The sequence below is a fragment of the Microcaecilia unicolor genome, chromosome 11, assembly GCF_901765095.1.
Source record: "Microcaecilia unicolor chromosome 11, aMicUni1.1, whole genome shotgun sequence".
Taxonomy (NCBI): domain Eukaryota; kingdom Metazoa; phylum Chordata; class Amphibia; order Gymnophiona; family Siphonopidae; genus Microcaecilia; species Microcaecilia unicolor.
In genome coordinates, this window is record NC_044041.1 from 173,137,323 (window position 1) to 173,281,501 (window position 144,179).

The following is a 144,179-nucleotide window of genomic DNA, read 5'->3' on the forward strand; positions in this document are numbered from 1 at the left end:
TACTCGCAATCTTCACGGGCTCACCCATCAAAGAAAACAGGTCTCTGAATAATCCTTCCAGGTACCGAAGGACATTCATGCCCACTATGTCGTGTACTGACTGACTCTCTACTTGTCCATTGTTGAAGTTGTCTTTTACAACAAAAATACATCGCTCCGGCACCACTTGTCCCAAGCACTGGACATCGGCATTTATATACCCCAGCACAGGCAAATCGGTCTCATTCACCGCTACCAATGTCAGTTGACTGGCATCTTGCAAGCAGGCGGGATTAGGGAAGTTCTTATAGAAGAAGCTCGCCAAGATGGTTGAGACGCTGGAGCCGGTATCGACTGTGCAGAGCGTTTCCATGCCATTGATTAAAACTTTTAGTACCGGGCTGGTTCCAATCGCTCGCTCCCCAAAATAACTTTCCTCCGGGTTCTCTTCTTTATTCACGGACTTCTGCATCTGGACAGATGGCTTTCCATCGCTGCCCTTCACAGGAGCCAAGGTATCTCCCTGAGCATTATTTGTGTTGAAAGTACCACTAGTGCTGGGTTGTTCCGCGTTGTTCCTATTGTCCCTAACAACTGGATATTTGCCTTCTGACTCGCCTCTTGAACAATTGCCTCTGTCAGTCTGGCAATTCCTGGCTATGTGCCCCGGCTTCTGACAACGGTAGCAGATCAGCTCACCCGTGGCAGTTCTTGAGGGTCTCTCTCCATAGGAATTCCTAGGGTATTCTCTTCTAAAATTGGAGTATCTCAGTTGCTCTCTCTCCATCCTTTGGCGTCTCGAATCTTCATCTTGCCTTTCACATAACTTAGCAACCATGTTAGTCAACTGCTGCATCATGGAAACTGTTGCAGACTCCTCAGGACGATAGTAATCTCTGGCAACTTCTCTCGGTCTTTGAAGAATACGTTTAGGCACCGACTCCCAAGTTGCCAGACCTCTTTCCTCTCCGGCCCACCTGATGGCCGCTTGCATCAGCTCAGCGAAAGATAATCTCGGGTTGTCCTCGCTTCGCTTAGCCACTTCTCGCTTCAAGGACTCATCTCTCAAGCTCAAAATAAACTGCTCCTTCAATGTCTCGTCAGGGTCTCCAACACGTCTTTGGTCTCAGGCGATGATTGCCTCCAGCTTCTCCTGTAATTTATAGGCGTATACTCGGATAGAATCCCTATCCCCTTGGTGAAGATTGTAGAATTCTTGGATCCGTAAGCCCAACGCCACCTTCTCGCCATACACCTGCTTCAACAGTTCAAAGATCTCCTCAACTGTACAATCCCTGGGAAGAGAGTACTTTACTGTGTCCAAGGCTATCCCCTTCAGATGGTCACGCACCATGTCAACCTGGTCTTCTGCTGGAATCCTCATAAGTCTCATCCTTGTCTTCATTTTTTCAATCCATTCACTGATCTTTAAATCCTCTGGTCCTTTAGGAAATCCGCAAAAGTCAGGAACAGACCTGTCCTGTGGAATGATCACCGTATGCGCTACGACTTGAGGCATGGGAACAGCGTGAGCTCCAGACGCTTCCCCTTCCATGTTCTTCCTGCTCCAGAAACGGGTGTTACCACTGAAACAGAAACTCCAGGCAAACCCAAGAACACTTAACCAGAACACCTAACCTCACCCAAAATAAATAACAATTTTATTTAATTAATTTTCTTTATTGATACTGCCTCCCTTTAAAGATTTTCTTCAGGAGTAGAGAATTTTCTACCCACACTCCAAATTCAGCAGATTAAGCCCCCAAACTCAGGAAAATCCTGCCGACTACGCCAAATCTGTAACTAGTCCCCGTCCCCGTCCCCCGTCCCCCCCCCCCAGACAGGGTTATTTCCCAGAAATATGGTCTCAGGACAGCGATGTTATAGTCGTGGCTGCTGTCAGAAAACACACTCAGAATTAGGAGACTAGTGCAGGATACTATCCTCGTCTTCCGCCCTCAAAGGACAGAAGAGGAATTAAAACTAAAGTTCAGGATTTTTTCTGATAAAGGAGAACAAACTTAGTTTCCCATGTTGTTTTAAACTGTTTTAATTTAATAACTTAAGCATTTAAAACGAACATAAACCCAACTCTCTTGCACAGTTAATCAAACTTTGCTTAAAACTCTATAACCAAACATATAATATTTTTTTTTTATTATTAAAATAACTTTTTATCTTCCTACAGATAAATCAAACATCTATTTGTATTCAGCGCACTGTCAGATAAGTGTCTCTTTCTTTAACCTTTTCCTTGGGAGATGTAAATGTTATTGTGTATCATTCACGTGAGTATAGTTTGACAAGAATTTGATTCTTTGCTTTTGCTTTTCTCTCTTTGCAGGTTTTCAGCCAATTTTCTTTGCCATGGACTTTGGGTAAGTATCTTTTTTTTCTTTTCTTTCATGTATTTCTATGTATATTTCTTTCCTATTATGTTTCTTGTTCAGTGTATACAGTTACTTAGCTGTGGAAGTTTTCTTTCTTTCTCTTCCCGGCCTTGCTTGCGTTGGAGCTCGTGAGTTGTCCGGTTTTCTTCACTTTTTCTATGGTCTTCTTCCTTCACCTCTCTCTTAATTAAAATAATTGGAAGGAAACCTTACTCTTCCTACTTTCTTCTTTTAATAATCTTTAACAGGGAGTGCTGTCAACAGCGGAACTGTGGGCTCTATTTAAGTAAAATCTAAATAAATAAATGGCCCTTACTTTCCAGCGCCTATGCTATTGATTTCTCTTCCCTACTCTTAATCAGTGCGTTTGGTCTCTCTCAGTGGTGAAGCACAGTTTCAACATTCCACCAGCAGCACAGCTCTGAACATTCCACTCACTGTTCTCACCTTACATACAGTTTTTAAAAAAAAATTATTTTCCCCTTACAATGTATAATTTCCCCCAAAAATGTATTAAACCTACTCAGCCCCCCTACTTAACCTCTCTCTCACATTCATTACATTTTCACTAAGCTCTTACACATACCTTTTACACACTAACCCCACCAAACACATAAATTGCAGCAAAAACACTTCCCTCTTAAAACAGACACTTCTCCTAGTTCTCTCCCCACCTTCAATTATCCCAACTACCTTTAAAATTATTTTTCCTTTCTTTTTCCCACACAAATTACTCCTCTCTCACTCACACACAACCAATGCAGCGCTTCCTCTCCCTCTGAGACCCAACTCACTCACTCTCAACTGCCAGCTGCTGTTACCAAGCCAACAGAAGCTCAGGTCTCAGCAAATTCCAAGGACCTATGCTGCTGGCCACAACGGAACTCTGGGACTCAGGTAATTTTATTTATTTTATTAACCCCTCGGGTTACACTATGATTGAGGGAGCTTGGCAAAATGCTCAAGGCTGCCCAATGGTAGGGACCATGTGAAATTGCACCCCCTTCCCCTCTGCACCCACGTCTGGCATCATTCCAGCTTCTCCATCCCCCCAGTGTCCAGGCCCGGCATCACTCCAGTCCATCTCCTACTGGTCCTCTGCACACTGGAGCGGTTCACAACAGAGATAGCATTGAAGACTGCTTTTCTGACCTGTGAAGCCTTTCCTCTGCTACGTCCTGCCTCTTGGATGCAACTTCCTGTGGGCAGGAAGCAGCAGAGGAAAGGCTCTGCTGGCCAGGTGGACTTTCCCTGCTTCTCGGGCTGATGTTTGTGGATCAGATAAAATAGCCCGATGGCTCTGGAGGTGTCCGGAGCCTCGGGTTCACTGCACCACCAATATTGCTTTAGACATATTAAGTGGGGGCACTTGTTTTGACTCAGTAATGGTCTTAAGATACAGGGTCACAATTTTTTATCTAGGCACAATCGTGCATGCGCTTATCTGCTATGGGGCCACGGGGGCCAGGGCCCCCGTAGATTTGACCCTGGACCCCCTACCAACGACCCTCGCAACCCCCCCTCCCGCCGCCAACCTGCCGTCGACGTCCTTTGCTGGTGGGGGACCCCAACCCCCGCCAGCCGAAGTCGTTTTCCTTCGTTCGTTTGGGTTTCTTCTTTCTGAGTCTGTCTCTGCCATCCTGCACGTTGAGGCTTCGTTCTGTTTCTGTGAGTCTGACGTCCTGCACGTTGTGTATGTGCAGGACGGCAGAGTCAGACTCAGAAAGATGAAACCCAAACGAACGAAGGAAGACGACTTCGGCTGGTGGGGGTTGGGGTCCCCGGCCAGCAAAGGTAGGTGACAGCGGGCGGGGGGTCAAGAGGGTCGTCGGCGGTCGAGAGGGTCATCGGGCGGGCGGGCCACAGTTGTTAGAGGTGGTTCTGGTGGTGGCGGGGGGTGGCGGCAATGGTGGCGCCAGGCGGGGGGGGTCACCGGGGCGGGAGGCTAAAATGTGCCCCCTCATCTCGGCTCTGGACCCCCCTACCGGCGAAGTCTAGATACGCCCCTGATGCGCAGTGAGGTCTAAGGAGACCTGCACTGACACCTGCAACTCAAATTGAATACCTAGGTTTAAAAAAAAAACCCAGACAAACATGGTCATGCGGTAAGAGAACTCTTAGCGCATGGGCATGTGACAGGCCCTTATCACCACCCACCGAGGTGGCGATAATTGCTTCCGCACTAACCTGGCAGTAACCAAGCAGCACGCGGCTATGTCCAATTACTGCCAAATTATTGCCACACAAGCTATTTCTGGGGGGGGGGGGGTTTCACCCAGAAATAGTGCGCACTCGGGGTGGGACTACCGCCGGCAGCCGTGTTGGGCTGGCAGTTGATCTGGAAGAGAAAGAAGGGGGAAGCCCGTGTTGGGCTTACCGCCGCTCTGTAAAATGGCCCTTAAGATTTTCCTTGTAAGAGGGGGAATCCATATCCATGTATTAGGCATTCTACAATGTCTTCTGCCAAGGTAAACGTGATGAGCATAATCATGTGTCAATGGCTTCCATTCTGAAATTTAAAAAAAGGTGTGTGGGGGGGGGGGGGGGGGGGGTCCACACACCTTCCACAAAGAAAGAACAAAAAAACAAAAAAAAAACAGCAAGGTGGAAGTGGGACTGTACCAAGTAACCAAGGTGACCACGGGTAAAAAGTATCCACAAGTTTATTTGCCAATGGTAAAATTAACCCAATAAAATGACCCAACACAGGCCGTGTTTCGGCCGGAGAGCCTCCCTCAGGGGTCAAGTCTCTCAAATCAATAACTTCACATAATATAAACATGTAGTACAACATACTCTTGTAGTGATGGAATCACTTTGGAGAAAGCGCTTCTGCTAGCGTGACAAGTCATCGCTGAGGTATGGCTTCGTTCTTCATTCTGAAATACCATCTACACGTGTACATGCTGCTACTTATTTGTGGGGATGCTTCTAAAATAATCTGTTATAGACAAAGCACACCATGAAACAGACATTATTCCCCTCCCTTTCCTATTCCCTCTACTATGAAATATTAAACAAAATGCTCTTTCATTTCTAGTGACTAGTTAATTACCTCATAGCTACTACTACTACTACTTATCACTTCTATAGCGCTACAAGGCATACGCAGCGCTGTACATCATACACAAAAAGACAACTTCCATCCTCCCTTTACATGCAGCAATAACATAGTTATACTGGTAATTTTTTCTAAAAATGAAACAATTACCCTATACATTCATCCTCATTGACCCCCTAATTCTATAAAAGTTGCCAAAATGTGCATACACCTAATTTAATTCAATAACAATCCAATTAGTGCCAATAATTGGCTTTTTAATGAGCAATTATTGGCACTAATTAGATTTAATTTATATTTATGCACATAAATGTAGGTATGGGTTCCACACATATATTTTACATGCAGCCCAAAGATGGGGGCATAGAAATGGGGGGGGGGGGGGGTCATAGGCATTTTGGGGAGGATCAGGGCATGGTTTTGAGTTACGTGCATAATTACAAAAGCGCCAAACCCCTAAGAGAAAAACTATACCTGCTCCCACTAAAAGAAAGAATTGTGTTCAAAATTTGCACCCTGGTCCATAAAATCGTTCACAGTGAAGCCCTCATAGACCTGCCAACCCGGAACACAAAAAGGTCACCACGCACATTCTTGAATCTACACTACCCCAGTTGCAAAGGACTTAAATACAAATCAACGTATGCATCCAGCTTCTCCTACATTAGCACGCAACTATGGAACACACTACCAAATGTAATAAAAACAATGCATGACCTAACAATCTTCCGAAAACTACTGAAAACCAACCTGTTCAAGAAAGCATACCACAATGATCCATCCTAAATACTAGAAAACGAAACTTCACCAAAACTAGACAAAATGGAACTCTCTACACTTGACTGCTTCATTTATGCAGCCACTAATGAACATTACACACTACTCACTACCACTCTACTTCTTATGCAGGATATGAACTTTCTATATTTGATTGTCTAACTTACTCTATAATCTACTCTATAATTTATGAACTTTAATGCAAAGCTACTTTGTAATTTACCTTATCATTTATGAACTCTAATGCAATATCACTTTGTATTTCTCAACCCGGAAACGGCAATCGCCACTCCGGCACAATGTAAGCCACATTGAGCCTGCAAAGAGGTGGGAAAATGTGGGATACAAATGCAACAAATAAATAAATTAATTGGGGCATTGTGAACAAATGTAGGCACTGGCGTTTGCACCACATTTTCGTTGGTGCAAATGGCAGTACTTAAATTTAAGCGACTCTTGTGCCTAATACTGTATTTTATTTTATTTATTTATTTTTATTCATGACATTTCTACCCCACATTTTCCCAAGAAAGCTCAGGTTCAATGCGGTTTACATAACAAATTAAGAAGCATTACAAGACAATTAATATTAATATAACTATTAAAAAATATATTACACCCAAAACAAAAAAATAGAAAAAGAAAATGACCAAAACAAAAATTCCAGTATACGACATGGGAAACTAAGCAAAATGAAATGTTTTGAACTGCACACCCCTACAAATCAAACCTCCGCTGGCAGTCTGTGCAAGAGTGACCATCACTGCAAATGCAATTATGGATATAAACCAAAATGTCATACACTGGCAGAACTACATGGTTAAATTTGCTTGTTGCCTGACTCACCATTGGAATATATAATTTTTCACTTCCATAAATACTAAAAGCAGCAATATACTGCCAACATATATTTTATTTCAATTGGCAGATGGAATAGACAAAACATTCACATGCCCAAATTTCATTGCAGTCTCTATTTCACTCCCAAGACAAAATAAATGTGTTAAGATATTGAAAACTTGCCCTAATCAGTTATACCCTTCACCTACCTTTTCATTTGTCAGTACATTAAGAAGTTTCTCTACAGTATGTTCAGAAATCTATACTGTATTTGCACAATTTGGATAAATCGAAAGCATGAATCCAGCAGAACAATTAAAATATAAGAAAACATAACATTGGAAAGAGACTAGGGAATACTGAAAACAACTTCCATATTTCCTATACATCCAAGCACCTCTAGTTTATGTGGAGGGGCATTTTCGAACGGGGCCGGCCATCTCTAAGGGCACCCATCTCCGAGGACGGCGTCGCGAAGGGGCGGGGTCAACTGTATTTTCGAATGAGATGGTCGGCCATCTTTCGTTTCGATAATACGGTTGGGGTCGGTCAAACATCAGAGATGGCCAGCCTCGGTTTTTACTGATAATGGAAACCGAGGCCGGCCATCTCAAACCCGGCCAAATCCAAGGCATTTGGTCGTGGAAGGAGCCGGCATTTGTAGTGCACTGGTCCCCCTGACATACCAGGACACCAACCGGGCACCCTAGGGGGCACTTCTAAAAATTAAAAAAAAAAACATTAAAATAGCTCCCAGGTGCATAGCTCCCTTACCTTGGGTGCTGAGCCCCCCAAATCCCCCCCAAACCCAGTCCCCACAACTCTACACCATTACCATAGTCCTTATGGGTGAAGGGGGGCACCTACATGTGGGTACAGTGGGTTTTTTTGGGGGGGGGATTGGAGGGCTCCCATTTACCACCACAAGTGTAACAGGTATGGAGGGGATGGGCCTGGGTCCACCTGCCTGAAGTGTACTGCACCCACAAAAAACTGCTCCAGGGACCTGCATACTGCTGTCAGGGAGCTGGGTATGACATTTGAGGCTGGCAAAAAAAGTTTTTAAAGTTGTTTCTTTGAGGGTGGGAGGGGGTTAGTGACCACTGGGGGAGTCAGGGGAGGTCAAACCCCTGATTCCCTCCGCTGGTCATCTGGTGAGTTTGGGCACTTTTTTGGGACTTGGACCTGAAAAAAAAGGGAACAAGCAAAGTCGGCAAATGCTCGTCAGGGCGGCTTTCTTTCTTCCATTATCGGGCGAAGCCGGCCATCTCGTACCAGGCCCCTGTCCCACCCCCGTCCTGCCTTCTGTACCCTGCCGATCTGCCCCCTTGAAGTTTGGCCGGCTCCGCGACGGACTGCAGTTGAGGCTGGCCAACATCGGCTTTCGATTATGCGATTTTGCCGGCCTTCTCTTTCAAAAATAAGCTGGATATTGTACCTCTAGTCTGAACTGGGGTAAAAGACCAGAAAGATTTCACAAATGGAGTGGAAGAGTAGCCTAATGGTTAGCGCAGTGGGATGAGAACTGGAGGAAATCTGTAAACCACACCTAACTTCGGGGCCCTTTTACTAAAGGGTTGCCGCTGGGCCAACGCAGATGCTGGCTGTAGTTCCACCTTGAGCGCGAGCCATTTACGGTGTTATGAAAAATACTTCAATAATTTCTAGAGCAGCGCTAACCCAGCAGTAATCAGGCAGCACTGCAAGCTGCCCAGTTGCCACCGGGTTATCACACGAGCCCTTACCGTCACCTCAGTGGGTGGCAGTAAATGCTCCCCCGCTGCATGGCCATGCAGTAAGAATAATTTTACTGCATGGCAAAGTCTTTTTTTAGTGACCTTTTACCTGCTGCAGTAAAAGGAGCCCTGGCACATGGCAGAAACACCCTCCATTGCTACCTCAGGGCCCTTTTTACCACAGCAGGTAAAAAAGTCCCTAAAAAAGACTTTTGCCATGCATTCTGTCATTGGAATGCATATAAAAGGTATCATCTTATTCTCTTCCTTTAATTTTGTGTTATTTCTATTTATTACCTTAAAAAGCGGACAACACATGGCTACCACACCACTTTATCTATAGGTGCTCTGATGAATTTTCTTCTATGAGTTGGAACAGTTGCAGGACAGGCATCAGCAGTGGCTTACGAAGGGGGGGGGGGTGGTGGGGGCGGTCCGCCCCGGGTGCACGCCGCCGGGGGGGGGGGGGGGGTGCCGCGCGCCGGTCAGCGTCATTTGTTTCCATGCTCCCTCTGCCCCGGAACAGGAAGTAACCTGTTCCGGGGCAGAGGGAGCATGGAAACGAACGACGCTGACCGGCGCGCGGCACCCCCCCCCCCCAGCGGCGTGCACCCGAGGGGGTGGGGGTTCTTTCGCCGGGGTGGGGATTGTCCTTTCGCCGGGGGGGGGGCGCTTCGGCGATCTGCCCCGGGTGTCAGCGCCCCTAGGAACGCCACTGGGCATCAGTACAGAGGACAAGCATCTAGATGATCCAGGGAAGAAAGAGAGACATCCTCCCCTTATAATTTCTGCAGAAGCCCCCTCCCCTGAGTTGCTTATAGGCATCCACATTTTAAATCCAGCTATTAGCCACAGAGGACTAACAGGTGTACCATAGACAGATATCATTGAAGAGGTCTGCAAGTGTTTGCTAATTGAACACAGTCACCTCTCTAAATGCATGCAGCAACTGTGAAACATTTAACTCAGTGGCATAGCCACAGGTGGGCCTGGGTGGGCAGGGGCCCACCCACTTAGGGCTCAGGCCCACCTAACAGTAGCACATGTTTAGCGGTAGCTGGTGGGTATCCCAAGCTCTGCCAGCTGAAGACTTCCTCCTGAAGGCAATGAAAGCGCTACTGTCCATGATACCAGCACCTGCACATGCTCAGTTTTCAGCGCATGCCTGCTGCAGACTGCCAAAGTGGAAAGAAGCGTTTTTCTGCCAGCTGAGATCATTTTTTGGGTGGTGGGGGGGGGAGAGAACACTTGGTGCCCACCCACTTCTTGCCTAGGCCCACCCAAAATCTGTTGTCCGGCTACGCCCCTGATTTAACTGTTTCCTTATTTTTATTTTGTTTTGCAAAGTTAACCCAGTTCAATTCATCCTAGTGTTGGATAAAGGCAGGACCCTCATTTCTGTCATGTACGTCTCAGGATGTGCTTCAAAAACACACATGATAGTTGGTTGCCCCTCGGATAGGACAGTCTGGGTTTCTTAATGAGAACTGTGAGATGGAAATGAAAGAAAAATGTCTCCAAATATACAATATCAGACTATGATAGAACATTTCATGTTATATGTGGTAAGTTCAAACAAAAGCCTTATAGTCCATGATAAATGCAAAGTTTATTGTAAAAAATAATGAAACATAGACCAACAGGTCCTCATAAAACAAATCCTCAAAGACAGTGAGAGTTCAGAGGAAGGATTTGACATGACGCCATGTTTTGGCGCAACCGCCTGCCTCAGAAGTCACAACACACTTAGAGGTCTTTTTACGAAGCTGCGGGGAAAAAGGCCCTAAGCTAGCGATGGGGGCCATTTTTTCCCATGCACCAGAATCCTTTTTACCGCAGCGGGTAAAAAGCCCCCAGACAAACAGGACCACATGGTAAGAGAACTCTTACCACATGTCCATGCGGTGGGGAGCCCTTACCGCCACCCATTGAGTGCACACTCGAGGCAGAACTACCGATTTAGCATTCGGTAAGCCTGTGTTGGGCTTACCGATGCTTTGTAAAAGACCCCCTTTAACTGATATTTTTTTAAGGATTATTTAACCCCAAAACTACAGATTGTTGTGTTTATTTATTTTATTTATTTTTAAAACTAAGCAGCTTACAATAAAAAACTGTTTAGAAGTTTTCAGATTGTTGTGACTCCTGAGGCAGAATGTTGCACCAAAACACAGAACTGTGTCAAGTCCTTCCTCTGAATTCTCATTGTCTTTTGAGATTTTTTTTTAACACAGACATGTTGGTTTACATTTTATTATTTTTTTACAATAAACTTCGCATTTGTCATTCATTTACTATAAGGTTTAATTTTCTCTCTTTTTTGTTAGTCTTCCCCTACTGATGTTTTCCTTTCTATTTTTTCCATAGGGGACTTTTTCTCCTTTTTGGCACTTGTACATTTGTGGTACATTCAGGATCTAGATCTTGGAGATTTATAGTCCTCTTCAGCGAGGGACTAGACAGAGTTCATAAGATCTGGGGAAGTTTCCTAAGGCACCAAATAAGGGGCTGAGGTCGATGTCCTTTGGTTCTTTGGTAGACTTGAGAGTGAAGTTCTGTAAGATGGTGGTGAAGAGCAGGAAGAGCTCTGTACGGGCCAGAGCCTCTCCCAAGCAGGTCCGTTTCCCTGGAAGGAGCAGAAAGGTCAATATTCAGTGGCAAAGCCTCTATTTGAATATATAAGAAGAATTCATTTAAAGCTACATACATTTCATGTAAGTGCCACCACTGAAAATTATGTATAACTTATCTGTTTATGGTCACCATTTCTACAGATAAGTTATACATTTAGTGGCTGAATTTCAAAACTGATTTTATGAGCTTTACTTTGCCCTTCTCCTAGCACAAACCATGCCCCTTTTCTAAATGTAAAATTTTAGCTATTTCATAATTCAAATGACCAAAGTTATATGTTTATCCACTAAGAATTTTGTTTAAAGAATGCACTTACTACTACTACTACTACTACTTGACATTTCTAAAGCGCTACTAGGGTTACGCAGCGCTGTACAATTTAACATAGAAGGACAGTCCCTGCTCAAAGGAGCTTACAATCTAAAGGACAAATGTACAGTCAGTCAAATAGGGGCAGTCTAGATTTCCTGAAAGGTATAAAGGTTAGGTGCCGAAAGCAACATTGAAGAGGTGGGCTTTGAGCAAGGATTTGAAGATGGGTAGGGAGGGGGCTTGGTGTAAGGGCTCAGGAAGTTTATTCCAAGCATAGGGTGAGGCGAGGCAGAATGAGCGGAGCCTGGAGTTGGCGGTGGTGGAGAAGGGTACTGAGAGGAGGGATTTGTCCTGTGAGCGGAGGTTACGGGCGGGAACGTAAGGGGAAATGAGGGTAGAGAGGTAATGAGGGACTGCAGACTGAGTTCATTTGTAGGTAAGAAGGAGAAGCTTGAACTGTATGCGGTATCTGATTGGAAGCCAGTGAAATGACCTGAGAAGAGGGGTGATATGAGCATATCGGTTCAGGCGGAATATAAGATGTGCAGCAGAGTTCTGAACAGATTGAAGGGGGGATAGATGGCTAAGTGGGAGGCCAGTAAGGAGTAGGTTGCAGTAGTCAAGGCGAGAGGTAATGAGAGCGTGGACGAGAGTATGGGTGGTGTGCTCAGAGAGGAAAGGGCGAATTTTGCTGATGTTAAAGAGAAAGAAGCGACAGGTCTTGGCTATCTGCTGGATATGCGCAGAGAAGGAGAGGGAGGAGTCGAAGATGACTCCGAGGTTGCGGGCAGATGAAACGGGGAGGATGAGGGTGCCATCAACTGAGATAGAGAGTGGAGGAAGAGGAGAAGTGGGTTTTGGTGGAAAGACGATAAGCTCAGTCTTGGTCATGCTAATGCCCACCTTATACAGCAAAAATGGCATAACGCAGGATGCGCTAAAGGGTTCTGTATTAGTTTTGCCATCTGCATACATTAAGCGCATGCTATTTTTCATTGGGTTTTTTTGGAGGGGGCATGTCAGGGGTACAGAATGAGCGTGGATGAACTAATCATTTAAGAACAGATTCAGTAAATGACGCCCAAATTTGGGTGCCTGAAAAAAATCGTCACAGAGTGCTATTCCATAAAGGACGCTCCGAGTTGAGCGCTCTGTATAGAATAGTAGTTAGAGTCCATTCCCATGGCCAAATCTGGGCATCAATGTTTATGCCAGCTGAAACTTGGTGTAAATGCCGGTGTCCAACTCTTAAAGAAATATTTTAAACTTATATATAGTATTTCTTCATAACGACATCAAGGAGTGTAATCAATATATTCTTTAGTTTATGTAGTTTTTATATATTGTATACATTTTTCAATGGAGATCTTCAGATGCTACTGCAGCTCAAACCATACGACTGTTAAGGGATAAGTTTAGTTTGTAGTGATCAGTCCAGGGTGTTTCTGTCCATTTAATATCTATTATTATTAAGTTCTGGTCTGTTGAAAGTTTGTATGAGATGAGATCAAGTGTGTACCCTTTGACGTGGGCTGCTTGCATTTATAGCCATTTATAGAAAAATCACAAAGTGTCAGGAGTGTAATAATATAAAGAAAATCAATAAAATATGTATACCACTCCAATTATACTCTCTGAAGTGAATGCAAAATTATGATATTTACTAAATTTTATAAAGTAGCCTCAATGGCCCAGGGAACCATGTTTAGTTTAGGACTCCACTGAATTGGCCGACATCATGGGCTCCTCCTCTTTTCAGAAAAAACCACCGATACTAAAAAACTCCCTCTCTCAGGGGAGAAAAAGATCAAGTGGATAAAAAACGGAAAAGAGGGGTATTTTATCAAAATATCAATAAGAGTGCACAACACCACAGCGAGTGTTAATGGAAGTAAAGGAAATATATTTACTTCATAAACCTTGATATTAAGAGAACAAAGAGCACTATATCAAACTGAAACCAATGTATCTCGGAGCTACAAATGTTTTTCACTTTGAGATGAACTTGCTTGTATAAATATGTTAAACAAATTACTTATCTTTGAGGCAAAATAAATAGGCCTTTTTGAAAGTTCAACCCATCTGGTTCATCTTTTTGTAATGCTCTCGATCATCAATCCATAGTATCCTGTTTGTATAGTCGTCAGTCTCTGGTTGTTTTGGTATTGAAGTTAAGTTGTATAAGCGTGGGTAATACTTAGAGAAGTATTAAATCTCGCTATGTCTAACAGGGTTTCTCGACAGCCAGGGACCCCACTGTTTCGCAGTCTTCATCAGGAGAAGTTTCAAAATTAATAGAAATTACATTCCTTTCTATCCATCGCGAACAATGATTCAAAACATGGCGCCTGTTAATATAAGACGCCGGTGTTTAAACTCCACCCTCTTCGAGAGGCGTCACTGTTTGTTTGATCCAATCAGCAGTCCAAGTTTAGATCTTCAAATTTGCATATCACTAATTTCAGTCATTTTAAAGCCTTGATGTCAACTATATATCAGAAAAAGATATTATATTTTGAATAAAAGAGACTAGACTTTAACTGAAACTATATATTACATGAGAAAGAAGTTGTCTTGATTTTAAATGAAATTCATACTTTTAAATATGTGCTTTTAAATCTATCACACACCTTGTGTTTTCACTCGCCAATTACTAGTTGAAAAATGCTGTACAGCCAATGAAAAGGTTATATTTGACCACAAGAAAACCTAACATTTTTCAATAAAATGCTTCCCATTCAATTGGTCCATTGAGACCATTCGGGTGTACAGTTCTTAGGTGATAAATCCATTTCTGTTCTTTCTGCCGCAGAACTCGCGAAATATCACCCCTTCTATTATTGTTTGCAAGTTGTTCAATTATTAAGCATCTTAGTTGGTTAAATTCATGATCATTATCAGTACAGTGTTTAGACAAAGGCATGTGCATTTTTCTGGATTGAATGGCGTGCTTGTGTTCCGAAAGTCTAGTTTTAAACATTCGTTTCGTCTGACCTATATATCGCAATCCACAAGGACATGTGATTAAATATATCACTGCTTGGGATTTACACGTTGTCTTTCCTTTTAAATAGATCCAATCATGTTTTGAATCATTGTTCGCGATGGATAGAAAGGAATGTAATTTCTATTAATTTTGAAACTTCTCCTGATGAAGACTGCGAAACAGTGGGGTCCCTGGCTGTCGAGAAACCCTGTTAGACATAGCGAGATTTAATACTTCTCTAAGTATTACCCACGCTTATACAACTTAACTTCAATACCAAAACAACCAGAGACTGACGACTATACAAACAGGATACTATGGATTGATGATCGAGAGCATTACAAAAAGATGAACCAGATGGGTTGAACTTTCAAAAAGGCCTATTTATTTTGCCTCAAAGATAAGTAATTTGTTTAACATATTTATACAAGCAAGTTCATCTCAAAGTGAAAAACATTTGTAGCTCCGAGATACATTGGTTTCAGTTTGATATAGTGCTCTTTGTTCTCTTAATATCAAGGTTTATGAAGTAAATATATTTCCTTTACTTCCATTAACACTCGCTGTGGTGTTGTGCACTCTTATTGATATTTTGATAAAATACCCCTCTTTTCCGTTTTTTATCCACTTGATCTTTTTCTCCCCTGAGAGAGGGAGTTTTTTAGTATCGGTGGTTTTTTCTGAAAAGAGGAGGAGCCCATGATGTCGGCCAATTCAGTGGAGTCCTAAACTAAACATGGTTCCCTGGGCCATTGAGGCTACTTTATAAAATTTAGTAAATATCATAATTTTGCATTCACTTCAGAGAGTATAATTGGAGTGGTATACATATTTTATTGATTTTATTTATAGCCATTTGAAATCCCATAATTGGAGGAATTCCTTACATCCTCGTGCATTGATTGAGTTTGGGTCTTCTAAGTGAAAGTTGATGTCTCCTATTACTAGTACATTTGAGTTGGTTACACATGTATTTGAAATGAAATCCATGAAGTTAGTCTGGCTTTCGTTCCAATTACCTGGAGGGCTGTAAAACAGGACACAATTCAAATGATTGCGAAGGGTTTTGTTGTGGATTCTGATTGAGGCCATTTCAAATTGAGGTGTCATGGATTCGGCAATGGTGTCGGTGGTAAAGTGGGATCGATAGATTAGTGCTATGCCTCCGCCTCTCTTTTCCTTTCTGGTCCAATGTGTGATTTTGTATCCTGGAGGGCATAGGTCTAGGATTATGGGGTCCTTTTGGTCATGGATCCAGGTTTCATTGATGAAGAGTAGGTCTAGGTATTCTGCCATGATCGGGGGACTGGGGGAGCGGGAGGTCTGGAATAGGTAGGTCTTTCTTTATTGTTGAGTTTTTATTTAATCTCATTTATATTTTGAAACATGGTGGCTTGTGCATAGGGATGTACACACACAGAGGAAGTATAATAACCGAATAACTTTTCATAGCTTAGTAACTTGTTATAAATCATAATTAGTGTGTCATTTGGAGGGGCTGGTTATAGGGACACCCTAGCATGTGTTCTATTCATGCAGATATTTTTTTTTCTCCTGGTAAAGGGCCACTAAAATAAACACCATGTTATGAGAATCAGGTGCTCAACATTCAGAGTTTCTATCTATCTATCTATTTATTTACTTACTTACTTACTTACTTATTTATTTATTTATGGCATTTAATCCCACATTAAACATGAATTAGATTGGAACCTGGGAGCATTTAAAATTTTATTTTATTTTTTTCTAATGCCTACAGAAAGAAAAAAAGATGGTATGTAGGAACTTGATCCTTTTGCTTTGTGGAATGCAGTGGTATATTATAAAAATGCATTTGCTGTTTTTTTTATTACTACTGTTAAACAGAGAAGGTATTGATTAATGAGGGAAGAGTATAAATGCGCCAACATTGTCCAGTTCAGCATACCATAAGCAGCCAAGTTCATACAAAGTTAATTATCAACATGGCATTTGATTGGGCTATAAAGATTTGTTGTTTAATGGGAGCTCTGACATGAGGGGGGAAGAAGAGGGGGAGAGAGAGAGTAATGCATTGCCCCCCCCCCAGTCCACCTCTGTGCCCCCCTCCCAAATTGCAGGGCATGGAGAAAGCCTGTTGTTAAAAATTTACCAGCACATCACTGGGGACAGGGCTCAAAGGAACTATAGCAAAGCCCCAAGTGATTGTTTGGTTAAAGTATCAAGCCTGTGGAGAGAACAGACTTGGAAAATCCTTACTTTCGACTTGAATAAAGTTATTGTTTTACTTGCAACCTGTGTGTTTGGCTGTATTTCTGAGCATTCCAACCCATGGCCACAAGTCCACAGTATCACACCCTCATTCTATAATGTACACTCCATTTGCACACTGGGATTATAGAATACCAACACTTACACACATGAATGTTACAGATTTGCACCAACTTCAATGCTCTATTATTTGACAACGTATCTGCTGCCCTAAAAAAGTTCTTTAATAAATACTGCAGACTGGACGTCTGTCCAAACCACCTTTTGAAAATTGCTCCAAAATGTCTTGTTGAAGATCTGACCTCCTATCTAAACTATATGCTAGAAACTGGGACTTTCCCGCCAGAGCATGGTAATATTCTACTCACTCCCATACCAAAGAACCTTAAGGTTAAATCCGATGTTATTTCCAGTTATCGCCCAGTGGCTTCCATACCATTGGTTATCAAATTAATGGAGAGTATGGTGAACGTCCAGTTGAATGAATTCCTGACTAACTTTAACATCCTTCACCATTTGCAGTCAGGTTTCCGTACCCATTATAGCACTGAGACAGTACTTGTCACCAGCTTATCAAACTTCAAACAAGAGCTATCCATTGGTCGGAAAGTACTTTTACTTCAATTTGACATGTCAAGCGCCTTTGATATGGTGGACCACAACATACTACTTCATCTTCTTGACTCTTTCAGCATAGGTGGGTCGGTTCTACGCTGGTTCAAGGGCTTCTTAACCTCCAGATCCTATCGGGTTACCGTGAATTCAACCATCTCTGCTCCATGGACTGCCTCTTGCGGGGTGCCCCAGTGTTCGCCCCTCTCTCCAACATTATTTAACATCATGCTGGTACTGTTAGCCACAGCTCTAGCGGACCTTGGCCTCAATCCGTTCATCTACGCCGACGACATAACCAACTACATCCCCTTTCATACCACCGTATCCGAAATAGCTGATCTCATTGACGCTAGCTTCTCCATAATCAAACACTGGGCTCAGGTGTTTCGGTTCAAACTTAACAAGGACAAGTATCATACTCTTGTCCCCGCATTGCCCACTCACTGATACTACTCTTCCTGTTCAAGGCTATGTCCTACCAATTTCCAACAGTTTGCATCTCTTAGGTCTGAATCTGGATGTGTACCTACAGTTAGACAATCATGTGCAAACAAATGTTTAATGCTATGTGGAGGCTCCGGCGCATTAGATATTTCCTTCCAAGAGAGCTGTTTCACACCCTTGTGCTCTGGCTAGTACTGTCCCACCTTGATAAGTGCAGAGGTATGTGAAGGTAGATGCGTGTAGTGATTTGTATTTGAGTCCTCTACAATTGGGGTAGTGGAGGTTTAAGAAGGTACGTGATGTTTCGTGCAGGTAAGTCAATTAGGTCTGACATGTATGATGGAGCTTCTCCATGGATGATTTTATGGGTTAAGGTGCAAACCTTGAATGCAATTCGATCTTTTAGTGGAAGCCAATGTAATTTTTCTCTGAGGGGTTTGGCGCTCTCATACTTCGCCTTTCTGAATATGAGTCTAGCTGAGGTATTTTGGGCAGTCTGGAGTTTCTTAATGTTTTTTTCTTTGCATCCTGCATCTTTGCATCCAGGTGGCTCAGTACTAACGATTGCACTAGTTTGCGGAATACTTCCCTTGGGAAAAAAGGTTCCACTCTTTTCAGCTTCCACAGCGTTCGCAGAGACAGGGCATGGGCGTCTCCCACAATTACATGCACATGTTATAGAAAAGTGTCATTTACATGCCAAAATGCAGCATGTAGGCATATGCATTTTACACCTGCAATAGACATGGCTTAAGTGAGTTGACCTAAATGTTGGCAACTCTGCGAGAATTCTATAATGGAATATGGGTAACCAGATCCCATTATAGACTTCATGCTCAGCAACTGGCATTTTGGCACCTAACTTCTACTGCATTTTATAGAATTTCTCCCTAAAAGAAACAACCCACAATTGCCTCAGTTTGTCCATAGTGCCATGGAATGTGTGACCCTGCACTCCTGGGGTTTGCAGACGATATTGGGCACTAATGTTTTAGGGAAAAGGAAAAGGAAAGATGGGTGAAAGTCTATTAGTTATACAAATATGAAAAGAAGCTCTTTTTCTGTCATGGTAAATACCTGCGGAAAAAGGCACGAATGCATCGTTTTTCTTAAAGTTGCCGTTCTGATCCAGGAAGTGTCCTGGGTTGAAGGACTCTGGGTCTTTAAAATGTTTTGGATCCTTTAATACTGACGTCAACATGACGTATACATCTGTATTCTGAAAGAAAGAGATTAGGGTGGAAGGGGATGGTAAAATTAAGAACTGGATAGATTCATTGGGTGGTATTTTAAGATTTTATCTGTCTTTCACACTCTGTGAATACTAAAGTTGAGTTGAATCTCTAGAAAGAACACCAGACTCCAGTCTGCCTTTGCATTTCGCTTTCTCCTATGCCTGAATTTGAAGATACGTGGAGGGGCATAATCGAAACGGGCCGCCCATCTCTAAAGATGCCCATCTCTGGGAATGTCTACGAGAAGGGGTGGTCCGAAGTGTATTTTCGAAAAAGATGGGCGTCCATCTTTTCTTTCGTAAATACGGGTGGAACCGGCCAAATGCCAAGGATTTGGGCGGATTTGAGATGGGCGCCCTCAGTTTTCAGCGATAATGGAAACTGAAGGCGTCCAGCTCAAAAACGAATAAACCCAAGGCATTTGGTCATGGGAGGGGCCAGGATTCATAGTGCACTGGTCCCCCTCACATGCCAGGACACCAATCGGGCACCCTAGGGGGCACTTGTAACAATTAAAAAAAAATGAAAATACCTCCCAAGTCCATAGCTCCCTTCCCTTGGGTGCTGAGCCCCCCAAATCCCCCCCCCAAAACCCACTGCCCACAACTCTACACCATTACCATAGCACTTATGGCTGAAGGGGGGCACCTAGATGTGGGTACAGTGGGTTTTGGGGGCAGTTTGGAGCGCTCCCATTTACCACCACAAGTGTAATAGGTAGCGGGGGGATGGGCCTGGGTCCACCTGCCTGAAGCAGGGGCGTAGCCAGACAACAGATTTTGGGTGGGCCTAGGTAAGAAGTGGGTGGGCACCAAATGTTCTTCCCCCCCCCCCCCACCCACCCACCACCACCACCACCACCATCACAACAATATCTCAGCTGGCAGGAAAATGCTTCTTTCCACCTTGGCAGTCTGCAGCAGGTATGCGCTGAAAACTGAGCATGCGCAGGTGCCAGTATTGTGGAGAGTAGAATTTTGTTACTATCAGGGGAAAGTCTTCAGCTGACAGTGCTTGGGATCTCCACCAGCTACCGCTAAATGTGCTACTGTTGGGTGGACCTGAGCCCTAAGTGGGTGGGCAATGGCCCACCCAGGCCCACCTGTGGCTACGCCACTGGCCTGAAGTCCACTGCACCCAGCAAAAACTGCTCCAGGGACCTACATACTGCTGTGATGGCTCTGGGTATGACATTTGAGGCTGGCATTCAGGCTGGAAAAAAGTTTTTAAAGGTCTTTTTTTGTGGTGGGAGTGGGTTAGTGACCACTGGGGGAGTCAGGGGTGGTCATCCCCGATTCCCTCCGGTGGTCATCTGGTCTCTTAGGGCACTTTTTTGGGACTTATTCGTGGAAAAAAAGGGTCCAAAAAAGTGACCTAAATTCCCGCTAAAAACGCCCATTTTTTTTTTCGATTATCGGCCAAAGGCGCCCATCTCTCCTCGGCCGATAACCATGCCCCAGTCCCGCCTTCACCACGCCTCCGACACACCCCCATCAACTTTGGCCGTTTCCGCGACAGAGTGCAGTTGAAGGCGCCCAAAATCGGCTTTCAATTATACCGATTTGGGCGCCTTTGCGAGATGGGCGTCCATCTCCCATTTTGGGTCAAAATATGGGCGCCCATCACTTTCAATTATAAGGCGGATAATCACCCTCATTCTATATACTTGCTTACCCAACTTGACGTTTACCCCCGAATTTTATATAGCACAACCAAAATTGCACACACAAATCTGGTCATATTCTGAATTTGCACATTTGGCATGTGAATCTCAAAAATGCAGACATATAGCAACCCACTGAACCAGAAATCACTGTAGTCAGCAACAATGGCTTTTATTGTTAGATAATCCTAGTCAGTACGTCCTGATGTGCAAAGAAATCAGTCCCTTTCTAAAAATACCAGGAACGATACCTTGGGAATGGTGTATCCTCTGAACTCAGTATCTCGTGCCACTGCGTGTGGAACTCCTATTGGCAGAAGATCGCTGAAACGCTGGATCTCATGGATCACAGCGTCAGTGTACGGCATCTTGTTCCGGTCCTCCATGCATGGGCTACGGTTTTGGCCAATCACAAGATCAATCTCCTTCTGTATTTTTTCTATTAAGAAATCAAGAGAATTGTATAATCATGACAAGAGGTAGCTGAGGAGCGATACCGTCTGCCTCAGTCATGATATTCGCCAATGCATTTCCATGTGTCTCTCTGCTTTAGACTAGAATGTCAAAATATTCTACTTATGGTAATCTGAAAGGAAGGCAAACATGATCTAATTGTTGTATATTATCACCTGTAATTTTGGGGTACTTTAAAAATATCAGGAAACCGTATCTCAGGGTCGTGCTGGTAGTCTCTGTTCCAGCAAAGAACAGGTTGAGTGTGGTAAATACCAAGTTTAACATGTAAAACGCCGAAGCAGGATTTTGTTTGTCCTTGAGAGAAAAATGAACAAAGAATAGGTTAAAAAATAAAAAATATCTTCTTTTTTTTTACTTTATTTTTATTAATTGAAGATTATCTTACAAGTATCCACTTGATTCAGAAATACAATCCACCAAACGTAAAAAGAATTAAGTTAAACAATATAGAAACTACATAAAAATGACATTACCACCGATAGATTCATTAGACCACAATCAATTTAAGGGAGAGTCGTTTAGGATGTCCCAACGGAAAAGCCAATGGGGCCATTAACCCCTACAGCCAATTGGTCCTCAGATGTGCATGCCGAGAATCTATCTAGAGCTGAAGCAGTTCAGTCGACTGGAGAGGAAACTCTTGGTGCTATATGGGGGTTTCTTACCAAACTGGAGTCTACAATTGTAAGTTGTTCATCAGATATTGCTACTCTTAGACAATCCTGTGGGACTTTGGCGCAATAGTTTGAGACTTTATAAGCAGGTCATCACGCAAGACTTAAAAATATGGAAAAGTCTCTGAAAGATAATACAGAGGTGGTGCAAGCATTAGTTAAAGTTAAATCTTGAATCATCGTAAACTGGAACAATCTGAAAATCAATCTAGATATTTGAATCTTAGATTCCTTAATTTTCCAAAGGTTTTGGGGTTACAGCCATTGGATATTATTTGTAGAAATATCTTATGGGTCCTTTTACCAAGCTGCGGTAAAAGGGGGCCTGCGGTAAAAGGGGGCACAAAGTTTTGACGCACGCTGAGGCCCCCTTTTACTGCAGTCGGTAAAAGGCTGTTTTTTTTCTTTTGAAAAGAAATGGCCATGCAGTAAGTCTACCATTTGCCATGCGGACATTTCAGGGGGGAGCCCTTACTGACACCTATTTAGGTGACGGTAAGGGCTCCTGTGCTAACCTGACTGCAACCGGGCAGCACATGATGCTGTCTGCCTACCGCCAGGTAAGCCCCAGCACTGGAAATGGTGCGCACTGGGGGTGGGAACTACCGCCGAGCTCCTGCGGTAGCCTGGCAGTAGTTCCGATTTGGCACACCTCAAGCTCTTTGTAAAAGGGCCCCTAAACAAGGTCTTTTCAACTCCCTCGGTAAATAAGGTATTTTATTTGCCTAATAAATTTTCAGGGGCATATCTCTGGATATGTCAGTCGTTTTGGACTCTTCGCAAGAGCAAGTCTCAGACCGAGCCACTTTACTTGTACATTTGTTGTTGAGCAAGATTTAAATATGGTTATGCAGTTATATTTCCGCAACTTAAAACAATTTTTCTATGGGCAAAGAATATGGATTTTTCCTGATGTAGCACAGGTGACACAAGGAGGTGTTCTTCTTCGTGAGTCAGGAAACTTTAACCTTAGGTGCCACCTTTGTGCTGTGGTAGCCTTGTTAAATATTAGGGTATTAGGTACATGTTCTTTGTTCCAGAACATCTTCACTCCTTTTTGGATTTCAAGAAACTCACACTAGGTCAAAAAGCCCAGCCTTCCTCAACTATATTGTAACCTGCCAATTTATCATGCCAACGCCTGATTTCCTTGTTAATTAATTATTATCTTCATAATTTGTCCATTTTTTTTTTGTCTTTTTCTCTCTCCCCTAAATTGATTGTGGTCTAATAAATCCATCCGTTGTAATGACATTTTTCTTTAGTTTCTGCATTGTTTACGCATAATTATTCATTTTACTTTTAGTGGATTGTATTTCTGAATCAAGTGTTTGCTTGTAAGATAATCATCAATTAATAAAAATAAAGTTAGAAAAACACAAAACCAAAAGCAGGTTACCAAAAAAAAAAAGAAATTAGTGGCAGATACAGATTTCAAGATACTTCCTCATGCACCTGTTTTCCATTCCTACTGCAGTACCACTAGGCCTCTCCACTAGGCCCCTACCCTTGATTCCTCATCTCTGAGGATCCTCTCTGCTAACCCAGGCTTTCTTGAATTCTGGTAATCTTTTTGCCTCCAACTCAGGATGGCCAGTTCCTGATTCATATAGGATAATTTTCTAAAAGAACTGCCCTGCGCCCTGCTTAAGCATAAACAGGCTGTACATGTGTCTTCTTTTTCAATCTTGCCACCCATGGGAAAAATATATGGCATACAAAAGTAGATTTAGGATTTTATAAAGAGGGGCTCCAGAGGGGATGTTACATAGGGTTACCATATTTACAGAGACAAAAAATAATAATGGCTGCTACCTTTGCTAAAGAAATATTTTAATTGAAGTAATGTGTAAATGGCTTTTAGTTAATGAGCACACATCAAACAGTGACTGACTTACACAGTGCCGTAGCGAGGGCTAATGGCACCCGGGGCGGGTCGCTGCTGCGCACCCCTCCCCCCCGGGTGCAGCATGGCACGACCCCCCCCCCCCCTCTGCGGCGCACCCCCCCCCCCGGAGCGCAACCCTCCCCCGGACCGCATTCTTACCTGCGGGAGGGCCGATCCGCCCCGAGTGCACGTCACTCGGAGCTGCGTCGGCCCCGCTGGTTCCCTGCTCTCTCTGCCCTGGAACAGGAAGTAACCTGTTCCAGGGCAGAGAGAGCAGGGAACCAGCGGGGCCGGCACCCCCCGAGTGCGTGCACCCGGGGCGGACCGCCCCTCCCGCCCCCCCTTACTACGCCACTGGACTTACAGTACAGAAGAAGACAATTATTTTGCAAAAACTTCTGGATTTGCATTTCATTGAGTCTGTGCCCTAGCGTACTTATCAGAAGAGTGGATATCCCTCAACAATTTAGGCTAGGTTCTGAGGTACGGATGAAAGTCTTTGCATGACATATGCTTAAAATTGTGCTGCATGAACAAAATTCTTATGACAGATTCAACCAGCATGGAAACAGAGGATATCTGTTTAGCATTCCCATATGTCTAGACTAATTAATAGGCCAGAGATGAAAATTGTGCTTATTAAGCCCCACACAGAAAATGCCTTTTACTGGAAAGTTTTAAACACAGTAGCAACTGAGGGTAATAAATACCTGCTGTAATTTGATAAGGAAACAGTCAATGAAGTCACGAGGATTGTTCAGATCCAGCGTCTCTTGGTTCTGCTTCACTTTTTCTGCAACAAAGTCTACCAGTCCCTGAATGCACTGAAATATCTTGTTGTGTGGTCCAGGCAAGTGATCCATAATGCTTGTGTATGAATTGTACATCTGCCAAGAGTAAAAGCACAACTGTGCTTCAGACCTTCTAAAATGTAAGAGTATTTCATTTATGTGTCTGCTCAGCCAATCATGAGATAGATTTTGCATGCAGTGGAGGCATTGTATGCAAATTTATCTCATGAATATTCATTGTGGATATACTGAAAACCTGACTGGCTGGGGTGCTTCCAGGACCAGGTTTGCGAGCCACTGGTCTAGACAGTCGCATAGACCACCTTAGAGCGGAGGTTACATTTAATTGTAAGTAATGGCTTTGGAATGGCTAAGCTAATTTGGGGGATATACATATACTCTTGGTTTCTATACATGGCGTCAAGAATTGACATACAAATTAACTGAGAAATGAGCCAATTAATATCAATAATTAGATAATAGCAACCAAGCCTTCTCCAGAGTAGCCCCTACACTCTGGAATGCACTGCCTGAAAGGCTCCGCTTAACACAAGAGCATCTCTACTTCAGGAAGCAGGTGCAAGCTTGGCTCTTCAACCAGGCCTTTAATGGAAGAAGTATCTAACTTATTAGTCTCACTCACACACACAAGCAGTAACTAGGGCTGCACATTCTGCAGCAGGACCCACTCCTACCCTAGCTGTGATAATATTTAACCATCTCCCTGACCTCACGTGCAACTTTCTTTAAGTCACCTCACTTTCTAACTCTTCTCACTCTCTTACCTATCTATATGTTCCATGTTTGCTTTACCCTTCACTATCAATTAAAACATGTTCTATTAGGTATTGTGTTGACATTATAAGTAGTATACCACACCATACTTTGTATTGTTATTTTAATATTTTACTGCTGTAATTGCCTATTGCTCATGTTTGATCTATTCTTACTGTACACCGCCTTGAGTGAATTTCTTCAAAAAGGCGGTAAATAAATCCTAATAAATAAATAAATAAATAAAATGATTGCTGTTAATTGAAATTCATTAGAATTTACGTACTCATCTGGCTGCACACTATTCTATAATTCTTGGTGCCTAACTCTACTAGTACGTGACTCAAAAAGGGGCGTGGCCATGGGTGTTCCAAAAAGTCGCATGAGGAATTATACAATATGGCCTCAGCGCACCTAACTTGGGCACCACCATTTACACCAGGTTTCAGCAGGTGTGAATACTGGCATCTAAAGTTAGACATAGAAATCAGTGCTAAGCATGATTCTATAAAGGGCATACCATTTACTGAACCCAATCTACAGTGTTTCTGAATATTTATATAGAAACATAGAAACATGACAGCAGATAAAGGCCATCCAGCTCATTTTCGAAAGGGATCGCCGGCGATCTTCCGACACAAATCGGGAGATCGCCGGCAATCTCCTGATCCCGGCCAAATCGGTATTATTGAAAGCCAATTTTGGCCGGCCCCAACTGCTTTTTCGTCGCGGCGCTGGCCAACCTTCAAAGGGGCATGTTGGTAGGGTAGCGAAGGCGGGGCGGGGGTGGGACTGGGGCATGGTTGCGGGATGGCCAACTTCACCTTATAATGAAAAAAAAACGGCCGGCTCAAACGAGCATTTCGCCGGCTGGACTTGGTCCATTTATTTTTAGGACCAAGTCTGAAAAAAGTGCCCCAACTGACCAGATGACCACCGGAGGGAAGCGGGGATCACCTCCCCTTACTCCTCCAGTGGTCACCAACCCCCTCCCTCCCACCCCCCCAAAAAAAAACTAAAACTTTTTTTGCCAGCCTGCATGCCAGCCTGAAATGTCATACCCAGCTCCTTGACAGAAGTATGCAGGTCCCTGGAGCAGTTTTTAGTGGGTGCAGGGCACTTCAGGCAGGTAGACCCAGGCCCATCCCCCCTACCTGTTACACTTGTGGTGATCAATGTTGAGTCCTCCAAAAAAAACCCCAAACTCACTGTACCCACATGTAGGTGCCCCCCTTCACCCCTTAGGGCTATGGTAATGGTGTACAGTTGTGGGGAGTGGGTTTTGGGGGGATTTGGGGGGCTCAGCACCCAAGGCAAGGGTGCTATGCACCTGGAAGCTATTTTTGTTGTTTGTTTTTTTTTACAATTTTTTTTAATTGCCCCCTAGGGTGCCTGGTTGGTGTCCTGGCATGTCAGGGGGACCAGTGCACTAGAAATGCTGGCTCCTCCCATGACCAAATACCTTGCATTTCGCCTGGTTTGAGATGGCTGTGCCCAGTTTCCATTATGCCTGGAAAACGAAGCTGGCCATCTCATGTAAACCCGACGATCCTGCTCTAAACCTGGCGAGCGATTTGGCAAGCGCCAAACGTATTTCGAAAATATGCTTGGCTCCGCCCCTTCACGGAGCCGGCCCCGAAGATGGCCAGCCATCGATTTGGCCTGTGCCATTCAATTATGCCCCTCCATATGACCCATCCAGTCTGCCCATCCTCTGTAACCCCTAATTCTTCCTGTTCCTAAGCGATCCCACATGCTTATCCCATGCCTTTTTAAATTCTGGAACAGTCCTCGACTCCACCACCTCCACCGGGAGGCCATTTCATGCCTCCACCACCCTTTCTGTGAAATAATACTTCCTTAGGTTACTCCTAAGCCTATTCCCTCTTAACACTGTCATATGCCCTCTATTTCCAGAGCTCTACTTCATTTGGAAAAGGCTCTCTTCCTGTACATAAATGCCCTTGAGATATTTAAACGTTTCTATCATGTCTCCTCTCTCCCAGCGTATACATGTTTATTTATTTATTGATTATTACATTTGTACCCCGCGCTTTCCCACTCAAGGCAGGTTCAATGTGGCTTACATAATAATATGGATTACAGAGAACTGATAAAGAGAAAATAGGTTAACTAAGGCAGAATAATAAAAGAGATATGTAGGTAGAGATGGGCAAGGGTGAAGGGAGTAGGAGAGGTATGAGCAAGGGGTAGGTGAGCATTGGAGGAGGGGTAGAGGAGGCGGGAGGGGGGATGGGATACGGGAAAAGTAGAGGGAAATTTGGTAGGAGATGTAGTCTGGGTCATTGTCTTAGTCTCCTAGATATGTGTTAGGTAGATGGGCTCATAGGATTAGTTTGGGTCATTTGGGTTAAGGTTCATAAGCCTGTCCTTATAATTTTTGCATTCTTTAAATATAAAGGACTAAAATATATCTTTTTTCAGCCAGAACAGTTGAGAGTATTCATAGAATCTAGGAAACATTAATTTCAAATGGTTAATAACCAATGGATAAATGTAAAATATAAATGGTAGGGTAGAAAATGCGTGTGAAGTCTATTCTTATTTTTTTTCTCTTCTTTCCCCTGATATCTTTCCCCAATATTCTTTGTACATGCCCCCCTCCTATTTGTGTTTTAAAGAAGACACTTAAAATATTGTTTTCATTATGATGACTCTCAGAGAGACATGTTAAACGTCCCAATTTCAGAGGATGAAGTGCATTGGGCGATAGGAGTAAGCCTGCTACATAAAACTCCCGGGGAGAGGGGGCATGGTTTCACATCTGGATTCTATAAGATTTTGATCTCTGAAATAGTCCCTTGTTTAATGACTGAGTTTTATTCTTTTACTCTCTGAAAAGCTGAAATTGTGGTTCTTTTGAAACTGGGTAAGCACACTCATCGAGCGGACTCTTCAGACCTATTTTGCTTATTAATTTTGAAGCTAAGTTATTTGCTACGGTCTTGGAAACTTACATGGCTCAGATTCATTCCCATCTTTTAGCTGACCCCCAAGTGAGGTTTGTGCAATCCCGCTTGATGGTGAATAATATGAAGAAAAGTTATGTTTGAGGTATTGCATTTTTATGAGTTCATGGGTCTTTTTTAACAGCAGTTCAAGATCTCCATCATGCCCCTGGATTAACGGGTTGTCTTCTATTGTGCTCCCCATAGCTTGGAGTACTTGGTAGAGCTGCCCTTTGTTCCCACTTCTGTTTGTACTCATTTTGGATTCCTTCATTAGGGATATTTTGTAGTGTGTGGATATCCAAGGTGTGATGATGTGCTGGGAGCATTTTACAGTCTCTGCTTTTGTCTATGATGAATCCCAGGATCTTGTTGCCTGCTTTGTTGGATACTTTAACAGAATTTGGGGATTTTTCTGGCTTAAATCTCATTAAATCAGAGATCATAGCCATTAATATGGGATTGCAAACTGGGAAGAGCTGTACTGCCTATTAAGGCGGACACAGGATTCATTTACATATTTGGGGATTCAGCTTTGTTCAGATATGTCTCACCTGTATGAAGCTATTGTTGATGCCTTGTTTTCTTCTATCAAGCAGGCCTTACAACACTGGTTGGATCTTCCCATGTCCTTACTGGGATGGATTAACCTTTGTAATATGGTTCTTTTCCTCCAAATGGTTATATTTCTTTTGCAAACCTTGCCTTTGAACTTAAAGTGGAAGGATCGCAAACATCTTTCTAGTGTAGTTTATCAGTTCTGTTGGGGGGGAGGTCCAAAAATATGATTTTCTAATCTTACCGGTAATTGGAAATGCAGGGGTCTGGGGCTCCTGGATTTCAAATTATATAACACAGCTTGTTTGCTTTGACATTTAGGGGACTGTATATATCGTGGAGAGGTGTATAGTGTATACCCCTGTCCAGACGGAGGGAGCTTTTTGCCATCCACTTCATCTTCTTTACTAGTTGCAAGATTTTACTCCTGGTTTGGAAAATCCCAGGGTGCAGGAGTGGATGAGGAACATGATAAAGCATTTAACTCTCACTGATGGATCGTTAAGAGATTTGGGTGGGTTAACTGTAGGGAAGCCCGACTTAGCTGATCGTTTTGCTTTTTCACCAAATTTCCCATTATATTTCTTCTTTAGACTTGTCTCAGCTCGCTGTAGATTTGAACTCTAAACTCCAAGATTTATTTGATATGCTTTCAGAGGACCCCATTTTTTTCTGTGTTGCACAAGCAGCTGTTGGCAGCCTGTTCCGAACGAGACCTTCTTGTTATAGTGGGTTGTTGGAATGCGGATTTGCAATTACATCTGAGTTATCAAGATCTCCTGGGGTGTATTCATGGTTCCCTTTTTGGGTGAGTAGTGTGGAGTTACAGGAGTGCCAGTTCTGTGTCCTGTTGTGAGCTTACGTATCCCAATTGAGGCTGCATCTGATGGGTAGGTTGGAACCCCCTATGTTTAAAGTATGGGACCTTTCCTGGTATCGTTGGGTTGTATAACCATTTGAGTTTTCTGGAAATTGTTAATCAGATTCTGGAACAGATATTGCATCAATCTATTGTTTTCATTCACGGGTTTTACTTTTGGGTCAGACTTTGGCATTGGAGGTGTGTGGGAGGAGTCCCAGGATATGGGTGATAAAAGCTTGTATCTTAAGAAAGACATGTACATTGCAGCATGGACTAAATAGGAAGCTCCTTCATATTGGCAATGGTGGAATAAACTGCACAATTTGCTGACCTTTCAATCTCAACATTTCTTTTACTCTGCTTGGGGGTAGTATGCTCATTCGCTGACACCAAGGGCTCATAGTTATATCTTGAATCAATCGGGCACCCTCTCCTCTACAAATAGTTGATTTTCTACTTTGGGTAATGATTGTATACTACTGGCTCATTAAGGGGGACGATCGGACAGTAGGCTTTCTGGTGAGGGGTTAAAAGAACCCATGGTCTTGCAATTATTCTTCTAAGGTATGGGGCTTGGGGTGGGAGGCAGAGGGGGGAGTAGAGTGGTGGTAGGGTTAGGGGTGGGTGTATATGTGGTGTTGTTGTATTTACATAAAAAGCTGAATGATGACTTTTGTACCACGGTTGACTTGTTCATTGTTCTGTGCTATATTCATCAATAAAATGTTTCAGCCTAAAAAAATTACAACAAAACATCAGTGTTTTCTAGGGTATTACAAACTGTCCCTCATCAGCCTGTCTTCAAGTCTTTCATCCCAACCCTAGTCCCACCATTCTCTCAACCTTTCTCTACCAGTTTCTCATGCCTATCCTCTTACCCCCTGTGTAATGCTGGCAGGTGGGAGCAGCAATACAATGGAACTGTATTAAACACATGTTCTTGTGTGCGTGCCCAAATTGAAAGAGAAGAGCCAACACATATCAGTGCCTGTTCTTCTGCTCCTAAATTTGCTTTTACTTTTGATTTTGTTCAGATACTTGCACATATCTGTTAACTCCTGTCTGCCTTTGAACCTTGCAGGTGTTTTCTTCAGGTTGCAAAAGGAGATAGCAGTTATATCTCAATAAATCCTCTCTACAAACTCTTGTATGCAACCCTGGACCTGGAGAACAATTCTCATGGCAACTGTGGGTCAAAAGCCTCTGTTTACTTTTCTGCATCACTGTAAGATATTCAGTAGCCCCATTAACATTCATTTTAATGCAGTGTGCAGCCATGTATTTTGCACAGGTTAACACTCGGGCTCAATTGCTTTCTAAATTGCTTGGCACATATAACCTACATTCAACCCTCAGTAATCAAATGGTTAGGCCTGTGGTAGCTTTCTGCGTTGGCCCCTGAAGGTAAGTCTTCCTTCAATTAACAGCTGTTTCTATTTTTTGTTGGCATTTATACCAAAATTAGACATCCCAAATATAATACTGACGGTCATCTGACTCTAGTGCCACCCTAAGGCTTTCATCTCATGGCTGATCATACCTAGCATACAGCGATACCTCTGCCAGAAAATCTTTTCCCTTACCTGTCCCCAGAAAGAGCTGCTGAGTTGAAAGCTCTCATTCATCATTTGGAGTAAGGTGAGAAATTCCTTATCGTCATAGTCAAACCTTTTGCCGAAGACAATGGAGCAGATGGCGTTTGAGGCCGCTTTGCTGAAGAAGAAGGTGGGATCAAAGGGCATTTCTAGGTCAAGGAAAGAGAAAGACAGGCAATGAAATTCAGACACTAGGACTGTTGGTACAAAATATATTTTAGGTCTTTTGAGGGAAAAGTGGTAGACAGTAAATGTGCTACTAGGGGAACTATATCAATGGATTGACATCATTCCCCAACCACAATCTGCTTTGAGCTTCTCCGTTCTATATTATCCCTAGTGTATTTTAGTGCTACAACATTTTAAAAGAGATTTATAAATTCCTTTGATATATGAATAGAATAAGCAACCATCACATGGTGAGAAGACTCCTGATGCAGGCCTGAACGGCTGAAACACAGCTGTGTCGAGTCCTTTTCTCCCTACTTTTTTATGGTTAATAAAGTATTTAGTTTTTAATTTTCATATTGAAAACGTGTCGTCTTTTTTATATATTTATATTTTTAAATATATATATTTTATTATTTTTATGTTTTTATGTTTTTTATTTGTTATTTTGGTTTCGCTAGTCATCTTCGCTGTCTTGCCATTTGATATCATTCCCAACATAATGACTGACTCCAAGTACTGCTAAAATTGACTGCAGTACACATCTTGATATGCTATAAATATATTTTAGCAAATTGAGGGAGGGGATTATCAAGGTGTGGTAAAAAGCAGACTTATTTTGCACCTTGATTTACAATGAGAGTCAATAATCTGTGGTATCTCAGTGCTGCAGGTTGCTGACTTTCATGGTAAATGAATATTGTTTGAGAACTACCTCTCAACAGCATTATTCCAGTAGCTCAGGAACATCGGACTTCAAACCTGTGTTCCTAGAGGTAATCTTGTGCTACATTTGCTAGTACCTATATTTCTATACAAGGAAGTATTACCTCTAATGGTAGTATTGTGAAACTACCATTAAGGACACTATTTTGGAGGCAGCACCAGCAGAGCATGAGCGATTGGGGATTGCTCCTGCCCTTGGACCACTGGACCACCAAGTACAGGGCCCTTAGGCTCTCAATGATGAAGGGATAGTTTTAGAGGAGTGGGGGTCCTGCATTGGGGGGGGGAGGAGTTTGATCAGAGGAGATCCTGGATGGAAGTGTGATCCGGGTTGGAAGGGTCTGGTTTGGCACTGCGGCCCCTTTAAACTCCAGGTTGAGAGCATTGGGTTATGGCTTTGAGGCCTGGTGTTTCCGGCATGGTAAAATAACCCCCAGTTTTTATCTGGGGTTATTTTATCATGATTTTATAACATGACTTGTGGTATGCACCTGGTATTCACTGCAAATCATGTTATGGCTTTTACATAATAATGAACTGCTTTCTATGTATTTAGTGTTTTACATCTAATTGCTACGTAATCTGCAGAGACCTAAATATCACTGCATTAGGGCAACTCAGACTGTGCTAGAGCCCCTTTAAGTCACGTGAAGAGGAATTAACTTGACTTAAGTCTCTAATACAGCTAGATAACTTCCTCCTTTAGTGATTATGGTGACCTAATAATTTATTCATCATCAGACCCCTGAATCTTTTAAGAAAATGCAAATGATTTTGTGTCCTGCCTTTTGTTTCCCGGAACTTTTCCACCAGGTACTTGGCCTCCTCTTGGATCTCGTTTTCCATGCTCCTTTTTCCAAATCCGAAATCCTTCAGGGTCGATATGGAGAATCTCCGGAGCTGCTTCCAAGTCTCCCCACTGCTGAAAAGAACCCCTGGTAATAATAAAGAGAAAAAAATGTTATTTTGACTGTTTTTAGATTACAGTTGATTACAGTATGCCAGCATGTTAGTATGAGTTAGCTAGATAAAACTAGGGTTGTGTGCACCAAGAACTCTGTTTTGTTTGTTTTTCATTTTGTTTCTTTGAAATGAAATATAAAAATAAAGAAACCAAAGGAAGAAACAAAGCTAAAAGAAAATGGTGTGCCAGTACATAGTTTATATCTAAATTATTATTTTCCCACTTCTCACCCTCTATCTTCATATATAACCATATAGCCAATATCCAATAAGACAGGAGTGATCCTCAGTTGATTCTGTTATACTGGATCCATACTTTACAATGGAAGGAGAAAGAGGAGGAGGGTCTCCTGAAGTCTATTCCCTATGTCCAAAATACTGGTGCATAAAAAATGTTGGCTTTTAAAACTCGTTCACAGAAAAAAACAATTTGCTTGCACCAGGCTGCTCCTCAGAGGAAACATTGCCTATGGCCGAGCTGAGAAGAGAGCACATTAAATATCAGGGAAAGGTGGAGCAGGTCCAGTGGGACCCATTCGTAATTCATTTATACCTCACATCTAGGCTGAAAGGAGAGGATTGAGGGGTTCATGAGACGCTAGGGATGGGCAGCTGGGAAATTTTCATTTCATGACACTTCCTTTGTCATTCCTGGGATTCTTCATTTTCTTCATTTGGTGTGAGGGGGGGGGGGACGACGACATTTTTGTTGAGAGTGCGCATTCTTTGCAAAGAGTTAGTACTCTTCCTAACATTTGTACACTATTTGTAATGAGGACACAATGAGGGGCATAATCGAACGCGAACGCCTATCTCCATGGGCGTCTATGTCCGAAAACGGGTACGTGAAGAGGCGGGACAGACCGTATTTTCGAAAAAATGGACGTTTTTCAGCTGGGCGTTTTTTTTTTTTTTTTAGCGATAATGGAAACTAAAAACGCCCAGCTCAAAAACGTCCTAATCCGAGCCATTTGGTCATGGGAGGGGCCAGGATTCGTAGTACACTGGCTCCCCTGATATGCCAGGACACCAACTGGGCACCCTAGAGGTCAGTGCGGTGGACTTCAGAAACAGCTCCCACATGCATAGCTCCCTTACCACGGGTGCTGAGCACCCAACCCCAACCCCCTCCCCCAAAACCCACTACCCACAAATGTACAACACTACCATAGCTTTTAGGGGTGAAGGGGGAACCTACATGTGGGTCAGTGGGTTTTGGAGACCTCCCATTTACCAGCACAAGGGTTACAGGTAGGGAGGGATGGGCCTGGGTCCGCCTGCCTTAAGAGCACTGCGGTACCCACTAAAAGTGCTCCAGGGACCTGCATACAGGCAGGCCTCTAGGACTTGTTGCTGCTATATAACATTGGCACACCAGTTGACACCTGAAGACTAATCTCTCCGAAAACGTCCTTTATTGGAATAAGCACGCTTACTCACAGTTAACTGCAGATCAGAGGTTGTGCCCCACTGGCAACGAGTCTCCCTGGTACTGAGATTAGCAGTAGGTCAGAGCTGGCAGAATGCTGTACAATGTCCTCTTTCAGCCACATTCAAGGTAAGAACTAAGTTCTGTAACGTGGATGACACATGAAAGGGATCTAAAACTGGCTTACAAAAATGGCCACTACCTCATGGACTACTGGAGCTATGCACGTGGGAGCTGTTTCTGAAGTCCACCGCACTGACCTCTAGGGGGCTCAGTTGGTGTCTTGGCATATTAGGGGGGCCAGTGTACTATGAATCCTGGCCCCTCCCTCTAACCCAGTTAGCAGGGGGAAAAGCACCATGGGAGTACAGCCTACCAACTACCAACATCGTGAGCATTTGCCACAAGCTAGTGGAATTACGGAGCCCAATACCCTACACCCACCACAATGCATTGCAGATGTGACTCTGCAGTGCGCATAACAGAAAAGGTGTCACACTCACCCGAGAGCCACATCAGAACCAGGGAAAGGCTGTCAGAGGATAGAACATATTCTGCTGTCATGGAGGTGGGTAGGCATTTGAGGCTGGCATACAGGCTGGGAAAAAAGTTTTTAAAGTGGGTTTTTTTTTAAATGGGAGGGGGTTAGTGACCATTGGGTGAGTCCGGGAAGGTCAACCCCAATTCCCTCCAGTGGTCATCTGGGCAGTTGGGGCACTTTTTTGGCACTTGTTCGTGAAAAAAAAGGGTCCATAAAAAGTGACCCAAAATCGCGGTAAGAACGCCTTTTTTTTTTATTATCAGCTAAGGACGCCCATCTCACCTCGGCTGATAACCACACCCCAGTTCCACCTTCACCACGCCTCCGACACGCCTCTGACACACACCCGTCAACTTTACCCGTTTTTGCGACGGATTGCAGTTGGAAACGCCCAAAATCGGCTTTCGATTATACCGATTTGGGCGCCCACGGGAGAAAGACGCCCATCTCCCAATTTGGGTCGCAATATAGGCGTTTTTCTCTTTCGATTATAAGCAGAAATATGGCATAATGGTTCATCCATGAATGTAATATCCAGAAAAGAGTATATTGTCTTTCCAAATAGTGTGCACACTTTGCATGGAGTGTACACTATTATCAGTAAATGAAAAAAACACATGTATTGTAATGACAGTCCATCCCTACAAGAACCAGGGACTGGAAGTATCCCTAGGTTGAAGAGACTTGGCCAGCAAGCTCTTTAACTCTAGATTCACTGCCATCACATAAAGTTTCGAAGACATTTTATATTTCTCATGTGTTGCCACAGTTGAGCACAAGTATAGTTCCCAGCTACTACTGCTACTACTACTTATCATTTCTTTAGCGCTACTAGACATACGCAGTGCTGTACACTTGAACATGAAGAGACAGTCCCTGCTCGACAGAGCTTACAATCTAATCAGGACAAACAGGACAAATAAGGGATAAGCTGTGGCAATACATGAGAAATCTCACATGAAGTTTAGCTCATTTGCATCTCATATTTAAATTTTACAGACATTTTCGTGAATTAGTACATGAGAGAATGAACTGCTTATCTCTTATTAAGTCATTCTAATGGTTCCAAAGGGAAGGCATAGAAATAGGAAAGGCAGAAGAGGAAAGGTAGTTTATCCTTCAAAGAGACCCATGGCTAGCAGCAGCGGAAGTGGTGATGATCTGAGATTTGAGTCTCAGAATCTCTGTAGTTCACCAGCAAAAAAAAAATAGAGATTTTAAAATGAGAATAGTAGTTGGAGAGGTCGGTTTCACTGAAAAGCAGGTTTTATCAGATACTGATCCAGATGAATCAACTTGTGAGGGATTTCTAGACTCAGAGGAGGATGATATTGTAGTGGAAAAGCTGGTTGCTAGAGAGATAGGCAGTACGCAGCTATAGGAAATAGGAAGTGATGCGCCCAGAGTCAAGAGCACACCCCAGGAAGAGCAGATAGTGGAGAGAGTAAGGGACAGGGCTTTTTTGAGGGGGTACTGAGTACCGGCACCTTTTCCATTGTCTACTAAAATTGACCCATGGTCCCCAAGCTCAGGCTCTACACAACAGTTCTGCCTTGTCATAGATTCTGTGACAGGCTGCAGGGGGCCTGGCTATTGTGGGGTGTGTCCCTCAGTGATCACCCCACCTTTGAAGGGTGGCCTGGCATTTGAGTACCGGCACCTTTTTCGTTAGAAAAAATGTAATAGTAAGGGATGTTCTGACGATTCAAATTCTGCTCTGCCCTTAGCCCCAGCTTCAGCAGAAGACCCCCAAGAATTCAGAGAGGGGAACTATTAAAAAAAATCTGAGTTGTGGAGATATTTTATAGCTCTTGACCTTCAGCTTTTTGCAGAATGCTTTCACTGTCAAAAGGCCATTAGAAAAGGAAAATTACTTAGGCATCCAGTTCAAGTGTCAGCATCAGAAAAGCTACAGCAAAGAGGAAGTCTTTCTCCCAAGTTGAGCTCTCAGTCTCTTCCTCCATTGAGGTGGCAAGTGAACAGCCCCAGTGCCTGTCTAAGCAAAGCACCAAGGAGGAGAACCTGGGTGAGGTCATCCTGATAGTAAATACTGTAGAACAGAAATAAAAGAGTTTTCAGCAGCAACAGACATTGACCTCAGAGGTATTGGTCCTGCTTGTCTGACATTGCTGCTTGGATGTCTCAATGCCATCTGAAGCTAAACATGACTAAAACTGAACTTCTCATTTTGTTGTCCCCCTTCTCCTCTACTGCTAACTCCAGACTTCGTTCCTTTTCCCTCGCTGCACCTTATGCCTGGAATAGACTTCCTGAGCCTGTACGTCTAGCTCCATCTCTACCTGTTTTCAAATCTATGCTAAAAACCCACCTTTTCACCACTGCTTTTGGCTCCTAGCCACTACTCAATTTGCCCTCCCCTTGTTCCTTCTCACCCAGTACGTCCCTTGTCCTTAATTGTCTTGTCTGTCTGTCTTATTTTTAGATTGGAAGCTCTTTTGAGCAGGGACTGTCTCTCTCTACATTGGATGTTCAGCGCTGCTTGCGTCTGATAGCGCTATACAAATGTTAATAATAATAATAATATTGGTGCTAATGGACTCCTTGCAGCTGCAAGTGCAAATAAGAGGCTTACAATGTAGCCACCCTGTGTGACTCATATACATCTTTCAGGATTTTCCTAATGAATATGCATGATATCTATTTGCATGTACTGCCTCCATTGTATGGAAAAATATCTCATGCATATTCATTGTGGAAATCTTGAAAACCCAACCTGGTGACACCCCTGCTCTAGACCAACAGATTGACTTACTGGAGGGCCAAGTTGTTGAGGTGCAAGAAGTGTGCCTCAGAGACAGGGGGCCAGTGGGATGCAGTTGAGGGAAAAGTAAGCATCTTGGCAGGTAGTACTGGCAGCAGCATGCTGTGAGCTACCACTTCCTCTCTACCCTTTAACTATATCATAGGAACCGCGGAATGGGCTTTTTTGACACAGACCAACAGCTGCAACAGTGTCCATAAAGATAAAACTGTCTTCTTTGAGTCTTTGTTTGTTTTGTGGTTTTTATTCATTAAACACCAGGGAAAGGTGGAGCAGGTCCAGGGGGGACCTTGCGTTTTATTCCAAAAGGTAATATATGATATTGTGATAAATAGATGAAAGTAACTGGAGTTTCAGGTTGTTGTTGCTGCTATTGAGGGCTGAGGTTTCCTTTGAAAATGTTTCTTACCATATTTGTGAAACACTTTGTCAAATGTGGGCAAATCTCCTCTTTCACTGAAATCCGCTGCTCGAGTTATTAGAGCTTCTTTCACAGCTTCATATCCACAAATCACCACCACTCGACGAAGACCCAAGTAAATTGTGAACACAGGGCCATACTTTTCATACATCTGTTAAAAATGGCAAAAAATGTCAAGAGAACCTGTGGTTTTCCCAAAAACATTGTAGGCTTGGCTTTTTTACATTTGCATTTATAATATTACACCAAAGTAAATAAACCTTTGAATAGGAATAAGTTGTTAACAATCCAAACAGACAAGACAAATTTAGTAATATTAAGAAAAAAAAGAAATAAACCAGTGGTTCCCAAACCTGGTCCTCAACCAGTCAGGTTTTCAGGATATCCACAATGAATATTCATGAGAGAAATTTGCATGCAGTGGAGGCAGTGCATGTAAATATCTCTCATGAATATTCATTGTGGATATCCTGAAAACCTGACTGGCTGGGATGCCTCCAGGACCAGGTTTGAGAACCACTACAATAAAAAAATATTATGAGAGCACCTAGTAGTCCACACTAGAAAGTGGAGAGCCAAGACCACCCAACCAGAGGAAGTTAGAAATAAAAAGTACATAAAAAAAAAGTAATAATCAGTTGTTCATTGTCATCAATTAACAGCCCTCATCATTACCCAAGGTACATCTAGATATTCACAAGTCTGCTTTTGTAATCCCTCTGTCTTCTAAGAAAAATTGTAATTGGGAAGTGTCATAGGTGTTATTATCAAAAGATATGATATATTAACCATGGTATTTCAATTGGAATCTAGCTCCCATATCCAAAATTTGCTGATGATAAAAAGGAGTTTTTTCCTCTTGACTTGTGTCTTTCTAGACATCTCCAGAATAATGAAAACTTTCCTGCCATGAAAAATATGTTTAGTCAGGTTAAAGAATAGTCTAAAGAGAGTTTCTTTGTCCTGGAGGAAAATGAATGCCACCAACAAAGTATTTCTGGATATTAACTAATCTATTGAACGTTCAGGAATCTCTGTTCAAAATGTCTGATGAGACTTCTGACAGAGCTTTCCACAGAAGTTGTTGGTTGTTTCTTAGTAAATGGCACATAATAAATATTATACAAAAAGGCAAGGCTGAGTGTGAATCTTTAAAGATACCTTTCGAGAATCTATACAAAAGATCCTTGGAGAAAATTCAAGTTTCTCGGGTCTAAACATCTCATGGAGTTATCAAAAATGTCCATTTTACAATGAAGAATCAGTTTGCTTTAGTTTAGTTTATATAAACTTGCTATACTGTAAGGTACTGCTAGTGTAACAGAACATACAATATTATCCTCAGAAGAAAGCATCACTTAGCAGCTAAATTAGGCTAGACCACGGAGCTTGCTAACCAATCCTTCACTGGTTAACCCTGAACCATAAGAGGAATATCCCTTTCTCTTACCCTTGCAGTCTGCAGCTTTGGTGTCCAGATGGGATGATGAATTGGCTCCTCTTCAGGGCTCTAGCTATTTCCAGTGAACCTCTCCTGGTCAGGGTTTAGTCTGATAGGTCCTTGCTCTGCACAACAGCTGGTTACTCAGTCTGTAAGAAGCCGTGAATCAACTCCTGAACTTGGCCTTGTGCTGCATGTAGCACAAAGATACAGTTCACGGGTGTTCTGACAATACAATCCCTCCTCAGAGAGATGTGTACACCATCAGCTCTTCTTCTGTTCTCTCTTGCTAGCCCAAAATCTCCCTCTCCTTCCTAGGTTGGCACTACCCTTTAGGTCCCCAGGTGACAATCAGGGACCAATCAGGAACCATGTACCCTGTCCAGCAGGTTACCTATGGTCAGGTTATCTATGGCCAGCAAGTGAAGAATCCACAAGAGTGGAGGAACACGGCAGAACACAAGGGAAGAAAGTTGTGGGAAACAGGTAAAGGCTCTTCAAAAACAAACCATGGAACATTCAAACGTTGTGAAAACGCTCTTTATTGATAGTAGTTAAAGACTCAACATGGCACCTTGCTTTGGCTAAAGGTGCCTGCCTCAGGAGTCTTATGGTGGAAGTATGCTACAAGTCTTGAGTGTTGAAAATACAATATATCAATGTAATCAATGATGTACTGATCTTGACAGCATACTCTATTTGGATCACTTTAGAAGGAAGCATCCAAAGGTCTTTGTAAGACCAGTACACCATTGAATTCACTGATATATTGTGCTTTCAGTACTCGAGCCTTGTAGCATACCTCCACCTAGGAGAAGGTGACTAATGCAGAAAACCACCAGCGGGGCTGGTGGTTGGGAGGTGGGGATAGTGCTGGGCAGACTTATACGGTCTGTGCCAGAGCCGGTGGTGGGAGGAGGGGCTGGTGGTTGGGAGGCGGGGATAGTGCTGGACAGACTTATACGGTCTGTGCCAGAGCTGGTGGTTGGGAGGCAGGGCTGGTGGTTGGGAGGCGGGGATAGTGCTGGGCAGACTTATACGGTCTGTGCCCTGAAGAGCACAGGTACAAATCAAAGTAGGGTATACACAAAAAGTAGCACATATGAGTTATCTTGTTGGGCAGACTGGATGGACCATGCAGGTCTTTTTCTGCCGTCATCTACTATGTTACTATGCTATTCAAAATGTTGAGAATGGCTGATTTTTCATGTTATGGGTCCATAGGCAGTATAAGAAAGTTATATATTTGAATTTCTGTAACTTTTTTATTTTTTTCACACAAAAGAATGGAGTTTGGATGCTGTATTACAAATTGTTTGCTCTAACAGAATCATTAAAATCTCATTTTTTGTTTTTGCTGACTTTGATCACCTTTTCCCAGAGATTATCACAAAATTAAAAATTGAACTAAAGTTATCAGATTTAGCTAAATGAGAAGCTGTGTCTTAGTTGACATTCTTAGACTTGAGCATTTGAACTACTTTAGTTGGCCATAGGCAAAAGGAGGGAAAAAAAAAGTCCAGCAAAACTAATCAGTCCACACCAGTGGCATAACCAGATCTCAGATTTTGAGTGGGCCTGCTGTCAAAATGGGAGGGCACAATGTTCTTGCTGTAGCCCTCCCCCCATTCTGTGCCTCTGGGAGTTTTTGGCTGGTAGGGCTTGGGGATCCCTGACAGCCACTTCATAGATGTGCTGCTACTGGGTGGGCCTTAGCCCAAAATGGGTGGGCCTGGGCCCACCCGGATCCACCCTTGGCTACGCCACTGCGCTAAAGTATTCTGCTGCTCTGCATACGTTTTGCCATCTGCTTAGCTTAAGTGCATGCTATTTCTTTGTTTTTGTTTTTTGAAGGGGGCATATGGGGCAGACAATCAGTGTGGATGAACTAATCATCTAGGAACAGATTCAGTAAATAATGCCCAAATTTGGGTGCCTAAAAAAAAATCGGCACAAAGTGCTATTCCATAAAGGACGCTCTGAGTTGAGCGCCCTGTATAGAATAGTGGTTAGAGCCCATTTCCATCTCCAAATCTGGGCATCAATATTTAAGCCAGCTAAAACCTGGTGTAAGTGCCAGTGCCTAACTCTTGGAGTTTGGGCATGGGAATGGTGCTATTCTATAACTTAATTTTTTGGAATGCCCTGCCCTGCCCCTAGCCATGCCCCCTTTTGAGTGGCATGCTAGGGGTTTTAGGCGCATAGAGGGGCATAATCGAAAGGTTGGCTAAATTTGAATTTGGGCGCCCTCACAAAGCCAGCCAAAATCAGGTAGGTATAATTGGAAAATAACATGACCGGCCATAGACATTCCATTATCGCAGTTGAACACGGCCAAATCAGGGGCGCCCAAAGTAAAGGAAAATGTCCAGCCTTGGATATTCCATTATCACAGTTGAACACGGCCAAATTAGGGGCGGCCAAAGTATAGGAAAAATACGGCAGTTATGTGAGAAACACGTTACTATATACTTCTCAATGTTCCATACATGCATGCACTGTATTTGCGGAACATGCAGCTATGGGAAATATAAGGAATATACATATGAAGTTCACACACTTGATAATGATCCATATAAGGAAAACTTCTATATAAGGAAAACTCCGTAGATAGGCCCCACACGCATGATAACAGTCAATGCACGTCTATGCGTCACGGCCATCCATGTTTGGAGCCATTACAGATGCCAAGACGTGCATGTAGTGACCTGTCCATATATGGGGATGGCCGTCCATATATGGAGATGTGCATGTAAGGACGTCCATCACGCATGGGCGTCCATATAAGGCGCTGCACGCTTTCCAACGGTTATTCACTGAGAAACATGGCTCTGAGAAGAGAGCCCAACTTCTCCGTCGGAGAGAATCTCCTGCTGGTACACCTGTGCTTAAAGCACAGGCGTATTCTGTTCCCCCACCACCATAACCTGCCCCCCAGGACTCTCTGCATCCAAGCCTGGGGTGAGATAAGGGACAGGTTGGAGAGGTAAGTGTTTGCCCCCCCCTCCTGGGCTATCAGGGACCCCTGCTGTAGCTACACATATAAGAGCTCCCTCAGCAGTGTAAGCACAAACTGTAATCTGCATTCAAGGGTAATCAGTGATATGTGCACATGCACATTCATTAATAGAATCTATGTACTAGAAATCAAAAACATTCCCATATCCCTACAATACTGCACACAAATGGTACTCTCTGTCCTCATGTCCACCTCAATGACATCATCCGTACCAATGTAATGCCCCCCCCCCCCCCCCCCACAATCAGTGTTGTGAGTCTCTCCTATTTGATTTACAAATGAATTTGTGTGCTGAAGGCAAGAAGGGCCATCCACTGACTCCTGGTGTACAAACTTATATCTTGCAGAAGATTTGGCATTCGGAGGGACCTAGAGTCCCTCCAGCGGAGGTTCAGAAGAATGAGGAGGCACAACCCTGAAATGATCAGGGCAGTGAGACGGTGCCTCAGGGCTCAGCGTAAGTATTATAAACAGGGCACCTGTACTCATTTGTAAATGTATTTAATAATGCAAATGTCCTGTACAATATCAGTTTCCATGTGGCTAATAGGCAACTAGTAAGTCATAACACCTCTGTCCCAGATCAAGGCATGAGGTTGCAGCTATCCTCCCGTGAGTGTGGCTGCAACTTCCAACTAACCTCCTCTGAGATGAATGAGATGACATGCCTCACTTCTGTATCCCCCTTTCTGGGGTGGATACTGTTTCATGGTATTCCTGCCTGAGGTCCTACTCTTAGTGGATGTAATTGTGTCACATAAAGTTATGTGCTTCCCCCCCAAAAAAACAAAAACCCAAAATGGTCAGCCAACCATAGTCACAAATCATAATGCAAACATGCTGCTGAGCAATGAGTGTGGTCTGCCTGTGTACTCTGTATCAGACCAGCATCCAGAGTTCCTTGTCATGTCATCTCATGCATCTCACACCCCATGGGTATAGCCCAGGGCTCACCACACCTTTCCCCATTCCCCGCCTCAGGCCAGCCAGCTCCTGCACTATGCAAGCCATGTTGGATATGTTGATCTCAAATACAATCCTGTTACATACACAGGGCGGCAGCGGCGGCAAGAGGAGGCCCAGGAGGAGGAGGAGGAAGCCAAGGAGGCAGAGGAGGAGGCCCAGGAGGAGGAGGGGGCCCAGGAGGAGGAGGCGGAGGGCCAGGAATGGCAAGACATGCCTCCTCTGGAGAGGGAGGAGCATCCACCACCAGCTCCAGCCACACCACCAGCTCCACCCACTCCACCAGCTCCAGCCACACCACCATCTGCAGCCAACAGTGCCGCAGTACTGCAACTCCTGCAGCAACTGGTGACTGAAGTGAACCAGTTGCTGCAGGAGGTGGCAGCACTGCGACACTCTGTGGGGGAGCAGCCGGAGACCCACAGCAGGCTCGTGCTGCTGGTCATTGAACTGCTGCAGCACAATTTGGAGAGGGAGGGATAGGGGAGGGGAATGTTTTTTTTTTTGGGGGGGGGGGAAATGTTTGGGGGGGAATTGTAAATAGGTTTTTTATTTGTTACAATACAAATGTTACACTTTTGGCACTGACCAGGGTCTGTGTGTAGTTTGTGCACTACATATGTGTTATTATCAAATGGTGGGGTTGATGTGAGAGGAGGCAGCAATCTGCGTTGCATGACAGGTGACCTATGACAGAGAAACTTTGGTATATATGTGTGATAAGTGTGGCCATACAGAAGGCCACCTGTTCCTTCCAAACTGCATGTTGTTGTTTTTTTGTAATTCTCCAGAACCCATAATTACAAAAAAACAACAACAAAATTTCAATTAACCGCTTGCTGTACAAAGCCTAAACATCCAAAACACACAATTTAAAAATAAACTAAATAAAATCCTGGACCACAAGACCCCTTATCATGTTCCTGAGAATCTTCTCACCTGAAGACCACCAACAAATCTGGTCCCATGACGACTCCCAAAAAACCGGAGCTAAAAAAAACCCACCCCAAAAATCGCCGAATTCTCTGGAGTTCTGGTTCTGGAGAATTTAATGATAATTACTGGGGGGGGGGGGGGGGGGTTTAAAATTTAGTTTTATGGCTTAAAGTGGGAGTTTTGAAGGAGGGGCGTAATTAAGGGTCCAGTTTGGGGTTTAAAATTCTAAGTTTGATGGAGCAGGTGCAGGAGTGGTTAATTTGATTTCTGGAAAAGGTTTAAATTTAGTTTGGAAATTTTTAATAGAGTTAGGTGAAGAAATTGTGAGACGTTTCTTAAAAATTGTTTAAAAAAAAATAACCCATGATTAGGTGGAGATTGTAATATAAAATGTTTCTTGGTGTTTTGGGTACTGTTTAGGTTAAAATTGACTTTAAAATTCTATCCAGCTTATAATCGAACGAGAATAACGCCCAAGTTCCGACCTAAATCGGGAGATGGGCGTTCTTCTCACAAAAACAAATAAAGCGGCATAATCGAAAGCCGAACTTTGGACGCTTTCAACTGCACTCCGTCGCGGGTGCGGACAAAGTTGACGGGGGCGTGTCGGAGGCGTGGTGAAGGCGGAACTGGGGCGTGGTTATCGGGCGAACAGAGATGGGCGCCCTTCGCCGATAATGGAACAGTTTTGAGCTAGAATTTAGGACACTTTTCCTGGACCCTGTTTTTTCACGAATAAGGCCCCCAAAAGTGCCCTAAATGACCAGATGACCCCCAGAGGGAGTCGGGGATGACCTCCCCTGACTCCCCCAGTGGTCACTAACCCCCTCCCACCACAACAAATGATGTTTCACAACTTTTTACTTTCACCCTCAAATGTCATACCCTCCTCCCAAGCAGCAGTATGCAGGTCCCTGGAGCAGTTGTTAGGGGGTGCAGTGGACGTCAGGCAGGTGGACCCAGGCCCATCCCCCCCCTACCTGTTACAATTGTGCTGCTTAATGCTACTAGTCGTCCAACCCCCCCAAACCCACTGTACCCACATGTAGGTGCCCCCCTTCACCTCTTAGGGCTATAGTAATGGTGTAGACTTGTGGGCAGTGGGTTTTGAGGGGGATTTGGGGGGCTCAACACCCAAGGGAAGGGTGCTATGCACCTGGGAGCTCTTTTACCTGTTTTTTTGGTTTTGTAAAAGTGCCCCCTAGGGTGCCCGGTTGGTGTCCTGGCATGTGAGGGGGACCAGTGCACTATGAATCCTGGCCCCTCCCACGAATAAATGTCTTGGATTTATTCGTTTTTGAGCTGGGCGATTTCATTTTCCATTATCGCTGAAAAGCAAAAACGCCCAGCTCACACCTTGACGAATAAAACATGGGCGTCTTTTTCTTTTAAAAAATACGATCCGCCCCGCCCCTTCACGGACCCGTTCTCGGAGATAAACGCCCATGGAGATAGGCGTTTCTGTTCGATTATGCCCCTCTATATATAGTAAGTTTTACATTAATTTCTATGGAGAAAGGGAAATCCAAAATGGAGATTCAGTTAGGACAGTTAAGATTCTAGAAAAAAAAAGGGGAAAAAAACCCCAGTCTTTTTCCTACAGTCTGATTGGTTAAGGGACGTCAGATGTTCCTCTTGGGGATGAGTTGCCTGGAAAACTTCTCAGCTGGGAGAGAGGAGAAGGCTGAAGCACTGAGAGTGAGAGAAAGCGTATGCTGGGTGTCTGTGACATAAAGGAGAAAAAGTATAGATTTTATCAGTTTAAAGTGAAATAAGTGACAGGAAGAGCAATTAAGACACAGGCTTATGTGTGTCAGTTTGAAAGAGGGTACTGTGATATTGAAAGTGAGCTGAGGTGAGTGTGAATGGTGTTCCAGTGATATAACTGGATTTCAATAGATAAAAAGTGAATAAAAGAGCCTTGGTACTGATAATGAGGTGATTTGGGCTGAAAAGTGAGTAATTAAATAAACAGACAGCCCCTTGACATAGCTGTATTGCTGAATCCAATTGGGGAAAACTGATGTGGTTTGGGTGAGTGAGAGCTGTCCTAAGAGAAAGCAGTGAGAAATTTTAAACCGAATTTAATTTGGTTTTGAGTGGAAAAGAGGTATGTCCCTACATACAGTGAATGGAATGGTTAAGTTATAGGGAATTTAAGGTCATTGAAGGTTGAATGAGAGTCTGTATGCTAAGGTACTAAGTGGACACACAGCTGCCTACTCTTTTTAGAATAGGGAAAAACAGTGAAGCACAGGTTTGAGAGAAAAGGATATTTTGTTAAGTTTATTTTGATTAGTAATTAAGCCACAGTATTACTATTCCTTAAATGTCCCAGAGGAAGGAGCAGAATTATTAGGTAGTCAGGGTTTTGCCTCCTATTTGATTTCATTAATGTGAGGTTTAGGAAGAAGACATCTATGAGTTATCCTCTGAAGGGTTTCCGGCTGAGCTCCAACGCAAGAAAGAAGTCACCCAAATCAATTCAACTACAGCTAAGTGACATTTGCAAAGGGTGTTGAAAGAAATATGTTTTTTTACAACATTTTAAAGGGGAAAGAGGGAAAAGAACAACATCAAATATCAAAAATCCATACTTACCTGACCTGGTCTAAGTGTTCTGGTTCCAGTGAGATCCCTGCAAAAACATCAATAATACACACAAAGACGCAAATTCTTAAATCAATAAGAAGGAAAGGAGAATAACAACAAACATCTGAATTTGATAAAAGACAATTTAAATACTCATCTGAAAGGGTTCCTTTCTGCCTTTTGAGGTGATTCTGTTGAAAGAAACATAAAAAGTAAAGGGTATAAATGTAGTTCCACATTTGAATGTTGAATATGTTATTGCAGTTCTATTAAGCCACAAACTAACTTTGAATTTGAGATTATTTGAATGAAAATGTGCTTGCATCTGTATTCAATAACGAAAAAGATAATTTGCAAATCTGAAAGTCTGGTTCTTCCATATCAGGAACAAATCGTAAATTTTAGCTTCTTTTCCTCCTTTATTCTTAGAGAGTAAAGGACGAGGTTAGTCTATTTGTCCTACCCTCTTCTGTTGTAACGGTGTGTTTCCTGGATATTCGCCACGACTACAACAGCAGGTTTCTGGGAGCACACCACTAAAGTCCAGCCGACAGGGGTAGTTACAATAACCATAGGTAGCGCATAGACAATGTTTGCTGTCTGATTGCCAGACACCCTTACCCACTAACAAACCACATTGGTGAGGGCCAGCAAGGAGCTACAAACAGCTGGGTCATCTTTTCACATTGAAGGTATCAGCAATGGTATATACTGCTCAGGAGAAAATGCCCATCTAGCCTCTCCCCCCCCCCCCCACCTTACCATAGAGCCCCACAGCACAGAGTTGTGTAAATAATAGGTATGTTGTCTAGCACTAGTGATCTGCAAAGTAGAAACTTGCAGATAACCATAGGTAGCGCATAGACGATGTTTGCTCTCTGATCGCCAGACACCCTTACCCACAACCAAACTACATTGGTGAGGACCAGCAAGGATGGGTCATCTTTTCACATCTTTTCACCAATGGTATATAGTGCTGAGGAGAGAAGGAGAAACAAGGGTAAAAGCATTAGATGGATGTTTACTTCATCACAATTGCAATATAATACATCAGGTACAGAAAGGCACAGACTAGGGGAATTATATAAGGCACCAGGCTGTATCCACCTGCAGGTAAGTTAGAATAGGAACTGTAACCAGAACCCCTCTCCTTCACTATGACTTAAGGGCTCAAGGCCGTGGTAGGCACGCACCTGTGGCCACCTTGAAAATAGTTTGCAGGATAGAATTTACAAATGTTGTTCCATAACTATGGGGGATTGTAGGACTGTGTTAAATAATGTGGAAAAGACATTCAGTGCATATATGCTTCCCCTCTTCCACACCCCTAGCAACCTTTAGAATGGGTGGGCACTTCATAAAAGGGGACTGAGGTTCAACATATAAAGAAGGATGGAACCTACCGGGAAGTGGTACAGCAGCTCCAACGGCTGGACCACAGTATCGAGGGCCTACGCCATATCCTGAGAGCACCTAATCCAGCCCTGCAGCAGCAACAAGTGGTGTCTCCTTCCACCACTGCACAGCAACCACCGGCAAACCTGGTGAAAATAGAGGTAACATTTGAATGCAGTGAACATAGAGAGAATGGGGAGCCCTTGACCATGAGGGGTGCATACATCCATTCTCAGGGCCTCTCCTCCTCCCCCACCCCACAGGCAGCCACAACTGAGTGTGTCCAATAGAGAACAAGACATCTGTACAATGAATTGGGTAGAAAAAAATCATGGCTCTCAGAGTCCAGTGTATTACTTGACCAGCTGTCCTGCAAGATGAAAGAAGTGTTTGTTTAGCACCTACGTAGCAGAAAGGAAAAAGGTGGTTGAGAGGTATGAGCTTACCTTGAGCTTGTGCTACAAGATTCTTTGCATCAATTGATACAATGGCACCAAAGCAAACACCCACTGGCAAGAGTAATTTCAGCGACCCTGAAATTGAACTGCTGGTTCAAGAAATGCAGAGGAGGCACAGGCATCTCTTTGCTCCCAAGGGCCAGAGGCTGGCTGCTACAACTAAACAGAGAGAAAGGGAGGCAGTAAGGGACCGGCTCAAGCGCTCTTCCACTGTGGCAGTGATGTGGAAGACTGCAAACGAAAGTGGGCCGGCTGAGGCGTGATGTTAGGGTAAAAAAAAAAAACCTCTAAAATGCAAGCACAGAGAAAGCCATTTTAAAGTGGCGCCAATAAAGGAGATGCAAGCTTCCAAATGGGCAGAGCAGCTGCGGAAGTTTATCATTATGACCCTTAATCAAAATGACGTCAGAAGAAGGCGGAACACAGTGAAGGGAAGGCTAGCGACGTCGGGAGTGCCGCCTCCTTCACTGACGTTGCGCTGCCGGAACCGCTACGGAGGTACATTTAAAAAGGAAAAAAAAAGAAAACGGATGTTGGGGGGAGGGCGAGCGAGGTGAGCATGGTGCGGCGGCGCCCCCCAGAGGGAAGCGCCCCCCTGCCATGCTTACCTCGCTTACCATGTTGGCACGGCCCTGGGGGCGGGGAAACTGATGGGACATGCTGGGGGGGTGAGGGTTGGAGGGAGGGAAATATGCACAGAGCGGGTGATGGTGGTGGGAGGGGAGGTAGTGTTGGTGTTGGTGTGTAAATACTGTGTGTGATATAAATAAATGTGCACTTACTCTCACAGAAAACTTGTCTCGATCAGTTTTTGCCTGGCTCTGACCCCCAGCTGGTGTGCACTCTGCTCTGCTCTGTGGGCGGGAGGTCGAGGGGGTTCCTCATCCTCTTCATCTGGGGCCTGCTGCTCTGGTGGCTGTGGCTCTTCTGGGAGGGCCTGTCTTCGGCGCACTGCCAAATTATGTAGCATGCAGCAGGTCAGGAATATCTTTGCCACCATTTGGGGCTGTACAGGAGCTCCCCTCCAGAACGGTCCAGACATCGGAACCTGCTCTTAAGTAGTCCAAAGGTGCGCTCGATGATGCCACAGGTGGTCCGATGTCTACTGTTGTAGATCTCCTCTGACCTTCTTTGTGGGTGCACTATGGGGGTCATGAGCCAAGTCCGCTGTGGGCAGCCTCTGTCACCTTTGGAGAGAAGCAGGATGAGAAAGATGAGTGTGTATTGTTTGGAGCGGGTACCTTGTGGAGGTGTGTGTTGGGGGGGGAGGAATAGTGGGTCGTGAAGTGAGCTGGAGGGAGACAGTGCTGAGGGCTGCCTGTTGGAGGAGGTATAGTTTGGGCAGATCCATGCTGCACTTATCTAGGAGCCATCCGCCAGTGATCTCCCCTCGCTCAAACCTGCGGAACATTCCTGAGTGCTGCAATATATATGCGTCATGGGTGGAACCTGGGTATCGGGCACACACGTCTAGAATTTCCCCCTGGGCATCACACACAGCTTGCATATTGAGTGAGTAGAATGCTTTCCTGTTCCTATAAGTGGCCTCTCGTGCCCGGGGGGGGGGGGGGGGGGGGATCTGAGTGCAACATGTGTGCAGTCAATAGCGCATATGACCGAGGGGAAGCGAGCTACGGCGTAGAAGTCAGCCATGTTGTTCTGCAGGGCATGGGGGGTGGTGGGGAAGGTGATGTACTGAGAGGTGTGGGTAAGGAAGGCATCAAGGAACTGGGTGAGGCAGTTAGAAATGGAAGGCTGGGTGAGACCCGTGTTCACAGCTAGGACAGACTGGAAACTCCCAGTGGCCAGAAGAGAGAGAAGCAGTGATCTTTAGGTGCACAGGAATGGGGTTGTTCCTATGGGTCCTGGCCTGCAGGAGGGGTTGGAGCTGGTCACAAAGGTGCTGAATGGCAGCCCTATCAAAACGGTACCTAGTGAGACACTGCAGGTCAGTGAGGTCTAGGAAAGTGCTACGGGGCCTGAAAACTCTGGGGCGTGCATACCTCCTGAAGTGCCTCCCTCTTCCTCCAACATGTAAGCCACCTGTGCATTTAGTGCCTCCATTTCCCCACGCCACCAGTCAGGGCCGTGCTGACCCGGTAAGCGAGGTAAGCATGGCAGGGGGGCGCTTCCCTCTGGGGGGCGCCGCCGCACCATGCTCACCTCGCTCGCCCTCTCGCAACATTCCTTTTCTTTTTTTTTCTTTTTAAATTTACCTCCGTGGTGGCGGTTCCAGCAGCGCAGCGTCAGGGAAGGAGGCGGCGCTCCCGACGTCTCTAGCCTTCCCTTCACTGTGTTCCGCCTTCTTCTGACGTCAAGGCCGCCGCCGCTGCCGCCACCACCAACTGATAGTCTGCAGGGGGGGGGGGGGGGGCGCCAACTGATAGGCTGCAGGGGGGCGCCAGAGACCCTAGGCACGGCCCTGCCACCAGTGCTCACCCCTCCCTACCAACTTGGTGAAACACAGCAGCAACAAACAGAAGCTACCACTCACTCTCCCACCACCGACAAACAAAGCAGTTGCATACAGCAGAGCCACACTGCAAGCACTCCTGCCACACCCTCTAGCCAATCACTCTCCAAGCAGTCTTCACAAACACGGTGCAGCAGTACACAGGACAAAGAGACAAACAGAGACTACAAACAGGTAAGGGAATGAAATATGAACTTGGGAACAGTGAATGAGAGGGATGGGGGAGATAGAGGAAGGAGTAGTGGTCTTTGGGTTTGGGGACTAGAAGGGGTAGGTAGGGAAAGGTCAAAATGTAAAACGCAAATGAGGCAGGTGAGGCTGACAATGTTCCAACCACAGCACACAGACAAAGGTAACAGGTACTCAACAAACTCTCAGCTTTCTGTGCAAACAACGATTAAACTTTCTCTCCCAACAACGCTTTCGCCTCGCTCCAACTCCACAAAATCGCTAATGGGTCTAAAGACAACTTCCTCCTTACTCTGTTCGCTTTTATTTTAGGTCTAACTAATGCCGGCCATGTTCCCGCCCATGCAAAACTTTTTTGCTAGCTGTTATACATTGGAGGCAGCCATCTAGTAACAGCACCCCTAACACGTCCCCAACCCGCCCCCTGAGGGGACGGCCATAGATGGCCAGCTTCGCGTTGACGCCGGCCTTACGTCCTAGCTTCGATTATTGGATTTAGCCGACCTTCTTTCACGGGGCCGGTCATGTGCCTTTTGTGTCGCTTTTGCCCGGCTTTCTCGTTCGAAAATAAGCTGGACAGAGTTATAGAATAGTACCCAGGAAGATGCATGTGTAAATATTTAATAATGCTAATTAACAGCAATAACTTATTGTTAACTTCAATTTATTTTGCAATTAATTGGCTCGTAAGCCAATTAATTTGGACATTCATCTTCAATCGCTGCCCAAATTTGAGCACCATATATAGAATCCAGGGGCTACCATGCTGACATTACTGTCGCACTAACTGGTTAGCTCATCCATTACACAGGAACCCCTAGTGCTTCCTAAATAAGAGGTGGTAACTGCTCCTATGGTAACTGTTTTTTAATAGCTGAGTGCTAATGCTAACAATAGTGCACAAAGGAGACAGCAATGGTGACTCAGTAAAATGATGATGCTGTATGGGATCTGGAAGATTTATTGGTCAACAAAATAGATTCAACATGGCCATGTTTCGGTTACGAGGTTTGAGCATTCCTTTAGTGATTTAATGAGGAATATATACAAGCATTATCGATGCATTCATCTATACAACACAGGAAGACTCCTGAGACAGGCTGATGGGCAGAAACACGGTCATGTCAAGTCGGAAGAAGAAGGAGAGGTGCTGGAATTGTGTGTGTGTGTGTGGGGGGGGGGGGGGGGGGGATGGTGCTGGACCATCACCTCACCTCCTAGATCTAACCTTTCAGAGCAGGTTTTTCAGCTAGGGAAAATTTGGAAAAAGGGTTCAACAACAGATTCATCAGTACCACCGAAAGAACAAAGAGGAAGGTTACCTTATTATACGGGAAGGGGACGAGGGAGAGGTGGAAGGAGAGGTCGAGGCAATTCAGTGAACAGACAATTTGCAAACAGACAAACTATGAATCAACAAATGAGACAAATAGAAGATTATTGGAAATAAAAAATGTTAGGCACACAGCTTCATTACATGACAATATTATCAATTTATCTAAAAGGAAATTAAATCAACATGAGCGTTCAATTCTCAATAAAGGGCTGTCTTTTGTTCCAACAGCACAATATAATGCATTCAACACACGCATCGATTTATTTAAATTAACTAGGAAATTAAGAATTATGGATTTTTTTTCAGATAAACATGTATACGAAAAGAATGAATCTGTAATTATGAAAAATAGTGTTTGGATGCCCCCCGTCCAAATCAATCCCATGATACAAGCTTTTGAACAAATGGTTATTAGGGACATTGAGATTTTGGAAAATAAGAATAAACATCCATTCTTTAACATCTCTAAAAACGAGAAGAAAGCAATTGAGACATTGAAGAAAGATAACAGTATTGTGATTAAACAGGCAGATAATGGGGGTGCAGTTGTGCTATTAGATAAAGATCAATACATTGAAGAAATTAAGAGACAATTAAAAGACAAAAATTTTTATTTACCTTTATCTAAAGATCCAACCAGTAATTTAAAACATAAGATTGATTCTCTCATTGATATTGGGCTTGAAGCTGGTTTTCTGACAACCAAAGAAGGTATTTTTCTTAGAGTAGAACACCCACGCATCCCAACCATGTATATACTCCCAAAAATTCACAAATCCTTGATTAACCCTCCAGGGAGACCTATTGTGTCAGGCATAGGTTCTCTTTTGGAACCACTTTCCAAATTTACTGATGTATTTTTAAGACCTCTTGTTCCATCCATCCCCTCATATATTAGAGACTCAGCACACATCATTAACATATTAGAACATCTACAAATTAAAAATAAAGATATCATTCTTGTTACATTTGATGTGGAGTCTCTCTACACTAATATCCCCCAGGATGAAGCTCTAGATGTGATTAGGAAAGCATTATCAAATAGGTGTGTGTTTAGAAGGATACCCATTGAGTTTATCATGGAACTTATCACTATAGCATTGAAAGAAAACTATTTCTTTTTTGAAGGTACTTTTTACAAACAAATAAAAGGTACCGCCATGGGTGCAATGGTAGCACCTTCATTAGCTAATCTGTTTATGGCATGTTTTGAAGAGAAATTCTTGCAGAATAATAATTTCATAGAGAATATTATGCTTTGGCGAAGATACATTGATGATATTTTTGTGGTCTGGGCTGGTAGTGAATCACAGTTGATGGATTTTTTCAAATGGCTTAATACAAGAGATAGCAATTTGAAATTTCAGATTAATTTCAGTAGAAAGGAAATTTCATTTTTAGATATTAAAATTCAGTTGGAATCCGGTAGATTTATTACCTCACTATATAGAAAACCTACTGATAAGAACAAATTCCTACATTTTGATAGCTGTCATAGTCATGCCTTAAAGTGTAATCTTCCTTACAGCCAATTTTTAAGAGTAAAAAAATTATGTTCAGAGGATCGTGATTGTAAAGGGCAAATAGGAGAAATGGCTTATAGATTTACGCAAAGAGGCTATCCTGTAAAATATATTGAAAAGGGTATAGCAAGAGCAAAACAGGTCCATAGAAAAGACCTTTTGCAGAATAAGGAAAAGAAACATAATGACCAAAAGGTTATTTGCACTTTATATTATGATTATCTATCCTCTGATATCATTAAAATATTAAGATCTCATTGGCCATTGATCCAGAACATTCCATCTTTTGCAAATAAAGAATTGATGATTGCATACAAAAGAAATAAGAATTTGAAGGATTTTTTGTCACCATCAGCATTACCAGTCCCACTTCATAAGGATAGAGTAAGGGGTCATTACCCATGCTTAAATTGTTCCGTTTGTCCAGTCAATTTGAAAACAAAATGTTTTGAACACCCTGTTACAGGAGAAATATATCAGTTAAAACATTACTCAAATTGTAAGACTTCACAAGTAGTATATGCAGCAATTTGCCCATGCGGGCTTATTTACATTGGTAAAACTATAAGAGCATTTAATAAGCGCATCTTAGAACATAAAAGCGCAATAAAGAGAGAGGTATTAGATAAACCTTTAGTGGCACACATGTGTGAATTTAAACATGATTTTAACCAGTTAAGATTTTTAGTTCTCTTAAGAATATATTCAAATTGGAGAGGTGGAGATGTGAACAAATTGCTATTGCAAGCTGAACAACGTTTGATTTATAGATTTAAGACTGTTAAACCTTTTGGGTTGAATCAAGAAACTGATCTCTCAGTGTTTTTATAGTACTACCAGCAGATTGCCATTATGTACTGCTCAATCCTATGTTTGACCAAATCAGCCACCTGGTGGTCAGTATATGTTACTACATGTCTCCAATGCTTGTTCCATATCCTTTGCCTGGAAATGTCACATGACAGATTTTTTAAAAATAATTATCTCTGTTTCTTAAAGTTTTAAAGTTTTTTTGTTTTTTCTATTTGTACTTTCACTTATCTGTTTTTGAGATATCCATAGTATTTTATACACTTTTATTTGGATTAGTGGGTTCTTGTTCTAGAATTTTCTTTGACCTTTGAACTCTCAAAGGGGATATTTAAAGGACTAATCAGAGTGTTTGTTATAATGCTGCCAGTCAACATAGCATTGTGAAGTTTTTTTTTAATTTATTTATTTATTGTTTTAGTGATAATACAAAGAAAACATCTTTGAAAAGATACACCAGATATAAACACAAATACACTAAAGAATATAATATATATAGAAAACATCTCTACAATCTGGTTACAACAGTCCACCAAAAAGAGAAGGAATGGGATTCAAGATTGATTAAACCAAAGGAAGTTTGGTGCTATTAACTTAAAGTTTAAGGAAAAACAAGCAGTGGTACTCCTTAATTTACAGAACCATAAACCAGAGATGGAATTAGCATTGGTTTTTCTTCATATCAAGGAATGACCTTAATTGTTCAGGTTCAAAGAATATATATTTTTTATCCTTGAATATCAAAATACACTTGCAAGGAAATCGTAATTGGAAAACTGCTCCAACATTTAAAGACTCTTGCCTCATATCTAGGAACTTTTTCCGCCTTTGCTGAGTCCAACGAGCAATGTCTGGGAACACAGAGACTTTGCTTCCTTTATACTCAGGATAAATTTTTTTAAAATAAAGTCTCAATAAAGATTCTTTATCTTGTAAGAAGACAAAAGATACAATCAATGTCGCTCTGGTTTCTGTATTATCCACAGACTGCTCCAAAAAGTTTGTCAAATCCAGCGTTTCAGGAGGAATGTCCTGTTTAGAAGTAACTTGAGGTAAAGGAGGTTTCTTTTCCAAATAGTAAATCTTTTGAAGAGGAGGGAGTGTTTGATCTGAATAATTGTATATTTCTTTAAGAAACTTAGCAAACATATCCTTCGGGGCCACAAATTGAGATTTTGGAAAGTTTAGGAATCGTAGGTTTAGATTTCTTGATAAATTTTCCATATTCTCTATTTTTCTTTGTATAGAGGCACAATCTCCTACAATATGAACTTGTTGTTGAGATATTTTCCCAATTTGCGTCTCTAGGTCAGTTTGCTTTATTATTACTCCCTCCATTTGTCTTTTAAGAGATTTTATCTGAGAAGAATTGTTCAAGGATAACGTTATGAAAGAGGTACAGACCTTGTGAAGCGATTCCAATGCTGTCCAAATCGATTCCAGCGACACCTCTTGGGGCTTGACTAAGGGTTGTATCGCCAATACGCAAGCAGAAACTTCTTCTGGCGTAGTTGTTTCAGGCAATACCCCAGTAGCCTCCCCTGTTGGCATTTCTGGCGTTCGCTGGACTCCCTCAGCTAGCGCCAAGATCTCTCTGGCCTCCGCTATCGCTTCTGGGGAAGGCCACTCCTTCGAAGCCCCACTAGTCTCGGGATTCGGCACAGTTCCACCAGGTGCGTGCGAAAGCGTCGGGGTCACAGGTCCTAACGGACTAAGCGAAAATTCGCTCTCCTGAGCGGGGCTCTTCCCTGCTCCGCTAGCGGATACGTCCGAGGTCGGAGTCGATACCAAAAATGTAGTCAATGACTGCTGCCCAGGCAAGGTAGGGATTTGCTTCGGGAGGGGTGGTCCCCTTAGCTTCCCTTTCCTTTTCGGCATGTTTAACTAGGAAAATCGTCGAAGAAAAATTTTTTTGGGGGGGAGCGTCTTTGCTACACGTCCTGCTTGGGCGCCATCTTGAATCCTATCAGCATTGTGAAGTTTGCTGAGTAAGCTTGGGAAGCACTTATGTAAGGTAAGATATAAGATACTCCATATGGAATTTAGATGGTGGTGTGTATTGTTTAAACAGTTTGGCTTGCTTTAAATATGTTTTGTCAATGCAAATTCTAAGTCAGTTATTTTTTCTAAGCCAGTTGCTTGTTGCTCCATGTCTGTTTTATTGAAGTTTGTGTAATCTGATCAGCTTAGTGCTGTTAGCTTCAATACTTAGAGGGGGTTTAGGATGTTGCCACAGTTATGATTGAAACAGATGATTGTATATCTACCTATTCAAGAATCAGTAAAGAGCACTGCATTACATGCCAGTTTTGCTGAGTGGGATTGCTAAATTCTTTCTAATGATAAAATCATTAGGGTTTATGTATGGATATCCACCCATTTAAATAGCAACATAAAGCACTGGATTGCCTGTGAGTTTGGCTGAGCGCCTCTGAATCAGTATTGCTACATCCATTACAAAGTTTTTTCTAATGGCAACAGCACAATTTCAATTGATGTTTGTACATTCAAACAACAGCAATGAGTGCTGGATTGCCTGTGAGTTGTAATCAGTTTTTTTTTTTTTTTCATGGCCACTGTGGAGTTCTTTTGAATGATATCATCATCAGGATACATGTGATTGTCATAGAACAGTATGATGTTTTTAGGTACTTTGTATCAATTTCTATTGATTTCAGTTGCTATCTATTAGAACATGGAAACCCACTGATTCTCACTTTTTAACAAAGTGAATATTAATTTCAATATTTTTAGATCATTGAATGTGCATAAAAGACGGCAATTGAGGCCAAGCATTGTGAGATTTTATTTATTTATTTCATTTTGTATTTTTTAGGTGGTTGTAGGACTACTTTTAGGAGTTCACTTTGCTTTTTACCCCTATTAGGTAGGTGATATTTAGTATGTACGGTCATTTAGTTATTTTAGTGTTGTATATCTCCACCTATCTGTCCGATGCAGTTCTATTGATATATATTTAGTGTTGATATTATTATATTTTGTGTTGATATCATGTCTTGTATTAAAATTATTATTTTATTGCATGCATATTTAATCTGAATGTTTTTAACTGATATTGAATTGATATTATATTTTATTGTATTATGTTTTTAGATTTGATCTGTTTTTATTTTATATGATGTGATAGTGTTTTTAGATATGTTTTATTATCAAATATACAATGGTGAAGTTTGTTTTACTCATTATGTATTTTTATTTTGTAGTTTTTTTACCCCTGACGCAGCCTGAGGGCGAAACGTGGCCACGTCGGGTAACTTGTAATAAACCACTTCTTCTGTTACCCTCCTGTTCTATTTTTTTGTTTTTTTTGATCTGTTTTTTTTTCTTTTGATTTGCCATTTCTGTGGCAGATCTTTGCCTTTTTTTTCTTTCTGTCTGGACCCATTGGGGAGTCAGACAGGACAGATGCCAGAGTATGGGAACCAGGGAGAGAAATGGTAGGCCATGGGAGGACTATGAGGGGGCTTGGGAGAGGGGGAGATAGAAGACAATGGGGGGGAGGAAAGAGTACGTAAGAGAGAAGGAGAGATGCTAGACCAACAGAAGATGCAGCTACACAAACCCCAATGTAATGCTCCTTACCAGATGTGTAGGTGGTAAACCACACTTAGCAGACTTTTAGTGTGTAGTTTGCTGCCTACACAACTTGGGAAGGCGTACAGTATTGGGATTTCTGTAGCCATGTCTCCTGGCACCTGGCTAGGTTTCCTGAGTCAACTTTCCTCTCCAAGCTGCTGTCCTGTTGAACATTGAAGATACTTATTTTTTTTGGTGTGGGAGGAGAGGGAACAGGGAGATGCTGGACAATTAGGGGGAAATGGAGAGAGAGAGGAACAGAGAATTCCTGGACCATAAGGGGGAAGGAGGGAAAGGATACAGGGAGTTGTTGGACCATTAGGGGAGAAGAGGGAGAGAGAGTTGCTGGACTATAGTGGTGGAGGGGAAGGGAGAGGGAACATGGAGTTGCTGGACCATAGAGGGGAAGGGGAGACAGGGATATGTAAGGCTACAAGTGTAAGACGTGAGAGGAAGAGGAAATGCTTAGTATGGTGGGAGGGGCCATGGGGGTTCTCAAGAAGATGAGTAAGGAGGAGAATGTTAAGTAGAGTTGTAGTAATGGAGAGTGGGTGACTGAAAAGGGAATAGAAAGTCAGGGAAGGAGTGAGATAGAAGAGGTTGCGGTGAGAGAAAGAGATGGAAAGTTGAGAAGAAATCTGAGTGGGCAGACAGAAAAGTGAGAAAGAGGAAATATGTCAGAAACTGATTTAGTGAGTGACTAGAAGATAGGGAGGAAAGCGGAAAAAGGACAAATGGACCAATTCCACTGGAAAGAGAACTATAAATTTCTGCATTAACTCCCTTGTGAGAGACTGAGTGGTACTAAAGCAGGTTCCCTTAAGAACACTCCCTCGCTGATGCTGAGAGTGAGCCACCTTAGGGTATTAGATTGTAAGCTCTTTGAGCAGGGACTGTCTTTCTTCTATGTTTGTGCAATGCTGCGTATGCCTTGTAGCGCTATAGAAATGCTAAATAGTAGTAGTAGTAGTAGGGTAAGTGGAGCTAACCTGCGGAGTCTGGGAGGCAGAGCTCAGGCAGAGAGGAGGTTAAATGCCCTGGAACAGAACAGACAGGGAAGCTCCAAGTGAAGGAATCTTCCCAGGGTGTTCACCTTGGCTGCAGTACTTGGAGAGAGCCTGGGGCAGAGGAGTGGCATTCAGCAGACAGTGATACCCTGTGTTTGCCAAAATCAGAGGCTTCACTGAGGTAGGACAAGTTAAGGGAGTGAGTGTTGAATAAACCTGTGAAGCTGTGTCAGAGACAGACTATAGGAATCTTGGAGTTAAGGAGAAGCGACTTTGTATAGAACCTATGGAAACCATGTCTGGGACAAGCTGCAGGGAACCTGAAGTAAGAGGGAAAAGTAGCATATACTGAATTGTGGACTGTGAGGAAGTCTATAGGAATTTACTATTCCCCTTAACAGCACTCCCTCAGAGGCACAGAGCAATGAAGAGAGCAGGAGCAGAGCTGAGAGGTTGTGGTTAAGGCAGGATAAAAACTCTCAGTATAGATCAGTCAGGGAAGCCCAGTGGAGACAAAGGAAGTCCTGCTGAAGCTCTACTCAAGTAGCTTGGAACCCTGCTAAAATTTATTTATTTATTTATTTATTGCATTTGTATCCCACATTTTCCCACCTCTTTGCAGGCTTAATGTGGCTTACATTGTGATCTCCGCTTCCGGGTTCAGAAATACAAAGTGATATTGCATTATAGTTCATAAATGATAAGGTAAATTACAGAATAAATTTGCCTTGAAAATCATAGTAACATAGTAGATGACGGCAGAAAAAGACCTGTATGGTCCATCCAGTCTGCCCAAGACAAACTCATATGTGTATACCTTACCTTGAATTTGTACCTGTCCTTTTCAGGGCACAGACCATATAAGTCTGCCCAGCAGTATTTCCCGCCTCCCAACCACCAGTCCCGCCTCCCATCACCAGCTCTGGTACAGACCGTATAAGTCTGCCCTCCCCTATCCTCGCCTCCCAACCACCACCCTCTCTTCCCCCCAACTGCTCCGCCACCCAATTTCAGCTAAACTTCTGAGGATCCATTCCTTCTGCACAGGATTCCTCTATGCATATCCCACGCATGCTTGAACTCCGTTACCGTTTTCATCTCCACCACTTCCCGCGGGAGGGCATTCCAAGCGTCCACCACCCTCTCCGTGAAAAAATACTTCCTGATATCTTTCCTGAGTCTGCCCCCCTTCAATCTCATTTCATGTCCTCTCGTTCTACCGCCTTCCCATCTCCGGAAAAGATTCGTTTGCGGATTAATACCTTTCAAATATTTGAACGTCTGTATCATATCACCCCTGTTCCTCCTTTCCTCCAGGGTGTACATGTTCAGGTCAGCAAGCCTCTCTTCATACGTCTTGAAACGTAAATCCCATACCATCCTCGTAGCTTTTCTTTGCATCGCTTCCATTTTTTTAACATCCTTCGCAAGATACGGCCTCCAAAACTGAACACAATACTCCAGGTGGGGCCTCACCAACGTCTTATACAGGGGCATTAAAACCTCCTTTCTTCTGCTGGTCACTCCTCTCTCTATACAGCCTAGCAATCTTCTAGCTACGGCCACCGCCTTGTCGCACTGTTTCGTCGCCTTCAGGTCCTCAGATACTATCACCCCAAGATCCCTCTCCCCGTCCGTGCCTATCAGACTCTCCCCGCCTAACACATACGTCTCTCTTGGATTTCTACTCCCTAAGTGCATCACTTTGCATTTCTTCACATTGAATTTTAATTGCCAAACGTTAGACCATTCTTCTAGCTTTTTCAGATCTTTTTTCATGTTTTCCACACCCTCCGGGGTGTCCACTCTGTTGGAAATCTTGGTGTCATCCGCAAAAAGGCAAACTTTACCTTGTAACCCTTCGGCAATGTCACTCACAAATATATTGAACAGAATGGGCCCCAGCACCGATCCCTGAGGCACTCCACTACTCACCTTTCCCTCCTCCGAGCGAACTCCATTCACCACCACCCTCTGGCGTCTGTCTGTCAACCAGTTCCTAATCCAGTTCACCACTTCGGGTCCTATCTTCAGGCCGTCTAGTTTATTTAAGAGCCTCCTGTGGGGAACCGTGTCGAAAGCCTTGCTGAAATCTAAGTAGATGACGTCCATAGCACGTCCTTGATTTAATTCTCCCGTCACCCAGTCAAAGAATTAAATGAGATTCGTTTGGCACGATTTCCCTTTGGTGAAACCATGTTGTCTCGGATCTTGCAACTTATTGGCTTCCAGGAAATTCACTATCCTTTCCTTCAGCATGGCTTCCATTACTTTTCCAATAACCGAAGTGAGGCTTACCGGCCTGTAGTTTCCAGCTTCTTCCCTATCCCCACTTTTGTGAAAAGGGACCACCTCCGCCGTTCTCCAATCCCTCGGAACCTCTCCCGTCTCCAAGGATTTATTAAACAAATCTTTAAGAGGACCCGCCAGGACCTCTCTGAGCTCCCTCAATATTCTGGGGTGGATCCCATCCGGTCCCATGGCTTTGTCCACCTTTAGCTTTCCAAGTTGTTGATACACACTCTCTTCAATGAACGGTGCTATATCCATTCCATTCTCAGGTGTACTTTTGCCAGTCCCTCGCGGTCCTTCTCCAAGATTTTCTTCAGTGAAAACCGAACAAAAGTAGCTATTTAGTAAATTGGCTTTTTCTTCATCATTATCTACATAGCGGTTCGCTGTATCTTTTAGTCTCACAATTCCCTTTTTAGTCCTTCTTCTTTCACTAATATACCTTAAGAAATTTTTGTCGCCACTCCTTACATTTCTAGCCATTTGTTCTTCCGCTTGCGCCTTCGCCAGACGTACCTCTCTCTTGGCTTCTTTCAGTTTCATCCGGTATTCCTCCCTGTGTTCCTCTTCTTGAGATTTTCTATATTTCTGGAACGCCAACTCTTTAGCCTTTATTTTCTCAGCCACTTGCTTGGAGAACCATATCGGTTTCCTTTTCCTCTTGCTTTTATTTACTCTCCTTACATAAAGGTCTGTGGCCCTATTTATTGCTTCTTTCAGCCTGGACCACTGCCCTTCCACTTCCTGTTCGTCCTCCCAGCCCATTACTACTACTACTACTATTTAGCATTTCTATAGTGCTACAAGGCATACGCAGCGCTGCACAAACATAGAAGAAAGACAGTCCCTGCTCAAAGAGCTTACAATCTAATAGACAAAAAATAAATAAAGTAAGCACATCAAATCAATTAATGTGATCGGGAAGGAAGAGAGGAGGGTAGGTGGAGGCGAGTGGTTACGAGTCAAAAGCAATGTTAAAGAGGTGGGCTTTCAGTCTAGATTTAAAGGTGGCCAAGGATGGGGCAAGACGTAGGGGCTGAGGAAGTTTATTCCAGGCGTAGGGTGCAGCGAGACAGAAGGCGCGAAGTCTGGAGTTGGCAGTAGTGGAGAAGGGAACAGATAAGAAGGATTTATCCATGGAGTGGAGTGCACGGGAAGGGGTGTAGGGAAGGACGAGTGTGGAGAGATACTGGGGAGCAGCAGAGTGAATACATTTATAGGTTAGTAGAAGAAGTTTGAACAGGATGCGAAAACGGATAGGGAGCCAGTGAAGGGTCTTGAGGAGAGGGGTAGTATGAGTAAAGCGACCCTGGCGGAAGATGAGACGGGCAGCAGAGTTTTGAACCGACTGGAGAGGGGAGAGGTGACTAAGTGGGAGGCCAGCAAGAAGCAGATTGCAGTAGTCTAAACGAGAGGTGACAAGGGTGTGGATGAGGGTTTTGGTAGAGTGCTCGGAAAGAAAGGGGCGGATTTTACGGATGTTGTAAAGAAAGAAACGACAGGTCTTGGCGGTCTGCTGGATATGAGCAGAGAAGGAGAGAGAAGAGTCAAAGATGACCCCAAGGTTTCGAGCTGAGGAGACAGGGAGAATGAGAGAGCCATCAACAGAGATAGAAAACGGGGGGAGCGGGGAGGTGGGTTTGGGGGGGAAAATGAGAAGCTCGGTTTTGGTCATATTTAATTTCAAGTGGCGTTGAGACATCCAGGCAGCAATGTCAGACAAGCACGCTGAAACTTTGGTTTGGATGCAAGGTGAGATATCAGGGGTAGAAAGGTAGATTTGGGAGTCATCAGCATAGAGGTGGTAGGAAAAGCCATGGGATGAGATTAATGAACCAAGGGAAGAAGTGTAGATAGAAAAGAGGAGGGGACCAAGAACAGAACCCTGAGGTACGCCGACAGGCAGAGGGATAGAGGTAGAAGAGGATCCACCAGAGTGAACACTAAAGGTGCGGAGGGAGAGGTAGGAAGAGAACCAGGAAAGGACAGAGTCCTGGAATCCAAGTGAGGACAGGGTTTCGAGAAGTATGCTGTGATCGACAGTGTCAAAAGCAGCGGAAAGATCAAGAAGAATGAGGATGGAATATTGACCTCTGGATTTAGCCAGTAATAGGTCATTGGAGACTTTACTAAGCGCAGTTTCGGTTGAGTGGAGAGGGCGAAAACCAGATTGTAGTGGGTCAAGAATAGCATGTGAGGAGAGAAAATCAAGGCAGCGGCGGTGAACAGCACGCTCAAGTAATTTGGAGAGAAAAGGAAGGAGGGAGATGGGTCGGTAATTAGAGGGACAAGTAGGGTCAAGTGAAGGCTTCTTAAGGAGAGGTGTGACCACAGCATGTTTAAAGGCAGCAGGGACAGTCGCAGTGGAAAGTGAGAGGTTGAGAATGTGACAGATAAAAGGAATAAGAGTAGGAGAGATGGCATTAAGAAGGTGGGTGGGAATGGGATCAGAGGAACAGGTGGTACATTTTGAGGAAGAAAGGAGAAGTGTAGTTTCCTCAATCATCTCCTTCCTCAGGTATTCCCCCATTTTACTAAAGTCAGCACGCTTGAAATCCAGGACTTTGAGTTTAGAGTGGCCGCCCTCCACTTCAGCCGTTATATCAAACCAAACCGTTTGATGGTCACTGTTTCCCAGATGTGCACACACTCGCACATTTGACACACTATCCCCATTTGTGAGCACCAGATCCAGCATCGCTCCCTCCCTCGTGGGTTCCGTCACCATCTGTCTGAGCAGAGCACTTTGGAAAGCATCCACGATCTCTCTACTTCTTTCCGATTTGGCAGACGGAACCTTCCAATCTACATCCGGCAGATTGAAATCTCCCATCAACAGAACCTCTTTTTTCTTTCCTAATTTTTGAATATCTGCAATCAGATCTTTATCTAGTTCCTCTAATTGTGTGGGGGGTCTGTAGACAACACCCACGTGGACAGAAGTTCTATCCTCTCTTTTTAAGGTGATCCATATCGCTTCTTCTTTTCCCCAGGTCCCTATCATTTCAGTCGCCATGATATCATTCCTCACATACAGAGCTACTCCTCCACCTTTACGACCCTCTCTATCCTTCCTAAATAGATTATAGCCTGGTATGCTTGCATCCCATTCATGGGAACTGTTGAGCCACGTCTCTGTGATTGCAACAACATCTAAGTCTGCTTCCACCATCAGGGCTTGAAGGTCATGAACTTTATTGCTTAGACTACGAGCATTTGTGGCCATTGCTTTCCACCTATATTTCTTGGTATGTGTTTTAACATTAGTGATTTGGGGGTGTCTTTTCACTTTGGGTACCTTCATGTCTTTTTGTTCCAACTTTATTGCTTCAGTTCTATTTTCAGGAGCATTACAGTGCTGTAATGGAGCAAAAGAATTCTTTAGTGGCAACACTTGTGCGGGTGGATGCTTCTGTGCCACATGACGAAGTCTGCCTGAGCCTACTGTGAACCATCTGTTCTTATGTGGTTTTATTCTTTGAGGGAGTGGTGAGAAGCTATTTCTCTGTGCAGTCCTAGAAGCTGGTTTAATTGTATCCAATTCTTGCATTACTTTACTGAGCTCTTGTTTAAAACTAGATAGTTGAAGACAGATAGGGCAAGCTTTAAGTCTCCAGATGATTGGCCTTGAAACTAAAGTACCACAATTATTGCAGAGAATAAAAGTCATCCTGATTTCTTGAATTGGGTATGAACAGGTGTACTTAGTTGGGGTTAACAGTCTGTAAGACTGCCTGTGTATGATTAAGTCTGTAAGACTGCCTGTGTATGATTAAGTTAATGAGGTTTGGTTTGTCTATAAATGAAGTAATAAAGTAGATTATAGTGTAAGGTAGATGATCAAATATAGGAAGTTCATATCCTACATGAGAAGTAGAGTGGTAGTGAGTAATGCGTAGCGTTCATTAGTGGCTGCGTAAATGAAGCAGTTGAGTGTAAGAGAGTTCCATTTTGTCTAGTTTTGGTGAAGTTTCGTTTTCTAGTATTTAGGATGGGTCATTGTGGTATGCTTTTTTGAACAGGTTGGTTTTCAGTAGTTTTCGGAAGATAGGTCATGCATTGTTTTTATTACATTTGGTAGTGCGTTCCATAGCTGCGTGATTATGTAGGATAAGCTGGATGCATATGTTGATTTGTATTTCAGTCCTTTGCAACTGGGGTAGTGTAGATTCAATAATTTGCGTGCTGACCTTTTTGTGTTCTGGGTTGGCAGGTTTATTAGGTCTGACATTTATATCGGGGCTTCACCATGAACGATTTTGTGAACCAGGGTGCAGATTTTGAACGCAATTTGTTTTTTGATTGAGAACCAATGTAGATTTTCATGTAAGGTTTTGGCGCTTTCATATCTCGTTTTTCCAAATACGAGTCTGGCTGCGGTGTTTTAGGCAGTTTGGAGTTTCTTAATAATTTGTTCTTTGCATCCGGCATATATTGCATTGCAGTAGTCTAGGTGACTTAGCACCATTGATTGTACCAGACTTCGGAATATTTCCCTTGGGAAGAAAGGTTTTACACGTTTGAGTTTCCACATTGAGTGGAACATTTTCTTTGTTGTAATTTTTGCTTGGCTTTCTAGCGTGAGGTTTCGGTCGATAGTGACTCCAACAGGAAGAGTGTATTCTGGGGTGTTTATAGTGGTGAGTTTGTTCGTTTGTATTCTGATGAGAGGATGAGACAATGGGCCTGATTTTAGAAAGAGATCGCCGGCCATCTTCCGACACAAATCGGGAGATGGCCGGTGATCTCCTGAAGTCGGCCAAATTGGTATAATCGAAAGCTGATTTTGGCCAGCTTCAACTGTGTTCTGTCGTGGGGCCGGTGAAAGTTCAAGGGGGCGTGTCGGCATGGTAGCGAAGGCGGGATGGGGCGTGCATTGAAATGGCCGACTTTGCCCGATAATGGAAAAAAGAAAGCTGGCCTTCACGTGAATTTGGTCTGCTTTATTTGGACCCTTTTTTTTCAGGTCCAAGTCCCAAAAAAGTGCCCAAACTGACCAGATGACCACCGGAGCGAATCGGGGATGCCCTCCCCTGACTCCCCCAGTGGTCACTAACCCCCTCGCACCCTCAAAAAATCAACTTTCAAAACTATTTTTGCCAGCCTCTATGCCAGCCTTAAATGTCATACTCAGGTCCATCGCAGCAGTATACAGGTCCCTGGAGCAATTTTAGTGGATGCAGTAGACTTCAGGCAGGCGGACCCAGGCTCATCCCCCCCCCCCCCACCTTTTACACTTGTGGTGGTAAATGTGAGCCCTCCAACCCCCCCCCCCCCAAAACACACTGTACCCACATGTAGGTGCCCCCCTTCACCCCTTAGGGCTATGGTAGTGGTGTATAGTTGTGGGGAGTGGGTTTTGGGGGGTTCAGCACCCAAGGTAAGGGAGCTATGCACCTGGGAGCTATTTTTATTTATTGTTTTACTTTTTAGAAGTGCCCCCTAGGGTGCCCGGTTGGTGTCCTGGCATGTGAGGGGGACCAGTGCACTACGAATCCTGGCCCCTCCCATGACCAAATGCCTTGGATTTGGTCGGGTTTGAGATCACCGGCTTCAGTTTCCATTATGGGCAAAAACCGAGGCCGACCATCTCAAACTCAGCCATCTCTGACATTTGGGCGGCCCCAACCGTATTATCAAAAAAAAGATGGCCGGCCATCTTTTTCGAAAATACGGTTGGCTCTGCCCCTTCGCGGCACCATACTCGGAGATGGCTGGCCATGGAGATGGCCGGCGCCGTTCGATTATCCCCCTCAATGTGTTTTTTCTGCATTGAGTTTTAGTTGAAATGCATCGGCCCAAGAGTTCATGATTTGCAGGATGAGTTCGATTTTGTTTGTGATTTCTGATAGATCGTGTTTGAACGGGATGTATATCGTGACACCGTCTGCATAGATGTAGGGATTAAGGCCTTGGTTGGATAGGGATTTGGCTAGTGGGGTCATCACTAGGTTGAAGAGGGTCGGTGATAGCGGTTAACCTTGGGGTACACCGCATTCTGGTTTCCATGGTGGTGATATATTCGATTTTGATATCACTTGGTTTATTCTTCTGGTCACGAAACCCATGGTTTATTTTGTCGAACGCACTAGACATGTCGAATTGTAGGAGGAGTACATTTTTGCCTGTTGCAATTTCTTGTTTGAATTTGGTTAGGAGAATGATTATTACTGTTTCGGTGCTGTGGTTGGGACGAAATCCTGATTGTGACTCGTGTAATATTGAGAATTTGTTTAAGTAGTCGGTAAGTTGTTTGGTTACCGGTGGTCATCTGGTCAGTTGGAGCACTTTTTTGGGACTTGGACCTGAAAAAAAGGGTCCAAATAAAGTGGACCAAATTCTCGTCAAAAACGCCCTTTTTGTTTCGACTATCAGCTAAAGATGTCCATCTCTCCTCGGCCGATAACCACGCCCCAGTCTCGCCTTCGCCACGCCTCCATGATCTTTGTTCGTCTCCGTGACAGACTGCAATTGAGGACGCCAAAAATCGGGTTTCGATTATACCGATTTGAGCGCCCATGGGAAACGGATGCCCATCTCCCGATTTGGGTCGAAATATGGGCATCGTTCTCTTTCGAAAATAAGCTGGAAAGAGTTCTCCATTTGAGACAGTGCATCCCAGAGGAAGTCAAGCATAATAATAGAGGGTTTTCAGGCAAACATAAACTTGCTAGAAACCAGTGGTAAAACTTATAAAATCCTGTGTTGGGTCAGAGATGAAATCAAGTCCATTCCAGGTAAAACCACATCGGCAGACTGTGCTGCACCCAAAAGTGCAACATCATTTGGCATTCCAAGCTGCACCTGGCCCACTCCAGGATCCTCAATCCCCGTAGAGGAAAACAGGCACCTTTACAACTGTGGGTGCTGCTACAAGGACGGGCCTGATGGATCATTTTACTACCCATGACTCAAGATTAAGTGTCAAGCAGAAGGCCTTGCTGTAAGACTTGGTGACAGGAGGTGAATTGCCCTCCATGCTAGAGGCGGAAGTCACCCTCAGCCTGGATGCAAGGAGTGTACCAATGATGCCGGCTCTCAGAAGCCTGCACTCGAAGGATGCCACTCTACAAGAGACTTTTTAAATCCTTCTTTTCTTGTGAGGCTGCTAAAGCTTGGAATGTACTATCGGAGAATTTAAGAACAGAGTATAATTTTATGTTATATAGGAAAATGATAAAAACTACTGTTTTATGTGAAATTCACTTCAAACCTGATGTAATCTAAATTTTATTTCCAGAGGTTTTTTTTAATTTTTGTATGGTCCTAGGTGTTTTACCAAGTTTTTTTTAAATTGTGATCCACTTAGAACTCATACATAGTAACATAGTAGATGACGGCAGAAAAAGACCTGCATGGTCCATCCAGTCTGCCCAACAAGATAAACTCATATGTGTATACCTTACCTTGATTTGTACCGGCCTTTTTCAGGGCACAGACCGTACAAGTCTGCCCAGCAGTATTTCCCGCCTCCCAAACACCAGTCCCGCCCCCCATCACCGGCTCTGGCACAGACCGTATAAGTCTGCCCTCCACTATCCTCGCCTCCCAACCACCAACCTCTCTTCCCCCACCTGCTCCGCCACCCAATTTCGCCTAAGCTTCTGAGGATCCATTCCTACTGCACAGGATTCCTTTATGCCTATCCCACGCATCATTGGGTATTAGCGGAATACAAGAACAGATTGTAGTTAAAAGTGGATAAAGGTGAGCCAGTTAACATAAGAACAGCCATACTGGGTCAGACCAATAGTCCATCCAGCCCAGTATCCTGATTCCAGCATTGGCCAATCCTGGTCACAAGTACCTGGCAGAAACCCAATTAGTAGCACCATACCATGCCACCAATCCCAGGACAAGCAATGACTTCCCCCATGTCCATCTCAATAACAGACTATTGACTTTTCCTCCAGAAACTTGTCCAAACCTTTTTTTAAACCCAGATATGCTGAACACCATTACCACATCCTCCGAAAATGAGTATATTTCCTCCTATTTATTTTAAAAGTATTTCCATGCAATTTCGAGTGTCCCCTGGTCTTTATACTTTTTGAATGAGTGAAAAATTGATTCACCTCCACCTGCTCCACACCACTCAGGATTTTGTATACCTCAATCATATCCTCTCTCAGCCATTTCTTTTCCAAGATGAGGAGCGCTAACCTCTTTAGTCTTTCCTCATATGGGAGCAGTTCCATCCCCTCTATCATTTTGGTTGTTCTTCTTTGAACCTTTTCTAATTGCGCTATATCTTTTTTGAGATATGACAACCAGAATTTTTTTGCATCCCTTTCCTAATAAATCCTACCATCCTGTTTGCTTGTTTTGGCCATCGCCACACACTGGGCAGAAGATTTCAGCGTATTGCTTACAATGACACCTAGGTCTTTTTCTTGAGTGCTGACTCCTAAAGTGGACCCTAGCATCAGATAACTATGGTTCAAATTATTCTTCCCAATGTGCATCACTTTGCATTTGTCCACAATAAATTTTATCTGCCATTTGGATGCCCAGTCTTCCAGTTTCCTAAGGTCTTCCTGCAATTTTTCACAAATCACATGCATTTTGATAACCTTGAATAGTTTTGTGACATCTGCAAATTTAATCACCTCACTTGTCATTCCGATTTCCAGATCATTTATAAATATGTTAAATAGCATCGGTCCCAGTACAGATCCTTGTGGCACTCCACTATTCACCCTTCTCCACTGAGAAAAATGGCCGTTTAACCCTACTCTCTGTTTTCTATTTATTTATTTATTGCATTTGTATCCCACATTTTCCCACCTTTTTGCGGGTTCAGTGTGGCTTACAATATATTATGAATCATGGAAATACAATTTGTTACAACTCGGTTATGGATTACATTGTGATGAGTTATGCGATGAGTTATGGATTAAGAATCCAATAACCAATTCTTAATCCACAGAAGGACATTGCCTGCTCTTCCACGGCTCCTTAATTTTTTTCAGGAGTATCACAAGAGGTAGTGTATCTAGATTTTCAGAAAGCTTTTGACAAAGTTCCTCATCAGACACTTGAGGTATCTGGTCAAGTTGCTACAATAAGACAGAGGTAAATTGGTGAAGTTACCAGTTCATGTCTGAGACAGCAGTGATTTCCTTAAAGAAATACAAAGGGACCCTTTTACAAAGCTGTGCTATGAAGTGTCCTGCACTATTTTTAGCACATAGGTTTCCTGTGTGCTGAGACCATTTTTAGCATGGTTGTGTCATCTTCTTAATCATCTCACTTGTCGTGGCAAATTGGGACTACTGCCAGGTTATCACAGGAACCCAGCAGTAGTTCCCATCCCCAGCATGCACCATTTCCAGTATAACAAAAACATTTGTAATTTTTGTAGCGCCGCATGCTGCCCGGTTACCACTGGGTTAGAGCAGAAGCCCTTACCGTCACCTAAATAGGTGGCGGTAAGGGTTCCCCCGGAATTGACCACGTGCCAATCCCTGTGATTAGCACATGGCCATTTCCTTTAAAAAATGCCTTTTACCCATTGCAATAAAAGGGGGTCATGGCGCACAGCAAACCTACGTGCTAATGCCACTGCAGGCCCCCTTTTACCGCAGCTTGGTAAAAGGGGCCCTAAAATTTAGCTGGATATAAACTAATTTTCGTGTTAATGTCGTTTCCTCTTTTTTGTTTCTTGATTCTGTTTATATTATTTCCATTTAATTCAGAGCTTCTCCCCCTTCATTTGTGGTCTAAGAAGAGAGGATTTTCTTTGCTTTTCTGTGTGAATTTTCCTAAATGTTTTTACATATACTAATATAAGTACATAAGTAATGCCACACTGGGAAAAGACCAAGGGTCCATCGAGCCCAGCATCCTGTCCACGGCAGCAGCCAATCCAGGTCAAGGGCACCTGGCAAGCTTCCCAAACGTACAAACATTCTATACATGTTATTCCTGGAATTGTGGATTTTTCCCAAGTCCATTTAGTAATGGTTTATGGACTTGTCCTTTAGGAAACCATCTAACCCCTTTTTAAACTCTGCTAAGCTAACTGCCTTCACCACGTTCTCCGGCAACGAATTCCAGAGTTTAATTATGCGTTGGGTGAAGAAACGTTTTCTCCGGTTTGTTTTAAATTTACTACACTAGTTTCATCACATGCCCCCTAGTCCTAGTATTTTTGGAAAGCGTGAACAGATGCAGATAAGTGACGGCAGATAAAGGCCTGAATGGTCCATTCAGTCTGCCCAACAGTCATATCCATTGTCAATTCAAGATTAAATCAACAATAGTGATTACTTTACTTACAGTCTGTCAGAAATATCTAACATCTGGGTCTACCTGTCAGTGAATAACAAATGAGTTCTTTGATTTGGCTTTGCCCCATTAACTATGTAGCAAAAAAAAGTTTTGATCTCCCTAAAAAAAGCAGCACTGTGCCTCCCTGCATACGCTACTGTATTTGCTTGTGTTAATAATTGCAAACTATAAATATTAAAATAAAAAATAACTCAAGCAACTTACAGCAATACAGTCTGTTTTTCATGAGAGTCATTTTAGAATTTTAGTGCAAAGCTTAATTAATTATTTATTTATTTATGAACATTTATACCCCACTTTTTTCCACGTAAAGCAGACTCAAAGTGGCTTACAATGTACAGATTAATCAATTACAATTACATTGGATAGGGGGGAAGGAACAGAGTAAGAAGGAAAAGGGAAAGGGAAGAGAGACTAAGATGGATGGAGGAAATCCAGATGCGGAGATGGCCCAGAGTGGTTCGAACACGGGCTTACCACTTGCTAAACAGGAAGTACCGCTGGGCTACTGCAGCAGCCCGGCAGTACTTCCTACCCCTAGCAAGCCACCATATCCGGCGCTACAAATATATATATTACTAGTAAGAAATGCCCGTTTCTGGCAAAAATGAAACGGGCGCTAGCAGGGTAATCCCCCCCCCCCCGTCCTCCCTCCCGAGTTGCAGACACCCCCTCCGTGCCTCCGATTCCGAGTTGCATACCTCTCCTCTTCGTCCCTTCGTCCCTCAGTGACGTGGTTGCGAGGGCCGCCCCGCCCTCAACGTCATCGCGTTTTGACGCGAGGGCCGTCCCGCCCTCAACATCATCGCGTTTTGACGCGAGGGCGGAGCTACAGTGACTGGAGCCTGCAGGCCAAACCGGATATCTCGGGCGCCTCAAGTTTCCGGCTTGAGGCTTCAAAGTGCCTTTTATATATATAGATTTTTGTTGTACCGGAGTGTACCACGGTGGTAATCGGGCAGTGCCACATGCTGCCCAGTTACCATTGGGTTAGTGCAGGAGCCCTTGCTTCCACTCAACGAGTGGTGGTAAGGGCTCCCCCATTCCCGAAATGGCCACGCAGCAAGTGTTTTACTTGCCACATGGCCATTTCCTGCAGGAAAAAGAGACTTCCCTTTTACCCGCTGCGGTAAAAGGGGACATCAGCGCACATGAAAAACATGTGCCGACACCAGCGCAGGCCCCCTTTTGCCACAGCTTGATAAAAGGGGCCCCCAGTTATTACAAAACAGGACAGCACGTATAATCTTTACATCTAGTAAATTTGATAATGGAACACCTTTACTGATATAATTGCACTGGCTCCTATTAAAGGCTAGAATAATTTTCAAATCATTTAATAAATTCTGTATGGACTAACTTCTGCTATTATAATTAGTTTGACCAATAACTCTTTTAGACCAAAGTCCCTCCGTTCTTTACAGTGACTTGTGATAAAATAAGCTGTCCTAATGGTAGCACATTTTGATAAATTCCTCCTTCAGTGAGAGATAGATTTCAAATTATAAGTTTGTTTGGTTAACTCTCAAATGGGTCCTTTTACTATGCCACTGTAAAGAAAAAAAGTGGCCTGCAGTAGTGTGGTGTGTGTTTTGGGCGTGCACTGGGCCATTTTTTACTGTGGCTGGGAAATAGGGCTTTTTTAATGGGTTGATACTCACCAGAAACTATTACAAAACTAGAGTGTGCCTATTTACGGCCTGAGCCCTTACCACCACCCATTGACTAAGGGCTCATGCGCTACCATGTGGTAAACATGCAGCGTGCAGCAACTGCTGATTACTGCCAGGAATACCCATCATGGTAGAAAATAGAAAATAATTTTCTACCATGGGATATGGAGCACATCAAACTCAGAAATGCCCCTGGATGCACACACTAACCCGGCGGTTGTGCCAATTTGGTTATTCACTACCTGCACATTAGCCCTCCCGCGCCTTAGTAAAAGGGTCCCAAAGTTAACTGGGGAAACCCTTTGAATATTGACAAAGGATATGCATGAAAATAGGGGGGGGGGGTTGGATCATTTATGGTTCATTTTCCATTCCCCACCCCTCTCTCCAATTTTGGGGTGTGTTTTTCCCAGTTCATTTGATACATACATTTTAATAATTTTATATGTATTTGATTTCATGTGTGTTAATTTATAGGCTTGTATGTACAATTTTGCACAAGCTCTAAACATTTAAAGATGATAACAAATGTATATCCCTAACAATGACTCCTATGTGTTCTTAGTATTAAACCCCAGAGACTTAAGTCTGAGAGCACTCGTACAGAAACACATGTGAAGCTCAATGTCGGAGAAAATCAACAGTGGCTAAGAGTATTTGACTGGGACAACGTTCATGAATTAATAGCACACTACTGGTCTTTCCTGGCCAGGACTGAGTACAGAATAAGTTACTAGACTCACCTTCATATGTCCTTTGGTTGATCCATTGATGTCTATCTGCAGTAAGTTACCTATGAAAGGAAGAGGAGTTGGACCTGGGGGAAGTTTGCCTCCTTGGTACATTGACTTCCTTATGAAGAAGATCAGCAGGCTGGACAGACAGACAGCCAGGAAGAGGGTTTGTGCCATAACAGCATCCATACTGAGATGGAACAAGGTTTCTTCTTCTTAGCGTGGATTGGATTCTCCCAGGTGTTTGATCCTGTCACTCTTTTTATAATCTACTAGTAAGAAATGCCCGTTTCTGGAAAAAATGAAACGGGCGCTAGCAGGGTAATCCACCCCCCCCCCCCCCGTCCTCCCTCCCGAGTTGTAGACACCCCTTCCGTGCCTCTGTTCCGAGCTGCACACCTCTCCTCTTCCTCCATTCGTCCCTCAACGTCATCGCGTTTTGACGCGAGGGCCGCCCCGCCCTCAACATCATCGCGTTTTGACGCGAGGGCGGAGCTACAGTGACTGGAGCCTGCAGGCCAAACCGGATATCTCGGGCGCCTCAAGTTTCCGGCTTGAGGCTTCAAAGTGCCTTTTATATATATAGATTAATCAAATTTATCTTAACTCACAACTATTTCCGCTTTAACAATGATTAGCTACAAATAATGGGCACTGCGATGGACAGCACCCCAATATGCCAACCTCTTTATGGCTGAGCTGGAAGAGACATTTCTGAATATATACCAGACCAAACCCCTAAAATACTACCGGTACATCAATGACATTTTTATGATTTGGACTGAGGGGGAAGAAACTCTGAAACAATTTTACAATTCCTCAATACATACTGTAAACCCCCTGGTGGCAGAGCAAGGTATTACAATGATGGTACCAAATCTGTCACAGTGTTTCCCCAAAATGACTCAACACCAACCAGGGAGTTTAACAATAAAAAGAAAATATTTTTTTATTATTTGAATTATATTTAAATGTTAACGAAATTTTACCAACTTGCAAATTTAACATATGTATTTCAATTACAGGTTTGCAACACAAATCAGTTTAGAAACATTGGGAGCATACATACCAGACCAAACCCCTAAAATACTACCGGTACATCAATGACATTTTTATGATTTGGACTGAGGGGGAAGAAACTCTGAAACAATTTTACAATTCCTTCAATACATACCATCCTACAATCAGATTCAAAATTGACTACTCCCCAGAAAAAGTCAATTTTTTGGACACCACAGTCTCAATCAGCGATGGCTATATACAAACATCCGTATACAAGAAACCCATAGACAAATACAGCTACCTCCACAACTCCACCTTCCACCCTTCACATAGAAAAAGATCCATTATTTACAGCCAAGCCACAAGGTACCACCGTATCTGCTCTGACCCAGGGGACAGAGACAGACACTTTCAAATCCTGACTGCATCCTTCGAACAGAAAGGCTACAACCCCAAAATAATCTCCAAAAATATTGCCTCCTCCCTCAAAACACCCAGGGAAAGTCTGCTACAGTACAAAGAAAAAAAAGCCACAGATAGAATCCCTCTTATAGTGACATACAACCCAGAGCTGGAAAAATTAAGAAAAATCATAAAAGATCTATAGCCTCTACGCCAGGAGGATGAATTACTGAAAGAGATATTCCCATCCCCACCAGTGCTGGTCTTCCGACAGCCACCCAACTTAATACACAAGCTAATTAGAAGTAAGCTCCCAACACAGACTCAAAAAGAAAAGAATGGCACACATCCTTGCAATATATCCAGCTGCAAATTATGCCAAAACATTTCACAGGACCCCACAGTCATTCACAAAGGAAAAATATTAAACATTAAGGAACCTTTCACATGCTCATCTTCCAATGTGGTATATATCATTCAGAGCCAGATGCATCAACCAAACGTTAAAAAATCTAAATCGTTAAAGTCCCTAACAATTTTTAAAAAACGAAGAATGCACCAAAAAAACAAGTCGCACATGCTCGGTGTGGTATTGAAAAGTACAATGTATCAAAGAATCGTAATCCCCGTCTGTAATCGGCCCCTAAAGCATGCGCAGAGCAGCCAAGCGTTTTGCTGGCTGCTCTGCGCATGCCACAAACGTCAAAACTCCACCAAAAAAAACCAGAAACACATGGCTCCCTGCTTCCCCCTGCATATAGAAAACAAAAATCAAAAAAAGGATCGGGAGGGGCAAAGGCACTCATCAGGAGCGCCCTGTATGGACGGTCTTGCACCCCTCTTGCCCCCCCCCCCCCGAGGTCGCTGCTGCTCCCCGCTTCTGCTCGTATAAAATAAAAAATTAAAACAAAACTAAAAAGTTTAGCAGCCCCGGTCCCCCTCCCTTCCCGTGTCTCTCTGTACTCCTTCTCCCATAGCTCCGCCTCCCAGCATCCTCCACCCCATGCCCCGCCCCCTGAAATCGTCGCTGCCGCTACCCCCCTCCCCCGGACCCACCCCCCCGCATTACCGGGCCCGTGCAGCGCCTCTGTATGAAGGTGCTGCACGGGCAAGAAGACCGTCTGATCAGTGTGAGTCTTCAGGACGTCTCTCTCCTTCGTCTTCCCTGAGCTGGGCCCGCCCCCGACTGATGTAAGTAACCTACGTCATATGGGGGCAGGCCCAGCTCAGGGAAGACGAAGGAGAGCGACGTCCTGAAGACTCACACTGATCAGACGGTCTTCTTGCCCATGCAGCACCTTCATACAGAGGTGAGAGGCGCTGCACGGGCCCGGTAATGCGGAGGGGGGGTCCGGTGGAGGGGGGGAGTGGCAGCGATGACCTCAGGGGGGCGGGGCATGGGGCTGAGGATGGCGGGAGGCGGAGCTATGGCAAAAGGAGATAGAGAGAAACACAGGAAGGGAGGGGGTGCTGGGGCTGCAAAATTCTTCATCTTTGTTTTTATTTTTTATTTTATACAGGGGGAAGCGGGGAGCAGCGGCAACCTCGGGGGGGGGGGGGGCGGAGGATGGCGGGAGGCAGAGCTATGGCAAAAGAAGCAAGAGAGAGACACAGGAAGGGAGGGGGGCCTGGGCTGCTAAACTTTTCATTTTCATTTTTGTTTTTATTTTTATTTTATACAGGGGGAAGCGGGGAGCAGCGGCGACCTCGGGCAGGGTGGGGGCAATGCCGTCCATACAGGATGCTCCTGACGAGTGCCTTTGCCCTCTCCCGATCCTTTTTTTGATTTTTGTTTTCTATATGCAGGGGGAAACGGGGAGCCACGTGTTTCTGTTTTTTTTTGCTGGGTAAGGCTCAAACATGCTCTGGATTGGCTAGATTTTTTTTTTTTTACATGACAGTCTTTGTGAGTCCACACAGCCACAACGAGAGGTACAGACCTCTCATAGATTTTCCGACGTTTTTCCTGCGTTAAGTTAATCAGAAAAGGTTAGTGCATCTCGTTACAATACAATTTCTGCAGGAATCCCTCATCTGCATTCCGTTTTCGTTAGCTGCTACCCTCGTCGGAAAATATCTTTTAATGCATGCTACGGTTCAAAAATTGGTAGTTAAAGGGTCTTTAATGGGTCGTTAAAGTTTAGTGCATCTGCTTCTCAGTGTAAAAAAATGCAACAAAGGCTGCTATATTGGAGAAACAAGTCAGATGCTAAAGAAGAAATTTAAATTACATAGAGGGGCATAATCGAACGCGAACACCCATCTCCATGGGCGTCTATGTCCGAGAACGGGTACGTGAAGGGGTGGGACAGACCGTATTTTCGAAAAAAAATGGGCGTCCATCTTTCGTTTCGAAAATACGGTTTGTACGGACCAAAATGCCATGGATTTAGTCGTTTGTGAGCTGGGCTTGGTTTTTTTAGCGATAATGGAAAATAAAAACGCCCAGCTCAGAAACGTCCTAATTCAAGTCATTTGGTCATGGGAGGGGCCATGATTCGTAGGACACTCGCCCCCCTGACATGCCAGAACACCAACTGGACACCCTAGAGGTCAGTGCGGTGGACTTCAGAAAACGCTCCCACATGCATAGCTCCCTTACCACGGGTGCTGAGCCCCCAACCCCCTCCCCCAAAACCCACTACCCGCAAATGTACAACACTACCATAGCTCTTAGGGGTGAATGGGGCACCTACATGTGGGTACAGTGGGTTTTGGAGGCCTCCCATTTACCAGCACAAGTGTTACAGGTGGGGGGGGGATGGGTCTGCCTTAAGTGTATGCGGTACCCACTAAAAGTGCTCCAGGGACCTGCATACACACAGGCGTCTAGGACTTGTTGCTGCTGTATAACCTTGGCACACCAGTTGATACCTGAAGACTAATCTCTTTGAAAAAGTCCTTTATTTGAATAACTACTACTACTACTACTTTTTTTTTTTTTTTAGTTCCAATATTGTTATTGTGTTTTATAAATGATAACAAATGGCTAAAATAAAGCAATTAGCCAGCTTAACAAGTTAACAGTAACAAGCATCAGCATACATGTTCAAGTTAGGGCAAGTCCGGGATTATTTCGATAACAGATCATAATCATAAGTCACAGGAGTAATACATAATTTCAATTCTGACAAAGGTTATTACGTAGTGAGTTTAGTAAAGGAGACCATATTTTGTTGTACTTAACAAGTGAGTTATGTTTTTCAGCCGCAGCATATTCATATTTAGCTAAAATACACACAGAATTCCACCATGATAAATAAGTTACTTTGTCAAGATCTTTCCAACAAAAGAAAAGTGTTCTAAGGGCTTGATGTAACATTAAATCCAGTAATTGTGCTTGATATTTGTCTATTGATGATTGTAACATTAGTGATCCACATATAACTATATTATATGATAAAACATCTTGAATATTCAAGGTGGAAGATATTGTGTCCCATACAGAATTCCAATATTCTTGAATATATGGGCAAGAATAAATGATATGTTTAAGATTTCCAACATCTTTTTCACAGGTCCAGCATTTATTCGCACTGTTTTTTGGTTTTATTGTGTTCAATTTGGCGAGTTTAGCAGGAGTCCATAGGGCTCTGTGTGCTAAGTAGAACATAGATTGTGAAATGGACGCTGATTTGGTGATATGAGTAATTTTAAACCAAAATTTTTCCCAAGTTTTTTCATCTAGTTGGGCATTTAGATTGCATTCCCATGATTGCATGGTATTAGTAGGTTCTTTGAATTTAGCTAACTGTAGTATTTTGTACCATTTAGATGTGACTTTTTTGGAAGTCATAAAAGACTTGCAAAGTTGCCAACAAGAAGGGTAATCAGTAGTTAATTTTTTTATATCTACGGAGTTAGTTACACAGTGTTTGAGTTGAACCCATTTGTAGTATTGAGAACTTTTAAGACCATATTTTATACTTAGTTGGGCAAAAGGTAGCCAAGAATTATCTTTTATAACATCATTGAGAGTCCATATACCAGCTTTTTTCCAAGTATTCCAATTTATGTAACAATTGTTAATTTTGAATTTTGGATTGATCCAAATTGGGATGTACATAGTATGTGTTATGGGATGTGTGACAACTGAATCAAGTTCATTAAAAACAGTTCTAAGAGTTTTAAACAAAACATTAGAAGAAACATTAGTCTTTTGAGACCAAGGGAAGAAATGTGTGGGTGTGTCTGGTTGCTTTAGCATTTCAATCTGGAACCATGATGAGGTGTTGAGTTGTTCTTTATCATACACAAATGCTGAGTTTTGCTTTAGGAGAAAAGATATGTGATAATCATAGAAACTAGGAAAATTGACACCACCTTTTAGTGGACATGCCTTCAATTTTTTAACTGAAATTCTAGGTGTTTTATTATTCCATAAAAATTGTACTAATTTAGCTTCAACCTTCTTATATGTTGTTGGATTTAGTAACATAGGTAGCATGCTAAGAATGTAGTTAATTTTTGGCACTATCATCATTTTTATGGTTTCTAGTCTACCCCACCAATTAAGCCTTAATGGTGACCATTTTTGAGTTAGTAATTCAGTAATTTTAATTATATTTTCAGAGTTATATTTAATAGTGTCCTCAATAGTGGGGCCAAATAAAACTCCCAAATACTTAATTTGATTATCATTCCATTGAAAATTATATTGTTGAATAATATGTTTCAGACAATTTATGGGCAAAAGTTCCGTTTTTGTGGTATTTAATTTATAACCGGATATTTTGGCATATTTAGATATTAAACACAGTATGTGAGGGATTGATGTAGGAGAGGTGAATAGTAGAACATCATCTGCATACGCGGCTAATTTAATGTTTTGTTGACCGATTTTAACGCCACTGATAAGGGGGTGTTGACGAATCGATGTTAATAATGGTTCAAGGGCTATATTAAATAATAATGGAGATAAGGGACAACCCTGTCTAGTGCCCCTTGTTGGTGTAAAAGGCTTAGAAATTACATCATTAATTTGAATAAATGTAGTTGGGGAGGTATACAGGACTTTAATTATATTGATTGATTGTGCAGATAAACCATACCATTGTAGTACTTTGAACAAATATGGCCATTCTATACGATCAAATGCTTTTTCAGCATCTAATCCTATTGCAACCAAAGGAACTGATGTTTCTTGTCCATGCATTAGTATGTTAGAGAAGGTTCTTGTGTTATCTGAGGAGGATCTCCCATTCATAAAACCCGTTTGATCCGGATGTATGATTTTAGGTAGGAAAAGTTGTAATCTCTCGGCAACAATTTTGGCAAATATCTTGGCATCCAAGTTTATTAAAGATAATGGTCTATAGTTTTGCACAGAACTGGGATCTTATTAGGTTTCAATAGCACAATAATATTGGCTTCAGTAAAAGTGCCTTTTATATTACCAGTTTCTATCATGTAATTGTAATAATCACATAAAATTGGGGATAATATAGACTTAAAGGCTGAATAGAATTCAATTGGTAAACCATCCGGTCCGGGAGCCTTTTTTGTCGCCATGTTTAGGATAGCTATATTAATCTCGTCTATTGTGATTTTTTTTAGAAAACATCTTATTGTCTTCTTCTGTGATAGTTTGATGTTCTAGTTTTCTCAAAAAATCATAGTTTAATGACTCAGTTTCAATGTCTGAAGTATATAAGTCTTTATAAAAAGATTGGAATCTATTTGCTATGTTTATGTTATTTGTTAGAAGAACATTATTCTCATCTTTGATTGAAGAGATGTAGTTTTTTTCTTTGCGGGCTTTCAGATAATTAGCTAGGAAGTGTCCTGCTTTATTACCTTCATAGTAGTATGTTGCATTGTTATTAAAAATATCTTTGCTAGCTTTAGTACCTAATATTGTATTATATTTGAGTTTGGATGCCTTAAGCTCTTCTAATATGGGTATATTGTTAGTATCACTTATATGTATTAGTTCTAAAGATTTTATTTTATTTTCTAATTCCAATATTTCATTATTTAATTCTTTATTTCTAGAGGCTGTAAATGTTATTATTTCCCCTCTTATAAACGCCTTAAAAGCATCCCAAAAATTATTCCAAGAAGTGTGATTTGGCGAGTTGAAGTGAAAATATTCTTGCATTGCTTTTGATATATATTCTATGAAATTAGGATTAGTTAGGAGTGTGGAATTAAATCTCCAACGATGTCTATTTATTTGTGTTTGGTTGATGCTGAGCTGCAGCGTAATGTGTGCGTGATCTGATAATAAAATATTGCCAATGTCCGTGTTAAGTACGTCAGCTATCAAAGATGATGATATTAAAAAATAATCAATCCTGGAGTATGAGTTATGGGGATTTGAATAAAAGGTATAATCATGTTCTGTCATATGTGTAATTCTCCATATATCACAAAGTTTAAATTGAGATATTAGATCGAGAAGATTTTGAGTTGCTTTAGGAGGTTTATAGGCATATTTACATTTTCTATCAATTATGGGGTTTAATATAAGGTTAAAATCACCACCTATAATGCAGGGTGTGTCACCTTCAGCTGCTAACATATCTGCCAGTGATAGAAAAAATTCAGGTGAGTCTGAATTAGGTGCATAAATGTTTAATAACGATATTGTTTTGTTACATATTTTTATGTTAATATTAACCCATCTGCCCGAGTTATCATTTTTATGAGATAGTATGTCTAAATCCTTATTTTTTTTAATAAGAGTCATGACTCCGTTCTTATTTCCTATAGCAGATGAGAAGATAGGGGGGAGAAATCTTATTAGCTTCAGCAACTGATAGGTGGGTTTCTTGTAGCATAATTATATCAGGATTTAACTTTGTGATATAATTCAAGATTTTCTTTTTCTTAATAGGATTTTTCAGGCCCTTTACATTGAAAGAAATTATTTTAATAACCATAGAGAATGTTTATGAAAATTCTCAAAGAACCTAGCCTGATGTATATTCCGTGACTTATAGATATGAAAACTTGCATAGTTTAATAATTGTGTGAGAAAACGACTTAAACATGTAATGATGCTAACCTTGTGCTTAGAAGAAAAAAAAAACCATCAGCACAATTGTAATGGCATAGGATGTAAAGCACATAATAAAGTGAGGGAGAGAATGTTATACCTAAGAGAATCCCACCACTTATGAAAAGATTGTATTGTGACATTTTCCTATAGGTATATGTCTTTTTTTTTTTTTTTTTAATTTAAATTTTTTTTTAATTTAAATTTCCCTATAATCAGTTCATATTTAGATAGGAAATAAACACTTTAACATTGTAAGAATAGTAAAACCACGTGTTGCAGACAGATAACATTATGTGCACAATAGACAAATAATATTATAAGAACAATTAGTAGACTGCATTAGCAATAGCATATCGTGTTAGATAGCTCACGTATTACAACCTTCTAACATGATCCCAATGTGGACAATTTAGAATCAATAGAGATTGATATCAATATGATCACTACACTGAATCACAAAAGGAGTTTCAAGTAGAGAAAAGTGGTAAACTGTTCATTAAGATACTGGAATTATGATACTTCTTCAATGCAACCAATAGCACTAATACTTATATCTCCATCACACTCATTGATAAGTATGCGAAAGATAGTTGCAGTGTCATTTAATCAGCACGGAGAAATAATGTACTCCTAGTGTCATGCTGATAAATACGTTTAGTACAGTAAACACATCGATAACAATATAGTTTTCATAACACAAATAGTGATGCGATTAGGGTGAAATGTCAGGCTGCAAACTGAAAGCTTGTGTGTTTGCTGTTAATGAATCATAAATGAATAATAGTTAATCACAACCGAAATACCTTTTACTTTTGATTCGTATATCAGCCATATTAATAGGGTTAATGTTTGTATTGCCAAATTACTATACCAAACATGATACAGTTTCATTGGACTAATTAACATCCTGTTAACTATGACATCACTGTGCTGTGAGACAAAAGCACGGGTAAAAGGAATCCTCCAATTTGCTGATGTTATAATAACTATAGCACTGTGATTAAAAATAAATAAACCGTGACATACATCTTTATAGTTATGAAATTAATCACTGGGTTAATTCTTAAGACTCGATGCAATTCAAATATTGGTGAGCACTATTGATATAGATGACAATAGAATAGCTTCAAATTCCTGATTGTCAGTGCAGTTAAAGATAGAAAGAAGCTATCAGATCCATCATATTGTGGAGTGTGTAGTTTTGTTATCTCTGCCAATAGGGGCAATTAAGCAGCGAGTCATCCTCCAGTTTAGCATTCCAGTTTATATTCCACTTACAGATTGTCACTGTTGTTGAGTGTCAGCTTGCTGAGGAAAGCCATAAGATTAGCATTTAACAAGGACTCTGAACAGTCTATTGTTCAGCTAATTACAAGACAGCCTGAATCCATGAATGAGACACTGTCCCACAAATCTATACTCACACTATTATTGTGATCTATTAAATTGATAACAGTATAGTTTAGTTACTGACACGATGAAAGAAATGCATAGTAAATAGTAGCTAAACAATAAAACATTATAGCACTGGAAAAATAACTGCCAATCAGCAGATTCATATGCACAGCACTGTTACAGGAATACAAAAACAGCAAAGTAATATATTATAGTAAATGCTCCTTAGCACAGATTAATAGCCTAATCAATAATCGCCACGTTGCAGGGACTGGCAGCCATCATCAAAAGAATGCATCTTTAATCGCACTGATCCTTTCATAAATTCAAATTAAGCTATGCTGTTATGTTTACAAATCATCATGTTATTTTAATCTTGTGAGCGTAGCTAGTATAATGGTGTTTAAATGGCTTCCCTTTCCCAAGCACAGGGCGGGAGAATTAGATAGAAACTAGTAGATCTGCCATACTGAAAAGTGTGTAGTTTTGTTTTCACTGCTAACAGAGACAATTAAGCAGCGAGTCATCTCTGTTGCTTAAGAAATGTTAAATAGTGGTAGTAGCAGTAGTTAAGTGTCAGCTTGCTAACAAAAGCTATGAGATTAGCATTAACAAGGACTCTAAACAGCCTACTGTTCAATTAATTACAAGACAACCTCAGTCGGGACCCATTTCACATACAGTTGCAGTTCTATTTCCTTATACAATTGAACAAAGCGGAGAGTGAAACGCTGTCCCATAAGCCTGTACTCCAGGGGCGTATCTGAACTTCAACGGTAGGGGGGGCCAGAGCCGAGGAGAGGGGGCACATTTTAGCCCCCCCCCCCCGGCGGCACTGACCCCCCCCCCCCCCCGCTGAAGACGAAGACGCCACCACTCCCCCCCCCGCCCGACTACTTTAAACCCCCCCTCCTCCCGCCGTCGCGCCTCACCTCCCTTTGCTGGCGGGGGCTGGCCCGCCAGCTGAAGTCTCCGTCCTTCCTTCCGTCACTCTGCCGTCATGCCTCACTTCCCTTTGCTGGCGGGGGACCCCAACCCCCGCCAGCTGAAGTCTCCGTCCTTCCTTCGTTTGGGTTTGGTGGTTTCTGACGTCCTGCACGCTGCACGTTGTACGTGCGTGCGTGCAGGATGTCAGAAACCACCAATCTCAAACAAAGGAAGGAAGGAAGGATGGAGACTTCGGCTGGCGAGGGTTGGGGTCCCCCCGCCAGCAAAGGGAGGTGAGGTGCAACAGTGGAGTGACGGCAGGAGGAGGGGGGTTGAGAGTGTCATTGGTAAGGGGGTCCAGGGGCAAATCTGCGGGGGCCAGGCCCCTGTGGCCCCATAGCAGATACGCCCCTGCTGTACTCACTATTATTGTGATCTATTAAATTAGTCACAGTATAGATCAGTTACTAACACAATAAGTGTAATGCATTAGAGAAAATGGTAGCTAAACAATAATACACTGACAGTATTATAGCGCGGGAAAAATAACTGCCAATCAGCTGATTCATATGCACAGCGTTGTAGGAAAACAAAGCAGCAAAGCAATATATTATATTATTGCATTAATTCGATTTTACCAAAACAGAGATTAATAAAAGAAAAGAACTGTGTATTCATTATAATCAACTAAATGATCCTTAGCACAGATTGATAGCTTAATCGCCTCGTTGCAGGATCTGGCAGCCATCATTGTTTTAAAGCATCAGCTCGAGAGGATAGCAAACTACTTTTGGCTGACTAATTAATATTAAGATCACTGCAATCATAATAAATAACAAAGAGTAGGAAGGCATCTTTAACCGTGTATATCCTGTCATAAATTCAAAGTAAGCTATGCTGCCATGTTTACAAATTATCATTTTATTTTAATCTTGCGAGTGTAACCAGTATAATGGTGTTTAAGTGGCTTCACCCTCTCAAGCAACAGGGCGGGAAAATTAGAGAGAAAACTAGTAGATCCTCCATATTGTAAAGTGTGTATTTTTGTTATCACTGCCAATAGGACAATTAAGCAGCGAGTCATCCTTGTTGTTACCTGTCAGCTTGCTAACAAAAGCCATGAAATTAGCATTAACAAGGACTCTAAACAGCCTACTGTTCAATTAGTTACAAGACAACAACTTCAGTCCGGACCCATTTAGCATGCAGTTGCAGTTCTATTTCCTTACACAATTAAACAAAGCGGAGAGTGAAACGTCATCCCACAAGCCTGTACCCATACCGTACCCATACTATTATTGTAATCTATTAAATTAGTCACAGTATAGATCAATTACTGCCACAATAATTGTAATGCATCAGAAAAATGGTAGTTAAACAGTAAAATGCTGACAGCATTATAGCGCGGGGAAAAAAATAACTGCCAATCAGCTGATTCATATGCACAGCGCTGTTGTAGGAAAACAATACAGCAAAGCAATAAATTATAGTATTGCATTATTTCGATTTTATCAAAACAGAGATTAATAAAAGAAACAAATTGTGCATTCATTATGATCAACTAAATGATCCTTAGCACATATTAATAGCCGAATCACCACGATGCAGGATCTGGCAGCCATCATTGTTTTAAAGCAACAGCTTGAGAGGATAGTAAGCTACCTTTTGGCTGACTATTAGAGAAATTTATATTACCATCAGAAAGAGAGAATATGTAAACTTGACTCCAAATTTAGGGAAACCATGTGAACACATTAACAAGAACTCAGTTTATCAGCACAGTTTAGTTAAGTAAGAAAGGAGAAAATAACTCCATTCAAGTGAAGGCTGAAACAATCGACAGCTTTAATTTACAACTTGTCAGGATGCATCTATTTTGCTTGGAGATATTTCTTCCAGGAAATTAGCTAGATCTTCAGCCTCTGTAAAGTCCTTAGTTTTGTTATTTATCGTAACTCTTAGCCGTGCTGGGTAGAAGATTCTAAATCTGGCATTCAGCTCCTTAAGCTTAGGTCGAAAAGCCAGCAGAGATTTCCTTTTTTTGATGGTGTTTTTGCTGAGATCCGGTAAGAAAAGTATAGTTGATCCTTCATATTTAATTGGAGCTTTAATTTTTGCTTGTTGCATTATTTCAAATACTTGATTATATCTGAGGACTTTGAGCACAATTTGCCTCGGATATCTGTCATTTGAACTCCGGTAGGTAGGCACTCTGTGTGCTCTTTCAATTTCAAAGTCTTTATTGAATTTTAGATTTAGTATTTCAGGAATGAATTTTTCCAGAAAAGAAATCATATTAGCTCCTTCAATTGTTTCAGCCAGTCCAAGTATGCGTATATTGTTGCGTCTCGCTCGGTTATTACCATCTTCCAGCTCTCTCTCCAGTACAGTGATTTTCTTGCATTGACGCTGAAGCAACTTGATGTTCTCTTCAGAAGCCTTAGCTTTATTTTCAAGTATTTCTACTCTGTTGTTAAATCTTAATAAATCCAATTTAATGGAGGAAACATCTTCTTTGATTTCTGTGATATCTCCTTTAGTTTCACACATGAGTTCTTTGAGACATCTGATTTCTTCTAGTACGGCTGCTGCATTTTCATCAGCTTCAATAGAAGAGTTCTTTTGTGGAGATGCAGGTTCAGTTCTATTTCGTTTACCTGCTTTATTTGAAGCCATATTAATAATTTCACCTTCAGTGATGATTTTTATTAATCAGAAAAGTTCTCCTTCCTTTATTTTCAATTTATTTTCTTAAGTTATCTTGACTTAGGTGGGAGCTCAGCTAACACACGTCCTGCTCACATGGTGCTCAACAGCGCCCCCCCCCCCACTACTACTACTACTTAACATTTCTAGAGCGCTACTAGGGTTACGCAGCGCTGTACAGTTTAACAAAGAAGGACAGTCCCTGCTCAAAGGCGCTTACAAACTAAAGGACTGGGTTCAACTAGAACTATTAGTTCCCAGGCCCCCTCACAGCATCCAAAACCCCAGTGCATAGGAACACAACCTGTTCTGCAGTCTAATTTAAATGCTCATGATTCAGCTCCACACTCCTCAATCTAAAGGACGAAATGTCAAGTTGGGGCAGTCTAGATTTCCTGAATAGAGGTATGGTGGTTAGGTGCTGAAGGCGACATTGAAGCATTGAAGCACATTTACTCACAGTTAACTGCAGATCAGAGGTTGTGCCCCACTGGCAAAGAGTCTTCCTGGTACTGAGATTAGCAGTAGGTCAGAGCTGGCAGAATGCTGTACAATGCCCTCTTTCAGCAACATTCAAGGGAAGAACTAAGTTCCGTAACGTGGCTAACACATGAAAGGGATCTAAAACTGTGTTACAAAAATGGCCACTACCTCATGGACTACCGGAAACACAACAGGGCACACTCTGACCCAGTAAGCAGGAGGAAAAGGACCATGGGAGTAGAGCCTACCAACTACCAACATCGTGAGCATTTAACACAAGCTACTGGAAACACGGAGCCCAATACCCTACACCCACCACAATGCATTGCTGATGTGACTCTGCAGTGCGCATAACAGAAAAGGTGTCACACTCACCCGAGAGCCACATCAGAACCAGGGAAAGACTGTCACAGGATAGAACACATTCTTCATGGAGGTGGGTATGGCATTTGAGGCTGGCATAGAGGCTGGCAAAAAAAGTTTTTAAAGTGTTTTTTTTTGGTGGGAGGGGGTTAGTGACCACTGGGGGGGTCAGGGGAGGTGATCCCCGATTCCCTCCTGTGGTCATCTGGTCAGTTGGGGCACTTTTTTGGGACTTGGACCTGAAAAAAAAGGGTCCAAATAAAGCGGACCAAATTCTCGTCCAAAACACCCTTCTTGTTTCGATTATCAGCTAAAGACGCCCATCTCTCCTCGGCCGATAACCACGCCCCAGTCCCGCCTTCGCCACGCCTCCGACACGTCCCCGTCAACTTTGTTTGTTCTTTGACCGAGTGCAGTTGAAGACGACCAAAATCGGCTTTCGATTATACCGATTTGGTCGCACACGGGAGAAAGACGCCCATCTCCCGATTTGGGTCGAAATATGGGCGTCTTTCTCTTTTGAAAATAAGCTGGAAAGACACCATATGAAAAATGTTAGTACCAATCAGGATGTCACCTCTGTGGGGCAGCACTTTACAAAACCAGACCACTGTAACAGTGATTTCATGTTAAGAATTCAGAAAGGGAACTTTAAAACAGTACAGGAACGTAAGACCTTTGAAGTCAGAATGATTAAATATTTTGACACCCACCAGACAGATCTGGGTTTTCTAGCACATTATAAACCATAAAATTGTACTGCTTTGTCACCCTCCTGTCTCCATGCATATCCCCCTGTCCCTCTTCCTGTCTCTCACCTATCTACCCCCACCCTGTTAGACTGTCACTGAAATACTTTGATGTTTCACTTATATATACTGTCATCTACCAACATTTGCCTATTTCCGATCTGACGAAGAAGGGCAACCTTCGAAAGCTAATCAAGAAATGTATTAAGTTACTTACTTATTCATAAAGACGTACAAAAAAGATTCCCCATAACGATCTGACTCCCAAATTATTCCAATTACAACTATTATGGAACCCTCCTATTTATTCATCTTAATTACATCCTCATGACTGAATATTATATCTTGTCCTGATATCATTATGTTATATTTATCTATCAATCCACTTGCAATCCTACATGATTTACTTATGCACTCTTATTTGTAACAATTGTAAAATTATTCCATTAATATGATTGCTATGATATTCTTATGCACCTACCTGTATCTATATTCTGAAATTCTTATTCTATAATGTGTATATGTCGTTGTAACATTTTGTAAGCCACATTGAGCCTGCAAATAGGTGGGAAAATGAGGGATACAAGTGCAGCAAATAAATAAAGAAATGTCCAGATGGTTTATTTTATTTCTATTGATTACCTTTAAAAGTGAACTAACATGGCTACCACACCTCTCTGCTCTTAATGGGCCAAGAAACGGGCGTGCATTGAAATTAAAACTAGAGTGTGCCTATTTACGGCCTGAGCCCTTACCACCACCCACTGACTAAGGGCTCATGCGCTACCATGTGGTAAACATGCAGCGCGCGGCAACTGCTGATTACTGCCAGGAATATCCATCATGGTAGAAAATAGAAAATAATTTTCTACCATGGGATATGGAGCACATCAAACTCAGAAATGCCCCTGGATGCACACACTAACCCGGCGGTTGTGCCAATTTGGTTATTCACTACCTGCACATTAGCCCTCCCGCGCCTTAGTAAAAGGGTCCCAAAGTTAACTGGGGAAACCCTTTGAATATTGACAAAGGATATGCATGAAATAGGGGGGGGGGGGGGGGGGGTTGGATCATTTATGGTTCATTTTCCATTCCCCACCCCTCTCTCCAATTTTGGGGTGTGTTTTTCCCAGTTCATTTGATACATACATTTTAATAATTTTATATGTATTTGATTTCATGTGTGTTAATTTATAGGCTTGTATGTTGTATGTACAATTTTGCACAAGCTCTAAACATTTAAAGATAACAAATGTATATCCCTAACAATGACTCCTATGTGTTCTTAGTATTAAACCCCAGAGACTTAAGTCTGAGAACACTCGTACAGAAACACATGTGAAGCTCAATGTCGGAGAGAATCAACAGTGGCTAAGAGTATTTGACTGGTTAGTATTAAACCCCAGAGACTTAAGTCTGAGAACACTCGTACAGAAACACATGTGAAGCTCAATGTCGGAGAGAATCAACAGTGGCTAAGAGTATTTGACTGGGACAACGTTCATGAATTAATAGCACACTACTGGTCTTTCCTGGCCAGGACTGAGTACAGAATAAGTTACTAGACTCACCTTCATATGTCCTTTGGTTGATCCATTGATGTCTATCTGCAGTAAGTTACCTATGAAAGGAAGAGGAGTTGGACCTGGGGGAAGTTTGCCTCCTTGGTACATTGACTTCCTTATGAAGAAGATCAGCAGGCTGGACAGACAGACAGCCAGGAAGAGGGTTTGTGCCATAACAGCATCCATACTGAGATGGAACAAGGTTTCTTCTTCTTAGCGTGGATTGGATTCTCCCAGGTGTTTGATCCTGTCACTCTTTTTATAATCTACTAGTAAGAAATGCCCGTTTCTGGAAAAAATGAAACGGGCGCTAGCAGGGTAATCCACCCCCCCCCCCCGTCCTCCCTCCCGAGTTGCAGACACCCCCTCCGTGCCTCCGTTCCGAGCTGCACACCTCTCCTCTTCCTCCGTTCGTCCCTCAGTGACGTGGTTGCGAGGGCCGCCCCGCCCTCAACGTCATCGCATTTTGACGCGGGGGCCGCCCCGCCCTCAACATCATCGCGTTTTGACGCGAGGGCGGAGCTACAGTGACTGGAGCCTGCAGGCCAAACCGGATATCTCGGGCGCCTCAAGTTTCCGGCTTGAGGCTTCAAAGTGCCTTTTATATATATAGACTAATCAAATTTATCTTAACTCACAACTATTTCCGCTTTAACAATGATTAGCTACAAATAATGGGCACTGCGATGGGCACAAGGACAGCACCCCAATATGCCAACCTCTTTATGGCTGAGCTGGAAGAGACATTTCTGAATATATACCAGACCAAACCCCTAAAATACTACTGGTACATCAATGACATTTTTATGATTTGGACTGAGGGGGAAGAAACTCTGAAACAATTTTACAATTTCTCAATACATACTGTAAACCCCCTGGTGGCAGAGCAAGGTATTACAATGATGGTACCAAATCTGTCACAGTGTTTCCCCAAAATGACTCAACACCAACCAGGGAGTTTAACAATAAAAAGAAAATATTTTTTTATTATTTGAATTATATTTAAATGTTAACGAAATTTTACAAACTTGCAAATTTAACATATGTATTTCAATTACAGGTTTGCAACACAAATCAGTTTAGAAACATTGGGAGCATACATACCAGACCAAACCCCTAAAATACTACTGGTACATCAATGACATTTTTATGATTTGGACTGAGGGGGAAGAAACTCTGAAACAATTTTACAATTTCTCAATACATACTGTAAACCCCCTGGTGGCAGAGCAAGGTATTACAATGATGGTACCAAATCTGTCACAGTGTTTCCCCAAAATGACTCAACACCAACCAGGGAGTTTAACAATAAAAAGAAAATATTTTTTTATTATTTGAATTATATTTAAATGTTAACGAAATTTTACCAACTTGCAAATTTAACATATGTATTTCAATTACAGGTTTGCAACACAAATCAGTTTAGAAACATTGGGAGCATACATACCAGACCAAACCCCTAAAATACTACCGGTACATCAATGACATTTTTATGATTTGGACTGAGGGGGAAGAAACTCTGAAACAATTTTACAATTCCTTCAATACATACCATCCTACAATCAGATTAAAAATTGACTACTCCCCAGAAAAAGTCAATTTTTTGGACACCACAGTCTCAATCAGCGATGGCTATATACAAACATCCGTATACAAGAAACCCATAGACAAATACAGCTACCTCCACAACTCCACCTTCCACCCTTCACATAGAAAAAGATCCATTATTTACAGCCAAGCCACAAGGTACCACCGTATCTGCTCTGACCCAGGGGACAGAGACAGACACTTTCAAATCCTGACTGCATCCTTCGAACAGAAAGGCTACATCAAACTCAGAAATGCCCCTGGATGCACACACTAACCCGGCGGTTGTGCCAATTTGGTTATTCACTAACTGCACATTAGCCCTCCCGCACCTTAGTTAAAGGGTCCCAAAGTTAACTGGGGAAACCCTTTGAATATTGACAAAGGATATGCATGAAAAAGGGGGGGGGGGGGTTGGATCATTTATGGTTCATTTTCCATTCCCCACCCCTCTCTCCAATTTGGGGTGTGTTTTTCCCAGTTCATTTGATACATACGCTTTAATAATTTTATATGTATTTGATTTCATGTGTGTTAATTTATAGGCTTGTATGTTGTATGTACAATTTTGCACAAGCTCTAAACATTTAAAGATGATAACAAATGTATATCCCTAACAATGACTCCTATGTGTTCTTAGTATTAATCCCCAGAGACTTAAATCTGAGAACACTCATACAGAAACACATATGAAGCTCAATGTCGGAGAGAATCAACAGTGGCTAAGAGTATTTGACTGGGACAACGTTCATGAATTAATAGCACACTACTGATCTTTCCTGGCCAGGACTGAGTACAGAATAAGTTACTAGACTCACCTTCATATGTCCTTTGGTTGATCCATTGATGTCTATCTGCAGTAAGTTACCTATGAAAGGAAGAGGAGTTGGACCTGGGGGAAGTTTGCCTCCTTGGTACATTGACTTCCTTATGAAGAAGATCAGCAGGCTGGACAGGCAGACAGCCAGGAAGAGGGTTTGTGCCATAACAGCATCCATACTGAGATGGAACAAGGATTCTTCTTCTTGGCGTGGATTGAATTCTCCCAGGTGTTTGATCCTGTCACTCTTTTTATAATCTATGTTGTGTGTCTGTTTCTCAATTCTCCAGACTTTGCTCTGGGGGATGATCTCATTTCAGATACCAGTTAAACTTGATGCTTCTAAATATATCAAGATCAGCATTGTTGATAGGAACACAGTGTTCCACAGATTTTGATGTTTATATCCCTTTGTAATTGCTATTAAGTCATCTCTTCAGCTCAGCTATTAGGGTCAAACCAATCTGAAACTGGGAACGTGCCAGTTTATTTAATACTGAAATTAGGATTGCATTTACTTCTTTTAGGGATGGAGGAATAGCCTAATGGTTAGAGCACCTGGTTGGCATCCAGACATCCAGGTTCAAATCCCACAGCAGTTCTTTATGGCTTTGAGCAAGTTACTTTCCCTCCATTGCCTTGGGATGGCTGGGGACAGCACCAACAACCCACCCCAGTCACAGCCTGCCATGGACATTATCACCCCTGTGGAAGCCCCCATAAGTCATTTGGTGGTTGTAGCCAGGAGAAAATACCATACCAATTTGCCATAATACTACTACTACTACTTAACATTTCTAAAGCGCTACTAGGGTTACGCAGCGCTGTACAGTTTAACATAGAGGGACAGTCCCTGCTCAAGGAGCTTACAATCTAAAAGACAAGTGAACAGTCAGTCCGATAGGGGCAGTCAAATTGGGGCAGTCTGGATTTACTGAACGGTAAGAGTTAGGTGCCGAACGCAGCATTGAAGAGGTGGGTTTTAAGCAAAGACTTGACGATGGGCAGGGAGGGGGCTTGGCGTAAGGGCTCAGGAAGGTTGTTCCAAACATAGGGTGAGGCGAGGCAGAATGAGCGGAGCCTGGAGTTGGCGGTGGTGGAGAAGGGTACTGAGAGGAGGGATTTGTCCTGTGAACGGACTATATAATATAATAGTAACTATAGAAATTTCATACACTAGCTTTGGTTGGCTCCTTTTTAGATTTTTATTCTATCAATCCTTGAACAGTTGCCTGATATAGTTTATCTGCTTATTTTTAAGCATTAGGCATGGATATTTATTTATGCATTCTTATATCCCACTGTTACCAGAAAACAGGCTTCGGTTCAAAGTGGCTTACAGATTACATTTAGGTGAAATTACAGTAGTGTTTCACATTTATCGCATAGGGAGATCATCGATAGCGAAGATGGTCAGCTGTAGAATTTTTTGAAGAGGTAGGTTTTCAGTTCTTTTCTGAACTGCAGATGGTTATACTTCTTATGGCTTTTGGTAGTGAGTTCCACTATTTGAAACCCAGTTTGAGTACTGGCGTCACATATTTTTCCCCCGCATACACCTACAGAGTGCGGCATATTTTAAAAAAAGAAAAAGAAACATCAGGTCCATGGAACCACTATCCTTCCACTTGGGGCTGGGCCATGAAGCAATGAGATGAGACAATTAGGGTTGTGCTGACATAGTTCAGAACTGTGGTGGGAAATATAGGGCTAGACCCGACCAACCCAACCCAACCCTACCCCAATGCACTAATGACCTGGTAGTCGAGTGGATCCCATGATCTGCATTCTAGGAGTGTAACTTGGAGGACATGCTCATACCCCTATAGGCTCTGCCCATGTGTATGTCCCCATGTGCTATTTTATGTATGCTGGCTGGGGAAAAAATGAGACTCCTTATATTGTTTCAAAAAGCTTGCAATTGTTTAAAAATGTAGTATGACCTTTGAAAATATATTAGAATAATGTATTTTTTTCTTAGTTAATTCATAATTTGTGGACAAATGAAACTCGGGTATATATACCATGTAAAATGGACTGGATGGACCATACAGGTCTTTATCTGCCATCATGTACTATGTTACCATGTATGTATATGTTCAAAGTGTCCTACTTCAACCTTGACACATTCGCCTGGTTTTTGATGCCACTGAGCCGTTGGCTCAATGAATTACTACTACTACTACTACTATTTAGCATTTTTATAGCGCTACAAGGCATACGCAGCGCTGCACAAACATAGAAGAAAGACAGTCCCTGCTCAAAGAGCTTACAATCTAATAGACAAAAAATAAATAAAGTAAGCAAATCAAATCAATTAATGTGAACGGGAAGGAGGAGAGGAGGGTAGGTGGAGGCGAGTGGTTACAAGTGGTTACGAGTCAAAAGCAATGTTAAAGAGGTGGGCTTTCAGTCTAGATTTAAAGGTGGCCAAGGATGGGGCAAGACGTAGGGGCTCAGGAAGTTTATTCCAGGCGTAGGTTTTATTAAATAAGAGCTCATCTGTTTTGTGAGCTGGTTTCACTGGTGCTCCATCCATCTGCTGCTAGGAAGTTTTTGGGTTATTCGGAAAAATATTGGGTGTCCCCTTTTCCAGACAGCATGTAGAATAGTACATAGTACAAATACACATTGAAATGCCAATTATCTCAGCACTTATGCACTTATGGGACATGTAACTTCTCAGGCATACTTATAGAATTCCCTTTTAAGCCCCTTCATTTTAAATGGGTACGATTTGTCTAGCTAAAATCAGCTTTGGATGCAAATTAAGGCTGCAACTGATTAGCATGAATTTATGACATTTTATGTCTATATATGGCAGCAGTTTGGGGGTCAACTGTCAACAGTAAGGTTCCACATTGTAGTCCTCAAGGCTGGCACTCATCTCACAGGACAGATTCTCAGCCACAGGTGATCCAGTTGGGCCTATGATGAAAACCCACTTCCTCCCCTGCAAGGTCCTGATTCGTAGATGCTATAGATTCGTAGATGAAGTTTGTATTAGTCTATAATGTCAACCCCAGTCTGGATCACTTTCAAAAATACATATAATCTAAGGGTTTGAGTAACACACACAGTATATGCAAATGAGACACTAGGGAAAAGGCAATCCAATGCTCTGATGCCCAGCTCAGTCCAGGGCTTCCCAGAGCTCTGCCATTCTCATAAAAACATAAAGGAAGTCCTTACTGTTGTTTTACTCTGGTGGGGCACTTAGAGTGCCTCTCAATCCTTAGCTTGGTTTGGGGTCTTTCTCAATTTGAATAGTACTGAGACCCCTGAGAGCACCTCCCCTTGGGATAGTTTTCCTCACCCACTAGTTACTATCCCCCACCCTCATAGCTGTCACCAGGACTTTTTTTGAGGGGGTACCTTTTCCATTGTCTGCTAAAATTGACCCATAGTCGCCAAGTTTTAATGAAGGAGCTCAGGCTCTACACACAAATTGTGCCTGATCATAGATTCTGTGACTGGATGCAGGGGGCCTGGCTATTGTGGAGTGGCCCTCAATGATCACCTCAACCCTGAAGGGTGCCCTGGCATTTGAGTACCGGCACCTTTTTTGCTAGAAAAAACACACTAGCTGTCACCCACAAAGTAGCAAGTAAGTCCTTATCCACAATTGGGATTCATTCTATCCCCTTCAAATTTTCATATCCTGTGGTTCACTAGAGCTCCTGCATCAGTGCAGTCCATGCACTCAAAATAAGACAATGGCTGGTCACCAGGTTTTTTAGGCATTGCTATTTCGATACTGTCTTCAGGCGGTTCCAGCGAAAATGGCACCAGACTGCCCTCCTTCTCAAAGGGGTGAATGCTTTATACCAAGGTGCATTTGGGTGTCCCTCCCCCTTCTAGCCTCACTTTGGTTCTAGCACATATTGCTTGGTAACCACAGGGAAACTTGGACTCATCTGAACTCCACCCCCTGCAAGAGACTGACAGCTATGCATCCTGGAGTCCTGACTTGCTGCCCCAGAGTTTTTCCTTGAGGGCAGGACAGATATTCTAATCTTTCTTGCATAATGGCCAATGTTTTGTTCAAAGTAGTGCACTCCCTACTCTGGAAGTCACCCCTCTGGTTATTACAATGTCTATATAGACATTCTAATAACCATCGTTTGTCAGTTCAGCACCATTTTGAGCATGGATTATATATTAATGTCCATTGTGGTTTGCCTTGATTATATAAGTGTACTTAACTGCTATTGATTCCCTGTAATATTATGGGCCCCTTTTACCAAGCTGTGGCAAAAGGGGCCTGCGTTGGCAACGGGTGTGAGTTTTTTCACACTCACTGAGGCCCCCTTTTACCGCAGCGGGTAAAAGGGAAGTCTCCCTTTCCTGCATGAAATGACCATGCGGCAAGTAAAGCACTTGCCACACGGCCATTTCAGGGGGAGCCCTTACCACCACCCATTGAGGTAGCGGTAAGGGCTCCCACTTGCGGCACTGCCCGATTACCGCTGAGTACGCTCCGGGGCTAAATAAATATATTTTTGTAGCGCCGGATTTGACGGCGTGCTAGGGGTGGAAAGTACTGCCAGGCTGCTGCAGTAGCCCGGTGGTACTTCCTGTTTAGCAAGTGGTAAGGCCTCGTTGGGCTTACCGTCACTTAATAAAACGGGCCCTTTGTTATTACAAATAATTCACAAGAGGAGTGAAGAATATATCTACCCATAAGTACATAAGTAATGCCACACTGGGAAAAGACCAAGGGTCCATCGAGCCTAGCATCCTGTCCACGACAAATTATGCGTTGGGTGAAGAAATTTTTCTCCTATTTGTTTTAAACTATATACTGGGCACCCAATCAGTGCCCAGTATGTAGTTTTTAAACCTGAGAGCACTCTTTGAAGAAGGTTCATTATCCCCTGATATAGAGATGACCTATGACCTATGCAGAAGCAAAAAGCTAAGTAATCTGTTTTTACAATAAAGAAATTAATTAAAATGTGGGAGATTTTTTAAGCCAATGATTGATGAAAACAGGTGAAAAATTACTAAAAATTATTATAAATGTTAAAATTTATAAATAAAAAATTATGGATTACTATTGAACACTCAGTGAAGTTTGTTTTATCTGATTGTGTTATTATGATATTATTTATATATTTTCGAATCTAGTTTTCAACACATTATAGCTTCCCCTGAAGAAAACTATGGATGAAACGGCGGCCCAATTGAGATTTTTGAAAACGATTATTAAAGATAAGTGCTCATGTTCTGGGTCATGTCAATTTGAATGAGTATTGAAATATAGTTGGATCTAATAATAATAATAATTTTTATTGAGAATTATTTACAAAATTTAAAATGTTTTATCACATTGAGTCACTCCTTGAACAACAAAAGGGAAGTTTTTTTTTACTAATGAATGAGAATGGAGTCGTGTGTTAAAATACAAATCAATAAGTGCATAAGATGTTCAAATTGCAAGCAACCCAGAATCAGCCCCAACTTCTCCTCCACTTTCACAGACTCTGCAGCAGGGGCGTAGCTACGGGTGCACCCAATTTCAGCCAGGCCCGCCCAGCGCCAGCCCCAGCACCCATTGCCGGCCACTGCTGCTTTTCCTGTTGAGCAGCAGGGCCGGCGCTACAAAAGAAGAAGCGCTAACGGCGCTAAGGACGAGAAATGTTTAAAAAAAAAAAAAGCGCGGCACCGGCAGGCACTGTCTCGGCAGCCTTGAGGCATTGGCTGCTGGCTCGCAGGCTCCTCCCGTCTGCGGGAGGAGCCTGCGAGCCAGCAGCCAATGCCTCAGCAGACAATGCCTCAAGGCTGCCGAGACAGTGCCTGCCAGTGCCGCGCTTTTTTTTTTTTAAACATTTCTCATCCTTAGCGCCGTTAGCGCTTCTTCTTTTTTTGTAGCGCCGGCCCTGCTGCTCAACAGGAAAAGCAGCAGTGGCCGGCAATGGGGGCTGGCGCTGGCATGCAGGGCGGGCCTCGTCGAAGGAAAAGAGGGAAAACAGGGAAGGATGGGAGAAAAGAGGGAAAACAGATGGAAGGATGGCAGAGAATGAGGGAAAACATGGAAGGATGGGGAGAAAGAGGGAAAACTTGGAAGGATGGGGAGAAAAGAGGGAAAACAGATGGAAGGATGGGGAGAAAAGAGGGAAAACAGATGGAAGGATGGGGAGAAAGAGGGAGGGAAAACAGATGGAAGGATGGCAGAGAATGAGGGACAAACATGTAAGGATGGGGAGAAAGAGGGAAAAACTTGGAAGGATGGGGAGAAAAGAGGGAAAACAGAGGGAAGGATGGCAGAGAATGAGGGAAAACATGGAAGGATGGGGAGAAAGAGGGAAAACTGGAAGGATGGGGAGAAAAGAGGGAAAACAGATGGAAGGATGGCAGAGAATGAGGGAAAACATGGAAGGATGGGGAGGAAAGAGGGAGATGGAGAAAGAAGAAGAAACGAGGAAGGAGAGAAGAGAAAGAGAAAAGAGAAAGAGAAAGAGAGAAGGAGGGGGAGAGAAAGAGAGAAACGATGCAGAGACAGGAGAGAGAAGGAACGGAAAGAGAGGGGAGAGAAAGAGAGGAGAGGGAAGAGAAAGAGAAAGGGGAGAGGATCGAAAAGAAGAAGAAAGGAGAGGGAAGAGGAGGAGAGAAGAGGCAAAGACGGAGAAAGGAGAAGAGAGGAGAACAGGAGAGAGAGAAGGGAAATAGAAAGGGGGAAAGGAAAAGGATGAGAGAGAAGAGGGAAAACATGGAGGAGGGAAGAAGAGGGAAAACTTGGAAGGATGGGGAGAAAAGAGGGAAAACAGATGGAAGGATGGCAGAGAAAGAGGGAAAACATGGAAGGAGGGAGAAGAGGAAAACATGGAAGGATGGAGAGAAAAGATAGAAAACAGATGAAGGATGGGAGGAGAAAGAGGGAAAACGGATGGATGGGGAGAGAGACTCTGGATGGAAGGATGGGGAGAGAAAGGGGAGAGACTGGAAGGATGCAGAGACAGTTGAGAGACTGGAAGGATGTGGAGAGAGAAGGGACACTGAACAGAAAAGGGTAGAGTGATACAGAGACACTGGTTAGAAAGAGGGAGAGAGACATTAGATGGAAGGATCAGGAGAGAGGATAGATGGAAGGATGGGGAGAGAAAGAAGGGAAGACGCTGGATGAAGGGTAGGGAGAAGAGGTGACACTGGACGGAAGGATGCAGAAAGAAAGAGGGGAGACTACTGGAAGGATGGGGAGAGAGAGGGGAGACTGGAAGGATGGGGAGAGAAAGAAGAGAGCTGCTGGATGGAAAAGGAGAGTAGTGAAAGACTGGAGAATAAGAGGAAGGGGCATGGGGAGAACAAGGGTGAGAAAAAGATGAAAAGCCATAAGTAGATGAAGGAAATTAAAAAATGGATAGTAAGAATGAATTAAATCAGGACAGAGAGAGAGAGGCAGAAAAATATTGAAGAAAGCAAAGAAAAAGGAGAGAAAAATGAGAAATGGCCAGGAAACCGTGGCAGAAGAATTAAGCGAAAACGAAGGAAAGCAGAATCTAGAGACTGGGAGCGACACAATGAGAAAAAGTAATGGCCATACAAGAAAGGTAAAGAAAATAATTTTATTTTTAATTTAGGATAAAGTAATATGGTACCTGTGTTAATGAAGTTTCAGAGACCAATACTTCCTTCCTTAGGTCAGGCGAGGATACTGTAGCAGCATTATACTGACCTGAGGCAGGAGGTTTTGGCCTCTGAAAGCTCACTGAAAAGGGTGTTAGGCTATTAAATACATTTTCTGAAATCTGATGCACTGAAAAGCAGCACTTTACCCTGTGTGACAAATGCATCTGATTAGCGTGACTAAATTTTGCTGGGGGAGGGGGGTAAAGAGAAAATTTTGTGCCCACCCACTTTGGGTTCAGGCCCATCCAAAATTGGCAGTCTGGCTACGCCACTGCTCTGCAGCAACCTCACAGCCCGGGTAAATACATTTAAAACAATTCTTACACTGACATACATGTGCATGCACATATGTTTGGATCTGCTCAATCTTTCCAGCTATTATGTCATGAGATACAATTCCCAGGCCACCTTTTTGCTCTATTAATCCTAAATTTAAGAAAGAGTTAGGTCCAATAAACAAAGAATCCAAGATATAAAACCAATTCAGTTTATTGAAAGAACTCAGACTCAAGGCCTTGGATTCTGTTACGATTGTGGCAGTGACCCCTCTCAAACTTACCTTATTTCTGGTGGTCAGCTTCTTAGCTGGCTTCAGTCTGTTCTTCCTGAGTCAGCTCTGTCTCTGTGTGCTGGCTGCTTCCAGTGAGTCTCTAAGTACTCCACTAAACTGCACCTGTGTGTATTAAGCCTCTCTGTGCTTCAGTATGCTAGCCTAGCATTCACTTTTTGAAATTATTAGCACTGCCATTTCTGCATTAGAAATTGTATTTTTAATTACACAGTGTCCCATCAAGAGAAAAAAAAGGGAGGGGTGTTGCGAGTCCCCTTCTCTTTGTATACCTACTGTCCCAGCCCTTTGTGAATATATAGAATTGATTGTCTAGGTGCCTCTATATGGGGTACTCTCCAAATTGTTCCCCAGATTAATTTTTTTATTGTGAATACCAACAAGTGGTTTTTGGGTTTGCCTCATTCATTTTAGCTGACAATTACGGGTTTTTTTTAGAGGTTTTGCAGTGATCAACCTGCAAGGTTTTTTTGTTGTTGTTGTTGTCCAGTGTAAAGATTCACTGAGGGGTTGTCCAGTTTTAATTTTAACCGAGCGTTCTTTGTCTGGTCTAAAAGAGTGACCGAATGTTTTGGCGGTGTAGAGATTCGCCAAGGGTTTGGTTCAGTCTAGAGTTGGCTGAGGGTATTTCCAGTTAAGAGTTAACTGAGAGTTTGTCCGGTCTAGAGTGCCGAGGGTCTGGTTCAAGGAGAACCGCGTTTTTTTTTTATGATACAGGTATTTTTTAGTGACTGCATCTTTAGTGTCCTGTAATGGTTCCTGCTGCGAGAGGTTATAATTGATGGACGCATTAATTAATAACTCAGGTTTGGACCGCATGGAGGGGCATAATCGAACGTCGCCGGCCAAATAGATCGCCGGCGATCTATGTTGGCGGCGGCGCTACAGCTGGCCGGAACCGTATTATCGAAAAAGATGGTCGGCCATCTTTTTTTCGATAATACGGTTTAGCCCGGCCAAATGCCGTGGAGTTTGCCGGGTTTGAGATGGCCGGGTTTGTTTTTTAGCGATAATGGAAAGTTATGTTGGCCATCTCAAACCCCGGTCAAATTCAAGGTATTTAGCCGTGGGAGGAGCCAGCATTTTTAGTGCACTGGCCTCCCTGACATGCCAGGACACCAACCAGCCACCCTAGGGGTCACTGCGGTGGACTTCAGAAAAGCTCCCACATGCATAGCTCCCTTACTTTGGGAGCTGAGCCCCCCCAACCCCCCCCCCCAACCCACTACCCACAAATGTACTGCACCCACTAAAATTGCTTCAGGGACCTGCATACAGCCTCTAGGACTTATTGCTGCTGTATAACTTTGGCACACCAGTTCACACCTGAAGACTAATCTCTCTGAAAAAGTCCTTTCTTGAAATAACCACGTTTACTCACAGTTAACTGCAGATCAGAGGTTGTGGCCCACTGGCAAAGAGTCCCCTGGTACTAAGATTAGCAGTAGGTCAGAGCTGGCACAATGGTGTACAATGCCCTCTTTCAGCACCATTCAAGGTAAGAACTACGTTCTCTAACGTGGGTAACACAGGAAAGGGAACTAAAACTGGCTTACAAAAATGGCCACTACCACATGGGCTACAACAGGAAACAAAACAGGGCACACTCTGACCCAGTTAGCAGGGGGGGAAGCACCATGGGAGTAGAGCCCAGTACCCTACACTCACCACAATGCATTGCTAATGTGACTCTGCAGGGCACCTAACAGAAAAGGTGTCACACTCGTCCGAGAGCCACATCGCAACCAGGGAAAGGCTGTCAGAGGATACAACACATTCTGCTGTCATGGAGGTGGGCACGGCATTTGAGGCTGGCATACAGGCTGGCATAAAAGGTTTTTAGTTTTATTTTTTTAGTTTGGAAGGGGATTGGTGACCACTGGGGGAGTATGGGGAGGTCATACCCCATTCCCTCCAGTGGTCATCTGGTCAGTTGGGGCACCTTTTTGAGGCTTGGTCGTGAAAATAAAAGGACCAAGTAACGCCGGCGAAATACTGCTTAACGCCGCTTTTTTTTTCCATTATCGGCGAAAGCCGGGCCATCTGGTAGCCACGCCCATGCCCGCCCATGTCCCACCTTCACTAATCTACCGACACGCCCCCTTGAACTTTCACCGGTGAAGCGACGGGAAAGCGGCGATGCTGTAAAAAATGCCACTTTTGATTATACCGCTTTCGCCGCTTTTAAGAAATCGCCGGCCATCTCCCGATTTGTGTCGGAAGATGGCCAGCGATCACTTTCGATTATAAGCTGGATGGTCTGCTAAGTACCTTGACCCATACATATACATATTGAAGTTTTTGTTTGAGTACATATTGAAGTTTTTGTTTTTATCCGGTTCAGCTAAAATTGTACCTTTATGAAATTGCCCTAGGCAACCTTTTCTTTTTACTTAGACTTATTCACAGGTTTCCTTCCCTTTTGTGAAGTATCCCTGCACACTGGGAAGTTCTGAAGACAGGTAAGTATATAATTCACTTTAATTAATTTTTAGTGCAGATTTATGTTGTTAGACTCCTTTCACACGGTAATAAAATTAAGCACATAATTACACAACCAGTGGCGTAGCCAGAAGGCAATTTTTGGGTGGGCCAACAGGTTGGATGGGTGGGCACTAGAGTAGCCAACTTTTTTGAAAGAGAAAAAACAGCAACCTGATGCACCCATGCTCTGTCCCTACCCCACTCCCCATAACTTCAATGAAGGTTGCAGTGCAGGCTTCAGTGGCTGCAGGCAACTTTGGCAAGATGTACATTCCAAATCCAAAACAAGATGGCCGACAGGTAAGGACTCTGTGGCCGAGCTCCCGAGGCGCCCTGACGAGCTGGCCACCTGGGCCGTCCTTGAGCAGTCCCTTGCCGGAGCGGAACGAACAGGAAGGGAACTGGACCATGGCCGAGTCCTGCCGATTTGATTGATCGGGTCGGGGCCCTAGGATCCGGAGGGCAATCGGCGAGTTCCGGACGAGCTGACCGCACCACGCGGCCCGTCTGCCTGCTGACAACCGAGGCCGGGAGCGAGCGAGCCCGCCAGGTCATCCAGGCACCAGCGGACACCCCTGACCGGACCGGAAGAGTCCGGACAGCACCTGAGCTGAGACCCTCGCTCCGAAGTGCCCAGATTCACTGATTCGGGGGCCCGACCCGGAGGCGGACGCCGGGCCTGATTTCCCTGATTTCCCGAGCCGCGACTCGGGAGGCGACCAACGCCGGAGAGATGGCGGGGCGGGTCGTGGCTGGTTTGGCGACCCCGAGCGGCTTCTGGAGAGCGAGGCTGCCGGGCGCAGGACCGCAAGCCCAGACCCACTGGGTCCCAACACGGGCGCAGGAGCTGATTGACCAGCAGCCTTGAGGCCGCGCGGCGCTGACGGCCAGCTGGGACGCAAGACGAGTGAGATCAGAGGATCGCCGAGAGCACGTCGAGCTCTACTTCCGGCCAGACACCGAGCCGCGGCGGGGCCCGCTAGCCGGCTGGTGAACTGGAGAACGCTGCAGCGGACGATCGCCCCGACCGAGGCACCCACAGATTTCCGAGGCGGCGTGAGGTGCGCCTACCCCCCTTACACGCCGAGCGCTGCAGAATTAACAGGCTGGGGAACGCTACAACGGATGACTGCCGATCGGAGACACTCACGGAGACTAACTGCCTCTCACCGTAGAACCACATGCGAACCCAGGACCACGTGGTAAAGGCAAAAAAATAACTACCAAAAAACTACTAAAATTAACTGCTTGCTTTGCCTCACTGCATGCACCGATATCAGCTAGGATCTACAGCTTATACTCTGCTTGCTAGCACTAAATAGAAGGTAAAGAGCTGCTATGCCACAAAAGCACCACTTTCTGTTATGCCCTTCTTTGTTTGTTTTGTGCAGTGCTGCATGACCCCGGTGGCGCTCTGGGAATGTTAAGTAGTAGTAGTAGTAGTATTTAATGCAGATGCTTTAATTATCTTAAATATTGTACATAGAAGGCAACTAAGCTGCCTAGCCAAATAATACTATCTTCTATAATTTAATTGCTATTGCCTTGCCTCGATCTAAATACAAGGCAAGCGAACAGCCTTGTTCAATTGTAAAACAAAGAAAAATTGTAACTTGCACCGCTACAGCTTTAACCTAGATGTAATTATCTCACTCTGCTTGCTTAAGACCTCCAGACAAATGAGCCACCTTGCACAGTGAGATAATTGGACCAACATATAACGCTCACTGCTATGCTTTAACTGTAAATACAGGTGTGCTTGCTCTGATTAACCAAGCATGATTAGCATGAAATGTTGCCAAGCTTAAATGCAACTACAGGCCTGCTTTGCTTTGAATATAAACTTGCAGATTGCTTGCTGCAGCACCTTAAATACTGATATGAATACCAGTAAAACACTCCTAACCATTTTCTGCATCACCCTACTTTCTCTCGCAAACATTACCTACGACCCAGACAACAATAACACCATAACCCACAAATTGCACAGCACTCACACACACACACAATGCCCACCCTGAAGAGCATTGATAACAAACCAACCACAACACACCAACTCCACGCACAACCTATGAACTTAACAAACCAAAACAACACAGACAACAACAACCCCATTACTTACAAATCATACAAAACTCACACAGACACAATGAACACCCCAAACAGCACCCATAATAACTCACCACCAACCCACCAATCATATGCACAACCTTTTGACAACCCACCAAACCAAAGACACAATAACCAATCAAGAGGAATAGCCTCCGGAAACGAGCACAATCGACAAAATGAGGAAAACAATAACAACAACAAATTCAACCACCGAAGGAACAGACAACTAATAAAAATAAACACGTCAAACCCTCCCTTGGAACCATATCGCTCAATTCATCTAGGATACATCAGTGCAAGATCAGCAGTAAGGAACTCAGTAGACATACTAGACTGGATCATCGCAGATAAACTAGACCTCCTATTTATCACAGAAACCTGGCTCCATAGTCCTACAGATCCAGCCATCTTAGAAATATGCCCACCAGAATACAAAATCACCCACTGGACAAGGAATGGAATAAAAAGAGGAGGCGGAATAGCTATAATTTACAAACCCGAATTCACCATCACAATCACGGGTGAATCTACCTCCCCACAACTCGAAATTGCATCGACAAGAATAAACCATCCAAACCTAACAGGCCACCTCAACACAATCCTATTCTACAGACCCCCAGGGAAATGGCAAGACTCCCAAACACAACTCATGGACTTCATCTCGAATTCCTGCGTATCTTCCTCAAACATCCTCATACTAGGAGACATCAACTTACACCTAGAAGATGACACCTCACCAAGCACACGAGAGTTCAAAGAATTCCTAAAACTTTGGGATCTACAAGCACCTTATATGCAACCGACTCACAAAAAAGGACACACACTAGATATCATAACGAACAAATTCGAATCGGATTCAACTATTATGATCACGGACACAAGTTGGACACCTACACTATGGTCAGACCACCATAAAGCAAATGTCACTCTCTGCTGGCGAAAAACACACTTAAACACGACCCATAAACCCGAGCGAACAACATACACAACGAGAGGAAAAATAGACTCCACAACATTCTGGCAACAGATCTACCAGTACGAATGGACAACAAACGCTGAAACCATCCAATTCCTCCAAGAATGGGATGAGCTATGTACAACAACATTAGACAAAATCGCCCCAACCCAAACCAGAACACCACACAGGAAAAAAGCAAACCCATGGTTCACCGAAGAGCTGAAAAAACTTAAAACACAAGTCAGGAAACTAGAACGAGCTTGGAACAAAAAGAAAGACGAACAAACACTAAACGACTGGAAACTACTTCGGAGAAAATACAAATACACCATAAAACAGACAAAAAGACAACACTACAAAACAATAATAGGACCAAATTACAAAGACACACATAAACTCTTCAGCCTCGTGAACAAACTGCTAGATACCACACCAGTTACAAATAACGGTAAAAATATACCAGACGTCGACAGCCTTGCGAAGTACTTCAAGGAGAAAATCATACTATTACGACACAAAATACCCGCCAGTCCCATAGAATACGCCACTCTTCTAGACTGTCTGGACCCAGAAGAAGGAGCACACCCAGCAGACAGAACCTGGACCGAGTTCGAACCACTACCAGAAGACCTCATCTCTAAAACTCTCAAAAAATATGCCAAATCCAACTGCAAACTAGACGCATGCCCAAACAGCCTCATGAAATCAGCCCCTCAACAATTCACAATTGACCTAACGAATCATGTAAATTACATGCTACAAAATGGACTCTTCCCAAAAGAAAAAGGAAAAATCTTACTCACCCCAATTCCAAAAGATACAAAGAAAAACTTGAGTGAAATTACCAACTACAGACCAGTAGCATCCATACCACTAATAACCAAGCTAACCGAAGGGATGGTAACCAAACAACTCACAAACTATCTAAACAAACACTCAATACTGCATGATGCCCAATCCGGATTCCGGTCGAACCATAGCACAGAAACAGTACTAGTCACCCTTATGACCAAATTTAAGCAAATAATAGCAACCGGGAACAATATACTCCTCCTACAATTTGACATGTCAAGCGCCTTTGACATGGTCGACCATGAAATCCTACTACACATACTTGAATACTTCGGCATTGGAGGAAATGTCCTAAGCTGGTTCAAGGGGTTCCTAACCCTGCGCTCGTATCAAGTCACATCACACTCAACCACGTCCAAGGCATGGATACCTGAATGTGGAGTTCCACAAGGATCACCCCTCTCACCAACTATTTTCAACCTAATGATGATCCCCCTAGCAAAACTATCAAACCATAACCTCAATCCACATATATATGCTGATGATGTGACAATATATATCCCTTTCAAACATGACATCAAAGAAATCTCCAACGAAATCAATCAAAGCTTACACATCATGAACACATGGGCAGACACATTCTGTCTGAAATTAAATGCAGAAAAAACTCAATGCTTGGTACTCACCTCCCAATACAACACCAACGAATTCAACGCGATAAACACACCAAACCTAAACCTTCCAATCTCAGAAACACTAAAAATCCTTGGAGTCACTATCGACCGCCACATAACACTTGAAACCCATGCAAACAACACAACTAAGAAGATGTTCTACCGCATGTGGAAACTGAAAAGGATAAGACCACTCTTCCCAAGATTCGTCTTTCGTAACCTAGTGCAATCCCTCGTCCTCAGCCATCTGGATTACTGCAACTCATTATACGCAGGCTGCAAAGAGCAAACACTGAGGAAACTTCAAACAGCCCAGAACACAGCAGCCAGACTCATCTTCGAAAAAACAAAATATGAAAGGGCAACACCACTACGAGAGAAACTACACTGGCTTCCACTGAAGGAACGCATCACCTTTAAGGTATGCACACTAGTCCACAAGATCATTTACGGCGAAGCCCCAGCCTACATGTCCGAGTTGATTAACCTACCACCCAGAAATGCTAGGAGATCTTCCCGAACATACCTCAACCTCCATTTCCCTACTTTCAAGGGCGTGAAATACAAGACGCTACACGCGTCAACCTTTTCTCACACGAGCACGCAGCTTTGGAACTCACTGCCATGCAACTTAAGAGCGATCCACGAACAAGCATCCTTCCGCAGATTACTGAAGACCCATTTGTTTGAGACAATCTACGGAAAAAACCAAAACACATAGAGTTTACACTCACTTACATCAATGCATCACACATCCACTCATGATCTCTCATCCCCCCTAATTCCACATTACTCATACATATACTTACAGGAATAGGTACACCATGTGCCTATATGTCTTAACACTGCCCTCAAGCTTCCTATTGTCTCCTCCCATTGTGATATTCCTAATGATAATTCGATTATCTCGCATAACTTGTACAATGTAACCCATAACTAATTTGTAACAACTGTATTCTCTTTATTCATATCTTATTGTAAGCCACACTGAGCCCGCAAAGAGGTGGGAAAATGTGGGATACAAATGCAAACAATAAATAAATAAATAAATAAATAAATAAATAAAATATTATATTCACAACATTGAAAATAAAATAATGTTTTATACCTTTTTGTTGTCTGGTCATTTTTTCTCAAATCATATTGGTCCCAGTCTCTGGTTTCTGCTTCCTTCTGTCTTCTCTTAACTCACTTGCCAGGGTCTCCTATTTGACCTTTCTTCTTTCTCCATGTCCATCATCCATCTCCCATCTCTGTTTTCCTATATTTCCTTGTACAGTATCTCCCCTCTGTTCATATCCCCTCATCCATCATCATTCTTCTGTGCACCTATGCACCCCATGCCCAGCATATCCCTTCTTATTCTCCCCCTTGTCTGGTATCCCCCCCCCCCCCATGTCCATATACCCTCCTCTCCAGCATTTTATCTCTATTCCATATCCCCGTTCCCCCCTTGTCAGGCATTACCCCTCTGTGCCCATGTGCCATCCCCATACAGCATCTCACATTTGTGTCCCTGTCCCCATGCTCCCACCTAATGCCCATCATCTCCCTTCTGTATCTGTATACTTCCCTATGTCCCCTTTCTCCCTCCTCCACACCAATGTGTCCCTCTCCTCTCTGATCCCACCCCCCAACCAGCTTCTCTTCCTCTTTCCTTCCCCTTATGCATCTGGCTCTTTCTCCAGCAACCTCTCCCCTTCCTTCCAACCTCCCCTCTGCAAATCCCAAACCTCTCTCCTTCCTTCCAACCTCCCCTCTGCAAATCCAAAACCTCTCCCCTTCCCTCTGCAAATCCCAAACTTCTCCCCTTCCCTCCAACCTCCCCTCTGCAAATCCCAAACCTCTCTCCCTTCCCTAACCCTCCCCCCCTGGCAAGTCCAGCACCCTTCTGTTCCCTTCAGGCCCCTCCCCTCCCAGCCTCCCCTTACTGGGCCAGTACCCCACTGACTTCCTCCTCACCCTCTCCCACCCCTGCCGCAGCGCTTCATTTAATGCTCTCGGCGCTGCTGTTGCACAGTCTCCCACCCCCGCGGCGGCGCTTATACTTCGCTATGGCGCTGACAGCAACGCTACAGATACTGCTCCAACGTCCTGCTTCGGGGCCTTCCGTGTCCCGCCTTTGTAAACAGGAAGTTACATCAGTGCGGCAGAGGGAAGGCCCTGGAGCATGTCGGACGTCGGTGCCGCATCTGTAGCGTTGCTGTCAGCGCCATAGCGAAGTATAAGCGCCGCCGCGGGGGTGGGAGACTGTGCAACAGCAGCGCTGAGAGCATTAAATGAAACGCTGCGGCAGCAGGGGTGGGAGAGGGTAAGGATCTGCTTCTGGGTGGGCGAGCCTGAGGCTAAACTGGGTGGGCCTGGGCCCATCCAGGCCCACCTGTAGCTACACCCCTGTACACAACACCATTAGTGCCACTTTTACTGCCATATACTTTTCTTACCATGGCCATGCCCCTAGAGAATGTTCTACATTTCTTCCATTTTGATAAATACCTTAATGCGATACTCATCCTTGTTGGGGTGCAGAAAGGTAATCCCCAATCTCTGCACCCTTCCCAAAGCCCGGCACATCCACCTTTGGATGCAGCCGCACCTCCAGCTCCAACTCCATGTGAGGGGGCTCCGCCATCATATGAGTCAGGGCTCTCCAATGAACGTCTAACCCAGCCCTCTAAACCAGTGAATTCCCAGTTATTCCTCATCCCTTCAGGCAATGCTTGTCCAGGTCAGTCACCAATTGACGCAGAGACTGCACTTGACAAAATGGATCAGGCTCCTAATGTCTTGCGACATCCGGAAATTGCCTGCCCAAATCGCCCGACACATATTAGGTGCTGGAGATGCCATCGGTTAGGTCATTTTGCAGCAGAATGTCGCCGAAATCCACATACCTTTCATAGGTATGCCCGGCGATGCTGTCAAAAATGCCACTTTTGATTATACCGCTTTCAAGAAATCGCCGGCCATCTCCCGATTTGTGTCGGAAGATGGCCAGCGATCACTTTCGATTATAAGCTGGATGGTCTGCTAAGCAGGGGCGTATCTGCGTGGGGCCTCAGGGGCCTGGGCCCCCGCAGATTTCGCCCTGGCCCCCCCCTACCGCTGCCAACCCTCCCCCTCCGTTGCTCGCCTACCTTCGCTGGCGGGGGACCCCAACCCCCGCCAGCCGAGGTCCGCGTCCTCCTGCCGCTGCCGGCTGCCTTTGGTCCTTTAATTCTTCCATTGAAGCTGGCGCCGACGAAAGTTTCTTTTGAGTCTGACGTCGCTGCACGTTGTACGTGCAGGACGTCAGACTCAGAAATTGTTTCTGAGTCTGACGTCCTGCACGTACAACGTGCAACGTGCAGCGACGTCAGATTCAAAAGAAACTTTTTCGTCGGCGGCGGCGCCAGCTTCAATGGAAAAATGAAAGGACCAAAGGCAGCCGGCAGCGGCAGGAGGACGCGGACCTCGGCTGGCGGGGGTTGGGGTCCCCCGCCAGCGAAGGTAGGCGAGCAACGGAGGGGGAGGGTTGGCAATGGCAGCGGCTGGGGGGAGGGGGATCGGCAATGGCGGCGGCGGCGGGGGGGGGGGGCTATAATGTGCCCCCTCACTCTGGCCCTGGCCCCCCCTACCGCCGCAGGTCAGATACGCCCCTGCTGCTAAGTACCTTGACCCATACATATACATATTGAAGTTTTTGTTTGAATACATATTGAAGTTTTTGTTTTTATCCGGTTCAGCTAAAATTGTACCTTAATGAAATTGCCCTAGTCAACCTTTTCTTTTTACTTAGACTTATTCACAGGTTTCCTTCCCTTTTGTGAAGTATCCCTGCACACTGGGAAGTTCTGAAGACAGGTAAGTATATAATTCACTTTAATTAATTTTTAGTGCAGATTTATGTTGTTAGACTCCTTTCACACGGTAATTAAAGTTAAGCACATAATTACACAACCAGTGGCGTAGCCAGAAGGCAATTTTTGGGTGGGCCAACAGGTTGGATGGGTGGGCACTAGAGTTGCCAACTTTTTTGAAAGAGAAAAAACAACAACCTGATGCACCCATGCTCTGTCCCTACCCCACTCCCCATAACTTCAATGAAGGTTGCAGTGCAGGCTTCAGTGGCTGCAGGCAACTTTGGCAAGATGTACATTCCAAATCCAACATATTATATTCACAACATTGAAAATAAAATAATGTTTTATACCTTTTTGTTGTCTGGTCATTTTTTCTCAAATCATATTGGTCCCAGTCTCTGGTTTCTGCTTCCTTCTGTCTTCTCTTAACTCACTTGCCAGGGTCTCCTATTTGACCTTTCTTCTTTCTCCATGTCCATCATCCATCTCCCATCTCTGTTTTCCTATATTTCCTTGTACAGTATCTCCCCTCTGTTCATATCCCCTCATCCATCATCATTCTTCTGTGCACCTATGCACCCCATGCCCAGCATATCCCTTCTGTGTTCTTATTCTCCCCCTTGTCTGGTATCTCCCCCCCCCCCCCATGTCCATATACCCTCCTCTCCAGCATTTTATCTCTATTCCATATCCCCGTTCCCCCCTTGTCAGGCATTACCCCTCTGTGCCCATGTGCCATCCCCATACAGCATCTCACATTTGTGTCCCTGTCCCCATGCTCCCACCTAATGCCCATCATCTCCCTTCTGTATCTGTATACTTCCCTATGTCCCCTTTCTCCCTCCTCCACACCAATGTGTCCCTCTCCTCTCTGATCCCACCCCCCAACCAGCTTCTCTTCCTCTTTCCTTCCCCTTATGCATCTGGCTCTTTCTCCAGCAACCTCTCCCCTTCCTTCCAACCTCCCCTCTGCAAATCCCAAACCTCTCTCCTTCCTTCCAACCTCCCCTCTGCAAATCCAAAACCTCTCCCCTTCCCTCTGCAAATCCCAAACTTCTCCCCTTCCCTCCAACCTCCCCTCTGCAAATCCCAAACCTCTCTCCCTTCCCTAACCCTCCCCCCCTGGCAAGTCCAGCACCCTTCTGTTCCCTTCAGGCCCCTCCCCTCCCAGCCTCCCCTTACTGGGCCAGTACCCCACTGACTTCCTCCTCACCCTCTCCCACCCCTGCCGCAGCGCTTCATTTAATGCTCTCGGCGCTGCTGTTGCACAGTCTCCCACCCCCGCGGCGGCGCTTATACTTCGCTATGGCGCTGACAGCAACGCTACAGATACTGCTCCGACGTCCTGCTTCGGGGCCTTCCGCGTCCCGCCTCTGTAAACAGGAAGTTACATCAGCGCGGCAGAGGGAAGACCCTGGAGCACGTCAGACGTCGGTGCCGCATCTGTAGCGTTGCTGTCAGCGCCATAGCTAAGTATAAGCGCCGCCGTGGGGGTGGGAGACTGTGCAACAGCAGCGCTGAGAGCATTAAATGAAACGCTGCGGCAGCAGGGGTGGGAGAGGGTAAGGATCTGCTTCTGGGTGGGCGGGCCTGAGGCTAAACTGGGTGGGCCTGGGCCCATCCAGGCCCACCTGTAGCTACACCCCTGTACACAACACCATTAGTGCCACTTTTACTGCCATATACTTTTCTTACCATGGCCACGCCCCTAGAGAATGTTCTACATTTCTTCCATTTTGATAAATACCTTAATGCGATACTCATCCTTGTTGGGGTGCAGAAAGGTAATCCCCAATCTCTGCACCCTTCCCAAAGCCCGGCACATCCACCTTTGGATGCAGCCGCACCTCCAGCTCCAACTCCATGTGAGGGGGCTCCGCCATCATATGAGTCAGGGCTCTCCAATGAACGTCTAACCCAGCCCTCTAAACCAGTGAATTCCCAGTTATTCCTCATCCCTTCAGGCAATGCTTGTCCAGGTCAGTCACCAATTGACGCAGAGACTGCACTTGACAAAATGGATCAGGCTCCTAATGTCTTGCGACATCCAGAAATTGCCTGCCCAAATCGCCGCACACATATTAGGTGCTGGAGATGCCATCGGTTAGGTCATTTTGCAACAGAATGTCGCCGAAATCCACATACCTTTCATAGGTATGCTCGGCGTGCTAATCCTCCTATCCAGCAATTGTTCCCTGACCCACACCGTTCTCTGTAACTAGGCATGGCCTGTACCAGAGCAGATTATAAGCACCCTGTGGTCACTCTGCTCAACTATACTTTTGTGGAGAACAATGCTTAAACTATTAGATTGAAGTCTAGAAGTTCTCCCAAATCCAAATGAATTGTCCATTATATGCAGCAGATGATAGTACTCAACCTTTTAAAAACAAAGAATAAGAAAATGAAAAAACTGCTCAAAGCTTAAAAGTCATCTATGCGAACTAGTGCTTACCTTTTGTGCTAATATTTTGTTGTTATAAGTCTCTTATGATTTCATTCTAAATAGTGATTACCTCCTACACTATCTTAAATTGTTGTATTATGTTTTTTCTACTACATCCTTGTACTAACATGCTTTGGTTTAATGTCGTTACTTTATCTGTTATTTACATAGGAATAAAATGATCCCAGTTCATCAGGCTTTCTATTAACAGATTATGTAGAACTCCTGAATCCCCTGAATCAAAACAATTTTAATAGATTTGTTTTTAGCTAAATTTTCAATTAAATTTGTGCAAGTTATTCTTTCTTTTAAATAAAACAGAATGGTCTTATCTGTATTCTCTGTATGCTTAAAGCTGCACCTCTGCTTTTGTCTGTGTCAACGCTCACACTTACAGAGCCTGTGAGGTCATGCTGACCTAGTAGGAGCACTCTTCCCCCTCCCCTAGCAGAAGTGCTGCTGCTTCCAAAACTTTATTACCTGATTGAAACAGAATTGTACGGCACTTTCCCCTAAAGTCACCGGAAGCCCCTAACCTGCTTCTTTAAACATTCACTATGAACTCCAGTAAACCAGTGATTTACAGCCCGAGTTGGCCATTCTGTTGCAGCCATACACTTAGATTTTTTCCTTGCCTTGTAAAACAAAAAAAAAAGAGGAATCTGTGTGTCTTGTGCTGCAGCTGGATATCAAATTGACTGTGATCCTCTGTTTTTTGCCTCCCTTTTTGCTGACGTCACTCTTTTCGTTTACTGAAACGAAGGATTTCTTTTCTTATCAGAAACATTCTGAATAATGAAGTCTCACTGTTCACTGCCTTCTGACCAGTGGCGTTCCTAGGGGGGGCGGTGGGGGCGGTCCGCCCCGGGTGCACGCCACCGGGGGGGTGCTGCGCGCGCCTGCCCTCCGTTGTTCCATGCTTCTTCTCTGCCCCAGAACAGGTTACTTCCTGTTCCGGGGCAGAGAAGAAGCATGGAACAACGGAGGACAGGCGCGCGCGGCACCCCCTCCCCCCCCGGAGATGTGCACCCGGTGGGGGGGGGGGGGGGGTTCTTCGCGGAGGTGTCCTTTCGCCGGGGGGGGGGTTCCACGCTGCATCGGGGGGGGCGCTGCACCCGGGGGGGCGGGGCGAATCAGCGATCCGCCCCGGGTGCCAGCCCCCCTAGGAACGCCACTGCTTCTGACTAAATCTCTTTTGATTAACAGCTGTATTTTTTTCTGCTACTTGTCTATAATACTTGTCTGTAGCAGTGAACAGTTTTCTTTAAACTTCTAAAGATAAGCAATGCTGCTGACAAGATAAAACTCATTATTTCTCACTTTTGATTTTTAATAAATTCTCACCATTTACTGCTTTCTGTCCAACTCTCTTTTGATTTATATCTGTATTTTCTGCTACTGGAGAACTTTAAAGGAAATTCTTTCCCTTCCATTTGCTCTCCGACGTCATTGTGTGTGTAAAAGACTGTGAACTGTCTTAATCTTAGCAAACGCAGATTCGTCTGCCACAAAAATAATGTCATGTTAACAGTTTGTTGATTCACAAGTCAGAGAAATATTTAAAATGCACTACAACTTTTAATTTCCAAATTATAGATTCATTCTTATTTAATCTATATATTGTACAGATCAATCAAGGATGCAGGCTTATTTACTTCATTACTTTTTTTTTGCTCACAGCTCACTCTACTACCCCCCCCTTTTTTGCAATTAATGACAGCAATTTAGCTGATGACCTGGCACGCCAGGTAACAGCAGGTCAGGTGTCCTTTGGTCCTGGCCTCACCCTGCCACTGTGCACCCCAGATGCATTAACCCCACCCCATACTCCACCTCCAACCCCCCTTTTGCCACTCCCCCCTCCACCCTCCTCCTTCCTATCCCCCCTCAGCCCCACTTCTCTTCTCTTCCCCCTCAGCCCCCCTTCTTCCTGCAGCCCTGTTTTTGCCTAGGTGCCTGTGGGCACTTCTGTACCCTGTCTGCTTTTGGCTTCCTTTCTCTCCTGTCTGAGAACCCTGACTCCTTGTGCAGTTAGCACTGCAGCCCTGCTTTTGCCTAGGTGCCTGTGGGCACTTCTATACCCTGTCTGCTTTTGGCTTCCTTTCCCTTCTGTCTGAGAACCTGATTCCCCAGTGCAGTTTGCACTTCAGCCTTGCTTTTGTCTGGGTGCCTGTGGGCACTTCTGTATCCTGGTTCCCTGTTCACCTTGGGCTTCTACCCTACCCTGGTTAGTCAAGCTTGTCTGGAAGTCCTTTTCCCTGTATTGTATCTGTACTTCCTCCATTCGTGGCTGGCTGTCTTCAGCTTCAGTTCCTCTCCTGCTTGTGTCTGCCCTGCTTGCTTTCAGTTTCCTTCCAGTTCGGTCTGTTTGGGAATCCTGATTCCTATCCTGAACCCTGTTTTGGCCAAGCTTGTTTAGTGTTCCTTCTAGTGTGAGTTTCCTGGTGTTCCAGCCTGCTAGTTCCAGTACCAGTTTTCCTCCAAGTCCTGCTGGCTGCCTGCACCCAGAGGCTCAACCCCTGGGGAACGGTGGCCAAGTGTAGGTGAAGCCTGGTTCTAGTCCTGTGTGTTCCAGTCCAGTGCGTACCGGTCTGGTGTATTCCAGTCCAGTGTGTTCCAGTCTGTGTGTTCCGGCTCGCTTGTCTGCGTCTGCAGTCCTTGCCTATGCCGGTGTGCTAGCCCAGTGTTGGTTGGTGGGTTTTGACTGCTGCTGCCACTCCTCGTCAGCAGCCCAAGGGCTCACGATTGCTCCAGAGTCCGTGCCTGCATGTTGAGAACCTAACAGATTCAACACAGCTGTATATCAAAATAAAGCCTAAAAAAGGAAGCCACACGAAGTGTGGAGGTGCACTTTAATCCCCACGAAACAATATAAAGAAGTATATTTGAAAAAAGTATAATATTTATTGCAGGGGTGTGTCTGCGTGGGGCCACAGGGGCCTGGGCCCCCGCAGATTTTGCCCTGGACCCCCCTACCGCCGTCAACCCTTCCCCGCTGCGTTGCTTACCTTTGCTGGCGGGGGACCCCAACCCCCGCCAGCCGAGGTCTGCTTCCACCTGCCGCTGCCTTTAAAAATATTTCTTCAGCTGGTGGGGGACCCCAACCCCCGCCAGCCGACCCGAGGTCTTTAAAGTTCTTCTTCGTCCTCCGTGGCTGTGCTGGTGTTGAAAGCTGTTGAATCCAGTTTGGAGTCTGACGTCGCAGCACGTTGTACTTGCAGGAATTTAAAGACCTCGAGTCGGCTGGCGGGGGGTTGGGGTCCCCCGCCAGCTGAAGAAATATTTTTAAAGGCAGCGGCAGGTGGAAGCGGACCTTGGCTGGCGGGGGTTGGGGTCCCCCGCCAGCAAAGTTAAGCAACGGCAGCGGGGGAGGGTTGGTGGCGGGAGGGGGTGGAGAGAGTCATTGGTGGCGGGGGGGTCTGGCAATGGCGGTGGGGGTCAGTGGGGGGGCTAAAATGTGCCCCCTGCCTCTGGCTCTGGCCCCCCCCCCTACCGCCGGAGTCCAGATACGCCCCTGATTTATTGTAACCTGTTACAATAAATATTATACTTTTTTCAAATATACGTCTCCCCTATTGATTGGAAAGAGCCTATTTTCCCCCTACTCTTCTCCTTTTCTATCAAAATAAAGCCTGCATCCAGAGTCTACAGACCCTGGGAGACTGGGGAGCAGTGAGGTTAAAATTTGGTGTCCACACTTTCACTGATAAACTAGAGTGTGTACAAGAAAATACAGCAGGCAGCATTTTCTGATTTACTCATTGCTTCAGGGTCCTAGCCACTGCCCTAGGACTGTCAGCCTTTGTGTATGCCTTTGCAATGAGTTTAGCCACCCATCTATTTATGCCAATTCATTCTGTACTACCCACCTTGTCCTCATCTATATATCTGCACTTGGATCCTCGGCTACATAGGGGTCCTTTTACCAAGCTGACATGTTTCCCGTGCACCAGGGCCCTTTTTACTGCAGCAGGTAAAAAGCCCCCAGACACACATGGCAATGCAATAAGAGAATTCTTACTGCGTGGCCATGTAGCATGGAGCATATAAGTACATAAGTATTGCCATACTGGGACAGACCAGATCCATCAAGCCCAGCATCCTGTTTCCAACAGTGGCAAATCCAGGTCACAAATACCTGGAAAAATCCCAGAAATAGTGGATTTTCCCCAAGTCTAATTTAATAGAGATCTATGGACTTTTCCTTTAGGTAGCCATCCAACCCTTTTTAAAACTCCGCTAAGCTAACCACCTTTACCACATTCTCTGGCAATGAATTTCAGAGTTTAATTAAACATTGAGTGACAAAATATTTTCTCTGATTTGTTTTACATTTACTACTTTGTAGCTTCATCGCATGCCCCCTAGTCCTAGTATTTTTGGAAAGCGTAAATAGACGCTTCACGTCTACCCGTTCAACTCCACTCATTATTTTATAGACCTCTATCATATCTGCCCTCAGTCGCCTTTTCTCCAAGCTGAAGTGCCCTAGCCGCTTTAGCCTTTCCTCATAGGGAAGTCGTCCCATCCCCTTAATTATTTTCGTCGCCCTTCTCTGCACCTTTTCTAATTCCACTGTATCTTTTTTGAGAAGCAGCGACCAGAATTGAACACAATATTTATTTTTTTATTTTATTTTTATTTTTGTTACATTTGTACCCCGCGCTTTCCCACTCATGGCAGGCTCAATGCGGCTTACATGGGGCAATGGAGGGTTAAGTGACTTGTACTTATTTGAGGTGCGGTCGCACCATGGAGCGATACAAAGGCATTATAACATCCTCATTTTTGTTTTCAATTCCTTTCTTAATAATACCTAACATTCTATTTGTTTTCTTAGCCGCAGCAGCACACCGAGCAGAAGGTTTCAACGTATCATCCACGACCACACCTAGATCCCTTTCTTGGTCCGTGACTCCTAACGTGGAACCTTGCATGACCTAGCTATAATTCGGGTTTCTCTTTCCCACATGCATCACTTTGCACTTGCTTACATTTAATGTCATCTGCCATTTAGACGCCCAGCCTACATGATGGAAATGAGGGAATGACTTGAACTAGGATAATTTTGCAAAGCAAAACAAAGAAAACAATTAAATGTTTCACAATTGCTGCATGGCATGCATTCAGAGATGTGACTTGAGTTCAAGAACAAAACACTTGCAGACCTCTGTAACGATAGAGCTGAGTCTTCCTACAGTATATCTGCTAGTCCTCTGTGGCTAATATCCTAGAATATAATACACCAAGCCAGATTTAAAATGAGGGTGTCCTTAAACAACTGGGGGAAGAAGGCTTCCTCAGAAATCATAAGGGGAGGATGTCTTCCCTTCCTTCCCTGGGTCTTCTAGATGCTTGTTCTCTGTACTGATGCCTGTCCTGCAACTGTTGCAGCTTACAGAAGGGAATTCATCAGTGGAGCTATAGATAAAGTGATGTGGCAGCTGTGTGTTGTCCACGCTTTCCAAAAATACTAGGACTAGGGGGCATGCGATGAAGCTACAATGTAGTAAATTTAAAACAAATCGGAGAAAGTTTTTCTTCACTCAACGTGTAATTAAACTCTGGAATTCGTTGCCAGAGAATGTGGTAAGGATGGTTAGCTTTAGCAGAGTTTAAAAAAGGTTTGGACGGCTTCCTAAAGGAAAAGTCCATAGACCGTTATTAAATGTACTTGGGGAAAATCCACTATTTCTGGGATAAGCAGTATAAAATGTTTTGTACATTTTTGGGATCTTGCCGGGTGTCTGTGACCTAGATTGTCCACTGTTGGAAACAGGATGTGGGGCTCGATGGACCTTTGGTCTTTCCCAGTATGGCAATACTTATGTACTTATGTAGGTCTCAGAATGTGTTTCAAAAAAGCATGTGATAGTTGACTGCCCCAATGGCAGATTAAGTCTGGGTTTCCTAATGAGAATTATGAGATGGAAATTAAGAAAAAAGCCCCCCAAATATACAGTATCAGACTATGATGTAGGAATGAAACGGGCGCTAGCAAGGTTCCACACCCCCCTCCCTACCTCCCTCTCTCCCTCCCTCCCTCCCTCTCTGTCGTCCAAGTTCCAGCCCACCTCCCCTCTGAGTTCCATGGCCCCCTCCCTCCCTCTGTCCCTCTCTGTTGTCCGATTTCCAGCCCCCCTCCCTCCCTCCATCTCCTCCGAGTTCCAGGCCCCCCTCCCCTTCGAGTTGCAGGACCCCCTCCCCTGCCCTTCGAGTTCCATGGCACCCTCCCCTTCAAACTGCAGGATGCCCCCCTCACCTTTAAGTTGCAGGACGCCCCCATCCCTCCCTCCACTCCCCTCCGAGTTCAATGCCCCCCCTCGCCTTCGAGTTCAACGCCCCCGCGCCTCCCTCCCTCGAAGTGCAAGCAGGACCTGTCCTCCGGCAGCCCCTCGCCTTCCTGCTTGCCGTCTCTAATTTAAAAAATGTTACCTCGGGGTCCGGCGTCAGCATTGAAGGCGAGCAGCGCTAAAGACTGCCTTCCCATCTGTCTGAGCTCTGCCTCTGGTCCCACCCTCATTTCCAGAGGGACCAGAGGCAGAGCTCAGACAGATGGGAAGGCAGTGTGAAGCACCGCTTGCCTTCAATGCTGACGCTGGACCCCGAGGTAACAATTTTTAAATTAGAGCCGGCACACAGGATGGTGAGGGGCTGTCGGAGGACAGGTCCTGCTTGCACTTCGAAAGAGGGAGGCAGGAGGGGTGGAACTCGGAGGAGAGGGGGGGCGTGGAACTCGAAGGGGAGTAGAAGGAGGGAGGGGGGTCGTCCTGCAATTTGAAGGGGAGGGAGGCGTACTGCAACTCGAAAAGGGAGGGCAGGGAGGCCGGACTGCTGAACTGGGAGGGGATGGAGATGGTGGTGCGAACTCGTAGTGCCCATGCTTGAGACGCGTCACTGTTTCCCAGGCAACACGGTGACATCACCGGAAGGCTTCAGACATTACGAACCGGGCTTCAACTTCCTGGCAGTCAGCTTCAGAACGTTGAAGGTGCAAATTATTATAGTAGTTGTGGTAAGAATGACAAATACATAAAACAAATACCCAAGAGTGTGTGAGTTCAGAGGAAGGACTTGACTTGGTGCTGTGTATCCTTTCAGGATTATTTAACCCTCAAACTACAGATACTTCTGTTTAGAAGTTTTCAAATTATTGTGACTCCTGAGGCAGAGGAATAAGGTTGGACTGAAACATGGCACCATGTTGAGTCTTTCCTCTGAACTCTCACTGTCAGAGGGGATTTTTTTTTTTAATGCAGACCTGTTGGTCTACATTTTATTTTTTTTTTTTTTACAATAAACTTGGCATTTGTTCATTATTTGACTATAAGGTTTCCTTTTCTCACTTTTTTGTTAAATCTCCCCTACTGACATTTTCTTTTCTATTTTTTCATAGGGCACTTTTTCACCTTTTTGGTGCTTGCTCATATGTGTTAAGTTCAACATGTAGATGTTGGAGATTTATAGTTCTCTTCAATGAGGTACAAGACAGAGTTCTTAAGATCTAGGATAGTTTCCTAAGGCACCAGATATGGGGCTGAGGTCGATGTCCTTTGGGTCTTTTGTAGACTTAAGAGCGAAGCTCTATAAGATGCTGGTAAAGAATAGGAAGTGCTAGAGCTCTGTGTAGGCCAGACTCTCTCCCAAGCAGATCCATTTCCCTGAGGGGAGAAGAGAGGACCTTTCAAATCAATTTAGTAATGTCAATATTCAGCAGCAGGGCTGCTCCATTTAAAGTTACATAATTCAATGTAAGTGCCACCACTGAAAATTCATGTAAAACTTATCCTGTTTATGGTCAAAATTTGGATGGATAACCTTATACATTCAGGCAGCGGAATTTCTAAACTGATTTTAGGAGCTTTTTTGCTAATTCAAAAGGCTAGAGTTATATGTTTATCCACTCCAGTATTTTGTTTAAAGAAAGCACTTAGGGGCACTTTCATTAAGCTGCGTTAAGCGTTAATGCCCACCTTATGCAGCAAAAATTGCCTAAGGCAGGATGCGATAAAGTATTCTGCTGCTCTGCCATCTGCGTAGCTTAAGTGCATGCTATTTCTTCTTTGTTTTTTTTTTGGAGGGGGCATATGGGGCAGACAATCAGTGTGGATGAACTAATCATCTAGGAACAGATTCAGTAAATAATGCCCAAATTTGGGTGCCTAAAAAAAAATCGGCACAAAGTGCTATTCCATAAAGGACGCTCTGAGTTGAGTGCTCTGTATAGAATAGTGGTTAGAGACCATTCCCATGCCCAAATCTGGGCATCAATATTTATGCCAGCTAAAACCTGATGTAAGTGCCAGTGCCTAACTCTTAGCGTTTGGGCATGGGAATGGTGCTATTCTATAACTTCACACATAATTTTTTGAAATGCCCCTGCCCTGCCCCTAGCTTTGCCCCCTTTTGAGTGACATGCTAGGGGTTTTAGGCACATCGAGTTATAGAATAGTGACATGCAGGAAGATGCATGTGTAAATATTTAATAATGCCAATTAACAGCAATAACTTATTGTTAACATCAATTTTTTGCAATGAATTGGCTCATAAGCCAGTTAATTTGGACATTTATCTTCAATCGATGCCCAAATTTGGGCACCAGATATAGAATCCAGGGGCTACCGTGCTGACATTCTCCGAGGACAAGCAGGCTGCTTGTTCTCACGATTGGGTGATGTCCACTGCAGCCCCCTGGATCGGAAGATCTTCCTAGCAACAAAAGTTTGTTAGCTCTCATGTGATCCGTGCGCATTGCGCATGCGCGACCATCTTCCCGCCCGAACGCGAGCGTGCTCGTCAGTCTCTCTTTTTCTGCGGTCAGAACGGATGTGTTTTGTTTGTTCTCTCCCCCAGAGAGGTTTTGTGCCTTTTCGGCCTATCTTCTATTCTCGTTTTTTCGTTTGTTTAAAAAAAAAAAAAGGTTTCCGCTACGTTGTTGAAGTTTTTTCCTCCGTAAGTTTCCTTTGCTTTGTGTGAGCGGCTTTTTTCGCTGCCCTTACGGGTTTTTTCCCTTTTTGGGGCCCCTTTTTTTTCGGCATCATCGCTTTTGACCTCGCTGGCACAATTTTTCTGCCCATGTCCTCGAAGCCTGCCAGCGGCTTCAAGAAGTGCACGCAGTGCAATTGGACGATATCGCTCACTGATAAGCATGTTTTGTGTCTTCAGTGCCTCGGGGCTGGTGATCGCCCTAATGCCTGTACTTTGTGCCTCCAGCTCAAGAAGAGGACCCAGGCAGCGAGATTGGCTCAGTGGAACATCTTGTTCGGGGCCTCGTCCGGTACTTCGAAGTCGGCGGAGCCAGTGGTACCAAGGTCATCGCCTGTATTGATGTCGGCATCAGAGGGTGCATCGATGTCCGGAGTGCAGGTGATGGCTGTCCAGAGATCCCACGCTGGTAGCAGTGAGCCATCGAGTGGGTCTCCACCTGCCTCAAGGGCTCCTGCGGTGCAGGCCCCCCGGGACTGACCACCTTCAGACCCGGCCCCAAGGAGACGTTTGGATTCCACGTCTTCCTCATCTCAATGCCGTGCTTCGCACGAAGGCGAAGAAGCACCGTCATTGGTCACCTTTCCGACATGGTACCGAGAGCTTTGGGACACCGAAGGATTCGGTACCTGTGAAGCGTCGACGCCGGGAGGACCGCTCGCCCTCCATACAAGAGGTGTCGATGCACTCTGCTCCGGACAGCCCGGTACCGCCTCCGCGCCCCAGGCAGGTTCTCAGCTCATCGCTGGTACCAGCCCCACTATCTTGCTCGACAGCCACTCTGGACGAGTGCCTCAGAGATTCTGGAAGGGCTGTTGCAACCTTCTGCTCCGGTACCACCGGTGCCTGCGCTGGCGGTACCGTCGAGAGATGCGGCAGTTGGCTCTCCGCCCGTGATGCAGACTGCGACGCCGGTACTGCTTGTGGCATCGGCGTCTGCTGCCACCCAGGATGACTCCCCACCGACGTCACTGGAGGGAGCTTCATCGCCGCCGGCGTGGGAGTCTTCCTCTCGGCACCGCCATAGAGGACCGGGTTCCTCGGCGTCGAGACGGGCTCGGCTTCGGACTGAAGTTCATGAACTTGTGTCCGATACCGACGGTGAGGCCTCGTGGGAGGCGGAGGAGGACACCAGGTATTTCTCTGATGAGGAGTCTTGTGGTCTTCCCTCCGATCCCACTCCTTCGCCAGAGAGAACGATTTCTCTCCCCGAGAGTCTGTCTTTCTCCTCCTTTGTCCGGGAAATGTCTACGGCCGTTCCCTTCCCAGTGGTTACTGAGGGTGAGCCCAGGGCTGAGATGTTCGAGGTCCTGGACTATCCTTCACCACCTAAGGAGTCGTCCACTGTTCCCCTTCATAATGTCCTGAAGCAGACATTGATGGTGAACTGGGCGAAACCGTTAAGTAACCCCCACATTCCCAAGAAGATTGAGTCCCAGTATCGAGTCCGTGGAGATCCGGAGTTGATGAGGACCCAGTTGTCTCATGACGTTGGAGTTGTGGATTCAGCTCTCAAGAAAGCCAAGAGTAGTAGAGATTACGCCTTGGTGCCCCCGGGGTGTGAGTCTAAGACTCTAGACTCTTTTGGGAGGAAGGCCTACCATTCTGCTATGCTCATGTCCAAGATTCAGACCTACCAGCTCTACACGAACATCCACTTGTGGAACAATGTGAGGCAGCTGACGGACTTGGTCGATAAGCTCCATTCGAAGCAGGCCAAGCCTTTTCAGGAGGTGGTCAGGCAGCTGAAGGCGTGTAGGAAATTCCTGTCCAGGGGTGCCTACGATACTTTTGATGTAGCGTCCAAAGCCGCTGCTCAAGGTATAGTGATGTGCAGACTCTCATGGCTGCGTGCCTCTGACCTGGAGAATAGAGTCCACCAGCGGATTGCGGATGCTCCTTGCCAGGGGGATAATATTTTTGGTGAGCGCGTCGAACAGGTGGTAGAACAGCTCCACCAGCGGGACACCACATTCGACAAGCTCTCCCACCGGACGCTTTCAGCATCTACCTCAACAGGTAGACGTTTTTATGGGGGAAGAAGGAATGCTCCTTACGCTTATAGTAAGCTTAGGTACAATCCACCTGCCCGTCAGCCTGCTCAGGCTAAGCCCCAGCACACTCGTTCGTGTCAACAGCGTGCGCCTCCTCAGGCCCCTGCAGCTCCCCAGCAAAAGCAAGGGACAGGCTTTTGATTGGCTCCAGGTGAGCATAGCTGAGATAAAAGTGTCTGTGCCGGATGATCTGGCCTCTCATAACCTCCGACCGTTGGGTTCTTCAAATAGTCCGGCTAGGATACGCTCTCAATTTGATTTCAAAACCTCCAAATTGCCCTCTGGGAGCTCAGTCTTTCAGCTTCCAGCACAAGCAGGTACTTGCAGAGGAACTCTCCGCCCTTCTCAGCACCAATGCGGTCGAGCCCGTGCCACCGGGGAAGAAAGGGCTGGGATTCTATTCCAGGTACTTTTTTGTGGAAAAGAAAACAGGGGGGATGCGTCCCATCCTAGACCTAAGGGCCCTGAACAAATATCTGGTCCGAGAAAAGTTCAGGATGCTTTCCCTGGGCACCCTTCTTCCCATGATTCAGAAAAATGATTGGCTATGCTCCCTGGACTTAAAGGATGCTTATACTCACATCCCGATACTGCCAGCTCACAGATAGTATCTTCGATTCCGTCTGGGAACACGGCACTTTCAGTACTGTGTGCTTCCCTTTGGTCTCGCCTCTGCACTCAGAGTGTTCACAAAATGCCTGGCGGTAGTGGCGGCATCTTTAAGCAGACTGGGAGTGCATGTGTTCCCTTATCTCGACGATTAGCTGGTAAAGAACACCTCGGAGGCAGGAGCTATACAGTCCATGCAGGTGACTGTTCGACTCCTGGAGCTACTAGGGTTTGTAATAAATTATCCAAAGTCCCACCTTCTTCCAGTTCAAAGACTAGAATTCATAGGAGCTCTACTGGACTCCCAGAGGGCTCATGCCTACCTCCCCGAGGCGAGGGCAGACAATCTTCTGTCCCTTGTTTCCTGGGTGCGAGCGTCGCAGCAGATCACAGCTCGGCAGATGTTGAGATTGCTCGGCCACATGGCCTCCACGGTTCACGTGACTCCCATGGCCCGTCTCCACATGAGATCAGCTCAATGGACCCAGCTTCCCAGTGGTATCAAGCTGCGGGATGTCTGAAAGACGTAATCCGGCTGTCCACAAATTTTCGCTCCAATTTGACCTTGGGACGTCCCTTTCAAATTCCTCAGCCTCAAAAAGTGCTGACTACAGATGTGTCTCTCCTGGGATGGGGAGCTCATGTCGATGGGCTTCACACCCAAGGATGTTGGTCCCTCCAGGAGATTGGTTTTCAAATCAATCTCCTGGAGTTACGAGCGGTCTGGAACGCGCTAAAGGCTTTCAGAGATCGTCTGTCCAACCAAATTATCCAAATTCAGACAGACAATCAGGTTGCCATGTACTACATCAACAAGCAGGGGGGCACCGGATCTTGCCCCCTGTGTCAGGAAGCCGTCGGGATGTGGCTTTGGGCTTGCCGTCATGGCATGTTCCTCCAAGCCACGTACCTGGCTGGCGTAAACAACAGTCTGGCCGACAGGTTGAGCAGGATAATGCAACCTCACGAGTGGTCCCTCAACTCGAGAATTGTCCGCGAGATCTTCCAGGCGTGGGGCACCCCCTTGGTAGATCTTTTTGCCACTCAGACCAATCACAAGGTCCCTCAGGCCCATGGCAGACTAGCATTGGTTGCCTTCCTCCTGCATTGGGGGAGGGGCCTCCTGTATGCATATCCTCCCATACCCTTGATAGGGAAGACTTTGCTGAAACTCAAGCAGGATCGCGGATCCATGATCCTGATTCCTCCCTTTTGGCTGCGTCAGATCTGGTTCCCTCTTCTTCTGGAGTTGTCCTCCGAAGAACCGTGGAGATTGGAGTGTTTTCCAACCCTCATCACTCAGAACGAGGGGGCGCTTCTGCATCCCAACCTCCAGTCTCTGGCTCTCACGGCCTGGATGTTGAGAGCATAGACTTTGCCTCCTTGGGTCTTTCTGAGGGTGTCTCCCGAGCAGGGCCGGTCTTAGGCAGAGGCGACCAAAGCGGCCGCATAGGGCCCCGCGCTTAAGGGGGCCCTGTGCGGCGCACCTCAACTCTGCCTCTCCGAGCCCCGCTCGCTTGGACCGCATCATCATGATCCCGCACTCGCTCCAGACCGCATCATCATGATCGCTCCGCTCCCACCTTCCGCCACCGGTGCCCACCCCCTCCTCCCCGCTCCCGCCTCCCAGTCCCAGGTCAATGACTGTTGCAGCGACGGCCCGGCCCCGACAGACAGTTGCAGGCACGACGGCTCACCCCAGCTTTTCCCTTCTGCCTTCCCGCTCAATGTCCCGCCTCCTTCTGATGAGGTATTTCCTGTTTCCGCGAGGGCGGGCGGGAGTCATTGAGCAGGAAGGGAAAAGGAGCTGCAGCGTGGTCGGAGGTGAGCCATCGCCATCTCCTGGTGCCAGTGTGAGTGCGACTTAAAAAATAAAGAAACTTATGATTTATGCTTGTGACGACAACTTCATCACTCAGGTAGAACAAACGATTAACCTTTCTGTAACAGAACTATGCTGCCGTGCTTTTCCTAGTAAGCCATTTTAATTTTCAGGTTAATATAATCAGTTGTAAGGAATCTATTCCAGAAGATCAAAGCTTGTGCATGATGGTTTTTTAGCTTAATGTGACAAGTGCTCCATTTCTTGGAGTCTAGAAAGGGTTATATGCAATTTTATCTGTGTTTTGATGGTTCACAGTCTTCTGTTTGATGGCATACAGTTTGCTTTTATATGTTACTGTAAATTACTTCTTGAAGCACTTAGTAGAGGTAGAGCATTAGAAAGCAAATAGAAGGTTGCAAAGAAATTGACTATTACACAGCAGGTGGTCTCTCAAACAAACTAGTTACCCAATATAAATAATTTACTAGGGATTCATCAGTCACACTTAAAATTTTCTAAAAATGGAGTAATCTTTTCAATGGGGTGGAGCTACGGAGGTGCAGAGCTAGGGTGGGGCGGGGGCGGGGCTAGGATGGGGCCCCACCAAATTGGTCTGCACAGGGCCCCGCACTTGCTAAGACCGGCCCTGCTCCCGAGTCTTGCTTGCTTCCAGGAAAGATTCCACGAAGAGGTGTTATGCTTTCAAATGGAAGAGGTTTGCCATCTAGTGTGACAGCAAGGCCATAGATCCTCGTTCTTGTCCTACACAGACCCTGCTTGAATACCTTCAGCCCTTGTCCGAGTCTGGTCTCAAGACCAACTCTGTAAGGGTTCACCTTAGCGCAATTAGTGCTTTTCATTATAATGTAGAGGGTAAGCCTATCTTGGGACAGCCTTTAGTTGTTCGCTTCATGAGAGGTTTGCTTTTGTTAAAACCCCCTATCAAGCCTCCTCCAGTGTCATGGGATCTCAATGTCTTCTCTCCCAGCTGATGAAACCTCCATTTGAGCCACTGAATTCCTGCCATCTGAAGTACTTGACTTGGAAGGTCATTTTCTTGGTGGCAGTCACTTCAGCTCGTAGAGTCAGTGAGCTTCAAGCCTTGGTAGCTCATGCTCCTTATACTAAATTTCATCATAACAGAGTAGTCCTCCGCACTGACCCTAAGTTCTTGCCGAAGGTGGTGTCGGAGTTCCATCTGAACCAGTCAATTGTCTTGCCAACATTTTTTCCCCGTCCTCATACCCGCCCTGCTGAGTGTCAGTTGCACACATTGGACTGCAAGCGAGCATTGGCCTTCTATCTGGAGCGGACAAGCCCTTTCAGACAGTCCGCCCAAATGTTTGTTTCTTTTGACCCCAATAGAAGGGGAGTGGCTGTCGGGAAACGCACCATCTCAAATTGGCTAGCAGATTGCATTTCCTTCACTTACGCCCAGGCTGGGCTGACTCTTGAGGGTCATGTCATGGCTCATAGTGTTAGAGCCATGGCAGCGTCAGTGGCCCACTTGAAGTCAGCCACTATTGAAGAAATTTGCAAGGCTGCGACGTGGTCATCTGTCCACACATTCACATCTCATTACTGCCTACAGCAGGATACCCGACGCTACAGTCGGTTCAGGCAGTCGGTGCTGCAGAATCTGTTTGGGGTTTAAAATCCAACTCCACCCCCCTAGGCCCATTTTTATTCTGTTCCAGGCTGCACTCTCAGTTAGTTGTTGTTGTTGTTGTTTAGGTCAACAACAGGTATGTCTTCTCCGTTGCGAGGCCCAATTCACCAATATTTGTTATTTTGAGTGAGCCTGGGGGCTAGGGATACCCCAATCGTGAGAACAAGCAGCCTGCTTGTCCTCGGAGAAAGCGAGGTTACTAACCTGTAGCAGGCATTCTCCGAGGACAGCAGGCTGATTGTTCTCACATACCCGCCCACCTCCCCTTTGGAGTTGTGTCTTCCTTGGTCTTTTGCTTTCTATTTGACTGACGAGCACCCTCGCATTCGGGTGGAAAGACGGCCGCGCATGCGCGATGTGCACGGATCACGCGAGAGCTAGTAAACTTTTGTTGCTAGGAAGATCTTCTGATCCTGGGGGCCGCCGTTGACGTCACCCAATCGTGAGAACAATCAGCCTGCTGTCCTCAGAAAATACTTGCTACAGGTTAGTAACCTCGCTTTACTGTCGCACTAACTGGTTAGCACATCCATTACACAGGAACCCTTAGTACTTCCTAATTAAGAGGTGGTAAGTGCTCCTGTGGTAACTCTTTTTTAATAGTCGAGTGCTAATGCTAACAATAGTGCACAAAGCACACAGCAAAGGTGACTCAGTAAAATGATGATGCTGTATGGGATCTGGAAGATTTATTGGTCAACAAAATCGATTCAACATGGCGGTGTTTCGGTTACGAGGTTTGAGCATTTCTTTAGTGATTTAATGAGACATATATACAAGCATTATCAATGCATTCATCTATACAACACAGGAAGACTCCTGAGACAGGCTGATGGCCGAAACACAGTCATGTTGAGTCGATGTTGTGGACCATTAAATCTTCTAGACCCCATACATCATCATCGTTTTAATGAGTCACCTTCGCTGTCTCCTTTGTCGTATTTTCTTTCTGTGAGGTTTTTTGTTCTTTTGTAACTTTGTCGACTTCTCTGAAGAACAATAGCACACAGCCATAAAAAAATACCAAAAAAAAAAAAAAAAAAAAAAAAACAAATAGAAAAAGCCCTCTTTGACAGCCACATTAGAAATGGGCTTAGCATGCGGGACAGGCTCTTGTCAAGCCCATTTCTTAGTGCAGTCTAGTAAAAGGGCTCCTTAGACAGCTGGTGCTTACATCATCAATCAAATAAGTGCTTTCAATATTGATCTGAATATGTTTAAGACAGTCAGATGGAGAGTTCCAGAAGCAATCAGAGGGAAGCTAGCAAATTGTCTGTGTAGATGAAAATATTAAATTAAAAAGATATTAAAGAAGGTGCATATTTTAAGCAAAAAGATGCTGTTTCCCTATCATATCTCTTGTAGCTAGTCCCAGAGATTCCACCTTGCAGCCCCTCGGAAAGCATTTTCTGTTTAGTTAAGAGCCTCTTTGATTGTGTATTGCCACTGGCTCAGAGTTACTGTAGAGCAGCGGTTCTCAACTGAAATGTTGCGACACAAGCACTCAGGAGGTGTTTTATGGGGCTGGCACACAGCAGCAGGGTTTAAAAAAAAAATTTACTCCCTGTCTCTTTTTCCCTCCCTCCCTCCTGCTATGAATCCAGCACCTCTCCCTCTTCTTTTGTCAGCCCTCTGAGTCCAGCACCACTTCTCTCCCTCACTCCCTCTGCCTTCCCTCCTTGGGCCATGAAACCTGCTTTGTTCGCTGGCACCTGCAGTTATAAGACGCTACCTGGCCTCTTTACACAAGGTCGGGGAGTGGCAGAAGATGGATCTGGAACCTGCCCAGACAGAGTGTTGTGGCTGCAGATGCCAGCAAATGAAGCAGGTTTGACAGCCTGAGGAGGGGGAGGCAGGGGGGAAGAAAATGAAGTGGTGCTGGACTCAAGGAGGGGGATTTGAAAGATGAAGAGGGAATGGTGCTAGGCTTGTAGGGAGACAAGGGGTTGGAGATTTATTTATTTATGACATTTTTACCCCACATTAGCTCAAGAGTGATTCAGGTTCAATGTGGCTTACATAACAAACAATTAAATGAATGTAACATATTAAAAATGACATAAACAAATTATAAAGTACAATAAATAATACTATAACATTGGCTTTGTAAAACAATATATAACATATGTGGTGAATTAACCAGGATGCAACTGTTCGTAAGGGTAGATGGCTAAAGATTAAATCATAATTAAGTTTCTAAACAAAGAAGTGAAGATGAATAAACATGGGTACAATCAGGCACTATACATTGGTTTGACTACAAAGGGCCTGCACCAGCTCCAGTTGATTTAGAATGCAGCAGCAAGACTCATAGAAGGTTGCAAGCGACGTGACCACATCACAACATTTTTGCAAAAACTTCATTGGCTACTAGTACAATACAGGACTAAATTTAAAACTCTATGTCTGATCTTCAAGGCCCTGAAAGGAAATGGCCCAGAGTATCTGAAGAATAGGATGATCCTCCACACAAGGACACTAAGGTCCTCCCAAGGACTTTCACTAACTACACCGTCTCCAAAAGACATTACATGATGTGATACCCGCAAGTGAGCCTTCTCCGGAGTAGCCCCCACACTCTGGAATGCATTGCCTGAAAGACTATCTCTACTTCAGGAAGCAGATGAAAGCTTGGCTCTTCAACCAAGCCTTTAACATAAGAAGTAACTAACTTATTAGTCTCACTCACATACACAAGGATCGACTCGGGCTGCACATACTGCAGCGGGACATGTTTATCCACTCCTACCCTAGCTGAGATAATATTTAACCATCTCTCTGACCTCACGTGCAACTTTCTTCAAATCAATCACCTTACTTTCTAATTCTTCCTACTTTCTTACTCATCTATATGTTACAAATTAGTCTTACCCTTCACTACCAATTATAATGTTCTAGTACATATTGTGTTGGCATTGCAAGTAGTATACCATGCCATACTTTGTATTGTTGTTTGAATATTTTTAATGCTCTAATTGCCTCCTGCTCATGTTTGATCTATTCTTACTGTACACCACTTTGAGTGAATTCCTTCAAAAAGGCGGTAAATAAATCCTAATAAATACAAAATAAATAAATAAAACACTAAGGGATCCTTTTATAAAGGTGCACTAGTGGTTTTAGTGTGGGTTAATCATTAGCACATGCTAAACGCTAGAAACACCCATAGAAATATATCGGTGACTCTAGCATGTTTATTTTTAGCGTGTGCTAAAAACGCTAGCGCGTCTTTGTAAAAGGACCCCTAAAGCTCCTAATAACGGCAATACTTTACATAATCCTAAAAACCCTCACCACTTTTCACCCCCCAATACCAGTGATCTACCCACCACACCTCAGTCTTTAGCAGATCACTTTCAGAAAAAAAAATCACGACCCTCAGAAGTTACTTAAACCTGTTGCTAACACCCACAGTAACAAGACAGATGATACCAATCTACCTTGCAGCACCCTTGCTAAATTCAATCTTCCATCTCAAACAGACTTGTGTAGGACTATAAAAACTATGAACAGCACTACTGCCCCACAAGTTCCTATCCCGTCCATACTCATAAAACAATTTCTGGCTACACTTTTCCCTTTTATCCATGCAATGGTCCATATCAGCTTAACACTATGGAAAAGAGCTGCTGTTCACCCTAAACTTAAGGGCTCATCTATGTCTATCTGATCTCACAAATTACTTCCCATTGATAATTTATCATTCATTGCTAAAGTTGCAGAAACCATAGTCCACTCGCAGCTAATAGCGTTTATTACCAAAACAAACGTTCTACACCCGCAAATGAAGCAGGTTTGACAGCCTGAGGAGGGGGAGGCAGGGGGGAAGAAAATGAAGTGGTGCTGGACTCAAGGAGGGGGATTTGAAAGATGAAGAGGGAATGGTGCTAGGCTTGTAGGGAGACAAGGGGTTGAGGGAAGAGGGAGAGTTGCTGAACTTACGGGGATGGGGGGCTAAGAGAAGAAAAAGGAGAGTTGCTGTCTCACAGGTAGGGGCTCAAGGAAGAAAAAAAGAGTTCTTAGACTCACAGGTGGGGGCTGAGGTAGAAAAGGGAGCAGTGCTGGACTCACAGGTTGGGGCTGAGGGATGAAGAGGGAGCAGAGCTGGACTCAAGGGGGAAGAGGGAAGAAGAAGGAGAGGTGCTGGAATTGTGGGGGTGGGGAGGAGGGAGAGGTGCTGGACCCATTGGGGAGTCAGACAGGATAGATGCCAGAGTATGGGTGAGGGAACCAGGGAGAGAGATGGCAGGCCATGGGAGGGAACTGGAGGACTATGAAGGGGCTTAGGAGAGGGGGAGATAGAAGACAATGGGGGGAGGAAAGAGTACATAAGAGAGAAAGAGAGATGCTGGACCCACAGAAGATGCAGCTACACAAACCCCAATGTAGTGCTCCTTACCAGATGTGTAGGTGGTAAACCACACTTAGCAGACTTTTAGTGTGTAGTTTGCTGCCTACACAACTTGGGAAGGCATACAGTATTGGGATTTGTGTAGCCATGTCTCCTGGCACTTGGCTAGGTTTCCTGAGTCAACTTTCCTCTCCAAGCTGCTGTCCTATTGAACATTGAAGATACTTATTTTTTCTGGTGTGGGGGGAGATGGGAGATGCTGGACAATTAGGGGGAAATGGAGAGATAGGAACAGAAAATTGCTGGACCATACGGGGGAAGGAAGGAAAGGATACGGGGAGTTGTTGGACCATTAGGGGAGAAGAGGGAGAGAGAGTTGCTGGACCATAGTGGTGGAGGGGAAGGGAGAGGGGACAGGGAGTTGCTGGAACATAGGGGGAAGGGGGGATAGAGTTGCTGGACCATAGGGGTGAAGGGGAAGGAAGAGAGGACAGGGAACCCCTGGACCATAGGGGTGGAGAAGACAGAGGGGTGGGGAGACAGGGAGATGTAAGGCTACAAGTGTAAGAAGTGAGAGGAAGGGGAGATGCTTAGTATGGTGGGAGGGGCCATGGAAAGGAGTGAGATAGAAGAGGTAGTGGTGAGAGGAAGAGATGGAAAGTTGATAGGTACAGAAAAGCGAGAAAGAGGAAATATGTCAGAGACGGATTTAGTGAGTGACTAGAAGATAGGAGGAAAGCGGAAAAAGGACAAATGGACAAATGGACTGATTCCACTGGAAAGAGAACTATAAATTTCTGCATTAACCCCCTTGTGAGGGACTGAGTGGTATTAAAACAGGTTCTCTTAAGAACACTCCCTCACTGATACTGAGAGTGAGCCACCTTAGGGTAAGTGGAGCTAACCTGCTGAGTCTAAGAGGCAGAGCTCAGGCAGAGAGAAGGTTAAATGCCCTGGAACAGAACAGACCAGGGAGGCTCCAAGTGAAGGAATCTTCCTAGGGTGTTCACGTTGGCTGCAGTACTTGGAGAGAGCCTGGGGTAGAGGAGTGGTATTCAGCAGACAGTGATACCCTGTGTTTACCAAAATCAGAGACTTCACTGAGGTGGGACAAGTTAAGGGATTGAGTGTTGAATAAACCTGTGAAGCTGTGTCAGAGACAGACTATAGGAATCTTGGAGTTAAGGAGAAGTGACTTTGTATAGAACCTATGGAAACCATGTCTAGGACAAGCTGCAGGGACCCTGAAGTAAAAGGGAAAAGAATTGTGGAGTGTGAGGGAGTCTAAAGGAATTTACTATTCCCCTTAACAGCACTCCCTCAGAGGCACAGAGCAATCTTAAAATGCAGGTCACAGAGCAATGAAGAGAGCAGGAGCAGAGCTGAGAGGGCATGGTTAAGGCAGGATAAAAACTCTCAGTATAGATCAGTCAGGGAGGCCCAGTGGAGACAAAGGAAATCCTGCAGAAGCTCTACTCAAGTAGCTTGGAACACTGCTAAAATTGTGACTTTTAAACTGAAGGCCAAGCCTGGTCAATTATGCTGCCCTTTAGAAATACAGAACTGTAATCCTGGGATTGCAGGCCAGAAGCATTTGTGGCTGTTTGTGTTGCCTTTTGAAAGACAGATCAGTGCACAACATGGCCCTGCAAGGGCTGGCCACGGCAGAGAACGTTTTGAACAAAAGAACTACTTTTTGGTGTGTTTATTTCCTCCTGACTTGTGAGAGGAAAAGGTCACCCATTTTTTCTGTTCTCAAATAAATTGGTTTATTTCATTTTTAAACTTTTCTGTGGCTCTGTTTTTCAAGGCTTCGGGCCTGCTGTCACTCAAGCTACTACATAGAGCCTGTCAGGGACAGGGCCCAAATGAACTATAGTATAGCTCCAAGTGTCGCGCCTCTCGCGCTTGACGCGCTCTCGAGGACCTTGGCATACCTTCAGGCTTCTTCCCCGGGAGCGCGGGGTTTGTGAGTTCTTTAGGCAAAACCACCTTCCAGGTAGAGAGAAGACAAGACTGGACCGGAACTCCGGACTGGAGTACTACACCGGAACACTCGGAACTGGAACGCACCGGACTGGTGCGCACTGGAGTGGCCCACTGGACTGGACACACTGGAGTGGCCCCACTGGACTGAAACGTACAGGAGTGAAACCCGCTGGACTGGAACACACTGGAGCGGGACCCGCGGAACTGGAACACCCTGGACCTAGGCTTCACCTACACTTGGCTGCCTTCTCCCTCGGGTTGAGCCCTCAGGTTCTGGCAGCCGGTAGGACTTACAGGAACCGCAGGAATGAAGATCCAGGAGTGCCCCCTGGCACCTAGGCGAAGACAAGGCAGACAAGCAGGAACTGTCCGGGTTCTGGCAGTCGGCAGGAATTAACACAATGACTAGTAGACTGTACCCGGGCTAATAGAAACGCTATACCCAGGCCAACCAGTCATACACAAGAACATACACAGAGCAAACTCAGGAGACTTGGAAGGCTATACACCAGCTAACAACTAAGCTGTGCCCCAGCTAACAAGTCATGCCCTGGACACAACGCAGAATACTAGCAGAGCTTAACACATGCTACAAGCCAGGCGGGCCTAAACTGGCTAGTCTGTCACTAGGAACCGACACAGGGAACTAGCAGCGCTGAGCACAGGCTACAAGCCAGACGGGGCCCAAGCTGGCTAGTTAACACTAGGAACAAACACAGTCTTGGGATGGTGACTAGCAAGGGCGGCTAGTCTAACACTAGGAACAAACACAGTCTTGGGATAGTGGCTAGCCAGGGTGGCTCGTCTCACACTAGGAACAGACACAGTGAACTAGCAGAGCTATGCACAGGCTACACGCCCCACGGTGCCTAAGCTGGCTAGGCTATCACTGGAAACAAACACAGAGAACTAGCAGAGCTATGCACAGGCTACAAACCACACGGTGCCTAAGCTGGCTAGTCTATCACTTGGAAACAAACTCAGAGAACTAGCAGAGCTATGCACTGGCTACAAACCACACGGTGCCTGAGCTGGCTAGTCAAACCTTGGAAATGAACATAGAGAACTAGCAGAGCTATGCACAGGCTACAAACCACACGGTGCCTGAGCTAGCTAGTCTATCACTTGGAAACAAACACAGAGAACTAGCAGAGCTATGCATAGGCTACAAACCACACGGTGCCTGAGCTAGCTAGTCTATCACTTGGAAACAAACACAGAGAACTAGCAGAGCTATGCACAGGCTACAAACCACACGGTGCCTGAGCTGGCTAGTCAAACCTTGGAAATAAACATAGAGAACTAGTAAGGCTATGCACAGGCAACAAGCCAGACGGTGCTAAGCTAACTAGTCAAACCTTGGAAACAAACATAGAGAACTAGTAAAGCTATGCACAGGCAACAAGCCAAACGGTGCTTAAGCTAACTAGTCAAACCTTGGAAACAAACATAGAGAACTAGTAACGCTATGCACAGGCAACAAGCCAGACGGTGCTCAAGCTAACTAGTCAAACCTTGGAAACAAACATAGAGAACTAGCAAGCTATGCACAGGCAACAAGCCAGACGGTGCATAAGCTAACCAGTCATACCTTGGAAACAAACATAGAACACTCACACAGAGCAAACACTGACACTGGGTACATAGCACTCTATACACCAGGACCTTTGGATGAGATCAGATGAGATGAGATGAGATGAGATCAGATGCGATCAGATGCCATCAGATGCAAAGGCCAGGACTGTAGTCTCCAAGTGATTAATAAAGCCCTCAACACCAGAGCTACAGGTGCAGCAATTACCTTGCAACCAAACAGAGGCTTGACACTCAGAGCAGGCATCCCATAGAAAGTAACAGCGGGAGCCATCTTGGATACTGGCAGAGACGAAGAGGCGGCAGCCATCTTGGAAGAGGCATAGCCCACACAGGTGAGGTTCAGTAGGGCAATCAGCACACAGAGCCAGAGAGAACCTAAGACAGACGCAGACACAGAGACAAGCAGAAGCCAGCACAGACACTGACTCCCAGAAACAGGGTAAGTCTGAAGGGCGGCACGGCCACAGACGGGACAGTATCCCCTCCTCAAGACCCCCTTCTCGGCCTCCCGGAGGCGGTCAGGTATCCAGGGGTAACTATGGTGAAACTTCCTGATAGGTCTCAAAAGCCAGACATAGATCACTGGGCTGGAAGTCACAATAAAGTTCAAAACTGGCAGACAAAAGTAGAACTTGTGACCAGGAAGCTCCTTCAGGTTACCACGGGGCAACCTCAGGAACATGGCTGCATCAAGAGGAACACAATTCAAAAGTAACCCTCCCCTGAGGGAACCCACAATGTCCTGAATCTCTTGGCAAATCCATGACATGACAGGAACAGGGCTGGAGTCACTACCCCAGCTGACATCAGAAGCTGGGCTGAGGCTCAACGTGGCATTCCCATCTTGACAGGAGCTAGAAGCCTGAACAGAAATGGATCTGGAACTAGCACTCGGGTTGGCCTCAACCCCTTGACTGGAACTGGATTCAGGAGCCTGACTGGAACGGGAACTCAACAGAAAGTCAGCCTCCTGACGGACACTGGAACTTAGGACGACCTCAACATCTTGGTCGGACCTGGAACTGGACACGGACTCAGCCTCCTGGCTGGCACTGGAACCCGGAACAGGCTCAGCATCCTGATTAGAACTGGAACTTGGAAGAGATTCAGCTGCAGGGCTGGACTCACCCCTCTGACCGGACTGGAACGTCTCTCTAACATTAGCTTCAGGCGGCATCTGCCGAGCAGGGTTCAAGGAGAGACGGCCCTGGTACCCCCAGAGCATGCTAGCAGGCTGAAATGCAGAAAATGGTTTTCTCCGGGCCTCAAGCCGTTGAACACACCTTCTCTCAGCTATTGCTTCGGAGGTCTTCACCCAGGCTGAATCAACACAAGGTCTATCACAGTCCTCTGGGAACGTCATCTCCTCCTCAATAGCAGACTCAATATCTTGGCTGACCTCTGCACTCGGTGCAGATTCAGCATCTTGACTGGAACTACAACTTGATCCAGACTCAGCATCTTGACTGGACTTGCAACTCGATCCAGACTCAGCATCTTGGCTGGACTTGCAACTCGGTCCAGACTCAGCATTTTGACTGGACTTGCAACTCGGTCCAGACTCAGCATTTTGACTGGACTTGCAACTCGTTCCAGACTCAGCATCTTGGCTGGACTTGCAACTCGATCCAGACTCAGCATCTTGACTGGACTTGCAACTCGGTCCAGACTCAGCATCTTGACTGGACTTGCAACTCGTGACGCCCTCTGCCTCCTGGCAGGGACGTAACTTTAACTGAGGCTTGGCAGAACACACCCTTTGGGCAGGGATCGGAGGCTCGATCTGAAGCGCCCCTCGAACTGGGCTTCGGAGCTTGATTGGAGGTACCCTCCAGACCGGAAGCGGAGGTGCCACCTGAACCACCCTGTGGACTGGCACCGGAGGCTTGGTTAGAAGCCCCCCTCGAACTGGACTCAGTGGCTTGACTGGACGGGTCACTTGAACAAGAACCGGAGACTTGACCCGAAGCGCCACTTGCACAGGAATCTGAGGCTCCATCGAAGGCTTCCCTCGGACTGGACTCGGAAGCTTCCAAGGGCGTGCCACTTGAATGAGGACTGGAGGCTCGACCTGGAGCGCCACTTGCACAGAAATCTGAGGCTCCATCGAAAGCTTCCCTCTAACTGGACTCGGAGACTTCAAAGGGCGTGCCATTTGAAGGAGGACTGGAGGCTCGACCCGAAGCGCCACTTGCACAGGAATCTGAGGCTCCATCGAAAGCTTCCCTCTAACTGGACTCGGAGACTTCAAAGGGCGTGCCATTTGAAGGAGGACTGGAGGCTCGACCCGAAGCGCCACTTGCACAGGAATCTGAGGCTCCATCGAAAGCTTCCCTCGGACTGGATTCGGAGCCCTAAGCTCCCTCGTTACTTGGACTGGAATGGGAGGTTCAGTATGAAGCATCCCCTGAACTGGACTCAGGCTCCTTGGTGGCGTCCTTACTGGAACTGGACGCAGAGGCTTAGTCCGACGCCTCACTCGGCCTGACCTCAGCGGCTTGGCTAGAGGCTTTACTCGGAAAGGTCTCCAAGGCTCCACCGGAACCCCTCCTTGAACTGGATTCAGCATCGGTGGACTAGGATCCCAACGAAGAGCTACCCCACCATAGTAGGGCTGGCTACTCGGCTGAGGTGGGCGAAAAGACCCGGGCGGAGAACGTCTCCGGCGTCTTCTTTCGAGCTCAGACTCGCGAGTATCCCACAGAGCAGGGTCTTCCCGAAGTCTGAGGCGGTACTCACGGAGCGTGATGGCCGGATCCATGTCACAAACTGGGTCATAGTGGCCAAAAACTGGGTGACAGTGGCCCAGACTCCGGTAGATACGCCTTTTCTCCGCTGCCGCTTCAGGAGTATCCGCAAAGGCTGGATTTGACAGAAGTTCCTCTCGGTATTCCTCCAGGCTTGCATCGGGATCCAAAATAGAAACTAGACTGCCCTTGGAAAAAAATTTTTCAGAAGTTCCCCTCGGATTGTCCGTAGGGTACAAACTTATGGGCATGAAACCCACCTGGACTGATGATCTCGCCGAACTCAGGGCCTTTGCATTCTGTCGCGCCTCTCGCGCTTGACGCGCTCTCGAGGACCTTGGCATACCTTCAGGCTTCTTCCCCGGGAGCGCGGGGTTTGTGAGTTCTTTAGGCAAAACCACCTTCCAGGTAGAGAGAAGACAAGACTGGACCAGAACTCCGGACTGGAGTACTACACCGGAACACTCGGAACTGGAACGCACCGGACTGGTGCGCACTGGAGTGGCCCACTGGACTGCACACACTGGAGTGGCCCCACTGGACTGAAACGTACAGGAGTGAAACCCGCTGGACTGGAACACACTGGAGCGGGACCCGCGGAACTGGAACACCCTGGACCTAGGCTTCACCTACACTTGGCTGCCTTCTCCCTCGGGTTGAGCCCTCAGGTTCTGGCAGCCGGTAGGACTTACAGGAACCGCAGGAATGAAGATCCAGGAGTGCCCCCTGGCACCTAGGCGAAGACAAGGCAGACAAGCAGGAACTGTCCGGGTTCTGGCAGTCGGCAGGAATTAACACAATGACTAGTAGACTGTACCCGGGCTAATAGAAACGCTATACCCAGGCCAACCAGTCATACACAAGAACATACACAGAGCAAACTCAGGAGACTTGGAAGGCTATACACCAGCTAACAACTAAGCTGTGCCCCAGCTAACAAGTCATGCCCTGGACACAACGCAGAATACTAGCAGAGCTTAACACATGCTACAAGCCAGGCGGGCCTAAGCTGGCTAGTCTGTCACTAGGAACCGACACAGGGAACTAGCAGCGCTGAGCACAGGCTACAAGCCAGACGGGGCCCAAGCTGGCTAGTTAACACTAGGAACAAACACAGTCTTGGGATGGTGACTAGCAAGGGCGGCTAGTCTAACACTAGGAACAAACACAGTCTTGGGATAGTGGCTAGCCAGGGTGGCTCGTCTCACACTAGGAACAGACACAGTGAACTAGCAGAGCTATGCACAGGCTACACGCCCCACGGTGCCTAAGCTGGCTAGGCTATCACTGGAAACAAACACAGAGAACTAGCAGAGCTATGCACAGGCTACAAACCACACGGTGCCTAAGCTGGCTAGTCTATCACTTGGAAACAAACTCAGAGAACTAGCAGAGCTATGCACTGGCTACAAACCACACGGTGCCTGAGCTGGCTAGTCAAACCTTGGAAATGAACATAGAGAACTAGCAGAGCTATGCACAGGCTACAAACCACACGGTGCCTGAGCTAGCTAGTCTATCACTTGGAAACAAACACAGAGAACTAGCAGAGCTATGCATAGGCTACAAACCACACGGTGCCTGAGCTAGCTAGTCTATCACTTGGAAACAAACACAGAGAACTAGCAGAGCTATGCACAGGCTACAAACCACACGGTGCCTGAGCTGGCTAGTCAAACCTTGGAAATAAACATAGAGAACTAGTAAGGCTATGCACAGGCAACAAGCCAGACGGTGCTAAGCTAACTAGTCAAACCTTGGAAACAAACATAGAGAACTAGTAAAGCTATGCACAGGCAACAAGCCAAACGGTGCTTAAGCTAACTAGTCAAACCTTGGAAACAAACATAGAGAACTAGCAAGCTATGCACAGGCAACAAGCCAGACGGTGCATAAGCTAACCAGTCATACCTTGGAAACAAACATAGAACACTCACACAGAGCAAACACTGACACTGGGTACATAGCACTCTATACACCAGGACCTTTGGATGAGATCAGATGAGATGAGATGAGATGAGATCAGATGCGATCAGATGCCATCAGATGCAAAGGCCAGGACTGTAGTCTCCAAGTGATTAATAAAGCCCTCAACACCAGAGCTACAGGTGCAGCAATTACCTTGCAACCAAACAGAGGCTTGACACTCAGAGCAGGCATCCCATAGAAAGTAACAGCGGGAGCCATCTTGGATACTGGCAGAGACGAAGAGGCGGCAGCCATCTTGGAAGAGGCATAGCCCACACAGGTGAGGTTCAGTAGGGCAATCAGCACACAGAGCCAGAGAGAACCTAAGACAGACGCAGACACAGAGACAAGCAGAAGCCAGCACAGACACTGACTCCCAGAAACAGGGTAAGTCTGAAGGGCGGCACGGCCACAGACGGGACAGTATCCCCTCCTCAAGACCCCCTTCTCGGCCTCCCGGAGGCGGTCAGGTATCCAGGGGTAACTATGGTGAAACTTCCTGATAGGTCTCAAAAGCCAGACATAGATCACTGGGCTGGAAGTCACAATAAAGTTCAAAACTGGCAGACAAAAGTAGAACTTGTGACCAGGAAGCTCCTTCAGGT

At 44.6% G+C, this 144,179-nt stretch overlaps 1 protein-coding gene across 2 annotated transcripts; it reads right to left on the minus strand.

Moving 5' to 3' along the window:
* Window positions 1–10,737: 10,737 nt before the first annotated feature.
* On the minus strand, window positions 10,738–75,494 carry LOC115480088 (cytochrome P450 2G1-like). Of its 2 annotated transcripts, none has more exons than XM_030218546.1 (9): window positions 75,281–75,494; window positions 38,529–38,691; window positions 33,190–33,339; window positions 31,499–31,659; window positions 24,672–24,848; window positions 21,552–21,693; window positions 21,174–21,361; window positions 19,102–19,243; window positions 10,738–11,409 (listed from the first exon to the last, which is right to left on the minus strand). In XM_030218546.1, the coding sequence occupies exons 1-9, from the start codon at window positions 75,458–75,460 to the stop codon at window positions 11,228–11,230; spliced, it is 1,485 nt and encodes a 494-aa protein (XP_030074406.1). In that variant the 5' UTR covers window positions 75,461–75,494; the 3' UTR covers window positions 10,738–11,227. The 2 variants fall into 2 exon arrangements, with proteins under 2 accessions (XP_030074406.1, XP_030074407.1); XM_030218547.1 differs by lacking the exon at window positions 75,281–75,494 and adding an exon at window positions 39,991–40,715.
* Window positions 75,495–144,179: the final 68,685 nt, after the last annotated feature.

Bases quoted from the DNA above. Each gene is read 5' to 3' on its own strand.
- LOC115480088 (XM_030218546.1), bottom strand. From the start codon at position 75,460: ATGGATGCTGTTATGGCACAAACCCTCTTCCTGGCTGTCTGTCTGTCC. The intron at 38,692-75,280 runs GTGAGTCTAGTA...CATTTTTAACAG, and splicing joins CAACCAAAGGACATATGAAG to ATGTATGAAAAGTATGGCCC. The intron at 21,362-21,551 runs GTGATAATATAC...ATTTCTTAATAG, and splicing joins AAAGTACCCCAAAATTACAG to AAAAAATACAGAAGGAGATT.